Source organism: Pyrus communis, chromosome 1, assembly GCF_963583255.1.
Source record: "Pyrus communis chromosome 1, drPyrComm1.1, whole genome shotgun sequence".
Taxonomy (NCBI): Eukaryota; Viridiplantae; Streptophyta; class Magnoliopsida; order Rosales; family Rosaceae; genus Pyrus; species Pyrus communis.
In genome coordinates, this window is record NC_084803.1 from 16024466 (window position 1) to 16165890 (window position 141425).

At 38.3% G+C, this 141425-nt stretch overlaps 14 protein-coding genes and 1 non-coding gene across 30 annotated transcripts; 9 read left to right on the forward strand and 6 right to left on the reverse strand.

Annotated features, from left to right (window-relative positions):
• The first annotated feature begins 9888 nt into the window (after positions 1–9888).
• LOC137735232 (V-type proton ATPase 16 kDa proteolipid subunit-like) lies at positions 9889–11445 on the forward strand. The gene is made up of 3 exons (XM_068474644.1): positions 9889–10069; positions 10169–10454; positions 10995–11445. The coding sequence occupies exons 1-3, from the start codon at positions 9988–9990 to the stop codon at positions 11125–11127; spliced, it is 501 nt and encodes a 166-aa protein (XP_068330745.1). The 5' UTR covers positions 9889–9987; the 3' UTR covers positions 11128–11445.
• A 791-nt stretch (positions 11446–12236) lies between these two features.
• Positions 12237–13386, forward strand: LOC137712340 (AAA-ATPase At3g50940-like). Its single transcript, XM_068451456.1, has 2 exons — positions 12237–12629; positions 13240–13386. The coding sequence occupies exons 1-2, from the start codon at positions 12237–12239 to the stop codon at positions 13384–13386; spliced, it is 540 nt and encodes a 179-aa protein (XP_068307557.1).
• Positions 13387–16871: 3485 nt separating this feature from the next.
• On the reverse strand, positions 16872–22143 carry LOC137710856 (kinesin-like protein KIN-7E). The gene is made up of 13 exons (XM_068450004.1): positions 21693–22143; positions 21237–21326; positions 21017–21117; positions 20804–20917; positions 20649–20730; positions 20494–20561; positions 20325–20390; positions 20102–20226; positions 19580–19916; positions 18995–19093; positions 18009–18905; positions 17596–17915; positions 16872–17473 (listed from the first exon to the last, which is right to left on the reverse strand). Exons 1-13 carry the CDS (start codon positions 21901–21903, stop codon positions 17146–17148), a joined length of 2838 nt encoding a protein of 945 aa, XP_068306105.1. The 5' UTR covers positions 21904–22143; the 3' UTR covers positions 16872–17145.
• Positions 22144–27161: 5018 nt separating this feature from the next.
• LOC137712430 (uncharacterized) lies at positions 27162–28093 on the reverse strand. The gene is made up of 3 exons (XM_068451524.1): positions 28025–28093; positions 27706–27931; positions 27162–27307 (listed from the first exon to the last, which is right to left on the reverse strand). The coding sequence occupies exons 1-3, from the start codon at positions 28091–28093 to the stop codon at positions 27162–27164; spliced, it is 441 nt and encodes a 146-aa protein (XP_068307625.1).
• A 727-nt stretch (positions 28094–28820) lies between these two features.
• On the reverse strand, positions 28821–29686 carry LOC137712516 (uncharacterized). Its single transcript, XM_068451621.1, is given in 3 exon segments — positions 28821–29000; positions 29308–29373; positions 29561–29686. Coding segments are annotated over 3 exon segments (372 nt in total).
• A 14111-nt stretch (positions 29687–43797) lies between these two features.
• On the reverse strand, positions 43798–44457 carry LOC137712600 (secreted RxLR effector protein 161-like). The gene has a single exon (XM_068451739.1). The coding sequence runs from the start codon at positions 44455–44457 to the stop codon at positions 43798–43800; it is 660 nt and encodes a 219-aa protein (XP_068307840.1).
• Positions 44458–63830: 19373 nt separating this feature from the next.
• Positions 63831–64985, forward strand: LOC137717481 (glyoxylase I 4-like). The gene is made up of 3 exons (XM_068456867.1): positions 63831–64051; positions 64248–64350; positions 64435–64985. Exons 1-3 carry the CDS (start codon positions 63888–63890, stop codon positions 64720–64722), a joined length of 555 nt encoding a protein of 184 aa, XP_068312968.1. The 5' UTR covers positions 63831–63887; the 3' UTR covers positions 64723–64985.
• Positions 64986–67306: 2321 nt separating this feature from the next.
• LOC137729275 (uncharacterized) lies at positions 67307–71490 on the forward strand. 12 transcript variants are annotated; one of them, XR_011067984.1, is made up of 9 exons: positions 67307–67603; positions 67987–68028; positions 68375–68437; positions 69155–69464; positions 69698–69760; positions 69890–69987; positions 70528–70581; positions 70966–71026; positions 71133–71490. XR_011067984.1 is itself a non-coding variant. In XM_068468152.1 (9 exons), the coding sequence occupies exons 5-9, from the start codon at positions 69439–69441 to the stop codon at positions 71259–71261; spliced, it is 333 nt and encodes a 110-aa protein (XP_068324253.1). In that variant the 5' UTR covers positions 67307–67603; positions 67987–68028; positions 68375–68437; positions 69155–69225; positions 69365–69438; the 3' UTR covers positions 71262–71490. The 12 variants fall into 12 exon arrangements, 10 of the variants coding, with proteins under 10 accessions (XP_068324253.1, XP_068324298.1, XP_068324289.1 ...); XM_068468152.1 differs by lacking the exon at positions 69890–69987 and having other exon boundaries at positions 69155–69225; positions 69365–69464; XM_068468197.1 differs by lacking the exon at positions 69890–69987 and having other exon boundaries at positions 69365–69464.
• Positions 71491–78945: 7455 nt separating this feature from the next.
• LOC137715667 (B-box zinc finger protein 19-like) lies at positions 78946–81229 on the forward strand. 2 transcript variants are annotated; one of them, XM_068455010.1, is made up of 5 exons: positions 78946–79271; positions 79616–79712; positions 79832–79947; positions 80048–80293; positions 80931–81229. In XM_068455010.1, exons 1-5 carry the CDS (start codon positions 79179–79181, stop codon positions 80934–80936), a joined length of 558 nt encoding a protein of 185 aa, XP_068311111.1. In that variant the 5' UTR covers positions 78946–79178; the 3' UTR covers positions 80937–81229. The 2 variants fall into 2 exon arrangements, with proteins under 2 accessions (XP_068311111.1, XP_068311107.1); XM_068455006.1 differs by lacking the exon at positions 80931–81229 and having other exon boundaries at positions 80048–80621.
• Positions 81230–83577: 2348 nt separating this feature from the next.
• Positions 83578–86182, forward strand: LOC137715030 (probable serine protease EDA2; the record flags this gene model as incomplete). Its single annotated transcript, XM_068454239.1, has 7 exons — positions 83578–83640; positions 83724–83795; positions 84217–84422; positions 84542–84636; positions 84942–85016; positions 85353–85436; positions 85657–86182. Coding segments are annotated over 7 exons (711 nt in total), but the record flags the coding sequence as incomplete, so codon positions are not given.
• An 806-nt stretch (positions 86183–86988) lies between these two features.
• On the forward strand, positions 86989–90484 carry LOC137734516 (probable serine protease EDA2). The gene is made up of 11 exons (XM_068473766.1): positions 86989–87405; positions 87504–87659; positions 87749–87931; positions 88054–88170; positions 88284–88337; positions 88421–88492; positions 88794–88999; positions 89127–89221; positions 89491–89565; positions 89685–89768; positions 89999–90484. The coding sequence occupies exons 1-11, from the start codon at positions 87076–87078 to the stop codon at positions 90112–90114; spliced, it is 1488 nt and encodes a 495-aa protein (XP_068329867.1). The 5' UTR covers positions 86989–87075; the 3' UTR covers positions 90115–90484.
• Positions 90485–91678: 1194 nt separating this feature from the next.
• Positions 91679–94117, reverse strand: LOC137734527 (protein CHAPERONE-LIKE PROTEIN OF POR1, chloroplastic-like). Of its 4 annotated transcripts, none has more exons than XM_068473780.1 (6): positions 93928–94117; positions 93661–93749; positions 93383–93545; positions 93191–93297; positions 92327–92771; positions 91679–92093 (listed from the first exon to the last, which is right to left on the reverse strand). In XM_068473780.1, exons 3-6 carry the CDS (start codon positions 93529–93531, stop codon positions 91943–91945), a joined length of 852 nt encoding a protein of 283 aa, XP_068329881.1. In that variant the 5' UTR covers positions 93532–93545; positions 93661–93749; positions 93928–94117; the 3' UTR covers positions 91679–91942. The 4 variants fall into 4 exon arrangements, with proteins under 4 accessions (XP_068329881.1, XP_068329877.1, XP_068329887.1 ...); XM_068473776.1 differs by having other exon boundaries at positions 93632–93749; XM_068473786.1 differs by having other exon boundaries at positions 93661–93799.
• A 72-nt stretch (positions 94118–94189) lies between these two features.
• TRNAE-CUC (transfer RNA glutamic acid (anticodon CUC)) lies at positions 94190–94262 on the forward strand. Its single transcript has one exon. It is a non-coding gene; the product is annotated as a tRNA-Glu (tRNA).
• Positions 94263–94685: 423 nt separating this feature from the next.
• On the reverse strand, positions 94686–98811 carry LOC137743157 (PHAF1 protein At3g51130). Its single transcript, XM_068483053.1, has 15 exons — positions 98586–98811; positions 98135–98217; positions 97839–97913; positions 97218–97285; positions 97040–97145; positions 96872–96932; positions 96611–96777; positions 96301–96363; positions 96146–96193; positions 95945–96058; positions 95742–95841; positions 95583–95656; positions 95310–95414; positions 95019–95085; positions 94686–94870 (listed from the first exon to the last, which is right to left on the reverse strand). Exons 1-14 carry the CDS (start codon positions 98680–98682, stop codon positions 95035–95037), a joined length of 1212 nt encoding a protein of 403 aa, XP_068339154.1. The 5' UTR covers positions 98683–98811; the 3' UTR covers positions 94686–94870; positions 95019–95034.
• Positions 98812–127769: 28958 nt separating this feature from the next.
• Positions 127770–134525, forward strand: LOC137732946 (zinc finger CCCH domain-containing protein 44-like). The gene is made up of 10 exons (XM_068472182.1): positions 127770–128464; positions 128706–128785; positions 128896–129080; positions 129398–130307; positions 130399–130526; positions 130995–131054; positions 131140–131190; positions 131404–131474; positions 131704–131855; positions 131966–134525. The coding sequence occupies exons 1-10, from the start codon at positions 128106–128108 to the stop codon at positions 134290–134292; spliced, it is 4323 nt and encodes a 1440-aa protein (XP_068328283.1). The 5' UTR covers positions 127770–128105; the 3' UTR covers positions 134293–134525.
• Positions 134526–141425: the final 6900 nt, after the last annotated feature.

The window sequence follows — 141425 nt, forward strand, 5'->3', positions numbered from 1 at the left end:
ACACCTTACCCTTTACAAATTATGTTTTGAAATTATGTCTTCTTTTTAATATATGGTTTTCATGGCGGTTGGTGAAGAGAAATGACCATGATTAATTTTGTCGATTAATAATTAATTACTAATTATCCATAACAAGTAGTACACACTTTACCATCACTCCCTCTTTATCTAAGGTGTGAAGCACAAGGTTCTTTCAGGGACATGGATGATCATTGCATTTGTTGTAGCAACTAACTCTAAATTAACATTTTATTCACAAATATATTACTTCTAGACTCTAGGACCATAGAGAATTAGGGATTGGATTATAAAGACCAATTGTTAGAGCCTAATTGATGGAATTTGTTTGAACCTAATTTCTAGCCTATTTGTGAGTGGAAAAAGTTGAATTAAAACTTGTATTTTGTCATTTATATGAGGTGATGATTGATCATAATGCAAATTAGAGTGGATATATCCTGTGGCTAATTTATATAAGCATATATATGATATATCCTGGAAATATTGCAGTTATGTTGGTTTTGTTATTGGAATTATTATCATAAAAAGATAGAGAAGAGTGTTGGAGGTTGAACCCAAACCACTCATGGTGTGTGTGTAAATGAAGTAACAATGAAACAGACTGAAAAAAGGGGAAAAAGAGCACAAAGCAATTCATGTGCAATTGAATTGGTAGCAACTTATGAGAAATGGTATTGGCACATGTGCTACTAAGTGTAATATTTGAATTGGTTCACTCTAGACGACATCCTTTTCCCTTTTCTTTTCCCTTATTCAATAAATGTCTACATGGGATTTGAACCTTGAACTTGTTCTAGTAACACTCAATATATATAGATGTCACATTCACATGTGAGATTTAAACTTAGAATCTCTTTCAACTGTGTGAGGGTATGCTGATATATTGATAAAGAGGTTATCATCTTGAACAAGAACTCTCTAGAGGTATGGAAATGGGGGCATATGGGCCATTGATTGAGAAAGGATTCGAATAGATGCCATGATGTGTAATGGGTTAGCTGAGGGGTCCTCTACAAGCAGCATGAGCAGCATATATAGTTGTGTTAGTGAGAGCTTTCTAAGGTTTCAGTGGAATGTCCAAGTCGAATCGATGATGATGATGATGGCGGTAATGATAACGAGTTGATCGAATTGACTTGTTAGATATGTTGCTTGTGTTGCACAGACATACCTCTTCTAGTTCTTGATACATTTTGGCCCTGATTAGACATGTTGGTTTGTGCTTGTTTTTGTCAAAAAGGACTAATACATTCTTCGTCTCTAGCTCTTAACTCTTTTTCTTTTAGAAAACTTTTTTTTTCAGTCACATTATTTTCTGCAGATAGATGAAAACTGTAGTAAATGTTAGTGTGTAAATTGTGATCTAATGTGGCAGTTGTAATTCTGGCTCATATTGCTAGAATAATTATCTAAGTGCTGATTTGGTTGTATCTTTTTTATTTGAGTCTCTTAGGTCTTAAGTAATTAAGGTGTCATGTGTCTACATCTCATATGGTGTAAGATGGAAGGCTGAAATTGCCTTGATGTATTTTGAACACTGCCAAAAGTGTATAACCATTAGAAGTAAAGTGGTATTCCTTTACTCTCTCTCTCTAGTGCATGTCATGGTGAATGTGTGAAAATCTTAGAGTCATATTCTATGTTGCTCTCTCTCTTATCTCTATCATCATCCTTCATTTTGTATTGAGAATTAATGTAAATTCTCTGTGAATCTGTGAAGTCATAGCTCACAGTATACCATTTTCAGCTTACTTTAACATGGCCTCAGAGCCAGGTTGGGTCTGAAATCTCTCAGCGTCAATTCTGTGAGTGGTAATGAGTTCATTCTTGCAACATCTCGTTTCAAAGAAACTAGTGAGACAGAGGTGTGATCTTAGTCTAACATGGCTGGGTCTGGCGAAGGGGAGCTTCGAGCTCCGATATTTAACGAAGAGAACTTCGATTTCTGGCAAATTCGAATGAAGATGATTTTTCGATCTCACGAGTTATGGAGTATTGTTGAGACAACTTTACTTCTCAAGCGAAGATGGAGGAAGAGATAACAGAGGTGGAGATGAAGATGCATAGTGAAAATTTGGTCAAGGATGCAAGGGCTCTTGGAATCATTCAAGGAGCTGTATCAGATTAGATTTTTCCACACATTGCAACTTTAGAAACTGCAAAAGCAGAATGAGATATTATGAAGCAAGAGTTCATAGGAGACAAATAAGTACGATATGTGAAATTACAGGTCTTCGTCATGATTTTAAGTATACTCGTATGAGTAAAGGTGAGTCTCTAGCTACATATTTGCCTAGGTTGTTTGATTTGATAAATCAGATGATGAGTTATGGAGAAGATCTTAGTAATCAGAGAATTGTGTAAAAGTTATTGATCAGTTTACCTAAAACATATGATAGTATAGCTTCTGTTATAGAGAATACTAAAGATATTGAAGTAATTGATGCTCAAGATGTGCTTGATATATTGAAAGGGTATGAACTAAGGCTAACTAGACATGGAGAAAGTAGTACTGAGCGTGCATTTTCTAGTTTGAATATCTCACCTAAGAATGGTAAATTTGGTAATCAAAATGTCAATGCTGGTGGAACAAAATTTCACAAGAATTTCAAGTTCAAAGGGAAGCAGTGGAATAACAAGTTCACTTCAGGTGTAAGAAATGAAACTAGCAACATTGGTGGTGCTTGCAAATACTATGATAAACTCCACTATGGAAAGTGTTGGCTGAAAGGGAAGATCAAATGTCATAAGTGTGGCAAGCTTGGCCATATTGCAAGGGTCTGTAATCTCAATAAGAATGTTCAGTAAGGGCATTTTTGCAAATAAAGTGGAGGAACCTAGAAATCATTTTCTTGTTAAACAAACAAATGAAGTGAAAACTGTAAGTGAATTTGGTATACATATAGTGGTGGATGTAGCAATCGTATGACCTCCAGAGAGGATCTGCTTGTGGATATTGACAAAAGTATTAAAGCAAGTGCAAGTTGGCACATGAGTTCTAGTTAATGTGAAAGGCAAAGAAACTTTTGTTATTGACACTGAGAAGGGAAAAAGGTATATAAGAGAAGTCATGCTAGGACGTGGACTTTACTCAGTATTGGATAGATGACTGAACATAAGTATTTTCTTATGTTTGGTGATTACAAGGTGGATATCCTTGATGACAGAACACTGACAAACTTGGTGGTTGATGTGAAGTAAAAGAGGAACAGGTGTTTTCCACTAGTGTTCAAATTCAGTGATCAATTGGTATTAAAAACTAATGTGCATTAGTGTGCTACAATTTGGCATATAAGGTTTAGACACCTAAATTATAGGAGTCTGAAGCAATTACAGGAACATGATATGGTTCTTGGATTACCTATGATGCATGACAGTGAAGGTGTGTGTTAAGGATGTGCATTGGGAAAGAATCACATGGAGTATTTTCCAAAAGAATCAACTTGGAGAGCAAAGATGCCACTGAAGCTAATACACTCAGATGTGTGTGGCCCTATACAAACACCAACAATGAGCGGAAATAGGTACTTCATTACATTCGTTGATGATTACTAAAGGATGTGCTAGATCTATTTCTTGAGACACAATTCAGAAGTCTTCCATGTGTTCAAGAAGTTAAAGGCTATGGTAGAGCTTCAAAGTGGTTATTCTGTGAAGAAATTAAGAACTGATAGGGGAGGAGAATTCATTTCAAATGACTTTGAAAAGTTTTGTAAATCTTTTGGGTTAAAGAGGCAGCTCACTATTGCATATTCTCCATAACAGAATGGAGTTGCAGAAAGGAAAAATAGAACTATAGTGGAGATGGCTAAATGTATGCTTCATGAGAAAGACATTCCATATAATCTTTGGGGTGAAGCAATGAACACATCTGTGTATCTACTAAACAGGTGTCCCACAAAAACATTGGAGAATATTACACCCTTTGAGAAGTTTAGTGGAAGAAAACCTGGAATTAAACACCTGACAGTGTTTGGCGCGATGTGTTACTCTCTCATTCTAGGAAATTTGAGGCATAAACTAGAAGAAACTAGTGTCACTAGTATCTTCATTGGATATGGTACTTGTGAGAAAGGATATAAAGTGCTTAATCTTGAAACACAGAAGATGATACTCTCAAGGGATGTGATCTTTGATGAAAATGGCAAATGGGACTGGGAGAAACATAAAGTCAATGAAGTATGCATTCAGTTTTCTGCAAATGAATCTATGGAGATGAGTGAAGTTGATGAAGGTTCATATTCCATGGAACATGTTGTATCTGAAGGTTCTTAAACCCAAATTGAAGGTTCTCCAGCTATTGTCTCTGGTGAATCAACCAGTTCTGTTTCTATACCTCAGTATGATGATACTTCACTGAGATATAGAAACTGAAGTGAGATTTATGAAAGATGCCATATGTGTATCATTGAACCATAATGCTATAATGAGGCTGCACATGATAAAGCATGGAAGAAGGCAATTGAGGATGAAATATGTATGATTGAGAAGAATCAGACATGGGAATTGGTAAGGAGACCATCTGATAAACCTGTGATTGGGGTAAAATGGGTGTATAAAACAAAGTTGAACTTAGATGGCTCAATTCAAAAGAATAAAGCTAGGCTTGTTGCAAAAGGCTATGCACAAAAGCCTGGGATAGATTAGAATGAAACCTTTGTACTTGTTGCAAGGTTAGACACAATAAAGACTCTGATTGCACTGGCTGCAAAGAACAAGTGGAAGTTATTTCAACTGCATGTGAAATCAGCTTTCTTAAATGGTGTACTTAAAGATGAGGTGTATGTAGATCAGCTAGATGGGTTCATTGTGCAAATAGAGGAGGATAAGGTTTACAAACTGCACAAAGCTTTGTATGGTTTGAAATAGGCACCTAGGGCCTGGTATGGAGAGATTGATTCATACTTTGCATATTGTGGTTTCAAAAAGAGTACCAGCGAATCAACATTGTATACCAAGTGTAGAAGAGACTCAGAGATGATTATTGTCTCCATTTATGTTGATGATATAATCTACACTGGAAGCTATCAAGATTTAATGGATGAATTCAAAGCTAATATGATGCATAAATATGAGATGACTGTTCTGGCACTCTTACATCATTTTCTTGGTATGGGAGTAATGCAAACTGAAGAATGCATTTTCATACACCAGAGAGAAAGTATGATTCATCTCTGTTGAAGAAATTTGGACTCCAGGATTGTAAACCAGTGAGCACACCATTGGTACCAAGTGATAAATTGAGAAAGGAAGATGAAAGTGGAGTTGCAGATGAAGTTCAGTATAGAAAACTTATAGGTAGTTTGTTGTATCTCACAACAACTAGACCTGACATAATGTATGATGCATGTTGTTAGCAAGGTTCATGCACTGTCCTACTAACAAGCATTATGGGACATCAAAAAGGTTCTAAGATATGTTTAGGGGACTCTTGACTTTGGTTTGGAGTACAAGAAAGGAAAAGGAACAATTCTGATAGGATTTTGTGACAGTGGTTGGAGTGGTTCAGAAGAAGACATGAAAAACACATCTGGGTATGCTTTTACCTTTGGCAGTGGAGTTTTCTCTTAGGCTTTAGTCAAGCAACAATGTGTTGCTTTATCCATAACTGGAGCAGAGTATATTAGTGCATCTGAGGCAACAACACAGGTTACTTGGCTAAGGTTTGTTCTAGAAGACTTTGGTGAAGTGCAATCTGTTGCAACACCAATGAATTGTGACAATACTTCAGCCATAGCCATCACTAAGAATCCTATTTTTCATCAAAAAACCAATTATATAAACATGAGGTATCATTTCATAAAGAAGGCATGGTAGTAAGGAATGATTGATTTGGTTCACTGTCCTACAAAGGAGCAAGTTGTTGATATCTTTACAAAGGCATTAGCATGAGAGCAATTAAAAGGGGCTGTTAGTGTGTAAATTGTGATATGATGTGGCAGTTGTAATTCTAGCTCATATTGCTATAATAATTAGTTAAGTGTTGATTTGGTTGTATCTTTCTTATTTGAGTCTCATAGGTCTTAAGTAAGTAAGGTACCATGTGTCTACCGCTCATACGGTGTAAGATGGAAGGTTGAGATTGCCTTGATGTCTTTTGAATACTGCCAAAAGTGTATAACCATTAGAAGTATAGTGATATTCCTTCACTCTCTCTCTCTTTCTCTAGCGCATGTCATGGTGAATGTGTGAAAATCTCAGAGTCATATTCTCTGTTGCTCTCTCTCTCTCTCTCTCTCTTCTCTCTATTATCATCCGTTCGTTAGAGCTTCATCACTGAATAATGGTGGCTTGACTTTTTGGAGAACTTCTTCGCGTGGGCGGCGTACGTACAAGGTAGTTTACTTGCTTTTTATTGAGAATTCATCTAAATTCTATGTGAATTTGTGAAGTCATAGCTCACAGTGTACCATTTTCAGCTTACTCTAACAATAAATGCAAATAAAATAACAATAACAAAAAGAAAATTTAATTTCCTGAAATCATAGCAAAGTTTAGAGGGTTTTCAAATGCTACAGGAAGTGGACTTGTCACCGAGGGGTATGGAAAGCGTCATAGAAATGATTACACTTGACTCACTGCCTCACTGGGAAAGAAATGTGATTGAGATTTCAAATACCACTTTATAAATTATTTTCCTCATTCCAGTGATGTTTTTATGGCCTTAATTCCTTCATCTAATCTGCAGGTCACACTGGCCCCATTAGGGTTTCTGAAACCCTAGACCTATAAACATCTTCTGGAAGTTATAAAATGATCGATTTAATCAATTATCATAAAGAGTTCATAATGCTGTTTGGAAATAACAGATAATAGTCAACTTTATTTCAGGGTTGGGAATTAATGTATTTTTCTGCACTACAACAAATTGTTTTGGGCAGAAATATGATGAAAGAGGAAGAGCTTTTTAATGCATATAATCACAATGCATTCAATGTTAAGCATTGCACGGTTGTTTAATCCATCAAACCAGTCATAATTATTTTACTTTAAATTGACTCTTTGAAGAAGCAAGAAGATGAAAATAAAAGGTAATGGTACTTGTGTGCATGAACATATTGGTGGTTTTACTCACTCTTTTTATAATAAACATGAACCTAAGCAACAAACATGTCTAAATACAATTCCCAATTTTTCTTGCAAAGAAACCACAATGGTAAAAAAATTATAATACATGTGAGTCTCATAATGAGTATCACATTATATATTAGCGACTACGATCTCACATATCCACAACTACCTAGCATTCTCTGAAATTTAAAAGTAATGCCACTTTTGATGCAAAACTAACTATTGAGAGAGAGAATAGTGAGTGTAGAGAAAAATAAAAGGGCTTGAGGAATCCTCATGCCTAGTGCCTTTATTTATACTAATCATGATGAATTTTTTTGCCTACAAGTAATACAAAGCCTATTAAGATTTGATCTCCAAATCACATTGCGATTCCTACTTTAAGTTTACACAATCACACCACTTAGTTTTATGGTATAGTGGTATTCCTCTTCACTTGTAAGTGAGAGATCTTAGGTTCAATTCTCGCCAAAGGTGAATTTGAATTTCATCATTACTAACTCATTGTGAGGCTAAGCCCACCCCCTTCCTCCTGAGTGTAGATATATCATTTGTTCGGCAAAAAAAAAAAGTGTACACAATCACATTCCAAAAGAAACGCACTATCGACAATAATTTTTTTTCTTGGGTTAAACTTTGTTTACTACCCTCATGTTTCATGGTTTTCAACATTTAGTACATCAAGTTTTTTTTCATCCCAGAGTCATACCTAAAGTGTTAATTTTAGGACAGTCTCATACATCTATTAGTCAAATTGTTAGTTCTCTCGTTAAATGATGACATGGCTACCATGTGGACAATGACTGAGCGCCACGTGTCGTTAAAAAATATTAAAAAAATTAATTAATTTAAAAAAAAAATGAAGAAGAAGAAGAAAAACCCCATCCCTTCTTCCCTCCGCGCCCCTAACCCAGAAGAAGAAGAAGAAGAAGGAAAAAAAAAAAAAACCTAGTCCCTCCCCCAACCCAGAAGAAGAAGAAGAAGGAAAAAAACCCAGTTCATGATCTGGGTTCGCGTTCGCGGTCGCGGGGCAGGGGGGAAGGCAGGTGGGTCGCGAAGGGGGGACGAGCTGGGTTTGGGTTGCTGTTTTTTCTTCTTCTTCTGGGTTGCAGATTCCGTTTTTTTCCCCTTCTTCTTCTTCTTCTTCTTGTGGATTCGGTTTTTTTTTTCTTTTTCTTTTTCTTCTTCCTTCTTCTGGGTTGCAGATTCGGTTTTTCTGTTTTTTTTTTCTTCTTCTTCTTCTTCTTCTGGGTTAGGGGCCGGGGGGGTGAAGGGATGGTTTTTTTTTTAATTAATTATTTTAATATTTTTTAATGACACGTGGCGCCCATTCATTGTCCACATGGGCGCCATGTCATCACTTAATGAGAGAACTAACAGTTTGACTAACGAATGTATGAGACTGTCCCAAAATTAACACTTTAGGTATAACTCTGGGATGAAAAAAACTTGATGTACTAAATGTTGAAAACCATGAAACATGAGGATAGTAAATAGAGTTTAACCTTTTTTTCTTTCTTTTCTTTTTTTCACTTAGTCTCTTAAATGATTAAAGATAGGATTAAGTACCCAAAATTCCCAAGTCATTCTAAATTGGTCTCAACTTTTTAAACAATCCAAACAAGTACCCAACTTATTAAAAAGTAAGCCCTAGTGAATTTGACAGAAAATTAATTGGAGCTTAACAGATGTGACATTTTTAATAGGTTGGGTACTTTTTTGGAATATTTAAAAAGACTAAGACCAATTTAGAATGACACTAAAATGTTGAGGGTTTTAGGTACTTCATCCTTAAAGATATAATTGCATATTTTTGTCATAGAGTTAATTTTACTTTACCCTCAAGTTTGCCGCTAATTGTATATTTAGGACTCATTTGGTAATATCGACTTGAATTAGATAACTTCCTAGTAATTATAGAATGAAGAAATAGGTTTATGTCCCCCCTGACTAGGTGTAACCTTATTTTTTCGTTATCAATAAAATTTCCCTTGTACAGTCGAGGTTTCCCAAAAAAAAAAAAAAAAAACAAAAAAAAAAAATATAGGTGTCATATTGCATATTTTGTACAAGTTGCTTACAAAACAAAAATTAGTAATAATGAACAGATATCTCTTCTAATCCTACATTTTTTGTTGGAAATGGTAAGAATACATTTTCTTCATAACTAATCTATTTGTTACCTTTATTTGGATAAAATATACAAGTTAACATCCCTTTAATCATTCAACATCTTTTAAACTTAGCAATTATTTAATTTCAACTGGCATGCCCTGGACCCAAGGTTGGTGAAAAAAAAAAATCCGAATCCAGAACATGAGCTAAAGTAAAAAAAAACAAAAAAAAAAAAAAAACAAAAACAAAAACAAAAAAAAACTGAAACGGATGAAAAATAAATTCATCCTATAAAAAGAAACTCAAGAATTCTTTACAAGGCTACAAAGAAAATAAAAAAAATAAAAAAAAAAACCTTCTAGCCTCACATCTAATTCAATTTCGTCCCACTTACTCTCTTGACTGTCTGGTTCGAAAACCTGCATAACAATATAAGGGTAACCTTTAACAGCTCGGTAGGGGTAATCCCATAGAAAGTCTTGATTGACCTGTATTTTATGGGCTATAAAAGGCAATATGGCTCAGTCCACAGACGACTCAGAAATTTTACAAGAGCCCATTAAAAACCCAATGACCACGTTCTCCATTTTGTCGGGTTGACCCAACCCAATCCATAGTGGGCCCCACTGAAACTTCAGAGCAAGTGGCACCACACCGTCGCACTTTACAAGCGACAAAAGTCGCGTGTGTGAATCCAAATCTCTGTGTCTCCATTCTCCGCGATCAGAATTTCCCAAATCTGAGAAACTTCACCCATTCGCTAATCGGAACACCCAAAAGATGGCGTCATCCACCTTCAGCGGCGACGAAACGGCACCGTTCTTCGGCTTTCTTGGCGCGGCGGCCGCCCTCGTCTTTTCCTGTAAGTTAAAAATCTCCAACTTTCCCTCCAAATCTAACTCCGATATCGTTTCGTTTCTGCTTAAAATTGATGATTGAGAGGAGATTTTGGTCAATTTAGGCATGGGAGCGGCGTACGGGACGGCGAAGAGTGGCGTGGGAGTGGCGTCGATGGGGGTGATGAGGCCGGAGCTGGTGATGAAGTCGATTGTTCCGGTTGTTATGGCGGGAGTGTTGGGTATCTACGGTTTGATCATTGCTGTGATTATCAGCACTGGGATTAACCCAAAGGCCAAATCTTACTACCTCTTCGATGGGTACGCCCACCTCTCCTCCGGTCTCGCTTGTGGACTCGCCGGACTTTCCGCCGGAATGGCCATCGGCATCGTCGGCGATGCCGGTGTTAGGTAAATCCGCTTCCCTCTGTTTCAGCTGCTTTGTTCGAGTATGTTTTTGTGCGACCAAAGTTTTGATCTTTTGTGGATTTGGCAATAATTGTCGGTTTTGTTGTTATGCGTTTGGATTGAGAGGATTTTAGACTGCCAGAAATTCAAAATTCTAGCCAAAAAAATGCAAATTACTCTCCTCTATTTACTGATAAAATTACTGGAAAATAGATGTTGGGTATGAGAGTTTTTCAATGGCTCTTATAGACGAAAGACTACATTTTTACCTTGTTAGAGTAATAAAATCACATCCAACGTCTTTTCTGTTTCGGCTGTCATGTATGCAGTTCCACGAATTTTCGAATGGATGTTCACTGAACTGTTCGTTTGATTCATGCCTTCTGCTGCCATGCTTTTTGGTTTTGACTACCTGCAAGCAGTTCATTTGGATTGCTCCTCGCTTTCTTCTTGTTTAATTGGTCTATTTTCTTTTCTTCGACAGAGGGTCGAGTTGATCTAGTTGCTTGAGAATGTTTCTAATGCAATTTGTTTCTTCTGCAGGGCAAACGCACAACAGCCCAAGCTTTTTGTTGGGATGATTCTCATTCTCATCTTTGCTGAAGCTTTGGCTTTGTACGGTCTTATTGTCGGTATCATCCTTTCATCCCGATCTGGACAGTCCAGAGCAGATTAGAGATACCATTTCTGTCGGCTTCCAATGTGAATGTTGTGGTTACTCACAGGTTTGTGATGCTCATTCACAGCGTGCAGTGTCGAGTCGAGTGATTCGTCTTGCATAGGTGGGAAGAAAGATCCTTTTTCCGATCGTAGAATTCCGAGTGAATTGTCTCTGAATAAAGCTTTTAATTAGCTACTTCTTCTTCTTCTACCTTTTTTCTTTCTTTTACATATTAGTTTGGTATCATGTAGAAATCGTCATTGTGGAATTGTCCACAGAACGTCGTTTACGTGTCTGATCATCACATTCAATGGTATTACTATCATTTGATTATTTGTACTAGGAAATGCATAATACTTGAATAACCTTTAGTGGGTTGAATTGTTGGTTGTAAGGGGGAGGGGATGGTTGAATCCACACCAAGGTGCATAGGCATGATTGCTTTCCGTCATTGCAGTCAAGCACCATCTGCTTATTTAGAAACATAATCTAACTTATCCTATAAGTCCTCGGTCACCTTGATTTTTCTCAGCGTTTTCAGCCAAATTTTCTTATCGCTCCAATTACGTAAGTTACTCTCCGCAATTTTATGTATGTAGTGCCCAAATTCCAAATTTGTGATATAGTGGAAACTTAAGGAGTGAATAAGAACCCTAATCTATCAAAGTTGGAGATAAACACCAAGATGTTTCCTCCTAACAAATTCAAAGATTATCTCCACACCAGCCTCCTTGTTCTCAACTATGCCTCCTTTGCAGCATTTATCATGCTGGTCCGTTCCGTGATCAATGAACCAAGGTCAGTCCCACCACTAAATGCCTTGGAACTCAGCAAAAACCCTCGGCAAAAGAAGGCCAGCCCTTCTATTGACAAAACAAGAGATCATAGACACCTTCGGTGGCGTTAGACTAAATGGCGTTTCGTCTGCACTGAACCGCAGTCCTGGGCGACCGCAAACTGTATGCTCCTTTTGTTGAAAAGCGTTACTTTGAGCTAGGATTCCACAAGAAACACGGTGGAAAAGTGGGCGACTCTTACGTACACCATCTTACCACTCTGATATGAATGGAAACTGGGGAGCATGGACGAATCTTGAGCACCCAGCTACGTTTGAGACAATAGCGATGGAACCGGGGCTTATGAGAATGATTGTTGAGGAGCTGGATAGGATTGTGAGGAGGGAGTTTTACAAGGTGGTCAAGGCTTGGAAAAGAGGCTACTTGTTGTATGGTCCTCCCGGCACTGGAAAATCTAGCTTGATCGTGGCCACAGCGAATTATCTCAAGTTTGATGTGTATGATTTGGAGCTTTCTAGTATGCACATGGACCTTGAATTGAAGAATATCTTGTTGTCTACTGAACATCGTTCGATTTTGGTGGTTGAGGATATTGATTGCAGCATTGATATGCAAAATCAAGAATCGGAGGAACAAACTGAGGAGCCTACCACCAAGCTCACACTAGGCTTGCTCAATTTCATAGATGGTCACTATATTCGTGAGCAGGTTGAATCCAGGGTGATTCAAACGACGTAAACTCATAGTCATGTCAGATAGCTGATCTGTTCACCAAGTCCTTAGCTTCTACTCAGTTTCGGCCTCTACTTTCCAAGTTTGAATCAATCAATCTCGTTGATCCAGCTTGAGCAGGAGTATTTGAAGATTCTGTATGGTTGTAGCTGCCACCTTACCTAGTTGTTTTTAGGGTTATGATTACCACCTTACCGAACCTTACCGAAAGCTTGTAATAGTTGTCTTTTTCCTTTCAATCATCTCATAGGGTTGTTAAGTATGGCCTAAAGCGTGGAGAGGGTTGCGTAGTTGATTGTTCTCTCCTACTTTTCTCCATCTAAATATCCTTGTTTCCTTGTAATATTTCCTTACAACATCAATATACAACTTTTCATCAAAATCCACATTGGTTCTGTGACTCGTTCCAACCCTGACGCATGGGGTGGATCGATGAATCTTGAACACCCGGCTACATTTGATACAATGGCGATGGACCCGAGCACAAGAGAGTGATTGTAGAGGATTTGGAGAGGTTTGTGAGGAGGCGGGAGTTTTATATGAAGGTGGGGAAGGCTTGGAAAAAAGGCTACTTATGGTCCTCCTGGGGTTAATCAAGGGCATAGAGGTCACCTGGGCAGGGGTTGCAGAGGAGCTCATGAAGAGGGATGATGCTGATGTTGCCCTTGGAGGACTTGTCAATTTCCTTAAATGCAAGAGCGTCGAGAATGAAGAAGGAGAGAAGGCGAAAAAGACTAATGTGTAGAAAAAGAGTATATGGCTGAATGTATATTTCATTAATACGTGAATAAGTATATAGACAATTACATTCCTTGATTAGCAAGGACTCCTCCTACAAGTTAGGAGTACAATCATAATTTAAGTCTAACTGCTGCCTATTTGTCTAACACTCCCCCTCAAGTTGGAGAGTAAACGTTAAGAAGTCCCAACTTGTGTAACATAGTCGAAAACTTCTCCTTTCCAAGAGGCTTTGTAAACAAGTCTGCCAACTAGTGTGCCGTACCAACATACTTGGTGGTTATAGTGCCATCAACAATCTTATCACGTATAAAATGACAATCCATCTCAATGTGGCGAGTACGCTCATGAAAAACATGATTGGCAACTATATGCAAGGCCGCTTGATTATTACAGAATAAAACAGACGGACCAATTAAGGGAATGTTCAAATCCTTCAATAGAAAACGCATCCAAATTACCTCACAACAAGCACATAGCTCTATATTCCACTTCAGCAGAAGAAAGTGAAATAGTTTTCTATCTCTTTGTCTGCCATGAAATCAAAGAATTTCCCAAGAAAACACAGTAGCCAGTAGTCGAGCGGCGAGTAATAGGATAACCTGCCCAATCAGAATCACAAAAGCAATTAACCTGATTTGATTGTCAGAACGGGATAATAAGCCTTGACCCGAAGTAGACTTCAAATAACGAACAACTCGAAGTACAACATCCATATGAGGAGCATGTGGCTCATGCATGAAACGACTTAGAACATGTACAGGATAGGTGATATCTGACCAGATTATTGTGAGATAAATTAACCATTCTACTAGATGCCGATACTTTTCAAGATCATTGAGAAGTCCCCCTTTGTCAAATAATTTTGTATCGTCCATAGGAAATGCGATGGGTCGTGCTCCCAAGAAGCCATAATCCTTGAGAATCTCTAATGCATATTTACGTTGAGAAATATAAATGCCACATTTGGATCGAGAAACCTCAATACCCAGAAAATACTTTAAATCACCAAGATCCTTAATCCGAAAATGATCACGGAGAAAGAGTTTCAGAGAATCAATTGCACCCACGTTATTGCCTATTATCACAATATCATCCACGTAAATGAGCAAGGCTATAAAAGAAGTACCTAACTTTTTCGTAAACAATGAATAGTCAGCTTTGGATTATTGAAACCCAGCGGAAAGAATGGCAATAGTGAACTTGGCAAACTATTGGCGAGAAGCCTGCTTGAGACCATAAAGGGACTTGTGGAGGCGACACACAAGATTCTCCCCCTGTCGCCAAAGACCAAGAGGAGGAGACATAGATTTCCTCATTCAAATCACCATTCAAGAAAGCATTATGGACATCGAGTTGGTGGAGAGACCAAGACTGACTAGTAGCAAGTGCAAGAAGATAGCGCACAATGATCATCTTAGTAGTAGGGGAAAATGTATCATGATAATCGATACCTTCGGCCTGTGTAAAACCCTTGGCAACCAAACGGGCTTTGTAACGCTCAATGGAACCATCTGAATTATGCTTAAGTTTGTTCACCTATTTACAATCAAGAGGAAGTTTGTCGGGGGCCAAGGTAGTCATGGTCCAAGTACGGTTGGCATGTAAAGCATCAAGTTCCTCGGTCATAGCATGACGCTAGTTAGGATCCCTAGCAGCTTCTGCAAAAGAAGATAGTTCTACACCCCGATTCACGGAGTAGATATATGAAAGATGATTGGGAGATAAACGATGGTAAGAAATATAATTATAGAGGGGATACCGCGTACCTTTGACAGAACCTAATGGCGAAGTCGAGGTTGGGTGTGGGGGCAAAATCACCTACGAGCAAACATAGTCTTTTTAAATAAGGTGGGGGTGCATGGAAACGGGAAGACACACGGGTGGGTTGTGACGGGGCAGCAGAGGGCACGGGGGGCAAGGTGTCAGGAGGTGGTAGAGTAGCAGATGGGGCCGTGGGTGGGGAAATGGAAGCATGTGGTTCGGTGGATGTAGATGTGGGTATAGGGGAGTCATGAAGAGGTGGGGTAATGGGGAATAAAGCCGCAGGCGGTGGTGTAGGGCCTTTGGGGGGTGGGAAAGGGACGTCCAGAGATGGGGGAATGGGAAGTGAGACGGTAGTGGGTTGAGAAACCGTGACAGGGGTAGTCGTAGGTGAAGCAAAAGGAAGCAAGTCCTCATGAAAAATAACATCCCGACTAGTGACGGTGCGATGTGTGTCAATGTCATATAGTTTATAAGCCTTTTGGCCATTAGGGTAACCAATGAAGGTGCAACGTTTATTCCACTTTAGCTGATTGGTCTATCATCCACATACGGTGGTGGCTGATTGGTCTGATCATTGTTCTATCACGCACATTGTTGTTTTCTGGTAGATCCAGATCAGGGCCCAGGGCCGTCGGCGTATCTGTTTGCCACAATACCCCTTGGCCCTTGTGTTTTACGTGCTTCCAGTATAAATAGTAGGAAGAAGAAGTGCCATCAAACATAAGGTAGCATCTTAATTATTTTTAGAAGGACAGATATAAACCAGAGAGTGGAAATGAAAGGCAATCATGCCATAAATAAAAGTGAGCAGAATAAGCACGGTTCACACACTGGTGTGATCTTTTTAGACTTGAGTGTATCACTCCAAAACTCTTTATCATTAACTAATAAAATATATGATAGTCCATCATCTCGTTTTACTCCTGCTCTATCTATATTATGATTGAGAAATCCTAAGAAGACTTACTAAAAAATAGAATTTTTTATGATCGTTCAACCACCTTATAATTAAGTAGGCTCAATTGCTACGAGTACTCTAGTTGCTAATCTCTTATGACTACTTTGGTAGGCTCAAATGCTTAGGGTACTCTCTTAAAAGTAGGATTTTTCATGAACTCTCTGTCACCTCATATTTTTGGCACAATATTTTATAATGTTGGTACATGAATTGACGTTAAACTGTGAGGTGATAAAGAGTTCATGTAGAGTTCCACTTTTAAGAAAGTTCTCGTAGCATTTCTGGTGGTTAGATTATCTAGATTCCATTTTAGGGCGTAGGGTTAGGTTCGATGTAGCAAGAATCTTGTGTTCTTGAAAGGTTATGTGAGCACGCAAAAGGGAGTTCAGGTAAAATCATTAGGCTAAGAGCATTCCAATCGAGAGAAGCAATTTGAGATGTAAAAGTCGTATTCACGTTTCCGAAAATTTTCATTTTCTTTGAATAAGACTTGAGTCATACACAAGAACAGAAATACTCCAATGCGTGACAAATCTTGTCGCAACGTTGTAGGATGTGAGTGTTCTGTTGACCAGTTGTATCTGGTGTTGGAGAAAACACCTAGATAAAAGCAGGTTCCTTCTTTTCTTTTGTTATACAAAATGAGAGAGACCTAGAAAGAGAGCCGAGAAAGGTATAATTAGAAGAGGAAGAATTAGTAGTATCTGAGAACGGTAAAAACTGCAGCTTGGTGTTCATAATTCATGAAATGTTCAACAGTTGAACCATAAAAGAAAAAACACGTATATAACACTCTCATATAGTTACATCTCTCCACTTTGGTTATCAGTAAGATATTTTTCTGTACAATAAACTAGGGAAGCCTTATCCACCATTTCTAGCCTGACCAAATTTAAAGTCAATTACAATCAGAAAGCAGATAAAAAAAATATACAATCAGAAGAGAGAATATCAAATGGGATTTTGTCGCGGAATCATAATCTACACATGAATGGAATTGGACCTGATGAAACTTCTATACTGGGTGATCATCACGCAAGCTTACACAAGAGACTTGAAACTTTCTGACCAAAAGTGAGATTTCCGCTTGGCGATAGTATCTCGCGGTGCAAATCTGAGTCCAAACATCTCCTTGAATGCTTGCTCGGGCTCTACTGAACCTACCAACTTTGCAACAATTGTGGCACTATCCATGATATGGTCCAGGTTTTGTGTTTTACTCCACAGGAGGTTTGCCAATTGCAACCGCCTATGCTTGGAATGTAGACTGATACCCCACTTTAGATAGAGGTTATTTCTTTCATCCTCAGAGAGTCGCCTTCGCATTTGCTTGCTCAGCAAGTCTCTCTCACTGGTCAAAGCCTTCATGCTATTTACAGAATAACACATGTTTAAGTAAATCAAAGCAGGCAATATGTAACAAAGTAAAAACATATCGCCAGTATCTGCAACCTTCTATTCTACATCGGTGATAAATGATAGTGAACATACCTCGAAGCGGGTGTCAGAGTTTGGCCATCTTCGAAAGTCTGATTTCCACGCGAAAATGTGTCTTTGAGGAAGGACAATCTCCTGAGCTCAACCTCCATGTAAATAGAATCACTTGGGTCACCTTTAAATAGGAGGAAGAAGTAAGTCCTGTGAACCAATGACACGTTGCAGGCATCCCAAAGTTCAATGATCTCTCTTTGCAGCTTGTTGAATTCTGAAGTCCACCTTGAAGGGTTTTCGTCATCAATGGGCATTGGGTCCAAGCCAACATCTTTTACATCCCTTGGAGATGGTATGGGCATTGAGTCCATCTCCGGTACCTGCAACACGAGATAATCCATGTTAGAACCTTTATTAATCAGATTGCCTACAATTTCTCTTCTTTGTGAAGCAATAAAATCAAAATCACTCACCATAGAATCAGCAAGTTGGGTATTGCATTGGCTTTCAGTTATCTTATCATCAGCTGTGGATTTTGTATCCTGTGCTTTACTGTCACCAATAGCAGCACTTCTTGCAGTTCGTGATAGACTTTCAGTCTCAGCACCATAGTTCAATGAAGGAAGTTTCTTTTGGAAACCCTCGGGTCTTCCTATAAAACTTTTCTCAAACTCAGTAGCCGGTGTGCTCTCATTCTTCTTCACCAACTCAAACCACCATGGCGACGAATTAGTCATAAGCCTTGCTTTGCAACTTCTACTCCTCCTTAACATCAAAACCGAGGGGACAAACATTTCTTTCTCGGGAAGCCATTGAGGTGTCCTTTCAGAAGATGGAACTACAAAACCTTTTTGTTTAGGTAGGGGTGACTCCAATTCCTGATTTGTGCCATCTCCATTTCCGACCGTTGTCAGTCCTGAGGTAGCTGTGTTTGCTACAGGAGACGACATATTTGAGTTTTGGTATCTGCTAGCACTTGAATCCGATATATTTGATGCTGTGTATCTGTTTGTGCCAGACTCTTCCATTTCAATACAGCGAACTTCCTTGCAGAGATCCTCCGAATTTCCATCAGACTGTTCCTTGCTCTCCTCTTGAAGCGGAATACCGTCAGCAAAATTAGGAATGCCATCTGATAACCGCCGGGAGGAATCAGTGTGCATGAAATTTTCTTCCAAGTCGCGAAGTTGGAACATTGTCTCCTCTGAACTTGTCCTACTGTCCCCATCAGAATACTGAGAGGTGCCAAAAGATCTCACACTGTTGGCTTGTCTGCGAGAGATGGCCAGAACAGGCGCCCCTGCCTTTTGCATTTCAAAGTCCCATGAATTTCGCACACGTAGTTTGGGGTAATAACGTTCCAGATCCTCCTACGATCATATGAAAAGAAATTGAACTTAGAACAGACAGAGCACATTGCAGTGAAACAAAATTCCTCAGTTTATTTTAGTACACATACTTCTGATGGTTTATCATCTCCAAGCACTTGCACCAGATCCTTAACCTGAGATTGAGCAAGGTCTCGTTGCTGAGTTAGCTCCGATACATCTTTCTTGAGCTTCATAATTGAATAAACAAAACCAAAAAGTTTAGACAAGAAGAAGGAACCTGAATCATGAATAGGGAAAAATGTACTATGCCTCTTAATATGAGAACCATGGAACAAAGGACAACCAAATTGCTATGGTTTCTAACAAGGTGAGCGCAAGTGAAGATGTTCAGAGATTTCCACTTGAGAGGACCCGAGAATCATGATACATAATTACAACTAACTAACATCGACAAACATGCTTGATCAAATTGTGGAAAGAACACTTCAGAAAATATTTGTAGGTAATTGCGTATTAAAGAGTCAAATTTCACCTCGGCTTTCCATAGTTGGAATTTATTTTTTTGTAACGTCGCTTTTAAATTCTTTCGTGAATCCGTGATCTTTTAAGAGGTCAGCATAGCTTATGTGTTTCTTTGCCCGGTTTTAGATATTTTGGGGATAGGTCGGAAATGCATTTTTGAGGACCCGACAGATAATAATAGAAGCCGTTACCTTTTCAATCTGAAGGTCCTTTTCTCTCAGTAATGTTGAAGAATCAGCTGAAACAATTCTGTGTCCTGAACCTCTCAGCTCATTCTCTAGTCTAGTCAATTCTTTCTGCAAATGCTTCACCAATGCTTTATCTGACATGACCACGTTAACCTGTGCGCTTGTTGTCACTTCTTTAGCACAGCTCGCAAATAAGAGGGTATTTCTTGATTGCTCAACATGGCTATGTGCAGGACTCATGGTACAGATGATGGCAGTTCTAGCATTTCCTCCCAACGAGGACTGCAGTATGCGGGTTAGCTTTGAATCTCTGTAAGGAACATGCCCACTTCTTCCCTTGCTGCGTTAAACCACAGTATTGAACAATTTATTAAAAATTCTTATTATGCTAGAACTTTATTTTACATGAACTTATACAAAGAATCAATAGAAATACTAAGACTCGACATTTCAATTGCACAAAGTAGAATAGGTTTTTGCAAAGACCATAACTGAGAAAATGAAAAACAAGCTATGCAAGCTGACCTGAGCTTACGGATAACAGTGCCCAGAGTTAGTAAACTGCGATTTATGTGGCAACCCTCTTTCAACCTTGTTCCAGCTGATAACGTCTGGGATGCACGTTCACTTCCAGCAAGATCGACAAAGTTCTGTACAATAAAGAATTGTATCATTCTGTTGTTATCTTTTATTTCTTTAGTTGTGATTATTTGTTCATTTTTCCCTTTAAAAACTTAATAGTACCTACCACAACAGCTGTAAGAGAGCTTGATTTGTCGTAGCCAAGAAACTCACGTGCTGAACTTTCAATTACCTGATAAAACCACAACATATTAGACTCTTGAGGTAATTTAACATAATTATTAAGCAAACAAGTATTTCTTAGCCAAAGAAAAAATAATGTGACATTGTCATACCAATCTGAGAATCTGATGAGATCTGGAGCTTGCTTCATTTAGGGCTGTTTCCCCTATCTGTCTTTGAGCTGCAAAAATGTATCAAGACATTGTTTGAATTTTCAATCAGACATATGTTGGAAACTTGGAAGACATACTACTTAAGGCATCCTTACCTTCGCAGATACATAGAAGTTCTTTGAAATGGTTCCAGTCCGTTAGAGTTTCCTCGGTGAGTTTCTCAACAATTGTACCTCTCTATTAAAAGGCTAACAATTAGTACAGAAACTTACATATAGGAGTTTTTAAGCGTATCAAAAGCGATATTTACCTCTGGATCATCTAGAAGTCTAAGCGGAGTGGTATCTGCACTAAGGAGGTCCTTAACAGATTCGTTGTAGATCTCCATGGCAGAGAACTTCAAATTGAATTCTCTCTCCGTGTGCTACATATGATTCAGATTATTTCATCAAATATGGAAGGACATTAATGAAATGCAGAAACAAAAGAATGAAAGATTATTAATAAGTATTCTATAAATTACCTTCTCTATGTAGTCATATATGTCGGCAACAGCGTAATCAGTAATGCCACTCATGGTATACGTCTTTCCACTGCTTGTTTGTCCATATGCAAAGATACTTGCTGAAAGGAGATTACCACAAAATAAAATGTTTAGGTATTATTCCGAATTTTCAGTTAAAAAAACTGTGAACTAAATAAGAATAATGACAAAGAAGGGAAAGTAAAATATCTTGACTTACAGTTTATACCGCTGACAACTGAAATAGCAACTCTCTTGGCTCCTTCTTCGTACACCCGCCTTGTTGAGCAGTCAGTCCCAAATACTCTGTCTGGTACCATGAAAGGAAAAAAAAAAAATACAGATTTGAAGAGTGAGAATATTTAGATCTAAATCCAAGTGATGTGACACAACTGTAACAACATAGGCTCTGCAAAATGCTTTACCAACAAATTCCCGAAGGTATGTAGATGAAACAGAAATCTTGACAGAGTCATTAGTATTAATATGACAAAATTTACGGAAAATGATCTCAGAATATGGAGGCGCAAGAGAAAAAAAGACGATTGAAATCACAAACATTTCTGAATCTCCTACTGATGGAAACTAATTCTTCACAAACCGCTATGATGGCCAAAAATGGGAATGCATAACCAAAGAAAATCTAATTTTGTAAATCTGCAATGTAAGCACTTACCAAATGAATAGGCAGTTGGGTACATGGAGCGTTCGGAAACTGAAAGATTGTTCCTGTATATGATAGTGGTGTCATTAATGCATTCCCAATCCGACACATCATTTCTAGCAGTCTCCTTCTCAACCAGAGGCCGCAGCCGGACTGAAACAAGTATTCTCTCCCTGTGGCCAGCCGGCTCTTGCATTGGTTCCTCGCCACCAATGGCCACCATCTTTCACTCTTACCCTATCTTCGTCCAAAACCCACCTCCAAGAAAGATCGACAACAACACTATATGCCGAATATCCAACACATTCCTCTAAAAACCATCAACCATTGACCCTTCTATTCAGATCCCAACAACATTCCTTTCAATTCAACAAAATGCTTTATGTTCCCAAATGCTCAATAAAGCAAATGTGCTGCTGGGCTTCCACAGAACACAAGGGCCACCCGAGCTATACACGGACAATCATAATCTGCAATCAACAGACCAACCATTTGTCAGCGTCGATTCACCGGCATTTTGTTCGGCGTTTTGTGTCGACCATGATACAAAATCTCTTCAAAAATCCAATTTATATTCAGAAATGTGAAAGACAAACACATACCCAACACACAAACAAAAAGTGGCCTCTCTATTATAATGGAAAGCTTGGATTTTTTTAACACGGTAGCCGAACCCAGGCTGTCATAAGTGCTTATTCTAATCCAAACCCGTTTCTGATTAAAAGAGTGTTTTTTCCAAGAATCAAAGAAAAAAAACCAGAGAAAGAAAAACAGAAACTTTTATTATTTATTTTTTAATCCTTGGGGAATTCAATCTCTTTCAAGGAATGTTTGTGACCTCCAGAAGTTTAGAGAGAGAGAGAGAGTTAATGGTGGTGGTGTGAAGTGTGAGGTTTTTTCTGAGGAAACTCATGGTTTTTGGATGCTTCCATCTTTCTAAATTTGGTTTTGTACAGCGAATTCCAAACCCACATTTCCCAAAAATAGAACATTTGAAATTCAAAAACTCATATCCAATAAAAATCACTAATTTTCTCAGTAATTGCCACACAATGCCAACAAATTCGACCCAAAAATCAGACAATTTCTGGATTATCCTAAAAACCCAAATTTAGAAATTGCCCAAAACAAGGTAACTCAGAACGCTGTCACTACACATAGTCACCAGAAATCGAAAAAAAAAAAAATCAACTAAATTACAGTCAAAACACACTAAACATTACCAAACATAGAAATCGATCCGCATTCCGAAAACTTGGAAGCAAAACATGTTAAAATTTTCTTACCTTCTGCAATCTGAGACCACCATTGTTGAAAGCTTGAAGCTTCAAAGCGATCACCACACAGAGTCACTAGAAATTAAAAAAATTAAATTAAATTACAGTGAAAAAAAATACACTCATCATTACGAAACATAGAAATCGATCTGCATTCTGAAAACCCAGAAGCAAAACATGTTAAAATTCTCTTACCTTCTGCAATCTAAGACCGCCATTGTTGAAAGCTTGAAGCTTCAAAGAAAACATTTTTTCTGTAATTTTTTGTGAAGAAAAATGTGTGAGTGGTTATGACGTCGACTTCTGTGATATTTGCTAGTTGCTTTCGGAGCTGCTGCGAGAAGTCATTTATGGCCTTTGAATAAAACTACCGCGCTAACGCAGAAACAAGTAGTTAGACGGGAGGGAGGAAGGTGTTGAAATGACTGATTTGCCCATGACATTGCACCTAATTTGCGTGGTAACCACTGCTAAAAGAGAATAGCATTGAATAGTGGTCGTGGTAACAAATTGTTCTCTACCACAGTAGTGAAAACAAGTGTTACTCTTTAATCATAGCGTGATTTTGAATCTCGTCAACTTCTTAATCTAATAAATCTACCGTTTGACAAAAATAAAAAAATAATAATAGTCGTTGTAAATTCGGTGGAGCACGTGAGAAGTTATGCTTTTTCTGTTCTAACTTTCGAAAGTAAACTCCCGAAAGGCTTTCCACCCCCGTGTTAGAATTCTCCTAAAATAAATAGAGAGAAATAAAATTTACAATCCCTAGCGGCAATAAACCGAGGATCGGAATCTAAATAAGAATAACATTATATAAAGTAAAATTTAGAGAATTGAAATCAAATTCGAAACTTCAAGTATAAAGATAAATATTATTAATAAATTACTCTTTAAACATTGTTTACAGTCGCTCTTACAAAATAAAATTCTAAATCCGTCCCTAAATATCTAAAAATGGACGGTAATATTTCATTAGTAAATGATAACTACTAACACTAATGCTTGACGATTTTTTTTTTTTTTTTTTTTTTTTTGTATTTTCTTATCATCCTATTATGCCCACCCACATGTTCTTTCCACTATATTATTAATATTTTAAAAGATCATAATCCTTTTTTTATTGAAAGAGATCATAATCCTCAAACTAATAGTATAAAGAACCTTAATCCTTAACTATAAAGTTTCTTCCACCGTAATACATCAATTAAAGTTCTTAATTAATAATAAATAAATAAAACAGGTTGAACTTAACCAAAATATGAGTAGTAATAGTTCATTCTTCACAAAGTAGAAGTCAAGTAATGAACGTCTAGGGTTTTAATAAATTCCTTACAGTATATTGATTCTGAACGTCTAAAGTTAATAAGTGGTGAATTGTATAGCTATGTTTGGATGAGGAAAATAAACTAAAATTCGAATAAAAGTCAGAAGTATAAACTGACATGCACTAATTTCTTTGTTTAGATTCATAAACATAAAATTTAGAATTTTCGTGTGAAAAAAAAATATATATAAAAAAAATAAAAAAGACAAAAAACTAAACCATGATTGATCACCATCACCACTCACTATCATCACCATTGTCACCACCCACCACCATCATCACCACAACCATAATAACCGCAACGCTGCCGCCACCATCACCGCCACCACCACCACCACCATCACCACCACTATCATCACTACTATCACCACTACCATTTAGATATATATATATATATATATATATTAATGACTCTATATACACATTCGATTCCGTATTTTAAATTTTATTATTTTTTCAGGTTATTCAAATAAAACTGAAAAAAATATTAGAAGATAAAACTCCATCTTTCAATTATTGTCATTTTGAAATTTGTTAGTAATTTTAAATTTATTCATCCAAACGCGCACAGTGTTAATGTCACATCCCAGCCCAGGGCGGACCACTTCCCGGGCCCGACTCCACCACCGTAGCACGATATTGTCCGCTTTGGGCCCCGACCACGCCCTCACGGTTTTGTTTTTGGGAAATCACGAGCAACTTCCCAGTGGGTCACCCATCATGGGATTGCTCAAGCCCCCTTCTCGCTTAACTCCGGAGTTCCTAAGGAACCCGAAACCAGTGAGCTCCCAAAAGGCCTCGTGCTAGGTAGGGATAGGAATATACATTTAAGGATCACTCCCCTGGACGATGTGAGATGTCACAGTTAATGAATAGAGTTGTTCTCTTCAACGCATTCCATGTTCAAACAAATTTCCGTCTCGTTAATCTAGCTTAAAATTAAAATATCGCTTCTAATAAAACAGTAATCAAAATTAATTAAAACATTGACCCTACCATCACATGAGGAAGGTTTTGATGGAGCCCATATACATGTCTAATACATGTATAATATATACAGAAAATAAATAGTGGCATGCAGCCATGCAGGCTTTAGTTATAAAATAAAAGGTCAGATAAGGAGTTCTTTATAATATTCTCCCCAAGGGAGAGGCAAAGAAAAAGCTGCAAAACGATGAGTATGGAGACAGCTTTCTCTTTGACCAGAAAAAGATTAATAATGCATGGAGGGGAGGTTGAGACACACCATGTGAAATTGTGAAGTGGAGATAAAGAGAAGAAGAAGAAGAAGAAGAAGAAGAAGAAAGGGCCGCTTAAGATTCGTCTTTGATTAGCAGGACCCCATCTCCCTCCCATGCATCTTGCCTAAAAACTCCACCGAAAATAAATTATTAATGGAATCCAAAAAATAATATCTAAACATATATAAGAATAAGAGAGTAGTAGATATATAATGAGCATGCAGATTCATTCGACTGAAAAATGCATTTGCATGTGCAACCACCAACCATTTTTCCATTTTTTAGCTTTATATTCATTGTTGCCGACAGTGATTTTTTTTTTTTTTTTTGGGGTTATATTTCCTTTGTGATGAATTACATACCTCGAATTAATATTGAATTAAATTGCGGTCATTGGAGTTTGCTCAATGATGAATGGGCCATTAAGCAGCAGATAAGAGTAGATTAGGTTCGGAGTTCAAATCACTTTTATGTAACTAAAGAACAAAAGTAGTGATTTAAAGAGAGACGTTTATGCTATCAATGAACATGTTCTTAGAGATCAATATTATTAAATATTCAAACCCATGATTTGACTAGAATTATATAAATGATGATTAATGCCTCGTTTGGCACATCATATAAGACATCGGATAGTATTATATCATACGAAACAGGTGTTTGGTGAATTTTGTACTAAATAAACACCGGATTATTAATCCAGCCCCACCATTTTTTATACCCCTTACATCTGTTTGCTAATCCCGTCCAATACCTTGGTATTATTTACTTGGGTTCACACTAAGTGGGGTGTATTCAATTAGGATTTTGAGAGAGTTTCAGGGAATTTAAATCTATAGAATTTGAGAGAGTTTGAGAGGAAAAAAAATGAATTCCCAGAGATTTTGAGTGAATTAATTATAACTTCTAGAGAATTCACATGAATTGTAAAAGAATTCTTTACATGGGGTTAGAGAATTGCAAAGAATTTGATCAACAATTTCCTTCTCTTTACAGTGAAAAAAAAAAGGCTTGATGTATATCAGACTACAAAATTCTAGGAAATAACTACATGTTTAACCTATAAGGCTGACAGATCATTTTGATGTTTGAAGTTCCAAGCTTCGTAGCCCATGCTACCTGGAACTTGAGAAAATTCGAAGATTCATGGCTATTGTTCTATTGAATATCCGTAGTAGTATTTATCTTTGTCACAGGAACTTGTTTTCGACTAACTACTGCAGCTCCTCCATTTTTTTAATGATCTTTGGGTTCATGAGGTCTCTTGCTTCCCTTATTAGAGTGCCTTCCTGGCTAAGATGGTAAGCATCCACAATAGCCTTCATCCAGGTGTGAAGCTACACCGGCGTCCTGACAAAATATGGCAAGGATAGAAAAGGAGAGCATAGATGAGCTTTCGAAATCCGAGGATAACCATTGAACTTCTTATGATACTATAAAAAATCAGTTTCATCCTACTAATACCAAATCGCAATACCAAGTTCACATGCAATGTTTTCAACTAGCTATCAAAGTTAAATTAAACATTGGCTTCCAAAATCTTGAAAGTTAAGGCTTACAAAATAAACTAGCTATCAAAGTTTTTTAAACATAAATTGCATACTCCAATCCGTAAAAACAATTAATTCTCTATTTCTCATCTTTGAATGCTATTACTCATAGTATATGTCCTCATATTTGTAGCTATGCTAGCTCTCCATGCATTAGCAATCTGTCGTTGTTGCTCTTGAGTTTGATTACCTAGTTCATCATCATTTTCTTCAACTTCATATTCATCATCTTCTAGTTCGATTGGAAATTCATCAAAACGACACTCTTTGCGAAGAAAGTTGTGCAACCCTGCACAAGCTAACACTAACTCTGCTTGTGTTTTAATTGGAAATGGAGGTGCAGACTTGAAAATTGTGAATCGAGATTTAAATACACCAAATATCCTCTCCACTCCATTTCTCAAGGAAGCATGTCGAAGATTGAACAACTCATTCGCATTTACGGGGTCACGATCGTTACCAGCAAAATCTTAGAGATGATATCGAAAACCTTGAAAAAGAGCTAAAAATTGACGACGATTTGCAAATCCACAATCCACTAGAAAAATTTTACCCAAAATTAAAACACATAAAGTTATTATTTATGGTACGTCCTAGTATAAATAAATAAATGAATGAATGAATATGAACCTTCTAGCACTTTATGTCTATTCCTCCTTGATGCGGCATTATGTAATAGTTTGGAGTCATGAGCTGAACCCTCCCATCCGCAAAGAATATATATGAATTCCAAATCAAAGTTACAAGTAGCTAATACATTTTGTGATATTTTACCATGACGATCACGATAGCTAGCTACTTCAAGTCCCGATACCATTGCTGGTATATGTGTTCCATCAATAGCTCCAACACAATCCTAAAATAATTATAAGAGTTAATACATAGCTAAGAATATGTTCATGAAACTAGTTTAATCAGAACATGGTTAAGTTAAGTACTGATTACTAACCTTAGAATAAGGGTAAAATCTTGTACTTTCTCTTATTTTAGTTGGCACTGTGGATCCAGGTTGAACCATCAAATCTGGTGCAATTGTGTTCAAGGCCTTTAAAGCATTGTTGAAATTTTTGCTTGTTGTAAAATGTGACCGGCGAAATGTGTCTCGAGTTTGGCAATATCGATAATTTTGACCAATAGTGAGTAGAAATGTAGCAACCATTTCTTCAATACAAATAAATCTTGTACCCTTCAAATGCGTCTTTTCTGTAAGGACATCGCATAGCTTTAAGAAAACATCCGGATGCATCCTATATAGCACTCGAAATTCTTAAGGATCCTCATTCAATACCTTGTTGATATAATCGTATCCAGTTCTACTAATAGGTCGTCGAGCCAATGGACGTTCAATATGATCATCATGTATAATAACCATTAACGCATTTAGCACTTGAACTATTGCTTGTACTACCATCAATAGTAACTTAATAGCTTCATGATATTCTTCATCTTCTCTTTCCATTTCCTCTTCACACATGTTTTCAGACATTATATAAAGAATCACCTAAAAAACCAAAACTATATCCATTACAACATAATCGAGAGAAAGGTAAAGAAATAAACTACTTCTTCTATCATTTAAACCAAAGTCAATGTATTATCAAACAAATTAGATACTCCAAGATCAAATTTGAAATAACCAAACCAAAGTCAAAATGTTATCAAACAAAAGTAAATACTCCAAGATGTAAACAAATCTAAAATAACCGCATTCACTCCATATTATATTTTATCCATTCTGAGCGTTCTTATGGTGTCATTTTCAAGAACTCTTTTTTCATTCCCAATTTTTGAACCAACGCAACTGCTTTGTAACAACTAGAAGCATCCAAGTTTGGAGTCTCTTTGATAGCATCCCAAACATTGTTGTTTTTCTCTTCTTCTTTTTTCTCCTCTTCTTTTTTCTCCATTTCTTTTTTTTTTTTCCTCTATCTTTTTCTCTTTTCTCCGTTATGCTATGAATGCCTTGAATTTCAGTGGCAATTGTAGCAATCAAATCCATTCCAACAGAAACTTTTTCCATAAGAAAGATATGAGAGGTAGTCCCATTTAATTTTGGTTCAAACTTAGGTTGAGATCTTTTCCTTGGAAGTCGCTTTTGTATGGGTCGAGCAGTGGGATCCTCAAAATTTGCATCTAGGAAAGATGATGCATAGGATGGCGTTTGGCATAATGGATCAAGTTGCTCGACGTTCTCATAAAAGGGAGGAAATTCGTCTACTCTGAATGGCCTACTTTCTTCAACTCTATATGTTGTGGCATCAGTATCATCGCCCAATCCATTTCAGTTATTTCCTTTAGCTGTTCCATCACCAAAAACAGTCATCAAATCTTCATAGTCTGCAAATGTCTCTTTGCGAATACCTTGACTCTTTGGGTTAGACTAGCTAAAACAAAAACATAATAAAATTGTTAAATACAAAATGTATAAACATGAACGATCTTCATGTGTAAATAATATATTCTTTAAATAAAAAATAAAACTCACCCTAAGGAAACCTTCCCATACTTCATTACTAGCTATGAACTTCTTTGTGACAGGGTCTCAACCAAATCCAGAACTGTGTCTAAAAAGCTAGCAAATTGATTGAAATCAACCCTTCAATGTTTTCATACGGTTCTTAACATGATCTTCAGTTTTCTTACACCCAAGTTTTTCATTGAGCACGGGAACAATTTTGGCTTCTATGGTCTACTTGCTTATTATGCCATTAGCATCACACCATCCTTTGTTTACGGCCTCAACAAGTAGCTTTAACAACATGTTGTTCTCTTGCACGGACCACTACTTATAGTTTCCTTTTGTCTTTTCTTGTTGTGAATCTCTCATTTATAATCTTACTAGATGATGCATTGTAATAAAACAATGAGACATGACAATAAAAGCTAATAGGGATTACAAGTCTAAAGTAGCTTATAAACCATTCCAAGCAGACATTTACATATCAAGGTGAATTCTAAATATTAGGACAATTGTTCAGAAGAATATTTATGATACCGTAAAGAATGCCAATAAATACAAGCCCAATTACAGGCTGATCAAGAATATCTATACATGTAACATCTATACAAACTTGAGAATTCCAAACCCTAGAGGATAACAAGATAGCACATAGAGGATATATTATACATGTTATTAGCTAGTTACAATAATTACGTATTAGATAGCGAGAAAATTAATGGGATAATTATTTTAGGCGTTGAAGCTCTAAGACCATCTCCAATGATTGGGCTAAAAGCCATATATTTTAGCCCAGAAAATTTAGCTTTTAGCCTAAAAACAGCTTTTCTGCTCCAACCGTTCTAGCCTAAAATTTTAGCTCGGGATTATTAAAGAATGAACTTAGGCTTTTTTTTGTTAAATTAAATTTAAAAAAAAAATAAATATGTAGAATCGTATATTAATTTTATGAACATTTTTATCTAAAAAAATTTAAATTCCGATAAATATTGGGTGGAGTCCACTCCGATTTCTAGGCTAAATTTTGGGAGAAATTTGGCCTTGGTTTAGCATTTAGCATTTAACCCAAAATTTCCCCTTGGGTTGGATTGAGTTTGGAAGGAAATTTTAGGGGATAATTTGGCTTTTAGCCTACCATTGGAGTTGGTCTAACAACTAGCACAAGCAGCGTACGAAACTAAAAAGCATACATGAGGAGCGCTGTTTATACTTACTCCTTTTGCTAGATGAAGCAGAGTACGTGGCCCTGGCTAGTCGCTCCTGCAAATTAAATAGCATAAATGACTATAAAAAAAGACTAAAAGATTGTTTCATATTAGATTAAAGAAATCATCTTAACAGATTGACATATTATTAAAAAACATAAATGACTATGAAAAAAGACTCAAAGATTGTTTCATATTAGAAATCATCTCAACAGATTGACATATTAAACAATCGAATTCCCAGCGTAATTACTCACCACAGTAACCAGAAATAATGATGAACAAGTGATGACACGAGAAACCCCTAGATAGATAATAAACAAACAAAAATTGGGAATCATCATCCCGCACAGAACATATAAACAATGCCAACCAAATAAACCCCTAAAAAAAAAAAAACAGATTGCTGAAAGAAAAAAAAAACCCAAAAAAATAGAAACAAAACCCATAATCCTATACCACAAACAAGCACGAAAGCAATATTACACAGTCAAACAAGCACGAAAGCAATATTACACAGTGGAGAACAAGGAGACCCTAGAATCAAAGTAGACGAAGAACAACAGGACTGCCGCTACATACGGGTTACAATATTCGAAACAATGGGAAGAAGTTGCGGAGGAAGAAAGATTGTTACCTTCACAAAGAATTCGAAACGATGGGAAACCCAAATCGCACAGAGAGAGAGAGGGCATCAAAGAAGATGCTCTCTGGGGGAGAGAGTGGCACGCTCAAAATCTCTCAAAGTTTCTAGGGTTGAGGTGAGATTTGCCAAGCTCTTTGGTATTTATACATATCACCTTGAAATCCTACAAAATCCATCAAATCACAAATCCGTTCAAATTCAATTCCTTTTTCAATACACCTAAACTTTTAGAGACTTTCAAAAAGTTACGATTGAATACACCTAAATTTATAGGGAATTGTAACAAGTCTTTAAGAATCTCAATTGAATACACCAAGACTTTTATAAAGTCTTTTAAATTCCCAATTGAATACACCTGGAATCATTAATTCCCTGAAACTCTCTCAAAATCCAAATTGAATAGACCCCCTTAAAGCAAAAACACGTTCCTCCAACCATCTCACTATCTGCTTCGGCACATCGAGAACTTTTTCTCAACTAAGGCATTCGTTCTCTCCCTCTTTCTCCCTCCCCACCTCCGATTAGCATCAAACAGATTTTGAACGGAAAACCAGAGGTGGCAGATCGAATCCAAGTTACGTTGTTCCTATTGTGGAGAGACATTATCTGGGTTTTTGGCTTAATTGTTATTTGATTTTGATGATGTTCGGTGATTAAACTCAAAACTGGAAAAGATTTCATCTGGGTTTTTGGTTTCAATGGATTAAAAACTCAAAACTAGGTTTTTTTTTTTTTAATTTCATCTAGGTTTTTGGTTGCACCGATTCCCTATAAAGCATGGAATTTCTACTTGCTGATTGAGCAAGCTACAAGCCTAAGCAACTTGGGATTCCTACACCTACTATCATGTTCCTATATGCAGCACAGTAGGTGTGGGGGCATTTGTGGAGCCTAAAATAATCCCAAAAATTCTAGAGGCGACACGTGGACTTTTATTCAAGGAAAACAAGATTGCTCTCAATAAATGGGCAGGCTTCTCAGATGCTCCCAAGCACATCTCACACCCCTGGAGGTCTCAACAGCTGAATACGACTACCCACAGCTCACCTGCCCTTGGCAATGAATTAAAGATAAGGATTAATTACCCAAATCCTACCTTTAATACATTCCCATTTGAAGATTGACTCAAATCAAGTAAGTAATCCTAATTTAAATCAGTTAAGGATAATTACTCTATTATCTCAAGATATTATTTCCTATTAAATATCCTAGGAATATTTAGAGAATATCTCTCCATTAAACACTATATGGCCGGCCCTAACCCTATAAATACCCCCTATTCTACCAAATTTTACGAGTTTTTGCAACCCTAAAAAAGCCCTAAACACTTTACTCTCTCGGATAAACTAACTTAGGTATCGGAGATCCGTTGACCTAACCCCCCCTCACCTCGTGGCTGCGTGAGGCTTAGATCTCTGAACAAAGATGTTGATTGTTTTGCAGGTACATTTTCATCAAGACTGAAGACGGCAGAAATTTGCATCGACACACGACATGTGTTTGAGCTTGAATGAAAGCTTGCATGACAATTGGGCCTTGAGACTTGGTTGGATTTATGTGTGACAGTTTTGGGCCTCAACACCTACTCAACACGTATAGGTTGTTCATTTAGGCCTCGTTTGGCAACTCGGACTGTACTGACTATTTCAGTCGAATAAGATATATAGTCATCAGATAGTACTAACTAAATTAGTTGGACGTTTGGTGAATGTCGGACTAGTGACCGTATTATTTATACTGTGTTTGATACTTGTTTGTTAATAATATTTTTGAATTCATAATTCAAAAAAAAAAAAAAATTACAAATGTGTTTTTAAAAAATAAAAGTTCACAATCCAACAAAAAAAAGAAAAAGAAAAAAAAAAGGAAAATCACACAAAAAAATCATCAATTCTTTCGTTACCGTCATCGTCTTCCTTTTCTTTCATTCACCAACCACACCAATACCTATTTAATTCTACCTTAAGCAGGGAATTAAATAAATTTGGAGAACAATCATTATTCCAACAAAGTAGAGAAACCAGAGGAAATTTTTATTCCCCTTCCCCTAGAGTTCTTCTTTTCTTACCCTTGCAAAGAGTCATCTCTCGTTGTAGTTCTTCTTCTCCGTGCCGCACCAAGGTAAGAAAATTTTGAATTTTCTTCTTCTTGAATTATTTGGGAGTCTTGGGACTCGAAAAATTGGCTTGGTGGGGGCCATAGGTGTGGGTGACATATAGCAATGAGGCACGGGGCTGCTTAGTGGCTCAACAAGGGTTAGCTCAGCTTGGCCGAGGTGCTGGCGGTGCGAGCCGGGCTTAACGAGAGGTTGATATGGGCTAGGTGACACGATGTTAGGCTCGGGCCTGCCGGAAATTGAAGGAGGGAATGAGAATGGAAATGTGACTCTTCTCCTGAGCTGTATGTTAGGATTTACTTTTCGTATACCGCGTCTTTTCTAGGAGGTGATCTGCTCTATGTAATGCGCGCCTGCTCAATGTTCCCCAAATGCAATTCATGCAATGGTGGGGTTCTCAAACTTGAGTAGGTTCTTTGATCTTGGCTTGACCATAAATGAGTTTTGGTACTTCTTTAAGATTGGCCATAAGAAAGGTGTAGGGCATCTTAGGTCTTGCCATAAGCTGCTCGATGCTTCTAGCAAATGTGACCATAAGTAGGCAAAAGATACCTTGGAGGTGAGCGAATAGTGGGAATCTGACTCTTCTCCTGAGCTGCGTGTCCCAACTACCTTTATCAGTAGTAACTGAATTGCTTCATTCTTGTCCTGCTTGAATGTTTTGTTGAGTTTCTCCATGACTTCAATTTACTGATTGTCCTTCTCACTTTGCGTAGATGAAGAAAGTGCACGTCGCCTTGGGCATTCCTGCTGAGTACCGTGAGTGGCGCTGGTTGGTCAATCTTCTTCATCGGGAGAAAGGTGGCATGCCTCCGAAGGAAGAGATAAAGCAGATAAAGGATGAAGCGTTGGCTTGCCTAATCGCTGTTGTAGAGCCTGCTGCTAATGATGGTGGAAATAAGAGGTATTCCTCACATGCTTATAGCTCTTTGGCTGAGAAGAAGCTAATGACTTCTTCTGTTGCTCATGGGAGCTCGTCTGCTACTGCAAAACTTGTCATTGATCTAACTTCCCCTAAATAAGTGAAGAAGACCGTTGAGCCTGAGCCTGTGTAACTTGCTGCTCCGAAGGTGACCGCATCCATTGCGGAGAAACTTACCTAGCAAAAGGGTTCGATGACGCATCTGGTGTCCGGGTTTGTATCCAAACGTCCATCGGGAGCTAAGTCTGGATCAGCTTCTGATAGGCTCGCCGTTATGAAGAATGGGAATGTGGATTATGCTGCTAAGGTAGCGCCTGGGCCTGCTCCTCATTCTGCCGTGACTGACTCATCTATTAAGAAGGGGAAATTTGTTTGCACGGGTAGTTGTGAGAGATCCACCGAGTCAGAGGCTAGAGAATTTCCTGAGGTTTGTGCGTTGTTAAATGCTAACCTGTTTGACGATGCTGATGTATGCGCCAAGTTTGTTGACAGTGTTAGGAAAGTTGTTATCCACTCAGACTCTTTTGCGAAACGTCCTGCCTACTCGAGGAGGTCATCCCTAATTACTACAATGCTTAAGACTTTGATCCTGGCAGCTAAGTCTATGCGAGTTGATCAGGATGCTGTCAAGTATGCTAAGGAGGTCGAAGTGGCGTTGGTGGCTCAACTTCGCTCGGCTGTTGAAAAGATCGAGAAGTTCGAATCTGAACTCGCAATTTTGAAAGGGTCTAATGTCTTTGTCCCCACTTTTTTGCAGTTGGAAATCACTCAACAAGAGGTTGCCCACTTGAAGGATAGGCTTACCGCAACTCAGGCGATGTTGGAAGCTGCAGATAAGGAAATCAGTAGTGTTTCTCCAGTGATCGAGGACATTGAGCCTGTCAATTCGAAGCTACGATCTACTTGTTTTTCCAAGGAAAATCTGCTTATCTTCATGCATGCTGAAGTGTCTCGTCTCAAAAAGGTTGCCAATAAGCTTGAGTCTAAGGAAGTGGATCTGCAAGGTGCACTGTCTGCTAGCGAGAACCTGAAAAATGAACTGGATGAGCTGTAATGTCCTCACACTAGGCTTGTTAAGGAGAATGCACAGTTGGAGAATCAGAAAGTTTGTCACGAAGTGGTGTTTGCTTCTTGTCAAGCTGATCTCTACAAGTTTGGCTATGTAGACCATCTTCAGGGCAGGCCGTTGGATTATGAGTTTTCTGAGAAGGACTTTGAGACTTTTTCCATTTCTCCAATTGATCTGTTCGATGAGGGTTCAATGTCAACTTATGCTACTTGCATAGGCCGTGCAGCTGGTTTGTTGAGGTACTCGTTGCACCGACCCTCGGTGAAATGCATAATACTTTGTCTGATCCAGCTTGGTAAGATCACCCTTCATGGGTGGTGGCAGTTCGAACCATGGTTCATTCTATAATCTAGCCAATCAGAACTGTGAACTTGGTGAACGCCTTAGGTATTGCGTCATGTCTGTTTAGGGAACGGTCTTTGCGCTTTTTTTTTTATCGTTCCCGCATGACTACTTGGCTTCATCCCACAATGCGTGCTTCTCTACCAAAGCGAAAGAGTTTTCCAGAGTCAAGTTCTCGCCCATGATCAATTTTCTAAAAAGTGGGTGATCAGCTGGAAGCCCTTTTCGGAATGCTGAGCATGCGATGTTGTCATCGCATCCGACAATTTTCGCATTCTCCGCCTTGAATCTCTTAACGTATGTGTGGAGCGACTCCTTCGGGTCTTTCTTCATGTTGAAGAGGTAGTCAAACTTCTTTTTTATCAAGCAATAGAACAAATATTCCTTAGTGGAAACCAAGGAAAATTCACTGAAGTTCCAAATTGAACGTGGTGGTAGGATGTGGAACCAATCTTGCGCCTCGCCTTGGAATGTCGAAGCAAAGATTTTGCACATGAGTTAGTCGTTGTTGGCGTAGAGGGTTATCGCACTTCGATAGGGCATCAAGTGTCTATATGGATCCTCATCTCCTTTGAACAAGGTGAAATGTGACGTGTTGAACTTTCACGGTGGCTCCGTTTACTCGATCTCGTTTACAAATGGTGACCTGCTCAGGTTGGTCACACCTATTCAAAGGGCATTGTTGGTAGTATCAATAAGCTACTCTGCTACGAGCCTTTGTACTTCCTCCTAAATTTTCACCTGGTAGGGTAACGAAGCCTCTAGCTACCCCCGGTGTTGACCTGCTGATCCATGTTACTCTTCGGCATGTCCTACTCGTCTATGTTGTTGTTGTTGTGCGCATGGTTCATGTTGTGCTGCTCGCCGTTGAGCTTGGTAGGGGCTACCAATGAAACTTGAGCTAGACTACTCTCATGCTCTCTTCTGAGCGTCATATGGCTGCCTACTCCGTTGCCTTATTAAAGGATCTTCTTGTGGGCCTAGCCTCATGTGGACGCTTCGTCTAGAATGTCCTAAGTGCTCGTCGGAGTGCGAACCCAACCTCAAATGCATACGTCATGAGCTGAGTTGGGAATAAACGCTTCTATATGCATTTAAGCAGAAGAACATGTTTCCCCAAGGGTCCAAACGAGAATGCACACTACCTGAACGCATGATTCGTGGTGGGATGAACAGTTTTTTGCTGGGACGTCGCTGGAATAATACACGTTCTTCCGCCCTTGTCCTGCTTTAGGACAACTCATTTAGGGCGCGCTACATCTTAAAGAAATTTTTCAGTATATTCAGAATATGAATCAGTACTCTACATACCACAACACAAAGAAAGATGAAATATATTATTCTATATTCATCTACTTATATAATGACACATGATATATTTTGTTCCGCAGATAAAATAAGTTCACGTCTTTCTTAGGTGATGACAAAGAACGCCGCTTCGTTTGTAATCCAAGTGTAATTGCAGGTTTTATGATTAAGCAATTGTCAATAAAGTGGGCTAAAGAAAACTTTGATTATGCGATGGATTGTCATATCCCAATTGTCCCACCTTAGTCTTGAATATCCTTTCTTTAGTTATACCATGATCCATGAAAGAATGCCACATATAATTTAATACACCTCGAAGTTGTGATAATTAAGCATAAGCAACAAGGACTAAGATCCATCTTACTTTTCCTTGCTTGTTCAAAACGAAAACCCAACTAATCAGATCGGGCGCTGTTTCTTAATTGTTGTGGTATGTCAAGAGCTTCACTTATATCTGGTGTGAAAAAAATAAAATAAATAAATAAAAGAGCTTTACTTATGTGTTATCATTTATTAATATTAATTGAGAGCGATGGTTAACAACTATAGGTATACATATACTACATGAAAAATGATTTTCACACTTTGTTTCTCTTTCTATTCTTATTAATTTGGTTTTGTTCTCTAATTCCTCTTTGATTTATTCAATTTAACAGTTAAAAAAGAAAAGAAAAAAGACATAGAAAGAAAAAAAATTGCATAAATCATTTTCAATTCGACATATATATAGCTCTGACGTTTTGCTATACATGACACATATGTACGTAGCAACATCTTCCTGCATGGCTGCATCTTATTAAAATCTTGACGTGTTAGGTGTATTACCTTCCCATCAACTCAACGGTTTTGGTGCGTACCAGTCTAAGAGACTAGGAGTAATATCTTTAACCAAATAATTTAACCTCTGCTGGTGCAAAAGAACATGCAAATGCTGATTAAACTTAATACATTAACGTGAAGTAGGTAATGGGTTAATTAATAGGGTCATTAGTTTATGTCAAATATTAACTCACTCGCAAGCAGCCAATTTGTAGTGGAACAGGTAATAGATCAAATTCAAATGTCCAAGAAAAGCACAGTGCTTAATTAAAAAAATATTTAAAAAAAAAAAAAAAAAATACTGAACTTCGCACACGCAAGATATATATTTGTCAAATTGTGTTTGGTTTTAACTATAAAGCATCATCTAATTTAATCTTCAAATCCGTACAAGAAATAAAAAGTTAAATTGCATGATTATATTTTACAACTTACATCCAACAAGGAAAGTGTGTTAATGGGCTCTAAAATTCAGCCATTTTATAGAGCACACTCAAACTCATCGGATTTTTCCAATTTAGAGTGTGATTCAGTTTTCATGCGTCGGATTCTATCACGATTTATGATCGATTTTTACATAATACAAGTAAAGCGGGTGCAAAACCCTTCAATTTTTTAGGAACCCATAGCTTAATAAGCCCAATTATTATGTCTGCGTCGTGTTGCTTTCTGTTATGTGCTCTGACATGATTATTGATTGGAGGGTTGAAGGCTTCTTGTGAACATGGACTTGCGGAGATGGAAATTGAAGAGCAGAATTCTAATGTTTGATTTTCTTTTCTTTTTCTTTTTTGGTGAAGAGAGGGGTCTAATGTTTGATTTTCCACGGCCGCTGCAGTGGAATCGGTCTACGGGCATGAGAGGAGGACAAGTGGAGCTTTAAACTCTTTTGTGCTGGTAAATGGATTGAAGTTGTTGGGACAATGTTGGAATTGGACTTATGCTTGAAAACGTGTAAAGGCTATTTATGGTGATATAACCACTAGGTATATATTCAACTTGACTAATTATACATAAGAATAAATTCCACGATGTAATAATTTATAATTTTTTAAGTCTCGTCTTAAAAATAGTACACATGGTTTTAATTGTCATAAGTAAAAAAATATGTCATATTGTTGCAGATAAAAATTGGGCAATTAGCTACAATAATCATATTTTAACAATTCATCAGTCGTCATTATATCATTGTTGTGTTGTTGTTATATTATTGTTATGTCGTTAAGATATGATCGACATATTGTTGTTACCAAAAAAAAATAATCATTTTTGCAAACCAAATGACAAAATAAACAAAAGTGTTATTGTAGCTAATTTCCCATAAAAAGTTAAGATAAACTGATATATTTTAGAGTTTAGATGTCTTTATATTTTCTTTTTAGTTTTACATCTTAAAAATCGGCATGCTCCATTACTTAGGACCTCAAGGGTATAGATAAATACTCTTAACCACTGAAACTATAAGTCCCTTGTAAGCAATTTTTTTTTTTTTTTTTTATACAAGTGACAGTTGGAAGCAGAAAATCGAACTTAAAACCACGAGTGCCACCGGAGTTATGTTGAGTTTGGACTCGTACACGGACATGTCAAGTTACGTAAGTAGCCCGACCCAAACACGAAGGATATAAACTCATAAAAACCAAAGACCAATACTCTCCTAATTCCACTAATCATATGAGCTTTTAACTGAATCAATCAACTGCATAAATTGAATACTTTCCCATGGTTTCTAGAATTAAAGAATTTTCGTCCTTATTTTTTACATTTGATCAGAATAACAATTTCAATAGATAAACTTCAACAGTCCAACAACAACGTCTACAAGACAGCAAAAGCGCCAAGCTTTATAGGGCAACAAAAATGATGGGATTGGATCACTGTCCGCTTATTGTGAATTGTGAACCAGAGACCGTTAGAGGTAAATGTCCTTTCAAGTCTGAAGCCTTTTGGACTAAAGAAGAAGAATGCAGAGAGATTATTAAAAAAGCTGGGAGGAAGAGTTTGAAGGTGACTGGTTGGTGAAATGGCAAATGAAACTTAATCTATGTCGAAGTAGGTTGAAGGAATGGAGTAAGAGAAAGTTTAGACAGAGAAGCATACAAATTGAAGAATTAACGCAACATTTGAGTAATCTTTAGAACAAACGGAAGGAAAATGTTGATCAAATTCAATCCACTTCTATGCAGCTTGATAGTTTATGGAAGCAAGAAGAGAGTTATTGGTAGCAGCGCTCAAGAATTAAATGGTTGCAATACGGAGATGCTAATACTTCTTTTTTTCCATCAAACCATGGTGCAACGGAGAAGGCAAAACAAGATTGTGAAGATCAAGGATGGTAATGGGCAATGGGTTGAAAATCCTAAACAGATAAGAAGAGTTGTTGAGGATCACTACAAGACTTTATTTGCATCTGACGGGCCAAGAGATTGGGGCACAATGTTGGAATTTATTGAGCCGAAGGTAACCACGGAGATGAACCTTACTCACACTTGCCTGTTAAGAGATGATGAGATTGAAGAAGCGGTGTTTCAAATGAGGGGCTTGAAGGCGCCAGGTCCTGATGGGTTTCAAGAAATCTTCTATCAATGCTATTGGGATGTAATTTCCCAAGAAATGAAAGGAATTGCCAACGATTTTATGAATGGGGAGGCTAGCCCTAAAAAATTAAACTCCACGCAAATTGTTCTGATCCCCAAAGTCTCGAATCCGGAGACTGCAGCTTAATTCAGACCCATAAGCTTATGCAATTTCTCATATAAGGTACTTTCTAAAGTTCTTGCTAATCGTCTCAAACCCCTTTTACAAAAATTAATTTCTCCAATGTATAATGCTTTTGTTGTTGGTCGGTAAATTTAAGATAATATCATGATAGCCCATGAGATATTTCATTTTATGAACCCAAGAAGAACGAAAAAGAAGTTTGAGTTAGGAATAAAGTTGGATATGAATAAGGCTTATGATCGAGTGGATTGGGACTTCCTGAAGGAGGTCATGATCAACATGGGATTCGATAGGAGATGGATTGATTTAATAATGGAATGAGTGGTCTCGGTTGTTTTTTCCATCATAATCAATGGCAAGCCAAGCCAGAAATTTCTCCCTTCCTACGGGCTTCGACAAGGAGATCATCTCTCACCCTACTTATTTCTGTTTGTAAGTGATGTTCTCTTTTTGCTCATTCAAAAAGTTGTGGATTTGAATTATCTTAAAGGAGTAAAAATTAGCTCAAATAGTCCGAGCATTTCACATATGTTCTTTGCGGATGATACTTTAATTTTCCCCCAGGCCACAAAATAAAATTGCAGGAATATTGTTCAAATTTTAAATGCATATTGTGCAGCATCCGACCAGCAGGTTAGCCTCAATAAATCAAGTGTTTATTTCAACACTAATACCCCAAGAAGTTTAATGGAGGACTTGGGTGGAATTTTGGGAATGCTAGTAATTGAGAATCCTGGAACTTACCTCAGTCTCCCAACAATCTAGGGTAAATCAAAACGGCAAGCTTTGGGCTATATTAAAGAACGTTTGATGAGGAAAATTCAAGGCTGGAAACAAAAGCTACTGTCACATGGGGAAGGAAGTGCTTATCCAAGCTGTAGCTCAAGTTGTACCAGTCTACCCCATGAATATCTTTAAATTTCCTGCGAGTAGTTGTAAAGAATTTTATTCTCTTTTAGCAGGATTTTGGTGGGGTCCGAATGAAGAAGAAAAGATCCATTGGGTCAGTTGGGAAGTGTTAGGCCGACTAAAACAAGATGGAGGATTAGGGTTCAGAAATTTTCAAGAATTTAATGTTGCCCTGTTGGCTAAACAATGTTGGAGAATGGTGAATGAACCGGATTCTTTATGGGTCAGATTTATGAAAGCAAGATATTTCCATAATTCCTCATTTCTAGATGCCAAAGAAAGGAAGTAGAGCTTTGTAGGCATGGGCAAGCTTACTAGAAGAGAGAGAGGTTCTCTTGAAAGGTGCGTAATGACAAGTAATGAGTGGGAATAACATAACGCTTTGGGTTGACAGATGGGTTCCATCACTCCCAAATGGGCATCCTAATCCATGCAAGGCTACTATTATAAACAAGAATGGGATGTTCAGCCTGTTAGTTCTATTATATCGCAGAGGGAGATCAATGAAATAAAAGAAGTACAAATAGAGGATCCTAGTTGCAATGGTAGGCTAATATGGCCTACGAAAAAAAGAGGCACGTTAACTGTTAAATCAAGTTACCATTGGATTCATAGCAAGGAGCATCCTAATAGACTTCAGAGGGACTCCTCACTGCCACAAATTAGTAATCGAGTGTGGAAAAGTGTCTAGAAGTTAGAAGCCCCTCCAAAAATTCGGACTTTCATGTGGAGAGTACTTCATAGAGCTCTTGCCACGAGGTTGGATTTAGTCAAGAGACATGTTGTTGCCTCACCAATATGCCCCATTTGTAAAGAGCATGAGGAATCTGTGGAACATTTGCTCTTGCGATGCCCGTAGGTTGAACCAGTTTGGTTTGGTGGTCAACTCAGCTACAAGGTGAATAAGAACGAAATTACTACTTTTAGTAATTGGTTAAATTCTTTAATTGAAACCAATATGGGGGGAGCAAGCAAGAAAAAACTGTACTGATGTCACAAGTTGCATTTACTTGTTGGAACATTCGGAAAGAAAGATGCAATGCTATTTTCAATCAAAAAATTGTGTCCCCTTTGCAAGTTATGTTATCCATATTGTTTGTATGATCAAAACACAAGATATACAATTATATAAATTTATATGAAGCACTTACTTGTTGAAGGTGCAGTAGCCATGCAAACAATACATGATTGAGAGAATACCAACTCTTCTGCGAACTCCTAGCTTGATGACAATGCTCTATGGGAAGCCTTAGTTGTCATGTCTAGGGTTAGCAGGGACCAGTGTTTATATACTAGCCAAAAAGTCTTAGATTTCGTCGATAAGGGAAAACTAAAACTCTCCTTTCTTGGTTCTCAAGTAAAATATCATAATCATATATTATTAAGGATTCAATCAAAACCTACTTATAATGTAAGACACTTAATGTAGGGCTGATATAAGGAAATCAAATCACAACTTAACAGATCTTCAATTTATACATTCCTATTACATATAGTAAACCATTTATGGTTGATTTATGTTGAATAAATCCAACATTTTCCCACTTGGTCTACTAATTGTAATGATCATGCTTCAAAACATATGTCGGAGGTCATTGTTTCTTTAATGGCCATATCACTACGATTCAATCCCATCCTTAATTCAAATTTCTATCAAATGGACTTCTCAATGTAGGATTAACAAGGTTGTAAAGATATTTCATCTTAGAACCTTCATAATCACATACACTGAGTCGACCATTCATATGAAAACCATCAGATTATGATCTAGAGACGAACTTTAACTCAAGAATTGTCTTACTCTGTATCATCTCAGGTCCACTTTATCGTAACTTTCATAAGTCACACCTTATGCTTTTAAACGGTCTACATGTTTATCAATGCAAACTTTTTACCATTCCAAAGTCACGCTTATGCTTTTAAGCAGTCCACATGTTTGCCAATGCAAACCTTTTATCATTCCAAAATGACACGTTATGCTTTTCAAGCATTCTGCATGTTTGCCAACGCAAACTTTTATTATTCCAAAATAAACATATGCCAAAAGAATTAAATATGCATGCATCATGTGAACACAAATAATTAAAAAAAAAAAAACAATATTTATTCAAACCCAACCTCGGAAACAAACCACATCTCAAAACTCAAAGCTCAGTGAGTTTAGCTCACTTATTTTACTGCAAATTAAAAATAGTTTTCTACTCCCACTAACTCAGCATATCAAAGTTCGAGATCAATCCCATATTTTCTACATGCTTCTTGAAAGACATGACTGAAAGTGGCTTGCTCAAGGGATCTGCAAGCATTGATGTAGTATCAATATAGCTGATCTTTATGAACCCTTGCTTAATCTTTTCCCTAACCAACTTGTACTTGATATGCATGTGTTTGGTCCCATAAGACCTCTTGTTGTTCTTCGAATAGAAAACTGCAGCAGTATTGTCACAAAATATCTGCAACAAATTTGTGACAATATTGAGAACTCTCATTCCCTCTATAAACTTTCCAATCCATACTGCCTGGGAAGTAGCTTCAAAACAGGCCATGGATTCTGCCATCATGGTAGATGTAGCTATGTTCTTTTGTTTCATACTTTTCCACAAGATTGCAACTCCTGCCATCATAAAAATGTAGCTAGAAGTTGATTTGAATGAGTCTTGACATCCTGCGAAATCTGAATCACAGTAGTCAACCAACTCGAGCTTATCACTTTTCTTGTATACCAATTTATAGTCTTTGGTTTTCTGCAAATATCTGAGCACCTTCTTTGCTGCAATCCAATAAGCATGTCCAGGATTCGACTGATATCTCCCTAGCAACCTCAATGCAAAAGCAATGTCAGGTCTGGTGCATACTTGTGCATACATTAGGCTCCTTACGACTGAAGCATATGGTTTATCATTCGTCTCAAGCTTTTCAGCTTCAGTTTTGGGACTTTGCAGTTTACTCAACTTATCCCCTTTTGTTACTAGTACATGATAGGAGCATATTTAGGCGACTTACTTAGCTTGTTTTCGTGCATTTATATTGTTAATTCATAGTTGTTTTAGTCGTTTAAGCCATTTTCGTGTGTTTTTAGGTTCATATGGCTAAGGAAGCAAAAAGATGCATTTTGGAGCATTTTGGAGCAAAATTGGACTTGGAATGGATAGCTTATGTTTGGAGCAAAAGGAATGGACGAAATTGAAGACCTAAAGATCTTATGTTTGAGCAACATTGAAGACTCCTATGCATTTTAGAACACAAATTAAGTTTTCCTTGCAACCTAATTGCCTTGCCGTGGCCTTCCATAAGTGGTTCCCTTCCTTGCCGTGCAAGAGAGGTCTTTGTTGCCTATTCTATGTCATTAAACTACATTCCTTTTTACCTTAATCTCAGCCACACTTTACATACTTTTTCTATCCTAAATCCTTCCCTAATTTCAGCCTTAAAACACATTCCCTTTCTTACAATTCAATGCCGCAAGTTACTTTCCCTTTTTCCTTTGATTTCTGATTTCATATCTCCTTTTCCTTAGGGATTTGGGGGTCCAATCCTTTCCTAAATTATGTAATAAACCTTAGGATATTTTCTGCCCAAAATTTCCCACCATAGCCGCACCCTACATGCATTCACTCTTCATAATTCAGCCACATGCACTCCCATCCTTTAATCCATTGCAGCCACATGCACTCCCATCCTTTAATCCATTGCAGCCACATGCACTCCCATTCTTTAATCCATTGCAGCCACATGCACTCCCATTCTCTCCCAAAACCGTGCATCCCATCACCCATTCACCCTTTGCCGTGCATTACTCCCTTCATTCCAGCCAATCCACACACCTTTCCAACCTAGCAGCACCCTTTAATCATTCACCCTAGCTGTCACTCCCATGCTCTCCCATTAATTAATTCAAGTCCATATCTGATTACCCTAGGGTTTTAAGTGCCTATTTATACTCATATTAACCCCTAGATCAGATCACCACCTCATACACATTCATTCATTCCAGAAATTCGTCCAAACCTCTCCACACCCTTGCCACAGCCACCAAACACCTTTCTCCTTAGTTTTAAGCTTTGCCGCACCATCCCCTTCCCCTAAACACTACTACATCCCTCCATAACCATGCATCCATACACCTAAGGCCCTAAACCTGTCCTTAGACCTTGTGCTGCAACAAAGAGGAGGAGAAGAGGGCCTAAACGTTCATACAATTCAAGTTTGAGTTGTTGGAATTTTTAGGTGTTTCCTTTTCCTTGATTTCAATGGTTAAATTTACTTATCTTTGTCTTGTACGTATGAGGAACTAAACCCACCTTGCTAGGGGGGGGATTCGAAATATATGTTTATGCTTGCAATATGATTTGATTACTTCTAATTGCGTTTCATAAGTTGTGAATTCAATTTACTTATCTATGTGAATTACATTGATTTGTGTGTGTTGGTTGAGAGTGCACGCTTAATTATCATGCGTAAATCTAATGCTAGGATATAAGGAAGTTTCAACTAATCGTTACAAACTTATATTCACAAGTAGTAAAAGTTGATGATCTCAATTGCGTTAAGTAAATTCTTGGCATAAGTTTCATGCAATTCATAGTAACGAGTGCTTCGTCAATGCTTATGGTTTTCAAAGAACTTAATGATTCTTGCTTGTATCTCTATTATGCAATTCATGTAGGGAATTTGTGGGGAATGCCTTGGGTTGTCGTATGCAATCATCCAATTCAATAACGTTAGGAAAATCTGAGGGTTAATTAGTGCAATTCACGGTTAATCTGGGGCGTTGAGAATTCATGGTTTATTGAAAAACAATTGGAAATCATTTTATATGCAAGTATAACATGTATGGAGATGAACCCCTTAGCTAGCTTCCCATCCATTCAATTCCATCAAATTCATATTTACATTCTGCTTTAATTTGCAATCTGTGCATTTAGTTTAATTTCGTCCAAAACTCAATCCCCCTTTACTTTATTGTCCAATTTAGTTAGAAAGTGTCTTAGTTTTTGTTTCTAAGTGTTTTGAATCAATTTATTTCCCAAATTCGTCCAAAGTAGTCAAAGTGCTCAAAACTGCCCAGATTGTGTTTTTAAGGCAGTTTTGAGTGTTTTGGGTGCTGTTTGAATCTTTTGGTTTGTTTTAGTGTTTTAAGTGTTTAGTTTTGCATTCTTTGAGTCTAGTTTAGTGTTTTAAACTTTATTTTACGTTTTTGAGTCAGTTTCCAAGTGATTTTGCAATCCCTCCTAATCCCCGGTTAAGAACGATCCCTACTTATATCTATACTACAATTGTCAAAAAGAGGGTTTAATTTGTGTGCGTATAAATCACGCATCAAATTTTGGCGCCGTTGCCGGGGATTAGCAAACTTGCTAATCCCTTGTGTTTGTGGCGGGTCAAAGTGTGTCTTAAGGTCAAGAGTCGAGTGTGTGTATTTGTTCTTTCTTTTTATTTTTTTTTGTGTTTGCCGTGCATAATCTGTTTGCTTTTGTTTGTGTGCCGTGACATATTCCTTGTTTTGGGTGTGTTCGCCGTGCTTCTAAGAGAGTTGCTAAATTCTTTTGCTTCATTGTTCTAGGTACAAGTGTATGACTCGTAGTTCTCATCTCGTTCGTGAGAATATCTTGGAGTTTGACGACGATTTTGAACGAACTTTGAGAAGAAAGAGGAAGCAACCAGAACCTAATCCACCTAGTTCTAGTTCTGAGGCCGAATCTGAAGAAGAAGAAGTGGAGGAAGAAGAACAGGTCATGGCGATAGAGAATCGAACAATCAAGGAGCTTTCTACCTCGGGATTAGATAATGCCATGCCATTATGCATTCAATATCCTAGGGCGGCCCAAGGCAAGACCGATGAATTCGAATTGAAGTCAAGCTTGCTGCATCATATTCCCAAGTACCATGGGCTGTCCATGGAAGATCCAAACAAGCATTTGAAGGAGTTTGAAGTTGTATGCTCAAGCATGACACCCATTAACGTTGATGGGAATATTTTGAAGATGAAAGCTTTTCCATTCTCTCTTGTGGAAAAGGCTAAGGATTGGCTTTATGAATTGGCACCCGGGACCGTTACTTCTTGGGAGAGCATGAAGAGAGCGTTCTTGGAGAAGTTCTTCCCTACTTCAAGAGTCATTCTCTTGAGGAAGAAAATTAGCGGAATCCAACAAAGTCAAGGAGAATCTTTTCCGGCATACTACGAGCGTTTTAAAGCCCTTGTTGCATCATGTCCTTAACATCAAATGAAGGAGGAGCTTCTCCTTCAATACTTCTATGAGGGCCTTCTTCCTATTGAAAGGCAAATGCTCGATGCTTCGGCGGGAGGTGCATTGGTGGACAAAACTCCTATGGCAGCCAAGACCCTAATTGCAAACCGTGCTCTAAATGCACAACAATATGAAGGACTTGGGCAAAGGGACCCCCCACGGCAACACTTGAATGAGGTAAGTTCTCAATCCGATATTCAATCTCAGTTAGCTAATCTTACTTCTATTGTGTCTCAGATGGCCGAAGGAATGAAGATACAAGGACCGATTGTATGTGGTGTATGTTCTATCCAAGGACACCCTTCGGAAAGGTGCCCTCAATTGATTGAGAATGGGGGATGGGAGAGTGCAAATGCCATTGGATTTCCAAGCCACAATCAACCAAAGAATGATCCATATTCCAACACATACAATCCGGGTTGGAGAGACCATCCAAACTTCAAATGGAGAGAGCCTCAACAACCTCAACAACAAGGAGGCTTTAGACAACAACCCCCGGGGTTTTACACCAAGCCATTCGGCCCCAATCCAAACCAAGCACAACCTGCCCAAATCAATCAAGGTACGTCATTGGACAATGAAACACTTCTTAAGTTACTTACCAATTTGTCTCAGGGGCAAGAGAATCAAACTAAAGCCATGCAAAACCAAGACAAAAGGGTGGATCACTTGGAGAAACAAATTGGGCAGATTGCGGAGTTTGTAGGACAATTCCGAGACCAAGGCAAGCTCCCTAGCTCAACCATTGTCAATCCAAAGGGAGGATTCGAATCTGCCAAGGCAATCATGTTGAGAAGTGGTAAGAAGGTCGGAACCACCCCAAGCCCGTCCAAAACAAGTCAAGAAGAGGACGTGTTGCTGCAAGAAGAGGAGGTACAAGCAAAGAAGGCCACGGCAAGGGTGAAAGAAACTTTGCCGCAGCCCCCTATTGTGCCAAAACCGTCCAACACGCCTAAGGTAAGTCCAAATTCGACTTTGACAAGTTCTATTCTACTAAACGTGCCCTTTCCTAGCAGGTTTAGGCAATCAAAGAAGGAGGAGAGTGAAAAGGACATTCTGGAAACCTTTAGGAAAGTTCAAGTCAACATTCCGCTCCTTGATGCAATCAAGCAAGTCCCTAAGTATGCCAAGTTCTTAAAAGAGCTTTGCACAACGAGGAAGAGGATTTCAAACAAGGAGGTGGTCCAGGTAAGTGAGAATGTGTCTGCAATGCTACAAAGGAAACTACCACCTAAATGCAAAGATCCGGGTAGTTTTACAATTCCTTGTGTTATTGGAAATACTAAGTTTGAACATGCTATGTTAGACTTAGGAGCGTCAATTAATGTCATGCCTTATTCAATTTATGCATCTATGAACTTAGGAGAGCTTAAAAATGATGGTGTGATTATTCAATTAGCCGATCGTTCTAATGCATATCCAAAAGGAGTTTTGGAAGATGTTTTGGTGCAGGTTAACAATTTAATTTTCCCAGCGGACTTCTATGTGCTTGACATGGAAGATTCGGCCCATTCTACCCCATTGCCGATCCTCCTTGGGAGACCTTTCATGAAAACGGCCCGCACCAAGATAGACGTGTTCAAGGGGACATTATCAATGGAATTTGATGGGGAAGTTATTGATTTCAATCTTTCTGAAACTATAAAATACCCTAAAGATGATCATTCTTGTTTTTCTATTGATATATTTGATTCATTGGCGCAGGATTATCTTGACTCCTTGGAGAGGGACCCCCTTGAAACGACCATTACCAAAGGAATGGGACTTAAAACCGAAGGGGTAGGAGAGGATAAAACCCACGGCATGCATGTGGAATTCCATGCCGTGCCTACATGTGAAGATGAGGCCGAGATGGTTGCTGCCCTTGAGTCGTTGCCACACCACTTTGGTAAGCCTCCAAACCCAATTCAAATTCCTGTTTCTACTAACAAGTTGTTACCTTCAGTGATTCAGGCACCCATTCTTGAGCTTAAACCATTGCCGGATCATTTGAAGTATGTCTATTTGGGAGAGAATGAGACGTTGCCCGTCATAGTTTCCTCATCCCTCACGTCAATGGAGGAGGAGAAATTGATTCGGGTGTTGAAAGAGCACAAAACGGCCATAGGATGGACCTTGGCCGACATCAAGGGTATTAGTCCTACAACTTGCATGCATCGCATACTTCTAGATGAGGGGGCTAAACCAACTAGAGAGGCTCAACGCCGGCTCAACCCTCCAATGATGGAAGTTGTGAAAAAGGTGATTATCAAGCTTCTAGATTGTGGGGTGATCTATCCTATCTCGGATAGCCGTTGGGTTTCACCGGTTCAAGTTGTGCCCAAGAAATCCAGAGTGACTGTGGTGAAGAATGCCGAGAATGAGCTTGTGCCAACTCGTATCCAAACAGGTTGGAGAGTGTGCATTGACTATAGGAAGCTTAACGCCACCACAAGGAAAGATCACTTCCCTTTGCCATTCATTGATCAAATGCTTGAAAGGTTAGCCGGTCATTCTTTTTATTGTTTTCTTGATGGTTATTCGGGATATAATCAAATTGTTATAGCTCCAGATGATCAAGAAAAGACTACTTTTACTTGTCCATTTGGTACTTTTGCTTATCGTCGAATGCCATTTGGTTTATGTAATGCACCAGCCACCTTCCAAAGATGCATGGTAAGTATCTTTTCAGATTTTGTAGAAAAGATTATTGAAATTTTCATGGATGATTTTAGCGTGTTTGGTGATTCGTTTGATGATTGTTTAGATAATCTCACATTAATCTTAAAACGATGCATTGAAACTAACCTTGTTTTAAATTGGGAAAAATGTCATTTTATGGTAAAACAAGGAATAGTTCTAGGACATATTATTTCGGCCAAGGGTATTGAAGTGGATAAATCCAAAATAGATCTTGTACGCTACTTACCCTCTCCTACTTCGGTTAGAGAGGTTCGTTCTTTTCTTGGACATGCAGGATTTTATAGGCGATTCATCAAAGACTTTTCTAAGATTTCCCAACCCCTATGCCGACTTCTCCAAAAGGAGGTGCCATTCAAGTTCGACGAGGAATGTGAGAAGGCCTTCAAACACCTAAAGGAGATGCTTACTTCGGCCCCTATCATAGTTCCACCAGATTGGAGCCTTCCTTTTGAGCTTATGTGTGATGCCTCAGATTATGCATTAGGAGCTGTTTTAGGCCAACGGAAGAACAAGCAGCCGCATGTCATATACTATGCATCTCGGACCCTAAATGATGCTCAATTGAACTACTCCACAACGGAAAAAGAACTTCTTGCTGTTGTTTTTGCTTTAGATAAGTTTCATTCTTATTTACTTGGTACTAAAGTGATAATCTATTCTGATCATGCAGCATTGAAGTACTTACTTACGAAGAAGGAGGCCAAACCAAGACTTATTCGTTGGATGCTCCTACTTCAAGAGTTCGACATCGAAATCCGGGACAAGAAAGGAAGTGAAAACGTGGTGGCTGACCACTTAAGCTGTTTGGTGCATGAGGAGGATGCCGTGCCTATCCCAGAGACATTCCCAGATGAGCAGTTGCTGTCCATCGAGGTAAGTGCACCATGGTATGCCGATTTAGTGAACTATTTAGTGTCTAAACAAGTTCCAAGCACCCTAAACAAGCAACAAAGTGATAAACTTAAAAAGGATGCACGTTTTTATGTGTGGGATGACCCATATTTGTGGAAATATTGCCCTGATCAGATTTTACGTAGGTGTGTTCATGAAACGGAGTTTAATTCAATTTTAACTTTATGTCACACTTATGCATGTGGGGATCATTTCGGCACTCAAAGAACAGCACATAAAGTTTTAGAATGTGGATTTTATTGGCCTACTATATTTAAGGATGCTAGAACTTTTTGTGTGATTTGTGATCGTTGTCAAAGGACGGGCAATATAGGTGCCAAAGACCAAATGCCGCAACATCCCATCTTTTCTGTCGAAATCTTTGATGTTTGGGGCATTGATTTTATGGGTCCTTTTCCTTCATCTTATGGTTGTGTTTATATTTTACTTGCGGTTGATTATGTTTCGAAATGGGTGGAAGCTAAAGCCACCCGTACTAATGATTCCAAAGTGGTTGCAGAATTTGTGAAAACTAACATATTTGCAAGATTTGGAATGCCAAGGGTTCTTATAAGTGATGGAGGCTCTCACTTTTGTAATCGGACCATAGAGGCGTTGCTCAAGAAGTACAATGTCACACATAAGGTGGCAACACCTTATCATCCTCAAACAAGTGGGCAAGCCGAGGTTTCTAATCGAGAAATCAAGCAGATTTTAGAAAAGACTGTTGGGCCAACTCGGAAGGATTGGAGCTTGCATTTGAATGACGCGTTGTGGGCATATCGTACCGCCTACAAAACACCAATTGGAATGTCTCCATTTTGGCTCATTTATGGGAAACCATGCCATCTTCCCGTTGAATTGGAGCATAAAGCACATTGGGCCGTAAAGACATTCAATATGGACATTGATGCTGCTGGAGTTCATAGGAAGCTTCAATTGAATGAGCTGGAGGAGATAAGGAATGAGGCTTATGAGAACGCGCGCATTTACAAAGAGAAAACAAAGGCTTACCATGACAGGATGATTCGGAGCAAGACATTCTCAATAGGGCAGAAAGTGTTACTTTTCAATTCTCGCCTTCGCTTGTTCCCAGGTAAGTTACGTTCTAAATGGATAGGTCCTTTTGTTATTACTAATGTCTTTCCTCATGGTGCAGTCCAAATTCAAAGCTTGAAGACGGGACATAAATTTAAAGTGAATGGACACCGTTTAAAGCCTTACTACGAGAACTTCGAGGAGCATGTGGTGGATGATGTACCCCTCCATGCCGTGGGTACTACTAGTGAAGCCTAGCATGGCGTATTCGTCCGGTTGTACGACGTTAAAGCAAGCGCTACTTGGGAGGCAACCCATGCATTCAACAAAGGAAGACCGAGAAAGCACTCCAATTCCAGATTTGCGTTCCTAAACTCTTCTCTTTGTTGTTGATTTTGTTTCTGCCATGTTAGGTTGTTAGATGTTGTTTTGTTTGTTTGTTTGTTATTTGTGTGAGTCTATGCTTGAAACATTGAGGACAATGTTTGATTTAAGTGTGGGGGGGTAAACAAGTGTTTTTGTATGATTTTACATGATTTTCGTGGGATTTTATCACCTATCACTTATAATGTTGTTTCTCACTGTTTTTAAGTGTTTTAAGTGTGTTTTGAAGTGTTTTTATGTGTTTGGATCAGAAAATCCGAAAATTTACAAAAAAAAATTGCAAAAAAGTTTTGAAAAACCCCAAAAAGAGTTGTTTTAAAGTTGTTTTTGTGTGTTTGTTTGCGTCTTAGGTCACCTTCCAACACAATGATGAGGATTTGGTTTTAAATTACATGACTATTAAAGAATGTTGTAAACATGGCTGGAAGTTGATTTATGCTTTGGTTTATGCTTGGTTATGGTTATAGCTTATGAATTCACATGTAATTACAAAGAGAAAATCTGTTTTTGTAACATGCTTGAACGAAGGAACTTAACCTAAAGCTACATCCTTGTGAGACTTGAGCCTATAACGTTCTTTGGAGAGTATAAATCTGTAACTTCTTGTTTTCTAAAGTCGTTGCATGATCTCATCATTCTTTGCTTGGTTGCTACTTGGAATGCATTTCATTGTAGTTCCAAATACTAGAACTCATGCCCAATTCATTCAAAGCATGATATTGATTGCATAACATACAATAAGATGAAGTTGTTAGTCAAGCCAAAGCCAAAAAGCCTATCCCTTTTCACATGTATTGTAGGATTACCCCTTTTGAGCCTTTTCAAGCTTATTTTCTTTGTTAACCACATTATCCTCACCTAGCCTAGATTAGGACTTTCCATACCCTTATTCTTAAAGGATAGTGAAGCATGACTTAGAATGAACTCCTTTTGATCAATATATTGCAGAAAATAAGTGTGGGGGAAGATAATAGGGCACGGCCAAAGAATGAAATAAAGAAAAAAAAGAAAAAAATTCGTGGAAAAATAAAAAGAAATTAGAAAAGTGTTGAAAAGAAAGAAAAAGAGTTGAAAAATAAGTGAGAATGATCTCACAAGTATTGGTTATTGAAGGAAGGGTCCAAAAGAGTGAATTTGACCCTAGTTGTTGCATGAATCTTTCCTTGTGTTTAAAAGTTGATTTCTGCCATTAAAAGTGAGTTTAAGTGTCAATTTCATTACTTCGCTTCCTATTACTTTAAGAACCTTTGTTTTACTTTACCTTTCTTTGTTAAACCATTACCCTTAGCCCCGTTACAACCCTCAACTTCTATCTTGATGTTATGTGTTCAATTTGTGGAGTTTGAATTTGGTATGAGCATATGGAATCACTGGTTCTCATTCTAAGTAGTAGCATTCCATTCATGAGATCATATTCATGTCATTGTCGTAAATCCAGAAAATGCTTTCTTTGATATAACATATGTGAGTGTTAGAATTCATATTTACATCAATCTCCTCACATATACCTAGTGTAGGGTGTGGAGTTAGAAAATCTATGTGAAAATTGAGTGCATTCTAGTAAGGAATTGAGGGAATTCTCTAAGGCATGTTACTACATTGAAAATGTTGTTTTAATTGATTAAATGTGAAATAATAAGTGGTAACTATGATTAAGTGTTTGTTGAAGTGTAAAGTAAGCTAAATGTCGTGGGAATGATGTTCTATATTGTGTCATGTTCGTTTGAAATCCCTGAGATACATGTTGGAAGGTTTAGAATGTGTTTTGGTTTGTTTTTAGTTTCTTTCGTTTTGTTTTGCTCGAGGACTAGCAAAAGCTAAGTGTGGGGGAATTTGATAGGAGCATATTTAAGCGACTTACTTAGCTTGTTTTCGTGCATTTATATTGTTAATTCATAGTTGTTTTAGTCGTTTAAGCCATTTTCGTGTGTTTTTAGGTTCATATGGCTAAGGAAGCAAAAAGATGCATTTTGGAGCATTTTGGAGCAAAATTGGACTTGGAATGGATAGCTTATGTTTGGAGCAAAAGGAATGGACGAAATTGAAGACCTAAAGATCTTATGTTTGAGCAACATTGAAGACTCCTATGCATTTTAGAACACAAATCAAGTTTTCCTTGCAACCTAATTGCCTTGCCGTGGCCTTCCATAAGTGGTTCCCTTCCTTGCCGTGCAAGAGAGGTCTTTGTTGCCTATTCTATGTCATTAAACTACATTCCTTTTTACCTTAATCTCAGCCACACTTTACATACTTTTTCTATCCTAAATCCTTCCCTAATTTCAGCCTTAAAACACATTCCCTTTCTTACAATTCAATGCCGCAAGTTACTTTCCCTTTTTCCTTTGATTTCTGATTTCATATCTCCTTTTCCTTAGGGATTTGGGGGTCCAATCCTTTCCTAAATTATGTAATAAACCTTAGGATATTTTCTACCCAAAATTTCCCACCATAGCCGCACCCTACATGAATTCACTCTTCATAATTCAGCCACATGCACTCTCATCCTTTAATCCATTGCAGCCACATGCACTCCCATCCTTTAATCCATTGCAGCCACATGCACTCCCATTCTTTAATCCATTGCAGCCACATGCACTCCCATTCTCTCCCAAAACCGTGCATCCCATCACCCATTCACCCTTTGCCGTGCATTACTCCCTTCATTCCAGCCAATCCACACACCTTTCCAACCTAGCAGCACCCTTTAATCATTCACCCTAGCTGTCACTCCCATGCTCTCCCATTAATTAATTCAAGTCCATATCTGATTACCCTAGGGTTTTAAGTGCCTATATATACTCATATTAACCCCTAGATCAGATCACCACCTCTCATACACATTCATTCATTCCAGAAATTCGTCCAAACCTCTCCACACCCTTGCCACAGCCACCAAACACCTTTCACCTTAGTTTTAAGCTTTGCCGCACCATCCCCTTCCCCTAAACACTACTACATCCCTCCATAACCATGCATCCATACACCTAAGGCCCTAAACCTGTCCTTAGACCTTGTGCTGCAACAAAGAGGAGGAGAAGAGGGCCTAAATGTTTATACAATTCAAGTTTGAGTTGTTGGAATTTTTAGGTGTTTCCTTTTCCTTGATTTCAATGGTTAAATTTACTTATCTTTGTCTTGTACGTATGAGGAACTAAACCCCCCCTTTGGCTAAGGGGGGGATTCGAAATACATGTTTATGCTTGCAATATGATTTGATTACTTCTAATTGCGTTTCATAAGTTGTGAATTCAATTTACTTATCTATGTGAATTACATTGATTTGTGTGTGTTGGTTGAGAGTGCACGCTTAATTATCATGCGTAAATCTAATGCTAGGATATAAGGAAGTTTCACCTAATCGTTACAAACTTATATTCACAAGTAGTAAAAGTTGATGATCTCAATTGCGTTAAGTAAATTCTTGGCATAAGTTTCATGCAATTCATAGTAACGAGTGCTTCGTCAATGCTTATGGTTTTCAAAGAACTTAATGATTCTTGCTTGTATCTCTATTATGCAATTCATGTAGGGAACTTGTGGGGAATACCTTGGGTTGTCGTATGTAATCATCCAATTCAATAACGTTAGGAAAATCTGAGGGTTAATTAGTGCAATTCACGGTTAATCTGGGGCGTTGAGAATTCATGGTTTATTGAAAAACAATTGGAAATCGTTTTATATGCAAGTATAACATGTATGGAGATGAACCCCTTAGCTAGTTTCCCATCCATTCAATTCCATCAAATTCATATTTACATTCTGCTTTAATTTGCAATCTGTGCATTTAGTTTAATTTCGTCCAAAACTCAATCCCCCTTTACTTTATTGTCCAATTTAGTTAGAAAGTGTCTTAGTTTGTGTTTCTAAGTGTTTTGAATCAATTTATTTCCCAAATTCGTCCAAAGTAGTCAAAGTGCTCAAAACTGCCCAGATTGTGTTTTTAAGGCAGTTTTGAGTGTTTTGGGTGCTGTTTGAATCTTTTGGTTTGTTTTAGTGTTTTAAGTGTTTAGTTTTGCATTCTTTGAGTCTAGTTTAGTGTTTTAAACTTTATTATACGTTTTTGAGTCAGTTTCCAAGTGATTTTGCAATCCCTCCTAATCCCCGGTTAAGAACGATCCCTACTTATATCTATACTACAATTGTCAAAAAGAGGGTTTAATTTGTGTGCGTATAAATCACGCATCAGTACATCACAGCCACTGCATGTTGACATATTGTACCTCTTGAGTATTTTCTCAATATACCTCTTCTGTGATAACCCAAGTAGTCCTCTGTTTTTGTCACGAGTGATTTCGATTCCCAAGACATAAGAGGCTTCACCCATGTCCTTCATCTCAAAGTTGTCACTGAGTAGTATTTTAGTTTCACGCAGCAAAGTTAGGTTAGTGCTTGCTATGAAAATATCATCCACGTAAAACACCAATATGGTGGAGTTTCTCCCACTGGATTTAAAATATATACACACATCTTCCGAATTCTCAATAAAACCGTGTGATTGCATGACTTCATCAAACCTCAAGTAGCATTGTCTTGAGGCTTTTTTTAGGCCATAAATCGACCTCCTGAGTTTGCAGACCAATTCCTTACTATCAGCATTAATGAATCCCTCAGGCTATTGCATATAAATTTCTTCCTCCAAACTGTCATTTAGGAATGCAGTTTTTACATCCATTTGATGTAAATGAAGATCATAGTGAGCCACCAAAGCCATTACAAACCTAAATGAATATTTTATTGAGACTGGTGAGAATGTCTCAGTGTAATCAATTCCTTCTTGTTGAGTGTATCCCTTGGCTACAAGTCTAGCCTTAAATCTTTCAATTTCTCCCTTGGAGTCCTTCTTGGTCTTATATACCCACTTACATCTGATCGGTTTTGCTCCCTTTGGTAGCACTGCAAGTTCCCACACTGTATTCTTTTTCATGGATTCAAGTTCACTCTCCAAGGCTTTCACCCACTCTTCTTGCTGCAATCCACTTATAGCCTCTTTATAAGTTGCAGGTTCACCAATATTAATATCTGCTTCACTCAAATACAGCACAAAATCATTTGAGATGGCTAACTTCCTTAGTCTTGTAGATTTTCGAAGCACAGGTGCAAAGACTTCAGGAATTGGTTCTGTGACTTGTACTGGTTCATATGGAGCATCATTAGTGACATTTGGTTCTTCCATGTTTCCTATGGTGTTATCAGTGACATCCATTAAATCATTTTGCACAACATTCTCAGTATTCTTAGTAACTGGTGGCAAGAAAAGATTGTGACTTGTGTTTGAAGTCTCTACACCAGTGTCTTCTACATTTTCTTGCAAAATAAGATTCATCTTGTTCTTCAAAAACCAAGCTATGATTTGAGACTCCCTCTGTCATCTCTTCTATGAACTTCACTTTATTTGTCTTAATGAAACGCATAGAATTTTCAGGACAATAAAATCTATATCCTTGGGTTCTTGGTGGATAACCAATGAAATAACAACTCACAGTTTTGGAGTCTAACTTCTTTTCATGAGGATTATATGCCCTTGCTTCTGCTTTACATCCCCATATTCTCAAATGTAACAAGCTAGGCTTTCTGTTGTTCCAAAGTTCAAAGGGTGTTGATGTGACAAACTTGCTTGGTGCGCTGTTGCAGATATAGTTTGCAATTTTAATTGCATCACCCCATAGAAACATTGGCAAGTTGGTAATGCTTATCATACTCCTTACCATATCCTTCAAGGTACGATTCTTTCTCTTAGAGACACCATTCTATTATGGTGTTCCATGATTTATATATTGAGCTACAATTCCTTCACTTTGCAGATAAAGTGCAAAAAGTCTTGGATTTCTTCCATGTTCAGTGTATCTTCCATAGTATTCACCACCTCTGTCAGACCTCACAGTTTTGATTTTCTTATCCAACTGTTTTTCAACTTCAGCCTTGTAAATTTGAAAAGCATTCAAAGCACTGGACTTCTCAGTAAGCAAATATAAGTTACAATATCTTGAATGGTCATCTATGAATGTTACGAAATACCTATAACCATCATACGTAGGCGTAGGGAAATGACCACATATGTCAGTGTGTATGAGCTCTAGTAATCCATTACTTCTGATTGCATCTTTCTTGTGCAAACTCATCATTTTTCCTTTAATGCATTCAATACATGTAGCTGGATTATCAAACTCAAGTGGTGGAAGTATGCCACTTTTACTTTGGTTCCTTATTCTCTCAATTGAAATATGCCCTAATCTTTTGTGCCAAAGAGTGGAGGAAGTCTCATTTTGATTCAATCTCTTTTGTCCGACCATGTGTACTACATGTTTTGACTCTTTGCAATTCAATATAAACATCCCACCAACATGCAAACCATTTCCAACAAGCTGAGAATTTTTATAAATCGAAAAACCACTATCATTTATTGAAAATACAAAATTCTTCATAACTAGCTGACTAACTGATACTAGATTCCTTTGAATTGAAGGTACACAACACACATTCCCAAGGTCTAATGTAAAACCAGACTCTAACTTTATTCTAACTGTTCCAATGAACTCGACAGCAGCTCTTCCTCCATTCCCAACGATCACTAAGACTTTATCCCTTTTTGGCACTCTCTTGCTTATGAATCCCTATAATGAATTTGTCACATGTATTGAAGCACCACTGTCAATACACTAAGAATCCCTAGCATATTCAATATTATTTGTTTCAAAACAAACTAAAACTTCACCTTTAAAAATCATAACATTACCTTTCCCCTTGCCACTATCAATCCACTTTTTGTATTTCTGGCAATGTCTTTTCATGTGGCCAGGTTTCTTGTAGAAAAAACACTTGCCTTTGACAACTTTGGAACCCTTGTTTGCACCTAGGTTGGAGTGATTCGATGCCCCCTTGTTGTAATCTTGCCTTGCAGTATTATTATGGTGGTCAGTCACCATATTCACTTTATTTTCAAAAATTTCATGCCTTATGTGTTGCTCCTCATGCACACAGATCGCAATCAGTTCATTCAGACTGCACTTTTCCTTTTGTGCATTGTATGTGCTTTTCAGTTGTGAATGGTCATTTGGCAACGAGTTAAGTGCCACACGAACTAAGAAATGATCACTCATAGGGACCTTGAGAGCATTTAATTTTGCACCAATATCTAGCAATTCTAATATATGCTCCCTTACACAACCTATACCATTATACCTTTTAGACATGAGCTTATTCATGAGATTTCCAGTTTCTGCCTTATCTGATTCCTTGAATTTTTCATCAATAGATGCCAAGAAATCCTTGGCATTCTCGGACTCAGGGATGCCACCTCTCATTGTATTAGACATGGACTTCTTGATCACCAAGAGAGCAATTCGATTAGCCTTCTACCACTTTTCATATTTTGCTTTGACATCAACTGTAGCATCTGCAGCAGGTTCTGGATGAGAATCTTCCCTTGTTGCCGTGTCTAAATCCATTAATCCCAGACAGATTTCCAAGTCTTGTTTCCACTTTTTGTAGTTTGTTCCACTTAGGGTTTGAACAGTGTTCATAGCATTCATCACTGAATATATATACAACATGCATGCATTGATTAAACCAATCCCAAAAACTTTATAAAAACGAAATTGATCCAACACTTATGAGCAAGATGAATCAGTATGTCTTCTGACACTGATTTATGTGTTATACCAGTTACCTTCATGCTAATTCCCAACACTTGTGAGCAAGATGAGAACCTTCACTACTGATATAGCACATAAATCATGTCATACCATTCATATATGATCCAGAAAACAATGATCAACACTTGTGAGCAAGAAGAACAGTCTCTATATCATATATTGAATGCAATTTTATGAACAACAACTTTACTACAGATTCAATCTCTCATGATAAACGGTTGTAGCTTGAATATATTATTAACTGAATTATGCAGATGATGTCCATATCAACCTTATAAGTACCGAAGTAGTAATGATTAAGCAGAACAGTTAAAACTGACATGAATTAAAAACTATGCAAACACTGAATGTTTTCGACAGTCATCAAATATAGTTATAACTTTATACATGCAAGTTGATCAATCGAAAACATATGAGGTATTGATTCTTTATTGGTTTAAACCATACAAACAATGGCTCTGATACCAACTGTTATGCATATTGTTTGTATGACCAAAACACAAGATATACAATTATATAAATTTATATGAAGCACTTGTTGAATGTGCAGCAGCCATGCAAACAATGCGTGATTGAGAGAACACCAACTTTGGTACGTTTGCCATGATCGAGAGAAAACACCAACTCTTCTGCGAACTCCTAGCTTGATGACAATGCTCTATGGGAAGCCTTAGTTGTCATGTCTAGGGTTAGCAGGGACCGGTGTTTATATACTAACCAAAAAGTCTTAGATTCCATCCATAAGGGAAAACTAAAACTCTTCTTTCTTGGCTCTCAAGTAAAATATCAAAATCATATTATTAAGGATTCAATCAAAACCTACTTATAATGTAAGACACTTAATGTAGGGTTAATATAAGGAAATCAAATCGCAACTTAACTGATCTCCAACTTATACATTCCTATTACATATAGTAGACCATTTATGGTTGATTTATGTTGAATAAATCCAACAAGTTATTCATAAGATTAATTGTGTGACATCCCACATCACCCAGGGGAGTGATCCTTATATGTATATTCCCATCCCTACCTAGCACGAGGCATTTTGGGAGCTCACTGGCTTCAGGTTCCATAAGAACTCCGAAGTTAAGCGAGTTCACGCGAAAGCACTCCCATGATGGATGACCCACTGGGAAGTTCTCGTGTGAGTTCCCAAAAACAAAACCGTGAGGGCGTGGTCAGGGCCCAAAGGGGACAATATCGTGCTACGATAGTAGACCGGGCCTGGGATGTGGTGGGTGCCCAGGCCGGGATGCGACAATTTGGTATCAGAGCCTAACCCTGGCCGTGGTGTGCCGACGAGGACGTCGGGCCCCTAAGGGGGGTGGATTGTGACATCCCACATCGCCCTGAGGAATGATCCTTATATGTATATTCCCATCCCTACCTAGCACGAGGCCTTTTGGGAGCTCATTGGCTTCGGGTTCCATGGGAACTCCGAAGTTAAGCGAGTTCGCGCGAGAGCACTCCCATGATGGATGACCCACTGAGAAGTTCTCGTGTGAGTTCCTAGAAACAAAACCGTGAGGGCGTGGTCGGGGCCCAAAGCGGACAATATCGTGCTACTGTGGTGAAGCGGGCCGGGGATGTGATGGGTGCCCAGGCTGGGATATGACAAATTGCGCTTATGGAGTCTTTATAGAGGTTGTTAGAAGAAATCAAAAGGTTGCAACTCAATGCAGTCAAATTCACGCAACTGATGAATCTAATTGGTAATCCTCAACTTGGTACTAGGTTTCCACCTGATATTTCTTTTTTCAAATAAATGTGGATGCTAGTTGGAACACAACCGCTAAATCAGGAAATGTGGGAGTGGTGATCAAAGATTCAGATTGCAAGTTTGTTGCAGCTAAGAAATCATGCAACAAGGCTTCAAGGATAGCAGAATCATTGGCAATACTGGAGGGTTGTAATTTGGCTAAACAATTGGGATTAGATAAAATTATTATAGAATCAGACTCAATGGAGATCATTCTATGCTTAAAAAACTCCATATGTAATGGTAGATGAGAGGCTTTCCTTTTATGGAAAATTATGAAGATGAAGGATTCATTATGATCATGTCAATGATCTTGGGTCCCTAGATCAGCAAATATGGTGGCTGATTGGATTGCATCTTTTAAGAATTCAAAGATGAGCGAAGCTACTTGGGTCAATAGACCTCCATCTTCGATTGTGCATATTTTGAACAGAGATTGACTGCCTTGCCCACATCAAGTTTAGTTTTGTAGGAGTGTTTAGGGTGATGCTGTGAAGCTGTTTCAGTGTCAATTCTTTTGTTGTATCCATCTTACACTCCTTTGTTGTATTCCTATTAGTCCTTTGCTGGGCCTTCTTTATACTTCGGCTTTGTCCTGGAAATAAATGTCCAGTTTACCAAAAAAAACAAAAACAAAAAAAAAAAAGAGCCCAAAAGCAAAAATTTACCCAAGACAAACGCCTAAACACAAGATATAGAATCACCCAAAAATATTGAAAAAGCTACAAAACATATGACGGATTAAAATGTCGTGCCAGTACTTTTTGTCACTTTCATATATTAAACAGGGCACAACATATGAACAAATCCCCAAATTCAGGCTACATGTGCTAGAGAGAATTAGAAACACATTCAAGACATGATTACTACCGTCCGAAATTTGCTCAAAGGGGCGTATCAATCTCTTGGTGATGATATCTCGCCCTAACTTCGATTTTGGATCTGTTGAGTTTATAAGATCAGAGGACAAAGAATGTGATGCGGGAGAGGAAACATCAAAGAAATTTCTCAAGATTTGGCACCTTGTTGTTCCCTGTTTTCAAAAGCTTCAAAGAACTAATGAAAAGGCCTCGATTCCGACAAAGGTTGAGTCAAATTCAAATCACCACAATTGTCTTTGTTTTTGCTTTAGGCTAGCAAACTCTGTGTTAGCATTTGAACTTGAAATGGGTTCAAGCCTCAAAACAAAAAAAAAAAAAAAAAAAAAAAAAATTGCAGAGTGTCTAAAATAAGTACTTATCTTTTTACGTACCAACTAGCTTTTGGTATAATGTTATTTCTCTTCCCAACGATGGAAGAGATCCAAATTCGATTTTTCCTCTCCGCCCTGAGTGGAAAAAATACCCTCTACTGTGACATAGTCGATGTGGCATTCAAAGATATTACACCCCTCCCAATATATCAAGGTGGACATTAGCTAAGAGGATGACTAGATTTAACTTGTCAGATGTGACTTGTGAGAATCTGCAAGGAAAGTTCCTCACAAGAGTAAGGATGCTGTGCAAAATTTCGAATAGGACTTGAAAGATGCTCCAAAGTGTGGCTTTATAAAAGGCACTCCCTTCTAGTTTTGTGATGCAGGGCATACGAAAAATCAAAGAGAGACTAAGTGCAAGTGAGAGTTATCGTAAGAGTGTGATATGGAGATTGAGGAAGCCAGCAACTGCGAGGCACTGCCTTTGCTCTCTTTAAATCATGTGTCTTTGTTGTGCAGATCAGTGTGGACTTCTATGAGGTTCTATGAAGAAGTGTTGGGCTTTGTTCTCATCAAACGCCCCTCGTCTTTCAACTTCAATGGAGCCTGGTTAGCTTTCTCTCTCTTATCATGCTTTTTAGAGTGCCAAAAATAAAATTCAATAAACATAAGGCCTAACAGTACAGACCTGTTTTTCACATGCAGCAAAGTTGAATATTACGGTTGTATCTTGTAAACAAATACATGCATATCCACGGCTTTGAGTAAAAGAAAATAACTAGTTAATCTGTCTGACCTTGTGTAGGTTGTATAACTATGGCATTGGGATACACTTGATTGAAAGTCCGGCAATGGAAGACTATGAATTGCGACCGATCAATCCCAAGGACAACCACATCTCCTTCCAAGTAAGAGCTGCACTGCTACTTATAGAACCTGTAATATTAATTATGGTCAAATATAACAGATATTTATCCGTGATGAACATGCAGTGCACTGATGTTGGACTTGTTAAGAGGAGGCTGCAAGATATGGGGATGAGGTACGTGACGGCCGTGGTGGAGGACGATGGGGTCAAGGTCGACCAGGTGTTCTTCCATGACCCGGATGGGTATATGATCGAGCTCTGCAACTGTGAGAACATCCCCATCATTCCAATCTCTGCTTGTTACTTAAAGCCCCGACGTAGCAGTTTCAAGAAGGCACCGACTAGTTGTGGATTCATGGAAACTGTGATGATGGAGAGCTTGAGCCTGGACATGATGAACTTCTCGTTTTGAGTTTCGGAAAGAGAGAAATGTTCCACCGCTTCTTGTCTACTGGGGAAAAATGTTACAAGTGTACTGCAGGTGTCTATATATATATCTATCATGTCTTGATCTGAAGACAAGTTGTATTGGTTTTCTACTGTGTAATAAAAAAAAATGCGAGGAAGATTGCGTTGTACTGTGTGTGAATATACTTGAATCTCTTGAAGCCAATATGTGGCATGTGATTACGCTCATAATAATAAAAAAGAAGCTCCCGAATACAGTTCTAGTTATTTTGGCCCCATAGAGTTGGATACATATCATACTGAAGTTTCTCTTTCTTCACTTGTTCTAATTTGAGGTTAAATAAAGCACATAAATTGAATGCATACAGGAAGGTTGGATGACCAGATAAAAGATAGGTTTCGAACATAATAAAACGCATAAATTTTAACTTAATTAACGATAGTGGTGGATCTGCACCAGGACGAGGGAATGTTGTTCCCCATACATTCCTGCTCGCTTGTTTCACTACCCTTAAATTATGTCATGGAAGCAACATGTTGGACAAAATGTCTATCTCTTAAAAAAGTTAGGCATGGCAACTTGGCAAGGGAGCAAATTCTTCTCTCCAAAATTATTAGAGGAATTCCACTGTTGGAGTGTTGGAGGAGAACAAGGGTAAGGGCAATGGCAAGTAATTGTCACTCTAAAAAGTATTTGTCATTGTGCAACTCCACCCGTTGGACAATTGTAAGGGCGTTTGCTATTCACAAATATATTTTTTATGTCTTGTGTGTTTGAGTGTGAACTTTATAAATTTGTTCTTTGAAAACAAAACTCATGTTTAACTCAAATAATTTAATTTCAAATACAAAGCAAAGCGCATGATTACAACAAGGCAACAAGTGGTTGGATATTATGGAATACTGAGTTGTGGTGTGGAGAATGAAGAAAATTGTTGGGTATTTATAGAATAAAAAAAAATTAATTTTTCCATTTTCCTCTATTTTTTCATTTTTAACAATTGGATTAATCCTGACCGTTTGTTTTTTCTTACTGTTGAATCTGATGCACCAGAATGTACCACATGGCACACATGGCACAACGGTAATTTTTCAATTTTTTTCCTTCGAAAATCCAACAGTCCAAGTTATCGGGCTGTTGGAAATCAAACACCTCTCATTGCGCCATGTCATGGAGCCGTTGTGCTCTTCTGTTGGAACTGTTGCAGCAGGCCTCACCGTTGTAGGTTTTGTTAGCTAACGTTAATCGAGGTTCTAAAGGCACTAGTCGAGCAACGGGAAGAGGCCTAGTGCCTAGGCATTTAGGTGGGTTTTTAATTTTAGTGAATTTATTATATAACATATAAATAAATGTTTACTTATACTTAAAAAATACATAATTATATTGGAATATATAAATTACAAAATAGAATGCGATTTAAATTATAAAGGACTAGAACATATTCAAAATATTGGGAACAAGTATATAATGATTGTTCATACAAGTATCCAAAAATTTATTGAAAAATAAAATACAAAGTGGAAGTTATTTATTTTTTGTCTAAATGAGAGTTGCAACATAGGCAAGTGCCTAGGCGAGCTTCTAGGCAGATCTAGACGCCCAATCTTATTTTTAAACCCCTAATGATTAATACTGACGATGATCAGCTGTTTAGCACCGCCTAGGCACTAGGCTGGAATTCTTGGAACACTGAAGTCAACCATGCCTGCTGGCGCAAGACCGGCTTTAAATTGCAGAGACATTTGGACGAGCATTGCTTGACCCACCACTATGCCCTCCATTTTTTGGCCCATTGGAGATGTTTTGGAGCAATTGCATTGCCAACAGGTAAAAAAGCTCCTAGAATCAGCGATTCAATGTTTAAAAGCCTTTTAACTTTGTTCCCAACAGGAAAATATTCATGAGTCCACAGTTAATTAGCATTACGTATTTGGTGAAAACTTCTCACAAAGAGCTTTCGAGATCAAATCACTTGTATCATATTCTGACATCACAACAGTAGTATAATAAATAAAATTGAATATGTACCACATTATATAGAAATGAAATGATTTTCGCTCTCTATTATTTTGTTACTCTCCTTCTTCATTGTCACCAAATCTAAATAATTATACGTGAATCAAGAAAATATGAAAAAACAAAAAAGTCAAAGACCGTGAAATGTATGAAATATATTTTTCTCTTGTAAAAGCAAAATTTTCTTTTGGATTACCAGTTCTTGAATAAAATAGTAGGTTAACAGTATTCATGGTGTCACGCCCTTTCCATCCCACTCATATATATTTATGCACCCAAAGATAGTTTGTGGACGGCAATGCAGGATCGGAGCCATAAACAGAGTTTCCAAAGCAAGAGCCACCAAAGCAAAGTAACGACATCTATAATATCTTTAATATTAGAAAGCCGTAACGAGAGTTTTGTGTCTCAAGGTTTTACGAAAAAGAACTGGACACAAAAGCCCTTGAAACAAAAAAGATTAAGTCGTGCAATAAATTATACAGACTTTTGATAAGGGATAGAAAGGTAAAAACATTAACTACAGAATTTGAAACGTGGGATGAAAGTGAAAAAGAGCAGAGTTGCCAGTTTAGTTATCAGTCAAAACTAGAGAGTTTTACGGTTCCCACGATCGAAACTAGAGAGCAGTTTAATGATTCCCACGATCTGAGTTCAGTTGAAGGTTAAACAATAACTACCCAAGTACCACCGCTACACACAGATGAATCATCGAAAAGAGCCCAATCTTCGGAACCAGACTCCGGTACGCATCTTGGAACCCATCCTTCTTCACACCTTCGATCCCGGACGCCCACCTTCAGGAGCCCATCTCCTGGCCGTGTTCCTCCACCTACGCTGCCGCCGCCTTCATTGCCATCTTCTCCAGGTACCCAACTTCCCAATTTAAAAAACTAGGGTTTTTTTTTGGGTTTTTTTTCCTGTCGTTAATGAGAAAGAAATCTAATTCTCTGCAAATATGATTGCGCCTCTCATTGTTTGCTTTCTCTTGGGTGCATGCAAATCCTCTGCATATTCTCTCTCCTCCACCTACGGATGCCTCATTTCCATTTTTTCCAAGTACCCAACTTCCCAATTTAAAAAACTAGGGTTTAATTTTACGTTTTTTTGTTCTTGTTAATTTGGGCATTGACAGAGCTATTTCCAATTCAACTTCAATATGTTGATTCTTTAGTCTATTTGGATGTGCAATGTGGTTTGTTAGAATATTTGTGTTTTATGCATCCCTACTGATTATTTCTTTCTATCAAGCGGAGAGGGAGAGGGCACCCAAAAAAATTGCAACTTGCTCAGGTACTTACATTTTACACCACCAATCCAGTTTTTATTTTTCACTCTTTTCATCTTCTTTGTTCCTTGCAAATTTGTGAATATAGACTGGGACTACGAAGTGGAAGCTCTGAAAAATTCGAGCGGGTATTGATGTCTTGATTTTCCATTTTTACCATCACCAATTCAATTCAGAACCTAGGTCATGCTTAATTATTAATTGAAAAGTCAAGAGTGAAAAACATATTTATCTTAATCTTTTATTTTCAAAGAGTCTTCCTCGGAATAGCTTCTTAACTCTCAATCTTTTTGCTCATGTCAATCTTAATATTATTGGTTTGTATCTCTTGGGTGCCGGTGATTCACATAGGGTAAGCTCTGGAAAATTAGCTCAATCGGATCTGCAAATGGGAGAAATACCTAACAGCAGCAGGTGAAGTTTTCTTTTTATGTGCAGTTTTTAAGTTACTTATGCATTCTTCATTTTTATCTCTTTTGCCCATATTCTGTACATCAATTTTGTTCATTTAGTCTGCATTTTCTGTATTTTTATCTTTTTCCTTCTTCATTTACATGGTTGTACTGCTCGAAAATTTTCTCATTTGTTGCTTGGATTTTTTATCTTCATCTATTTTTTTATGCATATTTTGTAATGGGTAGTTGGTGGAGGGACGTTGGTCTCTCTTTTGTTTATCTGAGTATTACATTCGATTGTATTGCACTTGGTTTCTTGTTACCAGACTTTTGATGAAACTGACAATTTATGAAATGATTGTAGAATGTTAATTATGCTATTTTCTTAATTTCTACAGTTATAGACTTTGGTAATGTCAATGCATTTAGGTGCTACAATGTCCCCAAAAAAAATAAAAATAAAACAAAACACCCCAATGATGAATATGTGACGCTCGGAAGACAAGAACTGTAGTTTTGAAGCAGCATTATAAAACAAATGGTTAGGTTTTATTTGTTTTTAAGGTGTGCTAGCCATTTTAATCAATTTAAAACGTTTTTTCTTTGATTTAGGGCCTATCACGAAACTTTTAGAGTATTAGTGTTAGGTTTCGTTTAATGATTACATTACTTAATTGTTTTAAATTTCAAACTGAAGTTGTATTGCTGAAAGTTTGATTACTAAATTACTTTACAGAAACAGAGTTCACAGAAGCTAAGCGGCTACTAAGAAGCAAACACTCACAACATGCATATTGACTTAAAATGGTCTTGTTCTCTTTTGTTTCTCTTCCATGTTTTGTTGTATGTTTAACCATTCTATTTTCTATTTGTTTTCGTAACTCTTTTTGCTTTCGAAGTTTACTGCTCGGTTAAATATTTGTACTAAATTCTTCATCTTGTTAAGATTGGGTAAATTTAGGGATTCATGATTGGGTCTGTGGTTGAAGCTCAGGAAAATTAGCTCAATTGGATCTGCAAATGGGAGGAATACCTAACAGCAGCAGGTAAAGTTTCTTTTTATGTGCAGTTACTTATGCATTTTTTTAAATTTCCACCATTTCCAGAGATTGGTGTGTTATGAAAAGGGATGTGATATGTAAGAACTGAAATTTAGCAACCTCCCTTTTATTAAATGGTTTCTGAAGAATGGGTTTGATAGAAAAGAATCTAAGTGCTCTACAAATATGCTTGCACCTCTCATTGCTTGCTTTCTCTTGGGTGCTTGTGATTCACATAGGGTAAGCTCCGGAAAATTAGCTCAATCGGATCTGCAAATGGGAGGAATACCTAACAGCAGCAGGTAAAGTTTTCTGTTTATGTGCAGTTTTTAAGTTACTTATGCATTTTTTTTTTATATCTATTTTGCCCATATTCTGTACGTAAATTTTGTTCATTTAATCTGCAATTTCTGTATTTTTCAGTGGCATAGGTATTGCAGTGACTGTTGTTGAACTGCTTCCCTGTGGAACTGCTTATTGGTCTAGGGAGTTTTGTGTAAAAGGAGACGTAGTGTTTATCTATTTCCCAGTAACCTCCCACAACTACCCCGATATTCTATCAAATTCTTTTTTCATTCCCTCTCCTAGGTTTCCATTCCACCATTTTCAGCGATTAAAGCTGTGTATCACTATTAAAAGTAAAAATACTTCTCAACCTCAAATTGTTTTGGTCCTGTCAAGCTTAAATAGGGATTACAAACTTGGACGTGCATATACGTATACTTACCATAATTCATTTTGAGTTTCATTTTGGCAAGCTTAGATAGGGATTACAGACTTGGACTATTAATCGGTATTGGGTATATATGTGTTTCATTTAGTGGTTTGCATTATTAAAATCAATTCCCTGTCTGTCAAGCTTAAATAGGGATTACAAACTTGGACGTACATATAACTTACCATAATTCATTTTCAGTTTCATTTTGGCAAGCTTAAATAGGGATTACAAACTTGGACTATTAATCGGTAGTGGGTATACATGCATTTCATTTAGTGGTTTGCATTACTAATATTAATTCCCTATCTACATTCTCCTCATTTCTTTTTGATTAAATATGCTTTGGTGCAGTGAATTAGTGGATCATTCAAATAGAAGTACAAACAGAATTACTGCATTACTAAGGTATTTCCCTCATTTCATTACTAAGGTATTTCCCTATCCATTCTTAATTTTGTTAGATGGTAGACAATCGCATAGCATGTTTAATATTTACTTTGAATGCCGTTAAAGGCATCACTTTTTAATGCCTATTGTCTTAATTTTGGTTATGGTGGTTTATGTTTGGCTCCCTCCTATTAGTTTGTGTTAGTCTGTGTTTTTTCCTTTTCGAAATTCTCAATGTTATGTATTCTGTCAATTCGATAGTGTACATTTCATGAATCTTTTAACCGTGATCTAATTTGTGCAAGCATCAATTTCCATTGTTGAATTTCAATGCTATGTTTCCATATTTTTCTTCAATTTTACTTTTATTAAGAATCATCAAATTGAAATTTCTGTTTTAAGATTTCCAGAGGACTTCAACATATCAAGTATGGAGGGAATTGATAGAACCAATATTTTAGAGGTTCTTACCTTATCTGCATTATTCCTCTTATGTAGAGATGATTTATTTTTTCTTCCTTTTCAAAAATAAAATAAAATTCATTCTTTTTGGCAATTTCTCAATGTAGGTTGGCAATGAAGGAGTTCACTTCGGACAAACAAATGTTCACAATTCTCAACAGTCAAACCAAAGGTATCATAGGGGCAATCAACAAGGGCAAAGACGACAATCTATGAATTCATCACAGCGGGCTTGAATTTCAATGTGACGACATGCAAATTATCAAACCCGATTGAACTCGGTAAATATAGTACAAAATCAAACGGAAGTAAACCAAGATGACATAGGACCAACCTATTTCTTTTCTTTTTTCTTTTTTTTTTTGTCTCTATTAATTATATATTTGTAAATCCATACGTTGTATGAATATTTTTTGTACAAATTATTAAGACACATCCATTAAGATTGAACGAATAGTTATTTTACATTGTCATTGCCTTTCGTACTATCAATGGAAACATCCATTTAATAATTTTGTTATGTCTATAACAATTTCAACATTTGAATTGTATATATTTACCTCAGTGACCAACATTTTAACAAGTACTCCAACAACAACAAAAAAAACAAAAAACAAAAAAATAAGGAAAGGAATATGTCTGGAACGGTATGTGACAAAAAATTTGTGTAAACGTGGAATAACAATTCAACTATAATGGTCAAGGGAAAAATATAAAAACAAAGATTTCCCTCCTCATAATCTTCAGTGCTCAACGTGATTGAATATACTATATTATTTTTAAGAAAACCAAGAAACCAAGTGCAATGCAATCTTAGGGTTTACGACCAACCAAAATTTGTGAACTTTGTTTCTGCAAAGTAATTTTGTAATCAAATTTTCAGCAATACAACTAAAGTTTAAAATTTAAAATAATTAAGTAATGGAATCATTAAACGAAACCTAACACTAATTGTAGTATCCCACATCGCCTGTGAGGGCGTGGTCTTTGGGCCTTATATATCCATGCCCAGAGCTTTAACTTCAGAGAGGCCTTTTGTGGACTACGGTCCACAAGAACAAAACCGTGCGGCAGCTGGGTGGCTGCGACATAGTCCAGGCCCAGAATGCCAAAGCGGACAATATCCGAGATGTTGGAGTCTGGGATGTGACACTAATACTCTAAAAGTATCGCGATAGGCCCTAAATCAAGAAAAGAAAAAAAAAACGTTTTAAATTGATTAGAATGGCTAGCACACCTTAAAAACAAATAAAACCCAACCATTATGCTGTTTTTGCAAAGTAAGAATATAAAAAGAACATCACATAAAGATATAGTATATCGATACTGAAGGGCAAAAATTGTGAAGGAAAAAAAACCACCATGATAGGACCAGCCAAAAATTATATTCCACTACTAAAGGCCAAAAATTGAAGGAAAGGAGAATGGATATAGATATAGTATATTGATAAAGTAATTATAACTCCAAACAATGAGGATGCTGACAAGCTCAATAAAATGATCATCGATAAATTTTCGGGGACTGAACATATCTTATACTCTTTCGATTATGTTGAGGACGATGTGAGAAATTTGTATCAACAAGAGTTTTTTAATTCAATCTCACCTGGTTGAATGCCCCCTCATCAGTTAACTTTGAAAAAGGTGCCCTAATAATGCTTTTGAGAAATATCGATCTGAAGATGGGGTTGTGCAATGGTACAAGATTGGCTTGCCATGGAGCTTACAATAATCTAATTGATGTTGAAATTTTATCTAGACAATTTGCTAGAACTAGATTGTTTTTACCAAGAATCTCTTTGAAGACCACAGAAAGCGCAGGACTCCCATTTGAAATGATGAGAAAACAGTTTCCAGTGAAATTGAGTTTTGCACTAACCATAAATAAATCACAAGGGCAGACAATACCAAATGTGGGTATTTATCTACCAGATCACGTATTCAGTCATGGACAATTGTACGTGGCTTTATCAAGAGGAGTATCAACGTCTACAACAAAAGTCTTGGTAAAGAAAGGAGAATTGCACCGTCATGAAGGAGTCTTCACAAGGAATGTTTTGTATAAAGATATTTTGCTTCCCTCGAATTCAACATAAGGTTATATTCTTTCTTTTAATGTTTAATTCCCTTTTTCAACTTTTAATGCAATTCAATTACAAATAATGCTAATATTTGATTTTAACCAAACACATTAAATTTTCAACAGGACGGAGATATGAGTTCATAATATGTTTTGTTGTCAAGTGTATCAAGGTCAATTGAAGTTCTTGGATTATTTTTATACTTTTTATTTAGCTTTTAGTTGCAACTAAATTATAAGGATCTTCTCTATTATTTATTACCTTTTTTTTTTTTTTTTTTTACAAATTCTAGATAAATACTTTAAATTATTGATTTACAATGAACGGATACGATTGATTGATCATTTGAATCCGAACAAAGAGAATCCAAAAAGAATCCTATTCCACTCAGAAATCAACATCACCCTCCATCGAAACTCAGCCCCACCTCCCGTTTTCTCAAAACTTGTGGCGGAGCTGCAATCTTTCAGCTTTCTCAAGTTCCAAAGAGAGAGAGAGTTTGAGTTTGAGCTAACAAAATTGACAAGTCCCCAACGATTTCTTTTTATTGAAAATGGACTTTAAACTATTGAAACATAATTTTCTCCGCATAAATCCATATAAATTTTTTATTCGAAGAAAATCCAGTGGTTAGATTCACATAAGTAAATTTATTAATTATATTTAACTTTATACATTATACAATTTTTTAATGCCTGAAATACCTCTATCTGAATGTGTGATGAACACAATTAGTTCCATGCAAATGGTAAGGGGATTAATGATTTAAAAAAACAAAAAGAAAATATTAATGTTATAAATTCATTGCTTACAATATAAAAAGTTAAACATGCCTAATAGTTATGAGACCATCTCCAATGGTTGGACTAAAAGCCAAATATTTTAGTCCGAAAAATTTAGCTTTTAGCCTAGAAACAATTTTTCTGCTTCAACCGTTCTAGCATAAAATTTTAGTCTGGGATTATTAAAGAATGAACTTAGGCTTTTTTTTTTTGTTAAATTATTTTTTTAAAATAAATATGTAGATTATCGTAAATTAATTTTATGAACATTTTATTCTAAAAAAATTTAAATTTTGATAAATATTGGGTGAAGTCCACTCCAATTTTTGGGCTAAATTTTGGGGGGAATTTGGCCTTGGTTTAGCATTTAGCATTTGCCATTTAGCCCAAATTTTCCCCTTGGGTTGGAGTGGGTTTGGGGGGTAGTTTTCCCCTACAAAATAAATAAATGTTATAAAAATCATTTTTTGCATATAAACATGGGTAAATTATTTTTAAACACACACGTATATACTAATAAAAAAATGTTTAATATGTGTAAAATTTCATGCAAAATAAGTTATTTACAAAATAAAGAAATATTATGTGAAATGTTTAATATACATAAATTATTTGCACATAAAACAATGACACATGCGCTACTTAGTACTACAGTCTAATAGTATTTCTCTCCACTTATAAGTGAGAGGTTTTACGTTCGATTCTCTCCAAAGACGAAGTCAAAACCACATTATTATAGCAAACCCTTTGTAAGGCTTCACCTGACACACCCCGATCGAGATCAGGGCATGCTGGGCGTCACGTGGAAGTGACGTAACCATGTGCACAATGCGGAAGCTAATAAAATAATAATAAAAGTGGTACGAATAATTAAAATTAAGCTTAACACAAAGTACGAGCGTTCATGTGCAAGCGTAAGTGTGAAAACAAAGTTCAGAGCACGAAGACCTAATGCAGTCCGAGAGAACAATACTACATAAACACACCCCAAAAGTGGTCCTACTCTGGTAATAATCTGTCAGATATGCCGGGGAAATCCTCTGGGAAGCCACCAAAAGTGCAAGCCAACTAGAACCTGGAGGGGCGCAAAACAAAAACGTGAGTGGGCAAAAACAAAGCTTTTCAAAAACCATTTCATAAACAAGTTCTAACCCCTCGCCGTAAAACCTGTATACTTCCCAGAAAAATATAATATACATACATATATATAAAAGTCATGCTCAGAAATATGCCATGTCAAAGCCTCGAAGTAAAATGCAAGTGCTCAGGTAATGTCAAATCAATGTCATGTAATCTGTCAGCCGGAGTCACCTAACGTGACCTGTACGGCTGAATCTATAGCTCAAATCTCCATCTCACTAACTATACCTGCACACGAGTCGGAACCACCTAAAGTGGTCTGTACGACATGACTGGGTGTATAATAAGTACGCTCAAGTGCTACGATCATGTGAAGGCTGGGCGAATAATCGCAGGTCACCTACGAGTCGGAACCACCTAAAGTGGTCTGTACGACAGGACTGTGCACCTAACTTGGATCCAAGATGAGCGTGTGGTGCGGGAGGTGAACATCACATAAAGGACTGTGCCCAACTCTGGGCGGGAGCACTAACACCGGGGGTGCAAGTTATGAGCTCTCTATGCATCTCAAATCACTACTGAACGTAAATATAAATCATAACTCACCTGGCACTTACATGTGCGTCCGCAACACCAAACATATATAAACATATGCGACTCATAATGCGTAAATAAATGGCAAACAATAAGCATGGCATATAAACGTATAATGTTTCAAATCAATTTCTGGGAAAAACATAAGTATATAGGTATATACGGAAAACCAAAAGCCCACTCACTGGTATGTAGAAGGGTCGTAACCCCCTTGCCTCGAGTGACCGCGCTCGTCCTCGGGATAGGTCTCACCTATATGCGAAACAACTATAAAAACGTTAATTTCAAAGCACATAGCCAACCTTATGAAATAACTTCTCAAACAATGCTCAAATGGGGTGAATGAATACACCAACGTGATCTACTTAACCTCAGGAACAACCCCATATTTTTAGAAAAAATTTCCACCGTCGCACGCGCCCCCACGCGCCGGCCAAGGCACGACCACACGTGTCTGGCACACTGACGGCGTCAGTTAACGCCATCAGGAATATTCCGTTAACGCCGTTAGGAATATTCCGTCCAAACTGACGGAATATTCCGTCGTCTTCTCCGACAAGGCTCCAGCGCCGGAAAATCGTGAAAATTTCAAAATTTCATATCTTCTTCGTTTTTCAACCAAATTTCACAAAATTGGTACCAAAATGAAGTTTACAACGAGAGGAACAAATCCATACCACTTTCAAGCACCAAAACACATGGGATCTCGTCGGGAAAACACCACCAACTCCGGCCAACCTTGAAAGTCACGATCCCGACGTCCAAAACCTTCAAACGAACCACCCCGAGCCTCCTAAGGACCTCACCAAGCTCCTTACAAGCTTGAAATTCCCAAAAACACAAGAATTAACGTGTGCATGAACAGTGACAAAATCGGGGTATCCCAAGTTCGACGTGAAAACGAAGGTATCCTTACCTGAAATGGGTATGGTTGAACTTCTACGGACCTCACGAGCATGAATTTGTACTTTGTTTCCTCGATCTGTGAAGATTTGGAGGGTTTTGGGGTGTGTCCGTACAAATGGGAATGGAAATGGGAGAGAGAAAGGGCTCGGGACAGGGTGCAGGGCAAGGAAAGGGTGAAGGAAGTGTGGGAGTGTGTGTGTGGTCTAGAACCTGCCAACAAAAATCCCAAAAACAACCACACAACGAAACAACCATGCTAGGGGCAAAATCGTCATTTCACCCCTACGGTTCGAAAATCTGGAACGGGCTGTCACATCACCCACTCCCCCACCCCTTTAGTGTAAAAAGTAAATACTATCGTTTGCTAAAAAAAAAAAATTAAAAAAAAAAAAGACAATGACACATGCACAATAATTTACTAACTGATCATAAATAAATTTATATATATATGTAAATCAATTAGTACAAAAATGGACATTATTTAATTCAAAGTTAATTTATCCATAGTTTAAGTAAAATATAAACGAAGTATGTGCATATCAAAAATTTACAATTATCTTAGTCACTCTTATAAAAGACCAAGATTTTTTACACCAACAAATAGTACACCTATTAATTAAATTTTAAAATGTTAGACTACTTTAAAAAAAAGGAAGATGGAAGCAATGTTTAAGTGTTATTCTCATTCTAGTGTCTTATTTCTCCACCCACTTTTTAATGAAAATTTTAATTATAAGTTTGCCTATTTGTAAAATGACTGATAAGAACCTTAAAAGATTTGTAATAAAAATAGGTTGGGGGTAAAAAGGTAACATGAGCCCTACTTGTATTCGGTTTTGGAAGAAATGGATAATATGTAACCCAAATTCACAAAAACAGACATTAAAGATGAGGATAGAAGAAAGTCTGAAAAGAGTGCATTTTCCAATTAAAAGGTAATAACTAGCAACTTATGATGATTGCATATTAATGATAGGTATTGGAGTGCATAATTGCATTAAGAGGGACATTCATTTGCTTATAGATTATCGTTGGGAAAATAGTATTTTAATTTTTTAAGAATAATGGTGGGTGGGAAAAGAGCATATTAGAGGTTATTTTAGGAATAATAGTGAAAGAGGAAATAGCATTTCAATTTTTGTTTCAACTTTTTTGTGTGGATGAGATTATAATGTGAGTGGAAAAATAGGACATGTGGTGGGTCTAGCAGCTCTATAAAAAAATCCTTGAAGCTATTTAATATTACGGTTTAGTGGTATTTTTTTTTACTTGTAAGTAAGATGTTTTAGGTTCGATTCTCGTCAAAAACAAATTTGAATGATATTATTGCTAACCCATTATGAGGTTAAGCTACCCCATCTCTTAGTGTAGATAATATCATTTGTTTAAAAAAAAAATCGACAAAATTCATCATTGTTATAGATAATAATATGATTTGTTACTATAGTTAGAAAATTGTGACTTAAGTTGTAAATAATTTGTAACAGTAAGTTACTTTCTTGTCCACATGTCAACAAATTTGAATTTTGAGTTTTATTTAAATGTTTAATGATAGATGGATTTATGCTGAAGAAACAAAAGTTAAAAAGGCTTATCTCTAAAGAATCTTTTATTTTATTTTATGATATTATATGTTCTATTGAAATTTGTTTATCAAATTAGAGTGTGCTATCCATACATCTCATTTTACTTTTTACACACATTTTGTTAATTTTTATCCGTTGATTTTCTTCAATTCACCTGTCCGACGGTCGAAAATTAGAAGGGTGTGTGAATATCACACCCCATCAAATTTCATATATTTTATCTTATATATTATATATATATATATATATATATTGTATAATTAAGAAGTCTTTAGGGAGGAATTTCTATTTTTTTATAAAAAAGTTGATTAGTTGTTGGGCTTACACCATATCGAATTTTAATGATTCAAACCGTTTCTTTTCAAGTTACACCTCATAGATCATTCTTGCAAAATATTAGCCAAATTGAAAATATTTGAAGCATCTAATTGAGTTCAAAGAAATTGACGAACACTTTGTTCTCTAAGAAACAATGAAATTTCAATGTGATAATTAAATAGGAAAATAATTTCGAATTAAATTGAATTTGTGTAAAAATGATTTATGAATCGAGACTTACAAAATTAATAATTTGAATCGTTGAAATCCAACATGAAGTGGGCCCTACAACTAGCTCTCATTTCTATCCAAAAGTGGGGATCCCTTTGGGCTGTGTATAATTGTATATTTGTTTGTTTATATATATATATATATATATTTTTTTTTTTTTTTTTTGAACAAATGATATTGTCTATACTAAGGGGGTGAGAAGTAAGCTAACAATAATATGATTCAAATTCGTCTAAGTACGCTCACTTATAAGTGAAAAAAAATATCACCAACCGTAATACAAAATTGTTTGTTTGTTTATAATTTATGTTATTATTCTTTTAGCTTCTGGAATCTCCCCAACAAAAACCAAACACAACCCACTTTTATCTCTGTTTCAATCCTTTTCTTGTTTAGTTCTCCCCTTCATTGCATTCTCCAAACACAACCAAATCGATCTTGCTGAATTGGGTTCGCTGAAAGTTTCGTACTTTTCTGTTTTCTGGATTGGACTGGATTGGATTGGATTGGATTGTGAGCATTTGAGCTGTGGTTGGATAGAAGAAATATGAGAGCGGTGAAAGGGACTAGTAATTATGCGAACACTTTGTGACTCCTGTGAAAGCGCTGCCGCAATCGTGTTTTGCGCTGCCGACGAGGCTGCTCTTTGCCGCGCCTGTGACGAGAAGGTATGACCTTTTTTACCATTTTGCTGTTAAATTTTCCAATGTGTTTTTTTTTACAGTGCCCAATTTGCAGTTTCATATGTTACACCAGGAAATCTAGGCAAAAAAAAAGAACTAATTAATGATGTTTTTTGTTTGCTGGGTGCATATTGAACCACATTAGTTTGTTGAATTGTTAGTTGCTTCCATGTTTAACTAATGTGAGGTAGGCAAAAGTGGGTTAAGTCAGTTGGACCGCCTTTTTCGCGTAGATTCAGAATAGTGTGGAATTTACATTTGTTTTCATGTTTCTATATTCTCTGTACGGCTTGTATTCGAGATGCTTTAAACTGTTGATCCGGTGGCAGGTTCATATGTGCAATAAGCTTGCTAGCCGGCATGTTCGGGTCGGTCTTGCAACTCCCAGTGAAGTTCCCCGCTGCGACATTTGTGAAAATGGACCTGGTATGCAGACCTATTTTTCGATTCTATCGATTCCCTGCTGATATATGTCTTAATGTTGTTTGAAAGAAAGAAAACAAAAATAACGACGCTTGTTCTATCTTCTTGGAAACTACTTGTAGCTTTCTTTTATTGCGAGATAGATGGAAGTTCCCTCTGTTTGCTATGTGATTTGATTGTTCATGTTGGAGGCAAAAGAATGCATGGAAGATATCTTGTACTGAGACAAAGAGTTGAGGTGGGTTTGTTGATCCTACTTAATAAGAATTGGATTATTTTATTTTTACCTAGGTGTTGCGGATGACTTAAATGTTTTACACTGTTTGGTTGTTTCGTAGTTTCCAGGAGATAAACCTGGTAATATTGAGGACCCAGCTTCCCAACCCACTGATCCAGGCGAGACCAGAAGAGTACAACAACCCCATCCACCTAGAATGACAATTGGAGAGAACCTGCAAAATCATCGGGTGTCTCCTATTCGTGCTTCAGATGCCGATGCTGATGAGCATGTAAAGATGGATAAAAAATTGATTGATTTGAACATGAAGCCTCATCGGATGCATGTACAAGCTTCAAACAAGGAGGTTAGAGTGCTTTCATTATTTAGTACTGTCGGTTTGATCCTAGCACTGTTTTTGTTTTAGCATGTGTCTCAACCCTGCAAATGGAACTTTGTCACATTCGTATGGAATGGTTCCCATCTGTAACTGTAATTCACTTGGGGTGGGGGGGGGGAACATTTTCACAAGTCTGCGTCATAGTTGCTTATTAGGGACGTGAGCAAAGTGGTTAATAAACTGCAAAAGTTTGTAATGTATGTGCAGCTAAACTAAGAACACAAGTCGGTTTACTTCATAAGCTAAGAAATTGAAGCCGGAAAGGCAGTTAAAATAGGAACTGCTAAGTTGAGAATTGCCATCTTTGTGTCTGAGAAGAAAAGAGTTTGCATTTTTTATATATCTATTTGCATTTCACAAATATATAGTAGACACAGCTTGAACTCAAGTCCGTCTTTCGGATATCATGAGAGAAAAATGAGGTTATTAGAGAAATGACACTTCTGTGTTTTTGTGTCAATTATCCAATTTTAAATACTCACACGTCAAGTTACCGTTGTTCTACAACCTTGTGCATGACTCAACAGAACACATTCTCTCAATTGATACCTGAATCACTTGAACTAGATCAGTGCATAACCTGTTGGCTTTTCGTATTAATCAGGACTAGTATCGGCATATCTGGAAGCATCGGCTGGCGCAGATTACTTCACTAGCTAGTCGCAAAAAGGGTGCTTCCTGTATACCTTTCTTATATTGCTGCTTCACGTAAAACTGTAAAATGGGCATTTGATCATTATGTAGTTTAGTTGTGCAGAGGATATAATAGTAAAAAAGTATGGGAGTTTTAACGAAAAGTCCGTGGTACTGTTCACTTTAACAAAAAATCACATTTTTACATTAAAAAGTCAATTCTGGTACTATTCACTTTACTCTTTATTTTGTCCTTATCATTAAAACTCAAAGTTTTTAAATCTTTTTCATTAGTTTTTCTAAAAAAGTATCCATAACTTTGCTTCAAAAGAAAGTTCTTCACTTGTATATGCAAAAGTTGAGGACCTTGTAATCGATCTGAAATTTGAGTGTTAAAAGTACTTGTTCAATTCTGAGAAAACGGTTTGAATAACATTATTCCACGTTATTTTTATTCAGAAGTATGCTTGTTTGGTATGGTTGACCCTAGAAATTACAAAGCATACATGGCGTGCTAATCGAGTCATTACTAAGCTAATTACGTCCTTTTGTTGATGGGGCATGTTAACTCGCGATCAATCTCGGTCGGACAGGTATAATAGGTGTGCTGGTGTGCTGTCGAACCTACTGTTGACTTCTGCACTGAGCAACTACAGTGACGAAAGGAACACTTTCAGCCTAGGGTTTTCGAACCTCATGACAAGGTTATTCAATACACTACTAAGTTCATGGTCTTTCGCATCAAGTTTATCAGCTTCGACTATATTTGTGAAAATATAGGTGCACAAAATTCGTATCAAGCTGTACGGGCAAAGATGCTCAAGGGAGATGAATGTCTTTATGGTGAATGTCATTCGGCTGTCTGAATGTCAAACTTTGAAGTGCACCTAGGAGTAACCAATCATAGGACGCCTCATTTCGTTGAAAAGTTAATGAAGTGACCTCGTTCGGCAATAGAATCAAAGACTCATCGTCGACACCAACGAAACTCGAAGCAGTGTTAATCTAAATTAAAAATACTACTAGATCGTTTGAATTTTACGGTTCCAATGACGTTAATCCAAATTGAATATGTTTCCGGTTCTCAACACAGTACTGATAATGTAAACTGAAGATGTGATGATAAACGGTGAGGAATATTAGTATTTTTGTCAGAGTGCAAAAAGAAAATCTTACGTAGAACGAAGATTTTCGTGTAGAGCGTTGAGTTGAAAAGCTTTCTACGTCACAGAACCGCTTCCCATTTACAGGGGTAGATTTTGTGATGACCAGAATTTCAATAAAAAAAACTAGTCCGCTATTTACTGCCGACGTGCCAATGTTGTATGTGAACACCTGCACAGCATGCATGACTGCTAGTTGCTGCAAACTTTCACAGACCAGCCACCAGCGCACCTCCGCCAATCAACCATCCCGAATTCCAATGCCGACGTCGTCTTCGTTCTCGCTCTTGCTAATGACGACGATGCTTTGGACGCTCGCTTCTGCCTTTATGAATCCCCGAACTTTTCTTCAGCTGGGGAGCTCGTCCGGAGCCAGAGGCACTGGCAATTACTTGACGACGGAGGAGTTCTGGTTCGATCAGACTCTCGACCACTTCTCGCCCTACGACCGCCGCAAATTCCCGCAGCGCTACTATGAATTTCTCGACTACTTCAGAACGCCTGACGGACCCATTTTTCTCAGAATTTGTGGAGAAGCGGCGTGCAGCGGCATTGCTAACGATTACCTTAGTGCAAGTTCTAATTTTTCAAATTTTTGTGGAAAATTTGTGAATTTGGAAGAAAGATTGAAATTTTGGGAATTTAATGGAATCCCCATTGTGCAGGTGTTGGCTAAGAAGTTTGGGGCAGCTGTGGTTTCGCCTGAGCATCGATACTATGGAAAAAGTTCTCCCTTCAAATCGCATACAACGGAGAATTTGAGGTACTTGTCATCCAAGCAAGCTCTTTTCGATTTGGCAGTTTTTCGTGAGTTTTACCAGGCAAGCGCCAATTGTGAAATTTATGAATTTGTTGGAGATATTTTACCCAAATAAGCCTGTGATTTACAGTTTTCTTTTATATTTTATTTTGTGTGAATATTTGTAGAATTCGTTAAATGGGAAGCTGAATAAGACCAAGGGTGAAAATCCATGGTTTGTGTTTGGTGTTTCGTATGCGGGAGCTCTTAGTGCGTGGTTTCGGGTTAAATTCCCACATTTGACATGTGGAAGTGTTGCAAGTTCGGCAGTTGTTGAAGCTGTTTATGAATTCACTGAATTTGACCAGCAGGTGATCACTGTGTTAATTTGGCATTTTCGCCTTTAAGATGAAAGAATGAGATTGTAGTTTTTTTGTCTCTTCCTTAGACCCTTTTTCACTTAACTACAACACTCTCCGAATGCAGGTTGGTGAGTCTGCAGGTCCACAATGTAAAGCTGCATTGCAAGAAACTAAACGTCTTGTTGAACAAAGGCTTTCTACTGACCGGAAAGCAGTGAAGGCGTTGTATGGTGCAACGCAGGTTGGATTTTTCATCCTTTCTAGTCACCATTTGTAAACATGATGTACTTTAAAGCACAATCAAGATTCTCGCCCATAGGAGTTTCTTCTTGACTTCTCGCCTTGCATTAAGTCTTTGTGCAGCTTGATATTGATGGCGATTTTATGTATTTTCTGGCGGATGCTGCTGGTACAGTGGTAAATATTACTTCTTTCTTAGTTTTGTCACTCAGCTTACACTTTGTCAAACTAGTGGTGATTATTCGTTTAATAATTTGCAGTTTCAATCTGGAATTCCAGATAAGTTATGCTCCCCTCTTGTTCAAGCAAAGACAAATGAAGAGGATTTGGTGGTATGTTCCTCTTCATACCTTTCCATTTGGTTCTTTAATTGAAATAATCTTGGTCCACTGTGCTCTTTATGTAATCACAGAGTTATGTTCTATAATTAGCCCTCGGTTACTGAGCTTGTCTTACGGGCAACATGTATACCCTGCATTGTCCAAATAAATAACCCCTTTATGTCAAATCTCAAACTTCGAACTTAGCAGTAGTATGAAAATTTCATTCGATTTCCTTTGGTATTCGTAGTGTATGCTGTATAATATTTTCATTTTAAACTTCAGTGAAAAGTAAGAATGATGGATAAAAAAAACTATTTCGTAACTTGTAAGCCGCCATGCCAATAATCGTGGTTCTTGGACTTAACTTTATGAAGATGCCTATATCAAGTTTCTTTATGTTTCTAATGGCAAAAACTTAATCCTCTTGCAGGAAACATATGCTAAATACGTTAAAGATCATTATCTGGGAAGTTTTGGCGTTGATGTTGAAACATATAATCAGAAGCACTTGAAGAATACTGCTGTTAGTGAGGGCAGTTCAGATCGATTGTGGTGGTTCCAAGTTTGTACTGAAGTTGCATATTTTCAGGTGGCACCTGCAAATGATAGCATCCGGTCTCCAAAAATTGACACAAGGCATGTTTCTGAAAATATTTTTAATCTAAATACGATTTTTCTGTTATCTTTTTCTACAGACCGTAGAATGTCTGGTAGCTCCTGTATGCATCTCTGATTCATAGTTTACATTGTTGCAGATACCATTTGGACCTTTGCAAGAATGTTTTCGGAGAGGGCATCTATCCTGATGTTGTTGCAACAAATCTATACTATGGAGGCAAAAAAATTGCAGGTCAAGGACATTGATCTCTCTTTGCCTATCTATATGTTTTCCTCGTAATTGCATATTAATATTTCAATAGCATAAGTTCTATCTACGCTTTCATCTTGGCCCTCAACCTTACCCCTTCTCCTCCAGCCTTGCTGCCTACCAGAAAACCCCTAATAGCTGAAAGCATTTCTTACTACCAGATATGGCATCGTTTATTTAATTTTTTTGGTCAAAAGCATCATTTTTTTTTTTTTTCGCCAAAAGCATCATTTATTCATTTCTTGATTAGCATTCATTCACATGATCCTATGAAAACGAATCTGCAGGTTCAAAAATAGTATTTACAAATGGTTCACAGGATCCCTGGCGTCATGCATCCAAACAGACTTCATCTCCAGATAGTGAGTATCACATTTCTCACATAAGAAGTCTCACAATTGATGTCCTATGCATTGATGTGAAAATATTCGAACTATATTGTTTGTATCAGGTTTTATATTCCACACCAAATTGTAGACAGTCGTTTGTACCACAAAAACTTTCGGTCGATAGTTACATATGCAGTTTAAAACTTGTATTCTAATGATATTGCATGTCTACCGTGCCCTTATGACTTACATTGAACTATTATGTAAAATCGTTTTATAAGGGATAAAACACACTTTCACTAGATTTCCATATTTTTAGATCTTCCTAAACTGTCGTTTAAATCTTTTTTGTTTTGAATAAACTTTCAGTGCCTTCCTATGTCATATCTTGCCATAATTGTGGCCATGGAACTGATTTGAGAGGATGTCCTCAGTTTCCCTTTCCCCCTAAAGGTATGTTTTATTTGTGTGTGTGTGTGTGTGTGTTTTTATTTGTCTGGAATTCTAGTTTGATAGTGGAAGTGTTTGTCTGCTTATTGTTTGTGAATGGCGTTAAAGTGCATCAAAGTTGGATAATTTGAATCCGAACATGATTTTCATGGATGGCTGGCTGTGCTTGATAGTTTCCATGTTGACGATGTTATATTTATTAGGGTTTATGATTGTGTTTCAGGCAATTCCCAGAACTGCAGCAACCCTGATGCAGTCAACAAAGTAAGGCAACAAATTGTGGAACATATTGGCGTGTGGCTTTCTGAATGCCAAGACACTGGTAGGAGTTACATGTAATGCGTATTTATCTGATGCGGGGAACTAGTTCTACAACAACAGCAGCCACCTAGAATGACAATAGGAGAGAACCCGCAAAATCACCCGGGAGTCTCCTATTCTTGTGCCGGATGCCAATGCCGATGGACGTGTAAAAGTGGATACTAAATTGATTGCTTTGAACGTGAAGCCTCATCGGATGACAAGCTTCAGACAAAGAGGTTAGAGTGTGTTTAGTACCATCTGCTTGATCCTGGGTCTGTTTTGATTATAGCATGTATCTCAACCCTGCAATGTTTGACAATTTGATCAAAACTTGATTTTTAGGTCTTCTTTTAAAGATTGGCTCTTAAAAAAATAACTAAATTATATTTTTTTTAAGTCATCTAATGGTTATCCAATAAATAAATGAATTATGTTTTTCGATTAAACACTAAAATTATGGCAACGCTAGTCGAACTGTTATTGATTTCTGATTTGGTTAATTTTGTGCAAAATTAACCTTTAAGGGTTACTTAGAGAATAGACGATTTTTGAGTATCAAGTAACGTTGCATAATCGTTTTCCAAAAAAAAAAAAAAATTAGAAAGAAAAAGTCCGATTAACAAGGATGGTAACATGCCCACCTAAAGTATTTGAATTTTCAAGGTAATATGTTCGTGACACTGATTACGTCTTGTCTTTCGTTTTCGTTGATGTTTTTTTTTCGTGGGTTTAGGTTTTGTCTTTCGCTTGTATTTTTCTATTTTCATTTTAGTATTTAATAAAATTTGGAGATAGAGGACGGGGATGGTTGATTTATTAGGAAGTGAGCTCTGACTATTCATTCTAAGTAGGAAGGAAGTAGCCTACTTTGTAGTAAATGGTTGATTCCGAGATTTTGGTTCTTTTTTACTGTCTTGCGTGGATTTAAAAAATAAGGCTATTATTATGGTCCAGTGACAAAATCTTATACGGAGTTTGACTCGCCTAATCCACAACTGCCCTTAAAAAAATAAAATAAAAAATAAAAAATCTTCCAAACAAATGATACACAACAAAAAGTGATTCTTGTACAAGCACTTCCAAAAAAGTGATTGATTCCAATTTTTGTTCTTAGTATCCACACGAGACAACAGAATCAGAGTCAGCAGCCCACAAGAAGGCCCACCAAATTTTGGTCTGGTCCCTAATCCCTCCGTTACTGTACAAACCGGCCCCGGTCTAAATAAAACCGAAACAAAATCTAATTAAAATCAAGGACAGTAACGGATTGCTGCACTTGTTTTTTCTGTTGAGACTTTGACATACCGACCACCGGCGGCGTATCAACTACCCGATTCCGATGACGCGACTTCCGATGAAGACGTCGTTTTCGTTCTCATTCTCCTTCTTCTTCACGATGATGCTCTGGGCGCCGCTCTCTTATGGCTTTGTGAATCCCCGAATACTTCTTCAGCTGGAGAGCTCGTTGGGAAGCGGCGGCGGCAAGCACTTGACGAAGGAGGAGCTTTGGTTCGATCAGACAATCGACCACTTCTCGCCGTACGACCGCCGCAAATTCCCGCAGCGATACTACGAATTTCTCGAATACTTTAGACCTTCCGACGGACCCATTTTCCTCAAAATTTGCGGAGAATCCTCGTGCGGCGGCATCTCCAACGACTATCTGAGTGCAAGTCCTTGGTTTTCTTGAAATTTTTGTTGTAAAATTTGTAAATTTGGAAGAAAAATGGAAAATTTTGGAGATTTTATTGAATTGTCTATGTGCAGGTTTTGGCTAAGAAGTTTGGGGCAGCTATCGTTTCTCCCGAGCATCGATACTATGGAAAGAGCTCTCCTTTCAAATCTCATACGACACAGAATTTGAAGTACTTGTCATCCAAGCAAGCGCTTTTCGATTTGGCGGCATTTCGTGAATTTTATCAGGCAAGAAATTGCTGAATTTGCTGCCTTGAATTAAAAAGTTTACCCAACTGAGCTTGGAATTTACTGGCTTTTTTGTTGTGATTGTTTAGAATTGGTTAAATGTGAAGCTGAATAGAACCAAGGGTGACAATCCGTGGTTCGTGTTTGGTGTTTCTTACTCGGGAGCTCTTAGTGCGTGGTTTCGTGTTAAGTTTCCGCATTTGACATGTGGAAGTCTTGCAAGTTCTGCAGTTGTGGAAGCGATTTATGATTTCACTGAATTTGACCAGCAGGTGTCTGATCACTCTGTTAATTTGGCCTTTTTCTCTTTGCCCTTAGGACGAGAATGAAATTGTAGTTTCTGTCTCTACTTTCAATCTTTTTTCGCTTAACTACAATCCCCTCCAAAATGCAGATTGGTGAGTCTGCAGGTCCACAATGTAAAGCTGCACTTCAAGAAACTACTCGCATCGTTGAACAAAGTCTTACATCTAATGGAAAAGCAATAAGGGCGTTGTTTGGTGCAAGCCAGGTTGGAATTTCACACTTTGCACCCACCATTTGTAAATCATGAGTCCAGTTCCCACCGGTGGGAATTTTTTTTTTTTCACTTGTCACTTGCATATTGACCAAGTCTGTGTGCAGCTTGATATGGATGGTGACTTCATGTATTTTCTGGCGGATGCTGCTGTTATAGCGGTAAAAGTTACTTCTTTCTTAGTTTTGTCACTCCGCTTTCAGTTTATCAAATTATTGATGTTTATTTTCTTGACACTTTGCAGTTTCAGTATGGAAATCCCGATAAATTATGCTCACCTCTTGTTCAAGCAAAGACGAATGGAGAGGATTTGGTGGTATGTTTCTCTTCTTTTCATTCCATTTGGTTCTTTAATTGAAGCAAGCTTGTTCCACAGTTGTGTTCTATAATTATCCTCAGTACTAGATTTTTTTTTTGGTCAACATGTTTACAGTAATTGTAGTCTACCTTCCAGTGTCTAAATGAATTACCCGTTATGCACATACATCTCTGTGTTTTAACTTGTAAGAAGTGCCACTAATTCTGGTCCATGGGCTTTTTAAGCTTCGTGAAGTTACCTTTGTAAATTTTCTGTAGTTATCTAATGTTTCTAATCGAATATAGTAATCTTCTTGCAGGAAGCGTATGCCAAATACGTTAAAGATTTTTACCTTGGCACTTTTGGCGTTGACGTTGATACATATAACCAGAAACACTTGAAGAACACTGCTGTTAGTGAGGGCAGTTCTGATCGGTTGTGGTGGTTCCAAGTTTGTACTGAAGTTGCATATTTTCAGGTGGCCCCTGCAAATGATAGCATCAGGTCTTCAAAAGTTGACACAAGGTATTTTTCTGGAAATGTCTGTTTTATGATACTATTTTGTTTATTATTTCTACTTACCCTTTTCCTGTGTAGTTCAACTTTATAGCTCTTGTATGCATCTCTGATTCATAGTTTTTCATTGTCGCAGATACCATGAAGACCTTTGCAAAAATGTTTTTGGAGACGGCATCTATCCTGACGTTGTTGCAACAAACTTATACTACGGAGGCACAAAAATTGCAGGTAAAAACATTGATCGCTCTTTCCCTATTTATATGTTTTATCTTCCCCGGTTATTATATATCAATTTAAGTAGCATATTTTCTATTTACCATTTGATATTGGCTCTTAACCTTACCCCACCCATCGCCGGAGACTGGTACTTACTAAGAGCATCTGTTTTACTAGCGCAGATATGGCATCGTTTGTTCATTTTCATGTTTTTTCTACATTAAACCACATCAGTGTATCAATCGGTGATTTACATGACCTTACGAAAAATGAATCTGCAGGTTCAAAAATAGTTTTTACAAATGGCTCACAGGATCCCTGGCGTCATGCATCCAAACAAACTTCATCTCCAGATAGTGAGTATCACATTGCTTCGATGAGAAGTTTGATAAATGATATCCTATGCATTGATGTGAAAAATATTCGAACTATGTTGTTAGATCTTTCTGAATTCTCGTTTTTGTATAACTATCAGTGCCTTCGTACGTCATATCTTGCCATAACTGTGGCCATGGAACTGATTTGAGAGGATGCCCTCAGTCTCCTTTAACCCTTGAAGGTATGTATTGTTAAGTGTAACTCTGCAACCTTAGTGACACATATTAGCTTCTGATGAAAAGCTTCCCAATTTCGGTGGCCATCAGAAGTTTTCCATGTTTGTAAAGGGCTTTAAGTGTGTCCCTCAAATTAGTTGGAATCCGAACAATATTTTCATGGACGGCGGTGCTTGTTGACCAGTTTTTTGTGCTTGCTGTCGTATTTAATTAGAATTTACGACCTGTATTTCAGGCAATTCCCAGAACTGCAGCAACCCTGATGCAGTCAACAAAGTAAGGCAACAAATTGTTGAACACATTGACTTGTGGCTGTCGGAATGCCAAGAAACTGGTAGGAATTACATGTAATATATTTATCTGACGTTGGAACTATGTGTATAACTAATCTTAATCTCACGTTGTACCTTCTCAACAGATGTTTGATTATTAATCTATGACGGATATCCCCGTATGTACACAGATCATGTTCTAGGTATACACTTGTTCTCTTCTTCCTCGTGTACATAGCAAGACAATCCATTGAAACATTACAAGCACGTACGCTTCTTTTTTTTTTTTTTTATATCGATGCTTTTGTTCATAATCCACATTTGGGTTCATTCAAAACCGCTTTGGTAATCCGTTGTATTGATCTTATGATGCTTATTCCATGTTGAATGGAAAATATGCGACATTTTATTTGTACATCTTCAATGGTTCGTAGTTTTACATTTTTGCCCATCTTGGCCTCTTCTTCCTCCTCCTCTTGGTCCAACGAATCTAACGGTGTTGTTTTCATTGTTTTGGTCCATCCTCCTCCGTTCTATCGTTCTCGACCTTCATACGTTTGAGGAAATTGACGAGGCCATGAAGAGCAACGTCAACGTATGAGCTCCTGAGCAACCCTGGTGAGGGCTGACCTCTGTTCTCTATCAACCCTTCAATTTCTCCAGAGGTAGTTGTCGTTACTGTCACGAACACCAAGGTTGTTAGCGGCTAAGATGTTGAACCCAGTCGGAGTGCAATGCGACATGTGAATGTGCACGTTCATTTGACCCGGACGCAACAATGCCTGGTCAAGATGGTCCTTGGTGGTTCGTGGTGAAGTTCGGTAGCCCTGAGAGTGTCAACTGCAATCGACTCATAAAAGATGCAAACGAGTACTGAACTTGTCGTTAGGGCTGTTGATACGTCATTTTCTCCTCCTCGAATTGCCGCTTCTGCATTTCCAGACTGCAATCGATATCCTCCATCACGAAAGTCGCCGTAAACACTAGTGAGCTCCAAGTCACACACATCGAACTTGACTTAATTTGTCATGGCCGCGGTCAAGCTCGATTTTCCAGTGCCTGGAGGACCATCCAGTAAGGGCTGATCTTGGTCCGGTGGTAGAGCTCAGCAGCGTCATAGACTTGGTTTGGGGACATGCCAGAGTGCTTGTTAATGTCGAGAGTGAGGTGGGAGGAGAGTCAGAGTGGAGCTAGTGAGGGACGAGTTCGTTGGCCATGGAGAGGACAAGCATCGCGGAGGCTGCAAAGGAAGCGTCAGCAGAGAAGAGGTTGGATGCCGCGCTGGGTGCCTCTTTGAGAGCAAACACTGGTCAACTCTCTGTGTTAGACTCTAAAAACTACTACACATACATGTCACACAGGCCGAATAGCTAATAAGTTAAATATGTCATTCGATTGAATGCGAAGTGTGCCAACTCGTTGACCAATCTCAGTTGGTGAGTAAATCAATGCGGTGCTGGTGTCGAATGCGTTGATGACTTCTTTTATCTGAGCGATCACAACCTAGAAAAGTTTGGATGCGTCACTAGGTCTCTTCAAAATTCCAATTATCTGCCTTTTTATGCCTTTAAGGACGCAGTTCTCAACCAAATTCAAATTCTCTGCCTTGATCAGTTGACCCTTGATATATACTATGCGCTCCATTTATATCGAAACGAAAATAATTGACTGATTAATAATAATTAACAAAAACAAAGAAACAAAAGGTCAATTTCTTAAACCAATCGGCTCCTTCATCTACTTTTACACCCTTTCTCCGAATGACATAAAATACCTCTCTTGTCCTACAATTTGCCAGATTTATCAGCACCGTCTCGATGAAGGAAACGTTTGTGCATGAGCTAAATCTCGGAGAAAATCGGTGGTTTCCACTCCAACAAAATTGAGGTGCGTTGCAAGAACAGAAATTACTTCAGGTATGTCGACGAGACCCAGAGTAGCACATAGGTTATCAATGACGTTGTCACCTCGAAACTCCTTGGTCCTTTCAGTAGAGGTGGAACCACAGACACCATCAAGAAGGTTCCCAAGAGCCACGACAAAGCAAATGATCCAGCACTGCACCAAAGCAAACACTTCAATCAAACCTTTTGCACTATTGCCACATTTTCAGGTTTGGACGCAGGGACTCGAAACACGGACTTAAAATTTGGAGGGAAAACTTTGGTAGGATTTTTCAAGAGCGCCGACGACCATAAAGTATAATAAAGAATAGTTTCAGTTGCCCTATATGGGGAAAATCATACAGAGCCATACAAAATACAGTGATTAAACAGAAATTATCTACGTACCTGTAGAGAAAAGCTCGTAACTTGCTCTTAAGCCTGTCATATACAAAGTAAATGGTAGCCAACAAGGAAAGGGCTACTTGAAGAGTCGGACCTTCTTCGGTTGGAAATAGAACAGTGAGAGCTGCAAGCACTACAAATGCAATTGACGTTTTTATAATGAATTTTGTGGACGGAGTTCGGAACCTATTTCTCACAGCCTGCACAACACGGGACTGATTGACTTCCCTGTACTTTTTCTTAAAGTCAATTTTTGGATTCTTCCTGTCGTAGAACTGCTGCATGATTATTTTATCATGGGCTGATTCAATTGCATCCACACTTGGTTTGTGACCTGCATACTGTCGGATAAGGAAGTTCCTTGCACCCTGAATCTCATCTTCCGAAGCATCCCTGCTTATTCCAAGTCGTTTGTATGGGTCCCTCACATTAATCCTAGGAAAGATAGCTTTACTTGCAAAGGCAGTGAAGAAGAAAACAGTTCAGAGAAATAAAGATGCTGATTCGTTACAATCTCTAAAAGTGAATCAGGTCAATGGTAATTTATCAAATTAAGAGGGTTGAACGAAATACATCTAACCTAACCAAGCTACTGGTGTTAAGACTCCTACAAATACACCTAACTGTTTTGGTTCAACTTGGTTACGAAGTTTAGACACATCAAAGGCTGTAATCAAATGCACCAGCTGAACGGTTGTTAAGAATCCTTCATGTTAAGTTCTACATACCAATTTTCTTAGTTTTGTGCAATAAGGACCAGCCTGTTCAAGCTTGAAGGAAGTTATACACAAGCACTCATACATATTCAACAACATCCAAAAGTAAATGACAATACAACGGCCCCCAGAAAAATAAGATGAAAATTACCAGTTGGTTCATTGGACATATCGCCGTAGGATGCATCCATGGCAAGCTTGATCAGATGTGTTTTCCGCGCGCTCAACCCTTGTGCAAAACCAGTCCAATAACTTCTGCTTGATTTTAGAAAGAAAACAAATAAACAAACCAAGCTGGCAACCACACTACTTTATCTAATAACTCATACTGCCATTGCTGTACCTTTCCACACGAAGTAGCTCATTCTTTCCTGCAGGCTTCCAACGGTGAGGAAAATTTGAAACCTGCCCACGTAGTGAACCAGAACTGCATGCTGGAATTTGGAAGCAGCATCTGGAGGGACTACCAGTCAGTCCCGAAACAGAAGTCATATGGGGAGTACTCTCTGTCGAAACATAGAAACAGAATCAAATATACTGCATCAAGAAAAATGGTTCATTTCTGGATAACCACTGAATCATTATAACTGACAATTTATGGTGATATTCCGGAGCACAAACCCAACAAGGCAATGCCAGGAAAATGCAATTGAATCCCAATTGGCTGCCCAAATCCCAATTTTCTTGACTTGTGATGGTTTTACCTGGAACTGAAATTTGCAGTAAATTCGAGAGAAGTTGACTTGTGGGTTTTTAACAACTGCAAAGGTAATCCATTTATTTTGTTTTTATGAAGAAATTGGACTCACAGACTACGATAGTTCTGAGCCGGCAAAGAAAATTATAGCAGAAAAAAGGTGAAAAAAATTGAGAAAAAATTTAGCATACCTGATGGCGGATGGTGAAAGATGAAGGGGCTGGAGATGGCGTTGTTGATTGGGTTTTGGCGGTGGACTGTGGCGGCAGCAACAGCGTCGTTGCCGTCTGCAGCGGATAGGAGAGGCGCGGAGAGAGGAGAAGAGAAGGCTAAACAGGCTAAAACCCTCCTAATCCTTCCGCGCTGCCGAAAACCAAGGAAGGTGCTAGACTGCTAGTCGCTTTGGCTTGTTGTGTGCGTACAAAAGTAATTATTAAACGAGAGAACATCAAATCCGTTGTAGTCTAGTTGGTCAGGATATTCGGCTCTCACCCGAAAGACCCGGGTTCAAGTCCCGGCAACGGAATGTAACGTTTTTTAACCCTCTTTTAATCCTTTTTTTTTTTTTTTTTTTTTAAGGGTGTTTATAAATGTAAAAAGTAACAACTTCAGTGCCTTCCCCTCCTTTCCGACTTGCTCCAATGGAGCCAAGGTCGAAACGATTAAGAAAAAAAAAATCAGTTGTTCGTTGATGACGAATTCCTCAAAAAATTTAGATTTAGTCCATTTTCCGACATTTAAGACATCAAAGAATTTAGCTTATACACATGCGAGGAAGATGCACAAAATGGAAGATGAGTTTTTCCTCCTTTCACACGATGTGAAAGTCTCGTGCATGGTTTTGAATGAGGAAGATACTCAGACTAGTTCAAAAATAGAAAGCGGATTCGGTTGCGAGAAATCTGAAGCTGTCGACCAACTGTGAACACCATCATACAATCTGGGGACGTGCACAACAAACTTCCATTTAAACAGTCACAGACACAAGATACAGAATACTTACATGTTTTTACAGTACCAGATTATTCTGTACAAACTTAACATATACAACTGTACAATTGTTGAGCCCGGCCAAGCTGACATCTACAAACAGTATTTGCCGCTTTCACCAGCTGTTGAAGTGCCATCATCCAACGGCCGAAAGAAAACCAAAACGGTGAACCAAGAAATACATTTCAACCGGCAGATGAAAGCAATTGACAAGCATTGTTGATGATCATCTCAAAGATGGGATATAATGTTTGCCCATGTGTACAAAAACATGATATTGCTAAAAGAGTACCTTATTTGCAATATAATCACGACGACTGGAAAAGGGTCACAGTGGCAATGTAACCATTCTTCATCACCTGTTGATTATCAACATAATATTTATTAGCAATCCCGTGCACAACCATAACACACAGGTGGAATAAACCCAACTTGGGCGATGAAATATCAACTTTAATTACAACATTGCACAACAAAGGAAGCCTGCATAAAATATCAACTTCAATTACAACATGCTTTTCCCCATTATTGCAAAGGGGATAGAAAAAATAAGCAACGACGATTCAAGCATTCATCAACTCACCTCAAATGCAGCATTTTGATAACCATATACAAAAGTAGATCCAAACGGATTGCTTGTAGAACCTTGAGTCTGGATAGCAGCTCGGCCACAGTCCCCAAGGAATTCCTACAAAAAGTAATCTTTTGTTACTACCATCACCCCAATCAGGATCAACATACACCGAAAGGAATACACTGATGAAAGATGCTATAAATGAGAAAGTCCCCACTGTCGGAGAACAATGGAAAAAAGTACATACGTAACAGTTTGAGAAACGGCCAAGAGAAAGCTTACCTTCACTTGCTCCCACTTTGTGCTTGCTGTAATCCTATGTTTGCAGTTATTGACATCCTGATAAGAACCCCCTACTGCAAGGATTAATTAATGTTATATCAGTTTGTGAATTGTGCGTCACAGATCCAACTGGAAACTTCGAATCAGAAATGGACTTACAATCAGAAGCAAATATGACAAAATTGCACTTTATGTACGAGTTGAAATCTGCATGGCCAGGATAGTTTGTATGCAAAACAAACTTCTTGATTTTATGAGTCTGGAGACAAACAAAAAGAAAAGTGATCTGTGAACTTCCGAATACAAACATTACCATGGAAAACATCATGATTGTACATTAACAACCAGAAATAAGTCAATACCTGCCCATCAAATAAAATGTCCAAACCACGGGTAAAGTAATTGTAGAAATAATCGCCACAAAGAGTTGTCCGTGGGCGCGTGTCCAAGCCAGAATGAATAACCATTTGGTCTACCTACAAAGCAAACAGAATCAACAATCATCAACGTGATAAAATGCAATCAGAAAAGCATACACTGCTTAGACATGACATCAGCAGTACCTGCTTTTGATGTATCCCACAAGGACGACCCAATTCAGTCCAAACATCCTGTAAAATAGGAAGGTATTAAACAGGACAGACAACAGAGCAATGGTAGAAATGCCCAGCCATAAACAAAGACTAACTAGAACTCATTGCAGGAGAACAACACTTGCCTGAGGTGATGCACCAAAAGGAATATTCTGACCACCAACAGTAAAGTATAATTCTTCCCCTAGCTGGATAAAATAAAAACTGAACTGAATCACATCCAAGAACTACAGTCGCCAATGTCAAACAACTTCACTGACAGAATTTACTTCAGTAACATAAGGGGCCAATAGTAAACCACTAAGGAAGCAACAAAGCAAAAGCCTTTGATCCTTCTTCAAATCCTGATTTAAATTCTCCATGAAGCCCCTCATTCTAATAGAAAATAAACAAACCATTGAAATGCTGCCGTGAAGATGGAGAAAGAAGTCCAACCTTAACATGCACCTCTTCCATATAGAGGCTGCCAACAGGTAGTGGAGGAGCGGAAGCCTTATCCATTAAGGACCCCACACCAACTTTTTTATCTGTAGAACTATCGTATATGGAGACGCGGCATGTCACTGGTGTGGTTCCATCTGGAAACTCTAATGGTAATTCCGCTTTAATAATCAAAAGCAAATAAAGATCAAGTAATTAGTGCTTGCAAACTCTTTGAAGCAAGAAACTATTAAGTAAACACTGTCAGTAAAATACCTTCTCTATCTAGGCAGCAATCTGTATACTGGCTCGGAATTGGAAAAGCAAAGGAAAGCCCCTACCATAGTCATGATTGGAAAATACATTAAACAGATTCCAATTTGTAAGATGATTCATAAGTAGATAAAAATAAAGAAATATAAAGATCAAGTTAAATTTACTTACTGGGTAAAACAGAGTGTAGACACCTCTATCCTTGTCATAAATTCCAGGGAAAGTTGGCCCAAATAGTGCATATACAGCTACAAAAGTTGCTAGAGTGGATGGTCCCCTGAAAGTAGAGACAAAATTCAATAGTATGCCCCATTGTATATAATAGAAAGTCTCAAGTAAAGTAACTCACCCAATCAAAGAATTGGCATAGCGCATTTGAAGTCGTTTTATATCAAATATTTCAACAAGGCGTAGCCTCTGCACCAAAATTTCAAATCAACCAGCCATATCATAACAGGAGGTAGTTATAGATATTACAACCCAACAGGAATACCAATCATGTACAAATTCACCAGTCATTTTAAATAGGATAGCCCAGATACGACAATCAAAAGCATAGCCATATAACACGCTAAAGAAAATAATAGCTGAAGATAATGGCTATCTGCCAGTGTTTCATGGACCACCCATGGCATTCCACTTTTACATCCCACAGGCATTTTTCTTTTGTACCAAATACCAATGAAGGTAACTTTCAACACAAGCTATTAGCTACTACAACCATTAATATAACAAAATCCGGTCAATTATTTGTGCATTTTCTTTAAATAGTAACAATTTTAATTGATGAGTAAATACCACAAGCCACAGTTCCAAGGCCAATACTTAATAGATGCATAATCCTCGGGATCATATATTTATGCGGAGTCAGAGCAAACAAAACATCACAACCTATGTGAAAACAAATTTTTACGCAAAGAAACAAGGCACGTGCACCAAAGAGAACAAATTAGGCGTAGCAAAAACAAACCTGTGACCAAGGATCAAAGCGAAGATGAAAACCATGATCTGGAAAGCTGATAACGATATCCAACTTAAGGGGCTCCTGCATGGGAGAAGAACGGTAATCAGTTCTCGTTACAACTTCTGGTTATTTAATTACATGCACTTTACGAATCATTTAGCCATTTGATTCAGTCCGTGAAACATGTACATACGTCCAAGATTAACAAAAGAAAAAAAAGAAAAACGGATATCCTACAAAATATGCGTCTACGTTATACTACAAAGGCCATAATGATATACAACTTAGTAAACTGATCCAACCTCATCATAATACTTCACATGGACAACGTCGTAAATGTTAGGCTCCTGCTCTATCTGAGCAAATGCTTCGCATATCGGCATTCCTGTAACAAACATTTCAATCAATGATTCAACTCCGAAAATTCACCGAGCTGCTGTTCTAACACCAACGAATTTATTTCAAAAACGAACACATGCAAAATCAATCATCCATATCCAATCTCTACACCATCAACTTGACTCTAAAAATCCCAAAAAAAAAAAAACAACTCCTCAAATTTAACCTACACAGTTATCAATCAGCTGACAAATATGGTAAAGTTTAAATTTTTACAGAGATGAATCGCTCGCAAATAATTCAATTCAAATTTCAATTTCACAAATAATTCTTACTCTTAGGTCGAAGAAACGAACAATTTCGAATCAGTTCTACAATTATCAAGGAAAAATTGAGAAATTAACTGGCGATTACCGATGGTGAAGGGTCCGATTCCGAGGCCGGGTCGTAGATCGAGGACGATGGCGCCCATGGCGGTGCCTTCGCAGCGGCGTCGAGGTCTCTGCAACATAACTACTGGTTCGAGAAGATGACGGGATTAGGCGACGATGGTGGACTCCGTTACTTTCGCGAAAGGAACCGCACAGGTGTTGAATGCTTAAATACGCGAAAAACGCTTCGATGTGAATGCTTTGCCTCGCTGCGTACGACACGTCCCCGCTCAGCATTATTGGGCCCGGTATATCCCTGTGTTCGGTTCGTCTATTTTTTTTTCTTTTTTCTTTTTTCCTCGTTAATATTTTGTGGTTTTTTTTCCCCGACTATTTTGTGTTTTTGTTAGAATAATATAGTTTTTCTTTTACATTTGTCAAAATAAGTGGGAACTAACCCGTGTTTAAATATTTGCGAAATTGTTGATATTTTTGTCAAAATATTTGAAAGTTAAGGATCAATATGAAAATGTGGGGTGAAATGCAAACTTCAACCTATATCAGCAAGATATAGAAAATTTAATAAATATCGATATTTACCGATTCCCCACATAATTTTTTTCAAAACTCATTTCAGATAGCAAACGTTTGAATTTTTTATGAGAATTTTTTTTCGAATTTCGACTAAATTTGAATGAGTTGATATACCTACTACATTGCAAATTTAAGGCAACCAATATCGATATATTCATTTATATTTTCATAAATTTGCATATCGATATTTAAACACTAGAGTTATCTATCTATACTTCTTATTAATGAAATAATCTTTCAATCTCTTTATCAACCAAAAACTAAGAAGTAAATACTTGTTATACCATTTCATGTATAACTAAATGTAAAATATCAAAAATAAAACATAAAAATTAAAGTAATTTGGCACAACAAAAATTTTACATTTTTTTCTTCCATCACTAATAAGCATGTCTTTAATTTATTAAAATAAAAATAAAAACCCCTTTCTCCACTCCCACCTTTTACTCTCTCTCCCTCCTTCACATTTCCCCCCAATTCTCTATCTTCCATAAATTTTTTTTTTCTCTTGAAATCTTTTACATTCACGCGCACAGTGTGCGGGCTTCATCTAAGTTAATATTATGATTGGAAGATAGCTATTGATTTTTTATTTGGTGACAATTGAAATTTGGAGATGTAGATCAAACTTAGGATCTCGAGTGCAAATTAAATAATCTTAACTACTTGAGATACAAGTTGTCGATTTTTTTTAAAAGTTTCTATCTCTTTATGATGGAGATAACAAAAATTTTAACTTGGAACATTTCTAACATTAGAAGAGAAAGAAGATTTAGAGAATCGACAATTTAAGTTAAAATGCGATTTGATTTTAAAATAAAAATGTGAGTGCGATGCAAGACCAGACAAACGACTTTGCCGAGTAAGATCCCATTTCGTCATGTTCGACCTAGGGTAAAATATCACATGGCTTTAAGTGGTTAGTTTAGGCTATCTCTAACCAAAGGAGGACCAAAGGTCCATGTTTAGCCCTATATTCTTACTAGAAATTATATTTTAATGAACAGTGTCAGACCATATTTTATACCATTTCCAACCGAGGGGGCTAAAGGGTCATAGGCCAAATATAGCCCTTTGACAAAAAACTCATCTCCAATTGAGGGGGCCAAAAAGTCATAGGCCAAACATAACCCCTCAATAATTTACTATTTTAATTGAATTAATATGGTTAATTAAACTAAATTACCATATTAAAATAAGACTTTTAGACATATTTTGAGTGCCACTTGCCACAATAACGAAGAAAGCGTGGTATTCTTGCACCTGCCACAAAGTCAATCTTGACATTCTGACGCTAAAGGGCTGGGTTGAAAGGCTGGTTGGAAATGGCCAGCTAGCTGGCCTGATTTGGGGGTTTTCACTTGGCCACCGTCCCTTTGATCTAGCCCTCGGTTGGAGACAGTTTTCAAGTCATTCTGATCTATTTTTAGCCCTATGACCCTTTGACTAAGTTGGTTGGAGATGACCTTAGTCTCATGTCAGGCGTGCCCAATGATGGGGCTGGACAAGGAAAAATAAACTTGTTGCTATATGTATGCGGTAGTCCAATAAACACGAGCAACATGGAAAACTTGTCCGACTGCCTAAAGCAACTTAATGGCTGACATACAAAATAAAAATAATTTAAAAATAATAATTAAGAAAAAAAAAAAAACTCAATGGCTACTTTTTTAACCTCAATTGTTACTAGCATATGGACACACACAAAGCGTGTGAGAAAATTTTTTATTTTTATTTTTGAAATAGAAGAAGAGAGGAAGAGGGTGATAGAGAATGTGGGAGTAGGAAGTTTTTTGTTTTTTTGTTTTTAATTAGAGATATGTTAGGATTACATGTAGATAAGATTTTGAAAAAAAAAAAGCAAAATTTGGTTATGTGAGATTACATTTTTGTGGAAGAGAGTGATAGAGAATGTGGGAGTAGAAAGTTTATTTTTATTTTTATTTTGTATTTTTTAATTAGAGATATGTTAGGATTACATGCATATGAGACTTTGAAAAAAAAAGTAAAATTTGGTTGTGTGAAATTACATTTTTGCCCCATATTTCTTATTCATGTTTTGTTTTAATTAGATGGGTTAAACCGGTAATTTCATAGGGTATTAGTTGATAGTGAGTGTTTTATTAATTAGTAGAGTAGAGATACTAGTTTAAGTAGTAGTGAAGTTGTCGAAAAAACTTATGGCTCATTTGAATGTATTTTTTAAATAATTGAAAGCATTTTTGGTAAAAATGTTTTTAGAACCAATTTTTAGTAAAAATATAAGTAAATCTTAAAAAAACACTTAAAGTACTTCTCAGAAGAAGCACATAACTGGTGCTTCTTGCAGAAAGCATTTAAAATGTTTTTGGAGCCCAAAAATATTTTATCTAAAAACGCTTTCAGCTATTTTAAAAATACATCCAAACGAGTCATTAACCCCGATCCTAGCCCTGCCAATAATGGGACGCCACTAACAAACAAAAAACCAAATTTGGTCATAAAATGTATGCGGCTGTTCAATAAACACAAGCCACATGGAAAACTAGTCCGACTGTCTGAGACTCTGAAGCAACTCAACGGTTGATTTTTTTATTTATTTTTAGAAAAAAACCTATAGATTACCTTTTATAACCTCTATGGTTATACTAGTTTAGGTAGTGGAAGTTATTGAAACATATAATTTCAATACAAATTTACTTTCTTTTATGAAATTGTTGGAGAATAATTTTTGTCACCAGTTAAGTATTCAAGCATTCATCACCTCCCACATTTAAAAACTCATGGCTACAAAGTGATTATAAGGTAAATAATATATTTGACTCCTCATTCCCTCACCACTTGAACGATCAAATTTTTAAGAGATCAAATTCATGAATAATGACATTTTGCGAGACTAAAACTTTTGATCATTCAAAAAAAAAAAAAAATTTCATCGAAAAAGTGGACTGCCATAGCAAAATCACTAACTGGTCCCCTTTAAGAAGAAAAGAAAGAAAAAGGTTTAAACCTATTTACCTATATTCACATTTAAGTTCCATGATGAGGATCTTAAGGTTGTGTTTGGGTCTTCAATTCGGGCTTTGGTATCGAATTATGGCTCTAAGTTTGAGGTTCATATATTTGTTAGTTTTTTTGTCCATAGTTTGAATTTGATACCAATATAGATTATGGGATCATGTGCAATTACTTGGACCAAACAACCAACTAACAAACAATTTACCCAAGAGATGCGCATAAAATAATGGTAGTCAAAACTCAAAAGTTTCTGCGGAGGATTGGCACTAAATTGAGAGACTCGCAATTTCTTACCACAAGCAATCAATGTACATAAAATAAATGAAATCGAACTCGTACAAAACACAATATTTAGTTATTAATATTATATTCTAGATAACTTGCTAAGGGCTGGTTTGGTATTGCTGTGTTTTGAAAAAAAGCTGATTCTGCTGTGCTGTGAGAATAAGCGGCTATGAAATAAAGTAGCAGAGTGTTTGGTAAACTTTTTTGTAAAAGTGCTTTTGAAAAAAAAAAAACAGTATTATAGTGTTTGGTAAACTTTTATGTAAAACAGATGTGGAAAAAAGCCGATTTTTCAAAACTGGGTTTTGCAACTTCTTGTTTTTGGCTTTTTTTCACCCAAAACTGTGAAAAAAAGCTGAAGCTGAATGTTTACCAAACATAAAAACAGCTCCCAGCTTTTTTTGATACTAACTTTTTCAGAATCACCTCAGTACCAAACCAGGTGTAAGTTTGTTGTTTAAAGTATTGTAACACGTGTAATTGTATCACGTAATCATTTGATTATTACACTATAAGAAAAGTTGACAATAATAAGTTGTACAAAATCAAGTTGGTAAAAATCAGCACCACGGTCCACGAAGTTAGTACACTATAATAAATAAATAAAATTTAACGAAAAACTTTCGGTATTGTTCATTTTAATCAAAAATCATATTTTTACATTAAAAATAATCATGATATTATTCAATTTACTCTTTATTTTATCTTTATCCTTAAAACTTAAAATTTTCAACCACTTTTCATTATTTTTTCTTAAAAAAAAAAAATCACATAATATATTTGTTGTTGACATTGACCATAAAACGTTATATTTGTTTGACTTTTTATGAACAAAATGAATTGTTTATTCTAACAAGTGCTATCAAATGTCATTGTTTGTGACAGAGAGTGAAAGGGTGTTTCGAACAATTATGTACGTGTACGAGAGGCATTAAAAAAATATAAGAAAAATTAATAGAAATAATTTGAAAACTTTCAATTTTAACGATAATGACAAAATAAATGATAAAATAAAGGGTTTTTTTTAAATATAGACTCTTGCAACTCTTATTTCCTAAACAAAAACCCACCTAGTTATAAACATCTAAACAAAACCCAAATTTAAAAATAACTGCCAAGTATAGAAGTAATTGACCTATTATTACAAAATATTTACAATTTGTACCACAATATTCAAAATATTGACATTTTAGTGTAAAAATATAGTTTTTCGTTAAAGTGACCAGTACCGGGAGCTTTTCGTTAAAATTCCCAAAAATATTGTCTTAAATGATCAATTTCATGATTTGGAAATAATTCGCACAGAAAGTAAATAATTTTAAAACTCTTATATGGCCACCACTCAAAATCATAAAAATAAAAAATCTTAAGATAAATCTATCACAAAGACGACAGACGTGACAGATCTGTCATCAATGCCTCACATAAAACCATCGCAAAGAAACAAGGGAGTTTTAACAAAAAGGTCACGGTACTGTTCACTTTAACGAAAAACCATATTTTTACACTAAAAAGTCAATCCTGGTATTATTCACTTTATCCTTTATTTTGTCCTTATCATTAAAACTCAAAGTTTTCAAGTCATTTTCATTAGTTTTCCTAAGAAACAATGCCACGCAAATCATTGATGTGACAGAAACAAATTGTCAAAGCAACACATAAATCTACTAAATACATAAAAAAAACCTAAACTAAACCGACTACGGATTTACAAAGAAGATTGGGTATAGAGGCGTTGGTAGCTGATAGGAGCATATTTAGGCGACTTACTTTGCTTGTTCTCGTGCATTTACGTTGTGTTTCTTTAGTTATTTTAGTCCTTTATGCTTCTTTTGTGTGTTTTCAGGATAATAAGACGTGTTTGACGAAAGGATGCATTGTGGAGTGTTTTGGAGCACTATTGGGCTAAGGATGGATAGCTTATACTTGGAGCCCAAGTGTTGGATGAAATTGAAGGCCTTGTATGCACTTGAAGACACAAAACAATGGCCCTAACCCAATCACATAACACCTTGCCATGGGCTTAACACAAACACCATTCCTTGCCATGCAAGGATGAGCAATTTGGGTCCATTTCATGTACTTAAACTCTAGCCCAATCCACAATCACTTCAAAGCCATGCAAAACCTTTCAACACCCTTTAATCATCCCCCTTTAAGTTATGATTTTATTTCCTAACCCTACATGCATTATTTATTAGCATCTTCACATGCATTCACACACACTTCACACATTCAAACACTAGCCAAAACCGTGAGCTCCCATTCCCTTATGCCATTTTCAGATTTCCACCCACTAACCTAGTCATCAACACATGCATTCACTTCATCATTACACCACCACTCATTCTTTAATCCACATGCACATTCAATCATTCACTCAAGCACCCTTGTGCCATGTTTCCCCCTTTGTTCCCACCCATCACATGCATCATCATCAAACAAACAAGTCTATGCCGTGACCTTCCTAGCCATTTCCAGCTTTTCCCTTTACATTTCACATGCATTCCATATTTCCCTTGCATTTTCAGCCATCACACTTCATCATTGCAGCCACCATTCACCCTAATTATCAATCACATACTTTCCCATTGTATAATACATCCACATGCATCTTTAACCAACAAACATTGCAGCCACAAACACTCAAAGACAATCAATGCCGTGGGGTACATTACAATTCCAGAAATTCCAGCTTTCCAACCTAGCCACATTCACATGCATTCACTCATAATCATTCACCAAACTTGCAGCCACATTTCCACCTATTCCAAGCTGTCATGTTCCCTCTCATTTACCTATAAATAAGCATGCAACCTAGCCACAATGGAATCATCTCATTTCATACACTTCACACAACACAAACACAACCCTTGTGCCGCAAATCCCCTTCCATTTCTGTGCAGTTTTTCTCCTCCATTGCAGCCACTATCCAACCACTTCCCATCCCTCCAAAACACTTCACATAATCCCCAAAGCTCACTTAGACCTTGTGCTACAACAACGAGGAAGAAAAGAGTGCCTAAACGTTCATACAATTCAAGTTTGAGTTGTTGGAATTTTTAGGTGTTTCTTTGATTTCAAAGTTTAAATTTAATTCTCTTTGTTTTGTACGTATGAGAATGGAAGAGAAGAGTGCCTAAACGTTCATACAATTCAAGTTTGAGTTGTTGGAATGTTTAGGGGTTTCTTTGATTTCAAAGTTATGAGGAACTAAACCCCCTTTAGCTAGGGGGTGATTCGAAACTATGTTTATATTTGCAATATGAATTGATTACTTTTGGTTGGAATTTCATAAGTTGTGGATTCAATTCGTTTAACTGTTTGATTGATAACTTATTTATGTATGTTCATTGAGATTGCAAGCTTAATTTTCATGCATGAATATGACGCTAGAATATAAGTGAGTTTCACCTAATCGTTATGAACTTATATTCACAAGTAGTGGAGGTTGCTTATAAACAATCGCGTTAAACGAATTCTTGGCATAAGTTTCATGCGTATTCCATAGTAACGAATGCCTCGTCAACACTTATAATTTTCATTGAACTTAATGATCTTTGTTGAATGTCTCTATCATGCGTATTCCATAGTTAGGGACTTTGATTAAGAATAATTTGGTTGTAATGCGTATTCCATTCAATCCAACAAATTTAGGGAAATCTGAAAGTTAATCTAAGCGGACCTAATTAACTTGGAGCATTGAGTTTCACAACTTATCGAAAGACCAACTGAGAATCAATATTGTATGCAAGTGTAACATGTGTGGAGAAGAACCCCTTGGCTATTCCATCATCCATATTTTCATCACATTCATATTTACGTTTTGCCTTTAATTACAATTTGTCCATTTAATTTAATCTCGTCCAACCACAATCACCCCCCTTATTTTGTTAAGTCTTATTCATTTGATTTGTCTTATTTTATGTTTTTTGAGTATTTGGAGTCTTTTAAACTGGTTTTGATTCTTTTAGTTTGTCTTAGTGTTTTAAAAGTTAGTTTTATTTATTTGAGTCAAGTATTTAGCATCCCTAGTTAATCCCCGATTAGAACGATCCCTACTTACATCATTACTACAATTGTCACAAATAGGGTTTAGTTTGTGTGCATATAAATATCGCATCAAATTTTGGCGCCGTTGCCGGGGATTAGCAACTTTGCTAATCCTTTGTCTTTATTTTTATATTTTGTTTTTCGTGCATTCTTATTTCAGATTCTTAGTTTGTTTGTTTCCTTGTTTTTTAGGTACTGTGTATGACTCGTAGCTCTCGGCCTATTATAGAGAACATCTCCGACTTTGACGGTGATTTTGAACGCACTTTGAGGAGAACGAGGAGTCAACAAGAGCCACCACAACCTCCACCACAACCTGAGCTTGAAGAAGACGAAGTAGGTGTAGAAGAAAAGCCCACGGATCAGATTTTTGAAGAAGAACAAGCCATGGCAGCAGATAATAGAACCATCAAGGAGCTTTCGGCCTCGGGTTTGGCTAATGCAGCCCCTCTTTGCATTCAATACCCCGCGGCTGCCCAAGACAAGACCGATGAATTCGAATTGAAGTCAAGCTTGTTGCACCACATTTCGAAGTACCATGGGTTTTCCATGGAAGATCCCAACAAGCATCTCAAGGAGTTCGAGGTTGTTTGTTCGAGCATGACCCCCATCACTGTGGATGGGAGTATATTGAAGATGAAGGCCTTTCCATTTTCACTTATGGACAAGGCCAAAGATTGGCTTTACAAACTAGCCCCGGGAACTATGACTTCGTGGGAGAGTATGAAGCGTGCTTTCTTGGAGAAATTCTTCCCTACTTCGAGAGTGATTCTCCTACGGAAGAAAATTAGTGGTATTCAACAGAATCATGGTGAGACATTCCCGGCTTATTATGAGCGCTTCAAGGGCCTTGTAGCTTCATGTCCTCTACATCAAATGAAGGAGGAACTTCTCCTTCAATATTTCTATGAGGGCCTCCTTCCTATCGAACGTCAAATGCTTGATGCATCAGCGGGAGGAGCATTGGTGGACAAAACACCAAGGGATGCCAAGATTCTCATAGCCAACCGAGCGCTCAACGCTCAACAATATGAAGGAGTGGGCCAAAGGGAAGCCCCACGGCAACAAAGTGTAAATGAGGTGAGTGTTATTTCTGAAATTCAATCACAACTTGCTAATCTTACTTCTCTTGTTTCTCAGGTTGTGATTGGTCCAAAAGCACAAGAACACCAAGTTTGTGGCGTGTGCTCAATTCAAAGGCATCCATCCGACAAGTGCCCTCAACTAATCGAGAATGGTGGGTGGGAATCTGCCAATGCAATTGGTTTCCAAGGACAAAATCAAAACAACCCATACTCGAACACTTACAATGCCGGATGGAGGGACCATCCAAACTTCAAATGGAGAGAGCCACAACAAGCTGCCCAACAAGGAGGATTTAGGCCAAACCCCCCTGGTTTTTATTCCAAGCCGTATGCACCCCAACAACCCCAACAACCCCAACAACCTTCGGCATCATCTCATTCAGGTACGTCCTTGGAAAGTGATCAAGCTATGCAATTACTAACCTCTATTTCGCAGGGATTGCAAAATCAAAACAACCGGATATCAAATAACGAGAAGGAGATGATGGATATGAAGAAACAAATAGGGCAGATTTCTGAGTTCCTTGGACAGATTAGAGAGCAAGGAAAGCTTCCTAGCTCAACCACAGTCAATCCAAAGGGAGGATTCGAATCCGCCAAGGCCATCACCCTAAGGGGTGGAAAATAAGTTGGGACCGAGCCAAACAATCCCAAATCTGCCCAGAAAGTAGATGAAGAGACGACACAACCTGAGGCAGATCACCCTAACTCGGCCAAATCAGGTAATTTAAGTTCAAATTCATGTACTTCACGTCCTAATCTGCCCAATGTACCTTTTCCTAACAGGTTCATGCAAGAAAAAAAAGGAAGAAAGCGAGAAAGACATTCTTGAAACGTTCCGGAAGGTGCAAGTGAACATACCGCTTCTCGATGCAATCAAACAGGTTCCAAAGTATGCTAAATTCCTCAAGGACCTATGCAATACAAAGAGAAGAAGGGCAAACAAAGAGGTAGTGAAGGTAAGCGAGAATGTGTCCGCTGTTTTGCAACGTAAACTGCCTACCAAGTGCAAAGACCCCAGTAGTTTCACGATTCCTTGTGTGATTGGACAAAATCGTTTTGAACATGCCATGCTTGATTTAGGTGCATCCATAAATGTCATGCCTTATTCTATTTATGCATCTATGAATTTGGGTGAATTAAAACAAGATGGTGTAATTATACAATTGGCCGATCGTTCTAACGCGTATCCAAAAGGAGTTTTGGAATATGTGCTTCTGCAGGTGAACCATTTAATTTTTCCGGCTGATTTCTACGTCCTAGACATGGAGGATTCAGCCCATTCTACATCTTTGCCGATTCTCCTTGGTAGGCCATTCATGAAGACGGCCCGAACGAAGATTGATGTATACAAAGGCACCTTGACAATAGAATTCGATGGGGAAGTGATTGATTTTAATATTTCTGAAACTATGAGATATCCCGTTGATGACCATTCTTGTTTTTCCATTGATGTTATCGATTCTTTGGCGCAGGTATACCTTGAAGAATTGAACGAGGACGCCCTGGAAACAACCATCACTAAGCCCATAGAGCGCAAAAATGAAGGATTTGGGCCAATGCAAGGCCACGGCAAGGAGGAGGAATTCTTTGCAATGGGTTCTAGTGAAGAAATAATTGAGGTTGTGGCAGCCCTTGAGTCATTGCCACAACAATATGGTAAGGTTCCACTCTCACTTTCAAATTCAGTTTCCACTAAGATGCTACCTTCTGTTGTTCAGGCACCATCGCTTGAACTTAAGCCGTTGCCGGACCATTTGAAGTATGTGTTTTTGGAAAAAGGCGAAACATTGCCCGTCATCATTTCATCAAGTCTCACGGCAATGGAGGAGGAGAAGCTTATGAGGGTGCTGCGAGAGCACAAAACGGCCATAGGGTGGACTTTGGCCGACATTAAAGGAATAAGCCCTACCACATGCATGCACCGTATACTTCTTGAGGAGGGGGCTAAACCAACTCGAGAGGCTCAGCGCCGTCTCAACCCTCCAATGATGGAAGTTGTGAAAAAGGAGATTATCAAACTTCTTGATTGTGGAGTGATTTATCCGATCTCTGATAGTCGTTGGGTGTCACCGGTGTAATGTGTTCTAAAGAAGTCCGGAGTAACAGTGGTGAAGAATGCTGAGAATGAGCTTGTGCCAACCCGCATTCAAACAGGTTGGCGAGTATGTATCGATTACCGGAAGCTAAATGCCATGACTAGGAAAGATCACTTTCCTTTGCCATTCATCGACCAGATGCTCGAAAGGTTACCCGGTCATGCTTTTTACTGTTTTCTTGATGGATACTCTGGATATAACCAAATTGTGATAGCCCCGGATGATCAAGAGAAGACCACATTCACATGTCCCTTTGGAACATTTGCTTATCGTCGCATGCCATTTGGCTTATGCAACGCACCGGCCACTTTCCAAAGGTGTATGGTAAGTATATTTTCCGATTTTGTTGAAAAGATCATTGAGGTTTTCATGGATGATTTCAGTGTATTTGGGAGTTCATTTGATAATTGCTTGGATAATCTGACCTTAATTTTGAAACGATGTGTTGAAACTAACCTTGTCTTGAATTGGGAGAAATGTCATTTTATGGTGAAACAAGGTATAGTTTTAGGACATATTGTTTCAGAAAAAGGAATTGAAGTAGATAAATCGAAAATAGACCTTGTACGTCACTTACCCTCTCCTACTTCGGTTAGAGAGGTACGTTCGTTTCTTGGCCATGCAGGGTTCTATAGGCGTTTTATCAAGGACTTCTCCAAGATGTCCAACCCTCTTTGCCGATTGCTTCAAAAAGATGTGCCATTCAAGTTTGATGAAGAGTGTAATTCGGCATTTAACCAACTCAAGGAGAAGCTAGTCTCGGCCCCCATTATTGTACCTCCAGATTGGAGCCTTCCGTTCGAACTCATGTGCGATGCATCCGACTATGCATTAGGAGCTGTTCTAAGACAAAGAAGAGACAAGTGGCCGCATGTCATATACTATGCCTCTCAGACTCTCAATGATGCCCAATTGAACTACTCCACGACGGAAAAATAACTTCTAGCTGTGGTTTTTGCTTTAGATAAATTCCGTTCATATTTAATTGGAACTAAAGTAATCGTTTATTCTGATCATGCAGCTTTGAGGTACTTGCTTACGAAAAAGGAAGCAAAGCCGAGGCTTATCCGATGGATGCTTCTTCTCCAAGAATTCGATATCGAAATCCGGGACAAGAAAGGAAGTGAAAACGTGGTGGCTGACCACTTGAGCCGTATGGTGCATGAAGAGGATGCCGTGCCTATCATAGAGACATTCCCAGATGAGCAACTGATGTCCGTCAAGGTAAGTGAACCCTGGTATGCTGATTTGGTGAATTATTTGGTGTCTAAACATGTTCCTAGAGAATTACTTAAACACCAATGTGATAAATTAAAGAAAGAGGCACGGTTTTATGTGTGGGATGACCCGTATTTATGGAAATATTGCCCTGACCAAGTTATACGTAGGTGTGTGCACGATTCTGAGTTTAATGCTATTCTAACCTTTTGTCACACTTATGCTTGTGGGGGACACTTTGGCACTCAAAGAACAGCACTTAAGGTGTTAGAATGTGGTTTTTATTGGCCTACCATCTTTAGGGATGCTAGAACATTTTGCATGTCTTGTGATAGATGCCAAAGAACGGGCAATATTGGTCCTAAACAACAAATGCCGCAAACCCCCATTTTTAGTGTTGAAATCTTTGATGTTTGGGGTATTGATTTTATGGGTCCCTTTCCTTCGTCACATGGGTTTCTTTATATATTGCTTGCTGTGGACTATGTGTCGAAATGGGTGGAAGCAAAAGCCACCCGAACTAATGATTCTCGAGTGGTTGCAGATTTTGTGAAAACTAACATTTTTGCAAGGTTTGGAATGCCACGAGTGCTAATCAGTGATGGAGGTTCCCATTTTTGTAATCGAACCATCGAGGCGTTGCTCAAGAAGTACAATGTCACACATAAGGTGGCCACACCTTATCATCCTCAAACGAGCGGGCAAGCAGAGGTTTCAAATAGGGAAATCAAGCAAATTCTTGAGAAGACCGTGGGGCCTACAAGGAAGGATTGGAGTTTGCGCTTAAACGATGCATTGTGGGCGTATCGCACTGCCTACAAAACTCCCATTGGGATGTCACCTTTTCGGCTCATCTATGGGAAGCCATGCCATCTTCCCGTCGAACTAGAGCATCGTGCACATTGGGCCGTCAAAACATTCAATATGGACCTTGATGCCGCAGGTTTACATAGGAAGCTTCAATTGTGTGAGCTTGATGAAATCCGAAATGAAGCATATGAGAATGCCCGGATTTACAAGGAGAAAATGAAGGCATTCCATGACAAGATGATTCGTGCCAAGACGTTCTCTATTGGGCAGAAAGTGTTGTTGTTCAATTCTCGCCTTCGGTTGTTTCCGGGTAAGTTGCGTTCCAAATGGGTTGGTCCTTTTATTGTCACTAATGTTTTCCCTCATGGTGCAGTACAAATCAAAAGTTCAAGGACGCAGCAAGAATTCAAAGTGAATGGGCATCGATTGAAGCCCTATTACGAGACGTTTGAGGAGCATGTCGTGGAGGAGGTACCCCTCCATGCCGTGGAACCTAGTCAAGCTTAAACGGAGGTACCGTCCGGCTGCAAGACGTAAAAGCAAGCGCTACTTGGGAGGCAACCCATGCATTCAACAAAAGAAGACTTAGAAAGCACTCCAATTCCAGATTCCTAAAAACTCTTCTCTTTGTTGCTATTTCGTTTCTGCCTTGTTAGGTTGTTTAGTTATTGTTGTTTGTTTATTAATTGTGTGAGTCTATGATTGTAACATTGAGAAAATGTTTGATTTATTGATAGGCACTGCTAAACAAAGAAAGATGGAGCCTTCACAAAGGGCGTTTACTTGAAGCCCCACTACGAGGCTTTGAAGAGGAAGGCATCGGAGCGGAAGGCTTCGGAGCAGAAGGCATCGAAGAGGAAGGCATCGGAGCGGAAGGCATCGGAGCTAGAGCATTCCAGGCCTCAATACTTGGCCAAGCGCTGGATGAGCCAGGAAAAAGGTGCCTCTGGAGGAAAGACGAAAACCTTTGACGGTCACTGTGAATCCGACCTTCAGACTCTTGCAGCTCATCAAGCTTCCTCTTTATGCCCGACGAATAGTTATTTGCAAGCACATGCAAACTTCTATTCTCATACTTAAGCTGCTGGATCTCCTGCTTGAGACTTTCCACCTCTGCCATCAATGATTCCACCTGACGGGAGCGGGCAAGCAGGCGTTGGCCCATGTTGGACACAGAACTCGCACACTGAACGCTAAGTGCGAGGGACTCTTGAACGGCCAACTCATCGGACCGTCCTGACAGCAGCCTACTATCTTTTGGAGTGAGGAGGTTCCTAGCTACTATTGTAGCTGTTGTGGCATCCTGCATCACGGAGTCTTCACCTGTGAGAGGACCGTTAGAAGAAAAGAAAGAAGGGCGCCATACGTTACCTTGACGCGGCGCGCCCGTATCACTGCTAAGGCTCAATTCCAAGCTAAGGTTCGATGAGTTTGCCATTTTTTCAAAAGTGTTCAAAGAGAAGGGATGAAGTTAAATTTCAAAGGGCCGGAGTCGATTTTCAAGAATGGGAAATCTTCAGAGTGTGTTTATTGTGGTGATCGATAGCTCAATAAAAAAGCCAAGGCGACGCTTCCACCAATTCAAAAAGCCGGAATTTCCGGCGTAATTTAAGCGATGCTTTCTCGGCTTTTCAGAAGGCGCGTTCAACTTTGTCAAAAGATTTCTTCTTTTCAGACAACACGTGGAGGCCATCATCACAACTACACATCTTTAGCCGACAAGCGCAAAGTTCGGCGACGCTTTCTCTGCTTTTCAGAAGACGCGTGCAGCTTTGTCAAAAAAGAGCCGCATCTGCACTACCACGTGTCGCTCAGAAATCGAAGGGGCGCCTGCTCAGAAATCGAAAGGGCGCCTGCTCAGAAATCGAAGAGGCGTATTAAAAAATCGAAGAGGCGCCACTATTTCAAAAAGCCGGAGTTGCAGGATCAAAACGTTTGTCGACAAAGGTAAAAAGTACCACCACTTGCTATTATCTCTATATATGTCGACCTTCGTCTTTTATGGCAGGGCAAACCTGAAGAGAATGCCCAACTCTCCCTTACCTCTGAGGGCGCACTCCCAGCAAAGCCTTTCGAAATACTCAATTCTTTCTTCTTCCCCAAAGATGATACCAGATGCCTGGAGTACATATGACCCAGGAGGAAACAGCACAACAAATACATGTGCTGATTCATTCACCGTTTCTTCAAAAGCAAAGGTATCTCATATCATCAAGGTCAAAAGAAAAAGTATCTCATATCATGCTCTTTCCCTGTCTGTTTCTTTGTCCTTATTCTTACTCGCATGGCAAAGTAAAAGAAGCAATCAGCCGGCACTTGGAGTCAGTCTTCCGATCTGGAGCCAACTGCCTGGGATCTATTCCTGATTGCTTACCTAGCGTTGCTCTCGAGTAGTCATCTTCAACGGTTGATACACTTCCGGAGAAGGGACCACTTCTGCAAAGGGGAGCGAGTAAGGCAAGTGAAAATGATACATTGAAGCATGTGGAGACAAACATAGGCTGAGTTATCCTCCAACCCTTTTCAATACGAATTGGAAAGATTGAACAAAGAAACAGACCAAAGGGGTAAGCTCAGACCTTCGGGGAAGACCAAAAGAATCCTCCAGCCCAGTAGCACAAAGGAAAATCAACAAGTGGAGGAGACCAAAAGAATCATGCAGCCCAGTTCAAGAGTATGCCTGTGGAATCACCAAAATCAAGCATCAATGCAATCACCAAGGAGAAGATGGAATTTACATTCCACAACCAGATTTGCGTCCCTAAACTCTTCTCTTTGTTATTTACATTATGCCATGTTTAGTATGTTTAAGTGTTTTTTTTTGTGTGTTTACTTATGTTTTGTGTGAATCTATGCTTAAAACATTGAGGACAATGTTTGATTTAAGTGTGGGGGGGGTAACTAATGTTGTTAATGCAAATTCGTGAGATTTTATCACCCATAACTTCAAATGTTGTTCCTTGCTATTTTAAGGTATTTTTAAATTGTTTTAGAGTGTTTTAGAGTGTTTTGTTTTATAACTCCGAAAATCACATAAAAATTTGATTTTTTTTTTTAAAAAAAAAAAAAAAAAAAAAAAAAGTTTTGAAAAGCCTAAAAAGAGTGTTTTGAGTCGTTTTTGTGTGTTTATGTCTTAGGGTACCTTCCAACACAATGACAATGATTTGGTTTGTAATTGCATGACGGTTAAAAAGAGTTATAAACATAGAAAAAAGTTTGATTTACTCTTGGTATATGCTTGGTTATGGTTATAATGTATGACTTCACATGCAATCATAAAAGAAAAATTCGTTTTTGTAACATGCTTGAAGGAAGGAATCAAACAAACGCTACATCCCTGTGAGATTCGAGCCATTACTTTCTTTGGAGAGTTATTTTCTGTGATTCTTTGTTTTCTAAAGTTGTTGCATGATCTCATTATTCCTTGCTTGGTTACTACTTAGAATGCAATTGTATCATGATAGAACTAAATGCTAGAACTTATATCCGTTTCATTCAAAGCATGACATTGAATTGCATAACATATATCAAGATGAAGTTGTGTAGTTGCCACCATAGCCAAATAGCCTTACTTCCCATATTTCCTATATATTAGTTTTAACCCCGTTGAGCCTCGTTTATCCTATTTTCTTTGCTAACCACATCACCCCTTACCTAGCCTAGAATAGGACTTTCCTATACCCTTGTTCTTAAAGTTTAGTAAGCATGACTTAAATGAATTCCTTTTGAGTTACATTATGCAAGAAAATGAGTGTGGGGGAGTAAAAGTTGTTCTTACGTTTATATGTATGTTCCGAGATTCAAAAAAAAAAAAAAAAAAAAAAAAAAAAAAAAAGTGAAAATAAGTAAGAATGAACTCACGAGCGTTGATGGTTGAAGAAAGGGTCCAAAAAGTTGAATATGGCCCTAAGTTATGTGTGACTTTCCCTTGGGTGTTCAAAGTTGATTTTTGCGTTCTAAAGGGAATTCTAAGTGCCTAATTCAAATACTTTGCTCACTATTGCTTTAAGAATGTTTGTTTATCCTTCACCTTTCATTGTTAGCCAATACCCTAGCCCCGTTACACCCCTTTGACTTCTATCTTGATCGTTATGTGTTCAATAATGTGGAGTTTGGAATTGATATGAGCTTATGGTGTCACTGGTTCTTGCATCTAAGTAGTAGCATTCCATTCATGAGATCATACCTAAACATGCTTATTAACTCCAGAAATTGCTTCCTTTGAAATACATATATGTGAGTGTTCATTTTTATGTTTACATCAATCTTCTCACATATACCTAGTGTAGGGTGTGTAGTCAGAAAATCTGTGTGAAAAACGAGAGTATATCTTGTAAGGATTTGAGCAAATTCTCTAAGGCATGTTACTACATTCGAAATGTGTTTTAAATGCTTAATTGTGAACTAGTATGTGGTGACTATGATTAAAAATGTACTTAAGTGTAGAGATGGCTAAAATCTGTGGGAATAATGATTTTTAACTTGTTATGTGCATTGGAAATCCGTGAGACGATTGTTGGAAGGTGTAGGTGGTGTTTTGTTCGTTTTGTCAAGTTTCATGTTCTTTTGTTGTTTTGTTTTGCTCGAGGACTAGCAAAAGATAACTGTGGGGGTATTTGATAGGAGCATATTTAGGCGACTTACTTTGCTTGTTCTCGTGCATTTACGTTGTGTTTCTTTAGTTATTTTAGTCCTTTATGCTTCTTTTGTGTGTTTTCAGGATAATAAGACGTGTTTGACGAAAGGATGCATTGTGGAGTGTTTTGGAGCACTATTGGGCTAAGGATGGATAGCTTATACTTGGAGCCCAAGTGTTGGATGAAATTGAAGGCCTTGTATGCACTTGAAGACACAAAACAATGGCCCTAACCCAATCACATAACACCTTGCCATGGGCTTAACACAAACACCATTCCTTGCCATGCAAGGATGAGCAATTTGGGTCCATTTCATGTACTTAAACTCTAGCCCAATCCACAATCACTTCAAAGCCATGCAAAACCTTTCAACACCCTTTAATCATCCCCCTTTAAGTTATGATTTTATTTCCTAACCCTACATGCATTATTTATTAGCATCTTCACATGCATTCACACACACTTCACACATTCAAACACTAGCCAAAACCGTGAGCTCCCATTCCCTTATGCCATTTTCAGATTTCCACCCACTAACCTAGTCATCAACACATGCATTCACTTCATCATTACACCACCACTCATTCTTTAATCCACATGCACATTCAATCATTCACTCAAGCACCCTTGTGCCATGTTTCCCCCTTTGTTCCCACCCATCACATGCATCATCATCAAACAAACAAGTCTATGCCGTGACCTTCCTAGCCATTTCCAGCTTTTCCCTTTACATTTCACATGCATTCCATATTTCCCTTGCATTTTCAGCCATCACACTTCATCATTGCAGCCACCATTCACCCTAATTATCAATCACATACTTTCCCATTGTATAATACATCCACATGCATCTTTAACCAACAAACATTGCAGCCACAAACACTCAAAGACAATCAATGCCGTGGGGTACATTACAATTCCAGAAATTCCAGCTTTCCAACCTAGCCACATTCACATGCATTCACTCATAATCATTCACCAAACTTGCAGCCACATTTCCACCTATTCCAAGCTGTCATGTTCCCTCTCATTTACCTATAAATAAGCATGCAACCTAGCCACAATGGAATCATCTCATTTCATACACTTCACACAACACAAACACAACCCTTGTGCCGCAAATCCCCTTCCATTTCTGTGCAGTTTTTCTCCTCCATTGCAGCCACTATCCAACCACTTCCCATCCCTCCAAAACACTTCACATAATCCCCAAAGCTCACTTAGACCTTGTGCTACAACAATGAGGAAGAAAAGAGTGCCTAAACGTTCATACAATTCAAGTTTGAGTTGTTGGAATTTTTAGGTGTTTCTTTGATTTCAAAGTTTAAATTTAATTCTCTTTGTTTTGTACGTATGAGAATGGAAGAGAAGAGTGCCTAAACGTTCATACAATTCAAGTTTGAGTTGTTGGAATGTTTAGGGGTTTCTTTGATTTCAAAGTTATGAGGAACTAAACCCCCTTTAGCTAGGGGGTGATTCGAAACTATGTTTATATTTGCAATATGAATTGATTACTTTTGGTTGGAATTTCATAAGTTGTGGATTCAATTCGTTTAACTGTTTGATTGATAACTTATTTATGTATGTTCATTGAGATTGCAAGCTTAATTTTCATGCATGAATATGACGCTAGAATATAAGTGAGTTTCACCTAATCGTTATGAACTTATATTCACAAGTAGTGGAGGTTGCTTATAAACAATCGCGTTAAACGAATTGTTGGCATAAGTTTCATGCGTTTTCCATAGTAACGAATGTCTCGTCAACACTTATAATTTTCATTGAACTTAATGATCTTTGTTGAATGTCTCTATCATGCGTATTCCATAGTTAGGGACTTTGATTAAGAATAATTTGGTTGTAATGCGTATTCCATTCAATCCAACGAATTTAGGGAAATCTGAAAGTTAATCTAAGCGGACCTAATTAACTTGGAGCATTGAGTTTCACAACTTATCGAAAGACCAACTGAGAATCAATATTTTATGCAAGTGTAACATGTGTGGAGAAGAACCCCTTGGCTATTCCATCATCCATATTTTCATCACATTCATATTTACGTTTTGCCTTTAATTACAATTTGTCCATTTAATTTAATCTCGTCCAACCACAATCACCCCCCTTATTTTGTTAAGTCTTATTCATTTGATTTGTCTTATTTTATGTTTTTTGAGTATTTGGAGTCTTTTAAACCTGTTTTGATTCTTTTAGTTTGTCTTAGTGTTTTAAAAGTTAGTTTTATTTATTTGAGTCAAGTATTTAGCATCCCTAGTTAATCCCCGGTTAGAACGATCCCTACTTACATCATTACTACAATTGTCACAAATAGGGTTTAGTTTGTGTGCGTATAAATATCGCATCAGTAGCAGGGCACGTGACCCGCAGTTTTATCAAGGACAATAAACAGAGGCTGCAACGGAGATCCCAAAGCCTAAAGCAAGCCCAGCATTGCTGGGTGCTCGGGGGACAGGCTAGAGAAAAGGGGCCCGAGGCCCTATGGACCGGCTCCAGCGTTGGAAAGCCCGAGTGGAGGTGAAGGCCCGAGCTCCAGGCCCGTCGAGAATTGCCAGCCCAAGAGCCCGAGTGGATGTAACGTCAGCCTGGCGTCAGGCCATTTTTAATTTTTTTTCTGTCAAGCGCGTGCACCCCACTCACGCATGGGGGCGCGTCGCTGACACAAAATCAAAAAAAAAAAGTGCTTTTTTAGTTACCGTTGGGAAGCCATGTGGCTTCCCATGGTCCGTTCGATCTCAACGGATGTTTAATTTGGACCGTTCGATCTCAACGGTAATAAAAAAAAAAGTCTTATTTAATATCCACTGTTCGATCTGAGATCAACGGTGGATATTAATATGCTTTATAAATAAAAAAATAAAAGAAAAAATAATTTTAAAATTAAGAAAAGTTATCGTTGTGACACGGGGCACAATCTGGAATGTTGGAATTCAAATTTTTTTATATCCAACGGCAGAGATTAATTTGTGACAACCCGTTCCAAATTTTACGTTTTTATTTTATTTTAAAAGCGTGAATTTACGAAATTGCCCTAGAGGCAAGGACTTTGACTTCCGTTGACCATCGACTTGAGAGATGTGGAACTTATTCTTTTAGCATATCCTCGTAGTACTCGTTGGTACGAACGTATAGGCGAAAGCCGTTTGCGAGTCCGTATTATAACGGTATAGTTACGGACACTCGAAATTGGTTATTCAAGGTTTAGTGTTAATTAAATTAAATCCCCACTTTGTGGGGTGAAACCAAATCAGAAATGAGGAAAAAAAAAAAAAAAAAAAAAAGGAAATGGCTTTCCCGTCCACCCACACCCACCACAAGTTCCCATTTTCCAAGGCCGATTTCGGCCAACTCCGGTGGAGTTTTTCGACACCACCACCACCATCTTGAAGCTCTCATTCCCCTCTACAAAACTCACCCAAGAACCATCTTGATTAATCATGGTATGTGGCGGTTTGAGGCCACGAAAGTCGACGAAAATCAATGGTGTTCCGGCCACTCTTTTTGATTTTTCGGAAAATCGGCAAAGTGATGCCGATGCCACCACTTGGGCTTTGTAGCCCATCATCCCAGGAGAAAAACCCAACCAACCTTGACCCTGTTGGACCACTGTAGAAGACGAATCGACATCGGGAAGTTTTAGGCACCCGCCGGCTTTGTGGGCAAAATCGATCATCTTCCGTCCACTTTTGGACTTCGTTGCAGGTATGAAAGTTGCTCCACTCACTGAGATCTTCATTTCTGTGAAGTTTGAGAATTTTTGGAAATAGTTGGATTTTTCGACGAGTCGGGGCGGCCGACCGCCACCCGCGGCGGCGCGTGGCCAGTGGGCCGCCAATGCTATTTTGAGGCTATGTCGAATGTCTTGAATTCATTTTTGTTATTTAAATGACATAGGTTGATCGTTGGAACCTAAATTCGTTATGATACGTTGCTTGATGAAAATGTGAATCGACGATCCGACCGTTGGATCGTCACCAAACTTGGATACATTATAATACGTAATATTTAAATATCATAGGAATTTATGGATCGGGAATCCGATGTACGGATCTTCCCGAATTGAATTTGTAAGTTAGTAAAATAAATGTTCACGTCCACTTGGTTTTGGGCAAATGGCGGAGATCCAACCGTTGGATCGTAATGAAATTTTAATATGTTATTCTAGAAAACATATTGTGGATCGTTGGGAGTTGCGGATTGGAAATCTGATATGGGGATCTTCCAAATCGAGCTATACAGGGTTGTAAACCCTACCGTCAATCTTTGATCGACGGTTGACTTTTGGTCAATGGGTCTCAAATTATTCTTGAAGGTCCTTAAGGATATGTTTTATGTAAATTATGTATTTTATCGGTAAAAACTTTGAGACGTGATTTGATAATTGGTCACAGGCAACGATAGATCGTGATGTCTCGATGTGTGTGCAAGATAATCATAGCGTGGACTCCAGGTGAGTGGGCATTTTTCTTTCATAGGCATATAATTGATAGTTCCACAAGCACTTCTATAGTGATCTATGCTTGTTACCTAAAATTAATCATTTCGAACTACGAATAGCTTGATCCTTGTTTAGGGTATGTAGGCAGTCTAACAAGACGTTAGATGCAGCCATATAATAAATGAGATTAAATAATTGAGACAATAGTTTTGTTTAGTGAATTGAGCAATGTGAAGGACATTGGTGGGAAGTGTGAGATTTAGCTTTATGATTTGGCGATTAATGTTGATCATGAATCAATGCGTGAAGAATCAAGAAATTGAAGTAAGGAAAGGTAAGTAATAATAGTTAATGTAACTAGGGTCTAATTGGGCTTAACACTGATGATTACTCTCAAAAGTAAATAGTTTGGGAGTAGGGTGTTATTGATTGTACATGTTACGCCGGATTATATATTTTGGGAATATCATGAAATGTTTGGGTATAGATTACATCATGGCATATTCATATGGATATTACATGAACCTAACTATTGTGAATGCTTTGAAGTGCTATATGACGCCGTGGACGCCTAGGTAAGCTTCAGGTGAGTACATGTTGATGTTAGTGATGGTAGTGAGTACGATTGTGTTGAGATATAGTATAGCTCATAAACCTGCACCCCGATGTCAGTGCTCCCACCCGTGGCCAAGTCACAGTCCTTCACGTGATGTTCACCTCCCGCACCTTACATTCACCTTGGATCCAAGGTAGGTGCACAGTCCTGTCGTACAGACCACTTTAGGTGGTTCCGACTCGTAGGTGACCCGCGATTATTCGCACAGTCTTCACGTGATCGTAACACTTGAGCGTATTTATTTACACCCAATCCTGTCATACAGACCACTTTAGGTGGTTCCGACTCGTGTGCAGGTATACTTATTGAGCTATTGGCTAGCCATGATTGATGAGATATGGATAAGTCGTACAGGTCACTATAGGTGACTCTGACGTATATGCTAACCATGATTGATGAGATATGGATAAGTCGTACAGGTCACTATTGGTGACTCCGACTTATATGCTAGCTATGATTGATGAGATATGGATAAGTCGTACAGGTCATAAGAGGTGACTCCGACTTATATGCTAGCCAAGATTGATGAGATATGAATAAGTCGTACAGGTCACTATAGGTGACTCTGACTTATATGCTAGCCATGATTGATGAGATATGGATAAGTTGTACATGTCATTTTATATGACTCTGATTGATATATCATTTTGTATTGATTAAGTTCATTTGGCTTACTTATTAATGTATGGTGGAGTTGATGGCAAACCGTGGTTTTGGTCATTTCTGAGTATGGTTTGGATATATGTATATATGTTGTATTGTTCTATAGAAAATGATAAGGGAATTACAGTGAAGGGTTATTACTATTAGAAAGGTAATAGTTTTGGGAAGCTTGGTTTTACTGCTTACTCACACTTTCTGTTTTGTACCCCTTCAGGTTTTAACTGCTGAGTTCGTATCAACGAGGATATATAGCTAATCTTAGTATTGGTGTCTACTTTTAAGGGTATGATTCTTACCCATACTACTGTACCTTACTTATGCTCTAACATCGCGTGTAAAATGGGTTCGCTCTCACTCGTAGCGCACTCTGGTATTTAGACACTTTTAGATTCAAAATTATTCACTTTTTATACACTATCACATTTTATGGTTTCGTCACCTTCCAGGTGTCGGCCAACACATCTCGATTTGGGATCCTAGTGGACATTCCGGGTCGGGATGTGTCAAATTAGTTGGATAAAAATTAAAAAAAAATTGTAAAAAATTCAAAAAAAAATCTGAAATTTAAAAAAAAAAAAATGTTTTTACTTTTCTATAAATACATTCTCATTATCATATACCTTACACAACAATTTCATATTTTCTCAACTACTTTCAATCACATTCCTTTCTTTGTCTCAAAGTTCAATCCATTTTTTTTTCAACAAAATGACTACTAGTGCAGATACGAATTGGTCGCTTCTTGAAGATGTTGCGTTGTGTACTAGCTGGGTTGAAGTTACTCATAGTTCGCTTATGGGTAATGAGATGCAGTTGCGAGAAATGTGGAGTCTTATTCATACCAATTATCTTGAGAAAATTGGTGGGAAAAGAACCAAAGAATCGATGTCCAGTCGTTGGAAATTACTTAACCAATCGTTTAGTACGTGGAGAGACGCATTGGCACAAGCTAGTAGTAATATTCGAAGTGGAGAAAATTACTCGGATCAGGTAACAATATATTATTTATTTGATACCCAAATTTACATTATAATTATTTGTTTGTATTATTTATTTGTTACATACTTACGTTATAATTATTTGTTTGTATTATGACAAATGGCGCAACGACAACGATTAAAAATCTTATCCGAAATTACAAATAAAATTATTTTGTATTATTTAATAATACTTCGGATAATGACACATGGCGCAACGAGAACGATTAAAAATCTTATCCGAAATTACAATTAAAATTATTTTGTATTATTTTATAAATAAAAAAAATACTAATATTTTATTGCCTATTGCGAGGGCTATTGAAGTGTAACGGTAGAGATGCAAAGACTATTGTCAGGGCTATTACTGTTCATTAAGGGCAGTTACTGTTTATAAGGTGGATTGAATAGTGAATAACCTCGGAGAAGGGTTCCAACGCTGGAGTTGCTCTAAGTCACCGTTGTTGCCCGCTACAAACCCATAGAACCTACCATCTTGCATAAACCCGTTAAGCACCAAAATTTGCTGAAAGTTTCTGTCCGCTTGGAACAAAGGATAAGATTTGAGCACATTGAGGTAAGTGGCACAGCTAAGTTAGTATAGAGCCGACGCCAATGTATTTTAAGCTGTTGTTAATCGTCACAGAGGTTATTTTGGACTTATAGGTTAGTTAACCATGTATTAACTCGATTTACTTTTTTAATACAACAATATTGAGAGAATTTGTGTTAAACCTAGGGGTAGGCACTTGAAACCGAAAACCAAAACCGAAAAACAAAACCAAATCAAACCGCACAAAACGGTTTGGTTTTGCAGTTTTGAAACGGTTTCGGTTTGAAACCGAACCACAGTGTAAGAAAGCGGTTTGGTATCAGTTTTGACTTTTGAAAACCGCACCGAAACCGAACCGCACCACATATATTTAAAAGATATTTTATTAAATATCCAAACGAGATGAATATTGTTTCTAGTTAAACCAAACTTTAGCATTCAATCTACAAAATATAATTGCAAGAGTAAAACTACAAAGCAGTCCAATGAAGTGATCAAGTTAAAGTTTAAAACTTACGTTTGGGAAGTAACTGCACAATACTTATCAACTTCATTTGCTGCAAAAGAATGGGGAGCAATGTAATTCTCATAGCCAAAGCTAAAGCAACAATTACTATCCACCTTGTTAGCGTAGTACTCAACAACCTTATCTTAGGTTGTTACATATTTGATTTACTCACTTATGTTGTAATATCAGATTATGATGGGTATTTTATAATCCTGTTACAACTCTTTGTATAGTTGATAGACATGTATCTATATATATACAACAAATGAAGGAATGAAATATCGTCACTTCCACAAATATCTCTGCATTAGTTTTCTACGTTTCTTGCTGTAAACCTACAACAGTGTTTCTACATTTGTTGCACTTCTACACACCTAGAAATAGCTTTGCTTGTTGAACTCGTGATTTTAAATTTCCTATTCTAATTCTTCCTTTGATTCTTCGAAACTGCTCAATTGTGAATGTGAATATTTGATAGTTTACATCCAGGAAATGTTTGAGAATATTTGAAATAAGGTTTATGGGGAGAATGGAGATTGGAGATTGGAGATTGGTTACTCTCATCTCCAGCGCCAGGACATACCCACAATCTCAAACTGAAAGGACATACACCTAACATCTAACAATCAAGTGCCACCAGTACAGATATACATAGGATTTACAAATTGTTCGCCAATGAGGAGTGCTGATAGCAGGACTCGAATTTTGATGAAGCAACACACAAGGCAAGGACCTTACCAACTGAGCCAACCCTCGTTGACACTTCTCCCTTTCTAATTATTTACGTGTATAGCTTCCATTTTTATGAGAGGTTGCTTTCGAAATTAAAATTTTCTGTTCGTGGAAAAAATAGCAAATGGTCCTAACGTGGAAAAAATAGCAAATGGTCCTAAGTTCTAAGTATCTACATTATGATCATCCTCATCTACCAAAATGTGTTAAATTATTCAGTAACGTGCCGGAGTGAAGTTGACCAAAAAAATAAATCAAGCAAGTCTTCGACCTCTTAAGTTCGATTAGTATTCTAACATTAACATCTTTAATCACATAGAAAATGTATTTGAATTGTCTTGATATTTCTATATTTATTAAAACATGCTTACCTTCATTTAGTTATATGATATGGTCTTTTATTACTCTTCTTCACTTATAAATGATAGGTATTAAATCCAAAAATTTGTGAATTTTGTGCCCTATATTGTTGCTGCAGGACAATATTGATGGCATAGAATGTCGAATAAGTATTCTCCAGGAGATCTGATTCGGTTAGTTCCATTTTACAGAATTTCAGCAATGATCAGATTCTACAAACTTCAGAGTTGTATTCATTCACGGACTTAAAGTCTTGAAAGTGAATATGCTGCCAGTCGTGTCTTGCTTCAGGCAAATATATGTTTTTCTGATGATCGAAACGGTGGGCCAGAGCAAGCCAGATGGTGCGTGGGTCCTCTTCAACGAGGTACTCGGTCTACAGAGCATCATGGATGTGTCTTCGAATGAAGATCATTGCAGTAGCTTTCTGAGCTTAGTCGACAGGTTTGTTGTCGGTGGGTGCCTTGATTGTGGCTCTAATACCCTTTGCAGTAAGATGAAGCTTCACATCTTGAACCCACTTTAGGTAGTTTCTTCTGGAGATTTCCAGAGTGGTGAAATCGAGTTTGTTCAAGTTCGACATGCCTCTAAAACGGAAGGTACAAAAAAAGACATGATTAGTCATATGGTAATCCATAGACATATATCGTAGTACATTCAGATTCTATAGACATGTATTGGTTTAATTTATGCATGAAAACTACAGGTTTCATGTGGTAAGTTTTGAATGAAAACTTTGGGGTTTCAAAGGTACTAACTATGAAACTATAGGTTCAATTTAGCTTTTATGAACGATTAGTTCATAGAGGGGAGGTTCTTGCAAGAATCATAGAATGCAATATGCTGATTTAAGTATACTGGATTTGAGTTTCTTCAGGAACTCAAGTGTGAGAGTTTCGTTACTACGAAAGTATGTCAACGGTTCAAAGTATAAAAATAAATTATTGAATCGTTAATGTCCAAAAGTGATTTTCAAGTCAATAATTTTGGATTCATTATCAGATTAATCGATTGCAGGTCACTTTTAATTAATTCAATAGATCGGGACCAAACGGGGTCGATTGTGGAAGCAAAATAATGCCAAAATAATAGCATTGGGTTGAAAAAACATAGCCAAAGAATGGGGTTTGGGCTTAAGCGTGGCTGCAATAGCAACTCATAAGTGGGTACAGGCCACGGGTCAAGACAGGTGAGCCCAGCAACAACAGCTATTGGCTTTTGGGCCGAATGGGAGGGCATGGGTCAAGCCCAACGGAACGCTGGCCTTGGGTTCGTGTAGGAAACCTAACCAAGGCTGGGTTCAGGTCGGGGCAAGCTCAACCTAGCAGACAAGGCTGCGGGAAGCAAGCTGGGGCAAAATGGCATAACCCAGTAGGCTAGGGACTCGCAGGACATCGGCCCAAAAGGCTGTAGGCTTTTAGTTTGGGTTAAGGGACTTCTGGCCCATTAGCTAGATCAAGCCCTAAGGCTTTGGGATGTCTAGGTCAGTGCAGCAAGCCCAAAGGTTGTTGCCATGTGGTCCACTCGACTGGGTTTCAGGGCAGTGATGGTCGAATGATGCCACGGTGGGGGTGCGGCGGTGGTGCCGCATAGTGCCCAATGCAAAAATTGTTTGTTTGTTTGTTTGTTTTTTTTTTTTTTTTTTTTTTCGACATGGTTAAGGTTTGAACAAACCCTAGAGTTGCTTCTAATTTATTTATATTCTTTGACTTACAATTCCACATAGCAATTTAATTGCGTAATGCATGAAACATATATATATATATATATATATATATATATATATATATCGTAAGGAAAATATAAACATAGAAGGGTTCATGCATCATGGGGAATGTTTTCATGCTTCGTGGACGTTTCAAATATCTTCCTTTATTTTAAGCGTACATGATTGACAGAAAACAAAGAAGAGCTTTTGAATTTTGTGGAAGATAGCCTTTTCCTATGGTCTGTTAATTTCTCAGCTTCTGGCAAGAGTGTACTGATAACGTGTTGTAGGCTTATTTAACTGAGCTATCTAAGGGATTAGAGAGAGAGGGGGCCGGCGGTAGCAAAAGGGAGAAGAGAGAGATTTAATTGTGAGGTGTGTGTTATATTATCTTATTGTGCATTTATTTATAGTAGTAGGATAGACAAAAACCTTACCCTTTAGGATTACAACTCTTAATAGATAATTAACTCCTGATAGGAATATAAGAGATATCCATATATATACTAGAATTTACACAATCACATTCCTATTTTAAATATAACTACAATAATTATGAACAAAATTACTGAAATTTACTATTCATACCAAAAAAAAGATAATATGATCAAGAAAATCAAAGTTAGGAACTGAATGAACCCAAGAGGAGTGAGTATCCGGTATCGTCATGTTTAAAGAGTTGAACAAAAATTCAAGGGCGGCCCCCACAGCCGATCACCTTTTCTGGGTGCCCACTCACCACGTGGTGCTCGAATATCAATAGGCTCGCAAGAGCCGCGTTTTGACCCCCCTCCTGTGGCAAAATGGTAATTTAACCCACTCCCTCCCTTTCCCTTCCACTCATCCAACCTTTGTGTGACAGCCCCCTGCCTTCCCTGCCTACCCAAACAACGACCTCCCCCCCCCTCTCTCCCCTCTCTCTTTCTCTCTCCTCCATTTTTTTCTCTTTTTCTTTCTCCAAGCCAATCTCCTCCCAGGGGACGCCTATCGGCAGCGCCGTGTGTCGCCGGTCCTTCTCACTTTTAAGCCCATTTACCCGGACCGGACCTAAACCCGACCTGATAAATGTTTGTCCCATCGGCACCCGATCTTCCATGTGCGCTGCTGCTGCTGCCGCTTTAGTCACTTCTTATAATTGCAGTTCCAACTCCTAGGGTTTTCAATCTCTCTCTCTCTCTGTACAAATCTATCCAATTCTTTTCAGTTATTGTTTGTATGGAGCTTGAGCAAGCTCAGCTCGCCTCCGCCTTCTACAGACCCAGTATACAAGAAGACGGAGGCGGAGGAGGAGAACCGCCGCAACCGGAGAAGGTGTTTGACCGGTCGATGCCGGCGGGGGAGGAAATCTTGGCGGCCTTTCAATGCGAAACGATCGGCGGGGGGAAGGTTGCCGGGGAGGCGGGGCAGATGGTGGTGGTCAAAGAGGAGGCGGGAAAGAGCTTGGGGAAGCGGAGGCGGGGCCGGCCGCCGAGCGGGCATCCGAAAGCGACGGCGGTGAGGAAGCAGCAGGACGAAGAAGAAGACGTTTGCTTCATTTGCTTTGACGGCGGAAGCCTCGTGCTTTGTGATCGCAGGTGAGAATCCGGTTTTTCATGGTCGCAGCTTAGTCAATTCAGTCCAATTTTGATTAGTCCATGTTATAAAAGCTGAGAGATTTTACTTAATTTAGCTGATTTGGGTTGTTTCATCTCCTTATTGGCAATCCAATGTACAGTTCGAGTCGATTTTGTTTTTCGTTTTGTGAAATTTAGTGGATGTGTTGTTGCTCATTTGCATTGCTTAATCAAGTCTTGTTTGTGGATTGATACTTGATAGGGGATGCCCTAAGGCTTACCATCCTTCGTGCATCAAGCGGGATGAGGCCTTCTTTAAATCGAAAGCCAAATGGAATTGTGGTATGTTGCACTATGTTAACCTGTTCATTTTTTGTCTCTTTGGTAAGTTGAGTTATCATGGTTGTGTGGTTTGTTGACATTTCGGTGTTCCTGGATATTATGCATGTCAGGTTGGCATATATGTAGCAGTTGTCAGAAGGCTGCCCATTATTGGTGCTATACTTGTACATATTCTCTGTGCAAAGGATGTACTAAAGGCGCGGACTATCAATGTGTACGAGCAAATAAAGGATTTTGCGGAACATGTATGAGAACTATAATGCTAATTGAGAATATGCAAGAAAACAAGGAAGGGGTATGCTTGAACACGTATTTATTTATTTACAGACATTTTTTCCTATGGATTGAAGATTCTCAGCTTTGTTGAATTTTGGAGAGGGATTGGATTGATTTAAGAACAGAAGAGAACTCTTTCATATTGAGAATCGTATTAGGTTTTTATTTTATTTATTTCTTTAATTGTACTTTGTGCCCGCATTAGTGCATTATTTGCTGCTGTAATTAAAGTGGCATTCCATCACGTTCTACCCTTTTGGAGGTTTATTTATTTTGTTTCTTTCCATCTGGCGGTGCAATTTTATCCTTTTCCTTTCTCATTGAAATTTTCTGCAGGCTCAAGTTGATTTTGATGACAAAAGCAGCTGGGAGTATCTCTTCAAGGTTTACTGGATTCTTTTGAAAGGGAAACTGTCGTTAACTTTGGACGAGCTTATTAAAGCTAAAAATCCATCAAATGAAGCTGCTGTTATGGTTTGTAAGAGGGATTCTTCAGTTGAACTTTACGATGGTAATAAAACAAATTCAGGTGCTGTCAACTGTTGTGCAGATTTGGAAGCTATACACTCCAACAGAAGTAATAAAAAGCCTAGAACTTCTGACAAGGACTTGAGTGCTGAAAAATCACTTGGTGAAAAAGGGATGCCTCTCCCTGAAGACACAGTTTGGGCATCGAAGGAGCTCTTGGAGTTTGTTGCTCATATGAGAAATGGTGATATATCTGTGCTATCTCAGTTTGAGGTCCAGGCGCTTTTGCTTGAGTACATAAAGAAAAACAATCTTCGTGATCCTTGCCAGAAATGCCAAATTATTTGTGATTCGAGGCTCATAAGGCTGTTTGGGAAAGAATGTGTGGGTCACCTTGAAATGTTAAAGCTTCTTGAATTTCACTTCCCTGTAAAGGAAAGTTCCAAGGCAGATAATATTAGTAGTGCTGGAATTGTTAATACTATTGCCAGCCAAATGGAGATTGATGGGAACTATGATCATCAAACCATGATGGGTAATGATAAGAAGCGTAAAACACACAAAAGGGTAGATGAGAGAGGACCACTGACCAATCCAGATGCATTTGCAGCGATTGATGTTCACAACATTAATCTGATTTACTTGCGTCGTAACTCGATGGAGAATTTTTTTGAAGACATTGATAAATTGCACAAGAAGGTGGTTGGTTCAATTGTGCGAATAAGAATTCCTAGTGGTGATCAAAAGCAAGATATTTATAGGCTTGTCCAAGTCGTAGGTATTAGTAACACAACCACTGCTCCAACTTATTTATTATATTTTCACAATAAGTCATGCAATATTTGTATTGATGACATCATTGTCTGCAGGTACCAGCAAGGTTGCTGAACCTTATAAAGTTGGCACAAGAACAACTCATGTTAAACTTGAGATCTTGAACTTAAACAAGAAAGAGGTTATATCAATTGACGAGATCTCTAATCAGGAGTTCTCCCAGGTCAGTGAACTTATTGCCTGCTCTCCTCCCAGGGACCAGGGTTCCTTGATATAACTTATCTACGCATGGTAGGATTTTCTTTTTTCAATAATTCTTTTGGAACTGAAGGTTAAAAATACGTGTGAATTAGTATATATATCAATAATGAAAGTTCTTGGAGCCCAATTATTTATTTTTGCCCTCCTTTTTTCAGTTATGTGAACTATAGCATGAAAGGATGCTGGGGGAACGTTTACCCGCACCATTAATGACTGACCTGAAACCCATATGCACACTATTTTCAATCCTTTCTTAACATGGAAAATAATGATATAACCAAAAAATACATTGATTAAGGCATGCTAGTGTTTACATACAAGTTTTTTTTTTGGTCACAAGACAGTCTATTGCGGTGTGTTGATCATGTTCAGATACTTATTCCCTTTCATCCCCTCTTATTCAATTCAGATATTTTACTTATTTTCACAGGATGAATGCAAACGATTACGTCAAAGTATAAGGTGTGGGCTCAGCAAACAGTTGACTGTGGTAGGTTTGCATGTTATGTTCTGTTGTATGTCATGTGCAAGATAATTGCAACTCTTTTTACAAAGGAAATTTGTGCTGGGTGTAGGGTGAGATTCAGGAGAAAGCAATGGCACTTCATGCAATTAGAGTAAATGATGTAAGTTTCGTTACTTTTAATGCTGAGGCAAGAAGAGAATACATATGTGTTTTTATGGAAGGATTTTAGATGAATTTTCTTTTCCCTTTTTAGTTAATAATTATACTGCCCCATTTAAGTATATTCATTGGCTTTTATTGTTTCTTCTAAATAAATCAAGTGCTACGTCTGATATTGCTTTTTGGTTGCCAATGGTCTTGCTCTATGATCTAGTGTCTGGATGCAGAGGTATTACGGATTAGTCACCTTCGCGATCGAGCAAGTGAAAAAGGACGCAGAAAAGAATATCCTTTTTTGTTGATTGTTCAATGCTTTTAGTTTCTATGTAGACATTTCTTGCACTTTGTTGTGGTTGTTCCAGTTTCACTCTCTGTTTACTTGTTGATTACTTGTAGCACATTACTTAGTATGAGAGGCCATTTCATGGGTACCTGTGTACTCTATTCTTCGTACTGTCTTGTGGCTGAGGTATTTTGGTCTAAGAACATCAAGTTTTCCTTGACCATAGTGTACGCTTAAGCAATGCGTGGAGAAACTACAGCTTCTGAACTCGCCAGAGGAACGTCAGCGCAGACTCAGTGAAATTCCTGAAGTACGACCTGATCCTACTATGGATCCAAGTTGCGAATCTGAAGACAGTGCTGGAGCATTCGATAAGAAACAAGGTCCCTTACATTGATTTAATAGACATGGAATAACATCTTGTCCGTTTCTAGTTTTCAAGGTTTCTTTTGGAAATGTTAATTTGGTTTTAATTGCGCTGATGTGTATGCAGATGCTAAAGTAAGACCAAGAAGATCTGGTAGAAGGGGAAGGGAACCTTTCTCGCAACCAAGGGAAGGTGATACTTCAAGCAATTCAAGAAGCAAGGGACGGAAAAATTCGGGTAGAGAAACATTTGGAATTAATGGACGCAATACAACAAGGAGCCAGGTCAATCTCACTGGTTTGGTGTCTTTTGATGGGAATAATCAATCAGCAGTTGAATCTAATACACTTTCTGAGGTTGCATCAGAAAATTCATCATTGCCCTTGTCTATAGTGACGAATGCAAACCTATGTGTTGATGATTTTGAGGCAGACATAATATGGCACTACCAGGACCCCACTGGAAAAGTTCAAGGACCATTTGCACTGATGCAGTTGCGTAAATGGAGTACAGCTGGGCACTTCCCTCTTGATCATAGAATATGGAAGATAAATGAGAATCCAGGTGACTCCATCCTTTTGGCTGATGCATTGAATGGACAGTATAAAGAACCATTATTGCCGCATGACAGCCCGTTACTTTCTCAGGGATTTACAGTTGCCTTGGATGATAGAAACAATGGTCAGGATGATGGAAGGAACAAGAGTGTGAACCCAGCTGCAGTGGATGATAAACAGGTTGAAGAGAGCTGGAACACGAAGCAGGATGGCCAAAGTTTGCATAATAGTGGCAGTAGTGAACTTGTAAGGACCACTGCACTTGCAGATGTTGTCAATTCTAGTGATGAACAAAATGGAATCATTTTGCAAGGCCAGGTTCCATTGAAGGATAATAATTCTTCACCTAACCAACCCCAAGAGAGTAGTTCACAACCTTCTCCACCCGTGATGCCATCTGAAACTCTGTTGCATCAAGAAGGGGAAAGTAGAGGAGCGGAAATTAACTCTGATCAGACGAATGGAAATTTGGATCCCCAACAAACTGCTCAAGGTCAAATTGCGAATGGACAGTGTAATGAGAGCCGATCTGATAGTGATGGCCATTCAGGCCAATCTTCAGGGCAAAACTGGAGACCTCCACCTGTAAGCAGTCCTTCAAACGGCTGTCATTCCAACTCGACTTTTGTTCCTTTCGCTAAATCACCTGAGACTGCAGAACAAGATCAGAAGGAACATAATTTTTCAGATATGTCCAGTCCCACTCCAAAACCAAGCAACGGAGACTTAAAAAGTCAGGCTGCTGAAATTAGACAGTTTGTGCCTTCAAATGCTCCTGTTCAGGACGCTGGCCATAGCTGGAGCACTTCTTCTAGTTTAGTGGGTGGTGGGGCACCACTTCCGGAAGTAGGTGGTGACTGGGGTCGATATTCCCCTACTCCAGCTAAACCATCTTCTATAGAGGAATGGGAATCCAGTCTTGTCTCTGCATCTTTTAAACCAAGCGAGATGGATCAGTTTACAGAGCCAACTGAATTTTGTACTTTACCTGATGATTCAGTTTCAGATCTTCTGGCTGAAGTTGAAGCAATGGAGACTCTCACCAGCTTGGCTAACTCAACTTCAATCATGAACTGTCGAAGGGAGTTTACAGAGGGTTCAAAAAACGGTAGTATAAGTTCTGTAGATGGATTTAGCCCAGCACCCGACCCTGGAAAAGGTGATGCTTTGAGCTCCACTGGTGATTTACGGGGTTCCATGGTGGCAGATGAACCACTTGGGGTACGTCAGGGAAATGCTCTTGATTTGAGCTCCACTGGCGATTTACAAGTTTCCATGGAAACAGACAAACCAGTTGGGATATGTCAGGGAAATGCTCTTGATCTACAAAACAGATCTGGTGTACATTCGTCCACAAGCCCTGGAATGGAGGGAGACAGAAAGTACAGTGATGTTTCAGTTAACCAATTTGAGGCAGGGACCGAGATACGAACCACTGCACCGTCGGACATAGCCAGTACAGACAACCATTGGAATGGTAGGTCAGAAAGCACAGGAAGGAGTTGGGAAGCAGTTCAGCCAGTTCCGGGAAATGCCAACATGGGATGGGGAGGACCAGACCAAGGAAGTGTAAACCTGGGTTGGGGAGGTGGTCAGGGCATAACACATGGAAACACGAGCATACATCCAGGTCATCAGTTGCCGGCCAGGGGCATGTGGGAAAGCCAACCAAGATATGGTGAAGAAAGATTCTTCAGTCCACGAGATCGTGGTTTCCAGAATAGGGATTTAGGTATCGGTAGGGGTAGGTTTGGATGGAACAGGCAGACATTGTACGGAAACGGAAACGGAAATGGAGGTTTGTTCAGGCCTCCCCCCAAAGGGCAGCGGGTTTGTAAATATTACGAAAGCGGGCACTGCAAGAAGGGAGCGTCGTGTGGTTATTTGCACCCCTGATTTTGGGTCTCAAACAACAAAATTAGACACATTTAATTCTGAATTCATTGCTCATAATGAGGAGACTGCTTAAGTGAATAATAATTTTTTTTGGGATTAGATTTAGCATATTAATTTAGAGTACCATGATATTGTGGTATTCATTCCATGTTTCAAGTAATATCTGATGAACAAGTAATGACGTCCACAATGGACCTTTTACCCAACTCAAGAATTAATTCCTTGTGTTTTCTTCTTGTGCATTTTGCTAAGTTGCTTGATCTTAAATGGCAACTCCATCCAATCGTACCTAAATATAGGGTTATGTTTACCGTATCAAATTTAGGTGGTTTAGTAATCCGTGGTAAAAAATTCACTCATGCGTGCTTGGGCGACTAATTCTACCATAAGCGTTGGTCATTTCTAATTGTGGGTCATGTATAGTTGTAATGATTTATAATCAGAAATCGCTTACACCCGCTTGAGTAACTATACACACTATGACACGCAATATAACTTAGTGAGGAGAGAGATTTGTTGACACTTCGATTACGACTCACGGTAACATCTCAAACCTACCAGACTATCATAGTCACATGTAACAATCTATTATAAATGAAGATGGAAACATTGTTTTTTTGTTTTTGTTTTTTTTTTTTTTTTTCCTGAGAACATTGATATTTTTACACTAAGAGGAGGGGCAGTTCGACCAAGTCACATAGTGGGCAACCTAATTTGGTATCGAATTTGCTATTCACGAGATTTGAACCTAAGACCTTTCATTTCCAAGCGAAGAGAAATACTACTAGACCGTAATAACACTACATTTTAGCTTGAATATCAAAATGAAAAATTTGTAAGAATCAGAAGTTCTAACTGTGAACACGAAAGATTCCTTGAAACAAGAAACCAGAATAACGTGTACAAAATAATATTTTTGTGTTTATGATTTTGGGGTTACGAGCTCTCTTAAATTTGGTCCTCTGATTCTATCTCCGTAAGATCTAGATTTGTTGATCCAAGGGCCGTCGAGGCTTGATCTTGGATGAACAGTTGTAAGTTTCTTCAAGGGCCTTCGGGGCTTGATCTTGAATGTTGATGGATGAGCGGATCTTCAAGGGCTTTTGGGCTTGATCTTGAAGAACGGTTGGTTTTCTTCAAGGGCCGTCGAGGCTTGATCTTGAATGAACAGTTGGTTTTCTTCAAGGGCTTTTGGGCTTGATCTTGAAGAATAGATGTGTGGATTTGTTTGTTGATCCAAGGACCGTCGGGGCTTGATCTTGGATGAACAGTTGTTGAACGGATCTTCAAGGGGCGTTGGGCTTGATCTTGAAGAATGGTTGGTTTTCTTCAAGGGCCGTCGATGCTTGATCTTGAATGAACAGTTGGTTTTCTTCAAGGGCTTTTGGGCTTGATCTTGAAGAATAGATGTGTGGATTTGTTTGTTGATCCAAGGGCCGTCGGGGCTTGATCTTGGATGAACAGTTGTTGAACGGATCTTCAAGGGGCGTTGGGCTTGATCTTGAAGAATGGTTGGTTTTCTTCAAGGGCCGTCGAGGCTTGATCTTGAATGAACAATTGGTTTTCTTCAAGGGCTTTTGGGCTTGATCTTGAAGAATAGATGGATGAGCAGATCTTCAAGGGCTTTTGGGCTTAGTCTTGAAGAACGATTGGATGTGTGGATTTGTTTGTGCTGTTGATCCAAGGGGCCGTTGGGGCTTGATCTTAGGATGAACGACGAACACTTTCTTCAAGGGCCGTCGGGGCTTGATCTTGAATAATGGTTGTGTGGATTTCTTCAAGGGCTTTTGGGCTTGATCTTGAAGGTTGATGGATGAGCGGATCTTCAAGGGCTTTTGGGCTTAATCTTGAAGAACGATTGGATGTGTGGATTTGTTGAGGTTGTTGATCCAAAGGGCCATTGGGGCTTGATCTTAGGATGAACGGATGAACACTTTCTTCAAGGGCCGTCGGGGCTTGATCTTGAATAATGGTTGTGTGGATTTCTTCAAGGGCTTTCGGGGCTTGATCTTGAAGTTTGATGGAAGTTTCTTCAAGGGCCGTTGGGCTTGATCTTGAAGGTGGATGGAAGTTTCTTCAAGGGCCTTCGGGGCTTGATCTTGAAGGTGGACCTCAAGGATTTGGCGAAGAACGAAGAGAGCTTTTTCGATCCTTCGGAATTCTTGGGAATTTGAATGGTTGGAAGCTTTGGAGTTTCAAAGCTTCAAGGATTTGGGGAATTCTCTTCCAATTTGGGAGTAGAGAAATGTATTTGTGAATTCCTTGATCCTTCGGGATTTTCTTGAGAGCTTTAGAACTTTAAGGCTTCAAGGTTTTGGTGTGTAGAGAAATGTATTTGCCTTGTCATTGCCCAAAATGAGAAGAAAAACTTGTTTAGTCCTTCAAGGGTATTTCTTCCTATTTTGTTGAGTCACACGCCATGTGTACAATTTGTACAACACGTGGCGTATGCCATGTATGCCTTGACACGTCAAAACTTTAATGCATTGGTGAACATTTGTTTTACTGAAATTTCGATGTCTACAAATGCCCCCACTTCAAGGCGCGTCGTAGACATGTGCTTGTCACGTGTAGAAGATGCGTTTTGAAGTCTCTTAATGTAGATGTCAACCCAAGGGTCGTCGAGGCTTGATCTTGAATTGGGCTGGAAATTTCTTCAAGGGCCATCGAGGCTTGATCTTGAGTTCGACTGGAAGATTTTCTGGTTTCCTCCAATCGTTGATTTTCCTTTGTGTTACTCTTGAACTGGGCAGCAGGAAATTTCTTCAAGGGCCATCGAGGCTTGATCTTGAGTTCGACTGGAAGATTTTCTGGTTTCCTCCAATAGTTGATTTTCCTTTGTGCTACTCTTGAACTGGGCAGCAGGAAATTTCTTCAAGGGCCATCGAGGCTTGATCTTGAGTTCGACTGGAAGATTTTCTGGTTTCCTCCAATAGTTGATTTTCCTTTGTGCTACTCTTGAACTGGGCAGCAGGAAATTTCTTCAAGGGCCATCGAGGCTTGATCTTGAGTTCAACTGGAAGATTTTCTGGTTTCCTCCAATCGTTGATTTTCCTTTGTGCTACTCTTGAACTGGGCAGCAGGAAATTTCTTCAAGGGCCATCGAGGCTTGATCTTGAGTTCGACTGGAAGATTTTCTGGTTTCCTCCAATAGTTGATTTTCCTTTGTGCTACTCTTGAACTGGGCAGCAGGAAATTTCTTCAAGGGCCATCGAGGCTTGATCTTGAGTTCGACTGGAAGATTTTCTGGTTTCCTCCAATAGTTGATTTTCCTTTGTGCTACTCTTGAACTGGGCAGCAGGAAATTTCTTCAAGGGCCATCGAGGCTTGATCTTGAGTTCAACTGGAAGATTTTCTGGTTTCCTCCAATCGTTGATTTTCCTTTGTGCTACTCTTGAACTGGGCAGCAGGAAATTTCTTCAAGGGCCATCGAGGCTTGATCTTGAGTTCGACTGGAAGATTTTCTGGTTTCCTCCAATCGTTGATTTTCCTTTGTGCTACTCTTGAACTGGGCAGCAGGATTCTTTTGGTCTCCCCCGAAGGTCTGAGCTTTACTCTTTTTTTCTGTTTCTTTGTTCAATCTTTCCAATTCGTATTGAAGAGGGTTAGAGGATAGCTCAGCATATGCAGTTGTTGCTTGTCTCCACATGCTTTAATGTATCATTTTCACTTGCCTTACTTGCTCCCCTTTGCAGAAGTGGTCCCTTCTCTGGAAGTGTATCAACCGTTGAAGATGACTACTCGAGAGCAACGCTAGGTAAGCAACCAGGGAATAGATTCCAGGCAGTTGGTTCCAGATCGGAAGACTGACTCCAAGTGCCGGCTGATTGCTTCTTCACTTTGTCATGCGAGTAAGAACAAGGACAAAGGAAAGGACATGGAGAAGGCATGATATGAGATACTTTTGCTTTTGACCTTGATGATATGAGATACCTTTGCTTTTGAAGAAGCGGCGAATGGATCAGCACATGTATTTGTTGTGCTTGTCTCCACATGCTTCAATCTACCGTTTCCTCCTGGGTCATCTGTACTCCAGGCATCTGGTATCTTCTTTGGGGAAGAAGAAAAAATTGAGTATTTCGAAAGGTTTTGCTGGGAGTGCGCCCTCAGAGGTGAGGAAGAGTTGGGCATTTTTTTTTTTTGCAGGTCTGCCTTGCCATAAAAGATGAAGGTCGACATATATAGGGATTTCCCAATAGCAAGTGGTGGTTATGTTCTTTTACCCTTGTCGACAAACGTCTCTTCGATTTTTTAACAGGCGTCTCTTCGATTTCTGAGCGAGCGCCTCTTCGAAAAAGTAGTCACGGGTGCGGCTCTGTCACCACGCTTGTTGGCAAAGGCGCGTAGTTGGGATGATAACCTTCACGTGTTTTCAACTTTGTCAGAGATCTTTTGACAAAGTTGAACGCGTTATCTGAAAAGCCGCGAAAGCGTCGCCGAACTTCACGCAGGAAAATCCGATTTTTTGAATCGGTGGTCGTGTAGCCTTGGCTTTTTATAGAGGTATCGATCACCTCCAACATGCACACTTTGAAGATCGCCAGTTTGTGAAAATCGTCTTCGGCCCTTTCTGATTTTACTCCATCCACCTTTCTCTTTTAACCTTTTGACAATGGCTAACCCGTCTAACATTTGCTTAGATTTGAGTCTCAGCAGTGATCCGAGTGCGCCGCGTCAGGTAAATGTATGGTGCCCTTCTTTCTTATCTTCTAATGGCCCTTTGACAGGTGAAGATTCTGTGATGAAGGACGCAACAACAGCTACGATAGTAGCTAGGAACTTCCTCACTCCAAAAGATAGTAGGCTGCTTTCAGAACGGTCCGATGAGTTGGCCGTTCAAGAGTCCCTAACTCTCAGTGTTCAGTGCGCAGGCTCTGTGTCCAACATGGGCCAACGCCTACTTGCTCGATCCCGCCAAGTGGAATCATTGATGGCGGAGGTGGAAACTCTTAAGCAAGAGATCAAACAGCTTAAGCACGAGAATAGAAGTTTGCATGTGCTTGCAAATAACTATTCGACGGGCATGAAGAGGAAGCTTGATGAGCTGCAAGAATCCAGTGGTCGAATTCAAAGTGACCGTCAAAGTGACCGTCAAAGGCTTGCTGCTTTCTTCCAGAGGCACCTTTTTCCTGGCTCATCTAGCGTTCCACCAAGTATTGAGGCCTCTTCTTTGATGCCTCCCGCTTCTGTAGTTTTCCCAAGTAGTGGGGCTTCACGTGAACAACCTTTATGAAAGCTCCATCTTTTTTTTTTTTTTTTTTTTTTTTTTGTACGCACTTGTAATTTCTCGGAGATCAATGAACATGCTTTACTTATTTAGTGTATTGTGCTAAATACGGATAAAACATATACATCACCAAGATGTGTTATTTCCTCTTTTTTTTTTTTTTTTTTTTTTTTTTTTTTTTTTGATGATGTGACTGTACTTGAAGTTTTGAAGTTTCAAGTTGCCTACGTACCCTTGGTTGAGGAGGGATCAAGTCATGACGCAGTTCAAATGAGTGATGATTTTTTTTTTTTTTTTTTTGATGATTTTGCCGTACACAGTTTATGCTCTTGCGGGCCAGGAGCGTTTGGTGCCGTTTGCAGTTTCAGCTCGTGCAGGCAATGAGCGTTTTGGTGCCGTTTGCAGTTTCAGCTCGTGCAGGCAAGAAGCGTTTGGTGCCGTTTGCAGTTTCAGCTCGTGCAGGCAAAGAGCGTTTTGGTGCCGTTTGCAGTTTCAGCTCGTGCAGGCAAGGAGCGTTTGGTGTCACCTTTTAGGCTCGTGCGAACGAGGAGCTTGTGGTGTCGTTTGCAGTTTCAACTCGTGCAGACAAGGAGCTTTTGGTTGTCGCCTTTTAGGCTCGTGCGAACGAGGAGCTTTGGTTGTCGCCTTTTATGCTCATGCGGACCAGGAGCGTTGGTTGTCGCCTTTTAGGCTCGTGCGAACGAGGAGCTTTGGTTGTCGCCTTTTATGCTCATGCGGACCAGGAGCGTTGGTTGTCGCCTTTTAGGCTCGTGCGAACGAGGAGCGTTTTTTTGAATTTGTCAAACGATCTTAGAGAGGCATTCCTCACAATCTTCATAGGAAGGAGCCTTGACCGAGTGATTGAAGAAGTCTTTGGGGAAGAAATCGCGCATTGTGATGGCAACGGACGATCTTTGTGTCATAATTTCCTCATCCTCAACACTTTCATGTAGCTTTGAAGGTTGACGGTAGCTGCTTTGCCCCCTTTCCGATTGGTGAACTTGTGGAGGAGACCTATGTTTCTTGTGCATTTTCTTTGGAGTGACATAAGTCCATCCTTCAACTTCACTTGACGTGACTGACATGGTTTTGGAGCATGCCCCCAGCGGTTGAGGTGAAGATTTTGAGTTCAAAGAGCCAGAAGTGACGGTGGTATAGTTTGACTTCACCACATCATTAAGATCTAGCTCGATGATCCCTTTCTGAGCTAACTTCATGATGAGATCTTTTAGCACAAAGCACTTTTCCGTCGGATGACCAATGAAGCGGTGGAATTTACAGTACCTTGGACTGTCAGTACGGTTCATCTCTTCCGGCCGTTTGCACTCAGGTAGGTCGATCACCTTTTTGTCAAGCAAGTCTTTCAACATGGCAACCACGTCAGAGTCGGGGAATGGATATGTCTTCTCCTCAAGCTCCTTCAAAGTGCGTCTACGTATCTCTTGATCACGAAAAGCTTCGGTTTGAATCGCCTTGCCTCGTGTATGAGTTTTGACTGGAGTTGTGTTGACCGTCATTGCTTCCTTGGTGGGTTTCCACGCAGCCTTATCCACCTTGGGCCCCAAAACTTTGTCATTCTTGTAGTCGGCGATCTGTTCTTTCTTCTCATGACGGGTGATGCTTAACTCCATATCATGGGCGCGGGTGGCTAACTCCTCAAATGTTCGTGGTTTAATGCCTTGAAGGATGTAGTGTAGTCCCCACTGCATGCCTTGAACGCACATCTCAATGGCAGAGATTTCAGAAAGCCGATCTTTACAATCCAGACTTAAGGAGCGCCATCTATTTATGTAGTTGATGACAGGTTCATCTCTCCACTGTTTCGTACTGGTCAGCTCTAGCATGCTTACAGTACGACGAGTGCTGTAAAAACGATTGAGGAATTCCCTTTCTAGCTGGTCCCAAC

Bases quoted from the DNA above. Each gene is read 5' to 3' on its own strand.
- LOC137735232 (XM_068474644.1), top strand. From the start codon at position 9,988: ATGGCGTCATCCACCTTCAGCGGCGACGAAACGGCACCGTTCTTCGGC. The intron at 10,070-10,168 runs GTAAGTTAAAAA...TGGTCAATTTAG, and splicing joins GGCCGCCCTCGTCTTTTCCT to GCATGGGAGCGGCGTACGGG. The intron at 10,455-10,994 runs GTAAATCCGCTT...TTTCTTCTGCAG, and splicing joins GTCGGCGATGCCGGTGTTAG to GGCAAACGCACAACAGCCCA.
- LOC137712340 (XM_068451456.1), top strand. From the start codon at position 12,237: ATGGAACCGGGGCTTATGAGAATGATTGTTGAGGAGCTGGATAGGATT. The intron at 12,630-13,239 runs GTGATTCAAACG...GGGTTAATCAAG, and splicing joins GTGAGCAGGTTGAATCCAGG to GGCATAGAGGTCACCTGGGC.
- LOC137710856 (XM_068450004.1), bottom strand. From the start codon at position 21,903: ATGGTGGCCATTGGTGGCGAGGAACCAATGCAAGAGCCGGCTGGCCAC. The intron at 19,094-19,579 runs GTAACGGCTTCT...TCAATTATGAAG, and splicing joins AGGACCTTCAGATTGAAAAG to CTCAAGAAAGATGTATCGGA. The intron at 17,916-18,008 runs GTGAGTGATTTT...CTCGTGTTGCAG, and splicing joins CCCAACTTGCTGATTCTATG to GTACCGGAGATGGACTCAAT.
- LOC137712430 (XM_068451524.1), bottom strand. From the start codon at position 28,093: ATGGTTCAACCTGGATCCACAGTGCCAACTAAAATAAGAGAAAGTACA. The intron at 27,932-28,024 runs GTTAGTAATCAG...TAATTATTTTAG, and splicing joins GATTTTACCCTTATTCTAAG to GATTGTGTTGGAGCTATTGA. The intron at 27,308-27,705 runs GTTCATATTCAT...CAATCGAACTAG, and splicing joins TAGACATAAAGTGCTAGAAG to AAGATGATGAATATGAAGTT.
- LOC137712600 (XM_068451739.1), bottom strand. From the start codon at position 44,457: ATGTATGCACAAGTATGCACCAGACCTGACATTGCTTTTGCATTGAGG.
- LOC137717481 (XM_068456867.1), top strand. From the start codon at position 63,888: ATGGAGATTGAGGAAGCCAGCAACTGCGAGGCACTGCCTTTGCTCTCT. The intron at 64,052-64,247 runs GTTAGCTTTCTC...GACCTTGTGTAG, and splicing joins TTCAACTTCAATGGAGCCTG to GTTGTATAACTATGGCATTG. The intron at 64,351-64,434 runs GTAAGAGCTGCA...ATGAACATGCAG, and splicing joins ACAACCACATCTCCTTCCAA to TGCACTGATGTTGGACTTGT.
- LOC137729275 (XM_068468161.1), top strand. From the start codon at position 69,439: ATGGGAGGAATACCTAACAGCAGCAG. The intron at 69,465-69,697 runs GTAAAGTTTCTT...TGATTCACATAG, and splicing joins GGAATACCTAACAGCAGCAG to GGTAAGCTCCGGAAAATTAG. The intron at 69,761-70,527 runs GTAAAGTTTTCT...GCTTTGGTGCAG, and splicing joins GGAATACCTAACAGCAGCAG to TGAATTAGTGGATCATTCAA.
- LOC137715667 (XM_068455006.1), top strand. From the start codon at position 79,179: ATGCGAACACTTTGTGACTCCTGTGAAAGCGCTGCCGCAATCGTGTTT. The intron at 79,272-79,615 runs GTATGACCTTTT...ATCCGGTGGCAG, and splicing joins GCCGCGCCTGTGACGAGAAG to GTTCATATGTGCAATAAGCT. The intron at 79,713-79,831 runs GTATGCAGACCT...AACTACTTGTAG, and splicing joins CATTTGTGAAAATGGACCTG to CTTTCTTTTATTGCGAGATA.
- LOC137734516 (XM_068473766.1), top strand. From the start codon at position 87,076: ATGACGCGACTTCCGATGAAGACGTCGTTTTCGTTCTCATTCTCCTTC. The intron at 88,493-88,793 runs GTATGTTTCTCT...ATCTTCTTGCAG, and splicing joins CGAATGGAGAGGATTTGGTG to GAAGCGTATGCCAAATACGT. The intron at 89,222-89,490 runs GTAAAAACATTG...ATGAATCTGCAG, and splicing joins CGGAGGCACAAAAATTGCAG to GTTCAAAAATAGTTTTTACA.
- LOC137734527 (XM_068473780.1), bottom strand. From the start codon at position 93,531: ATGACTTCTGTTTCGGGACTGACTGGTAGTCCCTCCAGATGCTGCTTC. The intron at 93,298-93,382 runs GTACAGCAATGG...TCTAAAATCAAG, and splicing joins GAGCTACTTCGTGTGGAAAG to CAGAAGTTATTGGACTGGTT. The intron at 92,772-93,190 runs GTAATTTTCATC...TTGCAAGTAAAG, and splicing joins TATGTCCAATGAACCAACTG to CTATCTTTCCTAGGATTAAT.
- LOC137743157 (XM_068483053.1), bottom strand. From the start codon at position 98,682: ATGTTGCAGAGACCTCGACGCCGCTGCGAAGGCACCGCCATGGGCGCC. The intron at 98,218-98,585 runs GTAATCGCCAGT...TGTTTGTTACAG, and splicing joins AATCGGACCCTTCACCATCG to GAATGCCGATATGCGAAGCA. The intron at 96,364-96,610 runs GTTGGACTTCTT...TATTTTATCCAG, and splicing joins TGGAAGAGGTGCATGTTAAG to CTAGGGGAAGAATTATACTT.
- LOC137732946 (XM_068472182.1), top strand. From the start codon at position 128,106: ATGGAGCTTGAGCAAGCTCAGCTCGCCTCCGCCTTCTACAGACCCAGT. The intron at 130,527-130,994 runs GTCAGTGAACTT...TTATTTTCACAG, and splicing joins CTAATCAGGAGTTCTCCCAG to GATGAATGCAAACGATTACG. The intron at 131,055-131,139 runs GTAGGTTTGCAT...TGCTGGGTGTAG, and splicing joins TCAGCAAACAGTTGACTGTG to GGTGAGATTCAGGAGAAAGC.